This window comes from Anopheles gambiae, chromosome X, assembly GCF_943734735.2.
Source record: "Anopheles gambiae chromosome X, idAnoGambNW_F1_1, whole genome shotgun sequence".
In the NCBI taxonomy this organism is placed as follows: domain Eukaryota; kingdom Metazoa; phylum Arthropoda; class Insecta; order Diptera; family Culicidae; genus Anopheles; species Anopheles gambiae.
This window is the reverse complement of record NC_064600.1, coordinates 20,423,137-20,567,315: the sequence shown is the minus strand read 5'-3', so window position 1 is coordinate 20,567,315 and position 144,179 is coordinate 20,423,137. Positions and strand designations below refer to the sequence as shown.

The 144,179-nt window shown below is 40.7% G+C and overlaps 6 protein-coding genes and 1 long non-coding RNA gene across 18 annotated transcripts; 3 read left to right on the top strand and 4 right to left on the bottom strand.

Moving 5' to 3' along the window:
* The first annotated feature begins 37,029 nt into the window (after nucleotides 1-37,029).
* On the top strand, nucleotides 37,030-39,901 carry LOC133392150 (putative nuclease HARBI1). The gene is made up of 3 exons (XM_061650983.1): nucleotides 37,030-37,587; nucleotides 37,661-37,738; nucleotides 39,007-39,901. The coding sequence occupies exons 1-3, from the start codon at nucleotides 37,216-37,218 to the stop codon at nucleotides 39,754-39,756; spliced, it is 1,200 nt and encodes a 399-aa protein (XP_061506967.1). The 5' UTR covers nucleotides 37,030-37,215; the 3' UTR covers nucleotides 39,757-39,901.
* Nucleotides 39,902-42,722: 2,821 nt separating this feature from the next.
* On the bottom strand, nucleotides 42,723-60,266 carry LOC133391236 (uncharacterized). Of its 2 annotated transcripts, XM_061643375.1 has the most exons (6): nucleotides 45,947-58,618; nucleotides 45,856-45,887; nucleotides 44,727-44,967; nucleotides 44,568-44,659; nucleotides 42,990-43,541; nucleotides 42,723-42,854 (listed from the first exon to the last, which is right to left on the bottom strand). In XM_061643375.1, exons 1-6 carry the CDS (start codon nucleotides 45,948-45,950, stop codon nucleotides 42,846-42,848), a joined length of 930 nt encoding a protein of 309 aa, XP_061499359.1. In that variant the 5' UTR covers nucleotides 45,951-58,618; the 3' UTR covers nucleotides 42,723-42,845. The 2 variants fall into 2 exon arrangements, with proteins under 2 accessions (XP_061499359.1, XP_061499365.1); XM_061643381.1 differs by lacking the exons at nucleotides 45,856-45,887; nucleotides 45,947-58,618 and adding an exon at nucleotides 60,131-60,266.
* On the top strand, nucleotides 59,635-61,589 carry LOC133391265 (uncharacterized). Its single transcript, XM_061643688.1, has 2 exons — nucleotides 59,635-59,660; nucleotides 60,012-61,589. The coding sequence occupies exons 1-2, from the start codon at nucleotides 59,635-59,637 to the stop codon at nucleotides 60,976-60,978; spliced, it is 993 nt and encodes a 330-aa protein (XP_061499672.1). The 3' UTR covers nucleotides 60,979-61,589.
* Nucleotides 61,590-61,813: 224 nt separating this feature from the next.
* On the bottom strand, nucleotides 61,814-63,575 carry LOC1270539 (uncharacterized). Its single transcript, XM_309247.4, has 2 exons — nucleotides 63,224-63,575; nucleotides 61,814-63,157 (listed from the first exon to the last, which is right to left on the bottom strand). Exons 1-2 carry the CDS (start codon nucleotides 63,282-63,284, stop codon nucleotides 61,941-61,943), a joined length of 1,278 nt encoding a protein of 425 aa, XP_309247.4. The 5' UTR covers nucleotides 63,285-63,575; the 3' UTR covers nucleotides 61,814-61,940.
* Nucleotides 63,576-65,009: 1,434 nt separating this feature from the next.
* On the bottom strand, nucleotides 65,010-73,429 carry LOC3289815 (uncharacterized). Its single transcript, XM_560272.3, has 2 exons — nucleotides 71,589-73,429; nucleotides 65,010-71,496 (listed from the first exon to the last, which is right to left on the bottom strand). Exons 1-2 carry the CDS (start codon nucleotides 72,655-72,657, stop codon nucleotides 71,144-71,146), a joined length of 1,422 nt encoding a protein of 473 aa, XP_560272.3. The 5' UTR covers nucleotides 72,658-73,429; the 3' UTR covers nucleotides 65,010-71,143.
* Nucleotides 73,430-73,549: 120 nt separating this feature from the next.
* On the bottom strand, nucleotides 73,550-132,118 carry LOC1270538 (armadillo segment polarity protein). Of its 11 annotated transcripts, none has more exons than XM_061643250.1 (7): nucleotides 131,826-132,118; nucleotides 125,153-125,219; nucleotides 87,818-89,448; nucleotides 87,517-87,720; nucleotides 86,811-87,083; nucleotides 84,937-85,030; nucleotides 73,550-76,091 (listed from the first exon to the last, which is right to left on the bottom strand). In XM_061643250.1, the coding sequence occupies exons 2-7, from the start codon at nucleotides 125,181-125,183 to the stop codon at nucleotides 75,772-75,774; spliced, it is 2,553 nt and encodes an 850-aa protein (XP_061499234.1). In that variant the 5' UTR covers nucleotides 125,184-125,219; nucleotides 131,826-132,118; the 3' UTR covers nucleotides 73,550-75,771. The 11 variants fall into 11 exon arrangements, 9 of the variants coding, with proteins under 9 accessions (XP_061499234.1, XP_061499239.1, XP_061499236.1 ...); XM_061643255.1 differs by lacking the exon at nucleotides 131,826-132,118 and adding an exon at nucleotides 130,143-130,252; XM_061643252.1 differs by lacking the exon at nucleotides 131,826-132,118 and adding an exon at nucleotides 129,379-129,528.
* On the top strand, nucleotides 82,753-84,598 carry LOC133391243 (uncharacterized). Its single transcript, XR_009764714.1, has 2 exons — nucleotides 82,753-83,760; nucleotides 83,832-84,598. It is a non-coding gene; the product is annotated as an uncharacterized LOC133391243 (long non-coding RNA).
* Nucleotides 132,119-144,179: the final 12,061 nt, after the last annotated feature.

Here is a 144,179-nt window from a genome sequence, read left to right as displayed (position 1 = left end):
CGGCCTATACAGGCTTTCGAGACTTTATTCATTACCACGCCGGATAGTCAATCCTTGCTACGGGGAGACGGTTCTAGGCTTAAACCACTGACGGGCATGTTATTGAGTCGTTCGAGTTGATGACTGTACCACGGGACTGTCCCAACCTGGTGTGAGAGCTTCTAGTGATTCGGCATCAATTGATATTGCGGTAATTGGCCTACCATTCAAAATTGCGTCTATTTCTGCTAATAGAGTACAGGCGGTTCCCGAGATACACGGTTAATGGGGACCGAAAACGGCCGCAAAATACCGCGTATCTCGAATTTCCGCGTAAGTCGAATCTCGTGATTTCCAGCTATAATATCAATAATTTTCGTGTAATTTTGCAAGTAGGGGGCGGTTTTAGTCACTTTATGAATTATTTGATATGATTTTGACTGAATATAACAGTTTTAAACCTTTTGAAATAGTTTTTAACATTCCATCGAAACGGAAATTATTTGGCAATTTACAATTGATGTGTCAATTCAGTCCAATTTGCTCAAAGAACTGTCAAATTTAGAAAACCGCGTATCTCCGAATCCGCGTATAAGAGGTACCGTGTATCTCGAGGACTGCCTGTACATGCTTCCTCAAACGTCAAGCTAGTCTCCCCTGTTACTCTTATAAAATGAAATTGTGTAGATTTATCCGCAGCTTCCTATAATCCTCCACAATTAGGGGCGCGAGGTGGAATAAAGCTTTTTTTCAAGCTATCTGTCTCTCTAGATACCAATGATGTACAAGCTATTGAATACTAAAAAACATGCAAATAGCGTTCAATTCGTTCAGCTAGTTGGCTGCTCCCTTAAGATTCGTCCCGTTGTTGGAGTGAATCTCAACGACTTTACCACGTCTCGCAATAAATCTCCGAAGAGCTCCGATATTTTTTTTCTTTATTTTTATAGAGACTTTGAGCCGATTGGCCTCATTCGCCTCTTTATCTCCGATAAATGCCTCTGTTGTGAGGGCCGATACAAGTTCGAGCTGTTGTGGTGAAGAAATGTTGTTGGTACGGTACGGGTTCGCGTCATAGGCCTGGTGGCAGTGCTGAGTTAGCACTTTGCGATTGTCGCGGTAAACTAATCGAACTTGACCTTGCGTAACAATTGCTATCGATGTGATGCGTCAGGTGAGAAGCGGATTTTCAGTTATGCCAAACCGTGGGAACTTTCGACGTTATGCCACCTAGCATACGTAAACCTTTCAGATTGAAGTTTTGCTGAGCGGCCAGCAGATACACGGTGCGTTTGTTGAAGACAGTAAAGCCTTGCCTTGGGTAGGGGGACAATACTTCTCATAAATGAGTTGAAGGGACAAGATGTACTATCCTATGTCCGATCAGAACTGACCTTCTGTCCGTTCTGGTAGCTTTATTTATACTCCAATCTTAACCGTCATGTGTACAATCGCCTACCCAGGTAAGTTTCGCATCTTTATTCCAAAATAACTTTGGACTACAAAATCGTATCGACTTCAAATTTTAAAAATGCATCAGAAAAGATGTTTTCTACCCATGTGCCAAAAATAAAACATATCAAAAATGTTTAAATATTTTTTAAAATTATTTAAGTTTATATACCCATCACATATACAACCGCCTACCCGGGTAGGCCATAGGTAGGGAAGTTTTTCGTGGTTAAAAGAGTATATCTTTTGAATTACTTGTTAGATTTGAATGAAAATTGTCTTATAGGATCACAATACTGTTTTATAACATATTGTTGTAAAATTAGAATTTTAAAAATGCTATCAATATTACTTTCAATCAAAAATGTGCTGCAACTCCAACACCCCAACGGGCCTTGCCGCATGTTTTGAGAGGATGCTTGTGTCTTTTTCTTTTCTTTCAAATGTTGTATTACAATTGTGTACAGCTGTGAGTTTTAATGCCTGTTGTGTAACAATATTTTGAAATTAACTCTGAAATCACCGTTTTTTTAATTATACCAACCACTACAAGCAAACGAAATAAAATTGGCTGAAAGTTAACACACATTCATACTTTTGTTATAGTAGCTAGCATCGCGAAAGAAATGGTTTAAAATTTACAGTCGTTAAAAATTAACCAAAGTCGTTTAAAATTGCTAGAATTTGGCATCGCGAACGCATTGAGTTCATTTTTTAATTTTAACGACTGGTCCTATGCCGTCGTTAAACAAACGACTGTCAAGAGAGTATGCGATACAAATTAACAGTCGTTTAATTATACTGCTCGAATTTTTTCCCCGTGTTTGCCTATATTCGATATCGAGCAGCCGTTAACTGTTTTGACGATCGTTTTGTAGCATAGGTTCGACACCCGACACTATTAGACTTAGCAAATTAGAATTAGATTAGAATAGCAAAGACACAATTATTAGTATAACATCCGCTATAATAATCTGCAGTAAATTCATTACATCCTAGACACAAACCGCACTAAGGCTAGAATGAAACAGCTAATGATAGAATGAAATAGCATGATAAGTGGCGTGATCGTATTCACCAACACACTCAAAAGAAATAGTTTTTACAAGTATAAAATTTTAGATTAAACATTATCAGAACATAAATTACTGTAATTAGATGCACACAAATATTAGACATAAAAGTGCAATATGTTCTAATCCGAACCAACTAGATAAATAGGGAAAATTTAATAGAGTTCATCCAATTGCGCAGTAGGATAATACACATGGAAGGACGATGTTACCTAATGTACGCAAAAAGTCACGTACGCATAATGCGATAGATAGAGCAGGATAATAAATTGTAATCATGCATAACGGAGCGGATAAGCTAAATATGCCCATAAGCGCAATGTAATTATTTCGTATAAAAGGAAGCTCGCGCGTAGCTAGAAGAGAGTTGTTGTATCAGTAAAATCACGCAGTCCAGTCCGCCGCGCAAAATTTAGTTCGCAAATCAATAGAAGCCAACCACGCTATTAAGTTTAAGTAAACTGGCAAAAATAAAGTGAGTTTATATAAAAGTGCAAATACAATCCGTCTTTAGTCAGGAACGGCACTAAGTGATGACAAGTTCACTACAGTTTATTTTAACAGGAATGAACAACAAATGAACTCAGTGAAACCAAAATGAACTTTAAACGACTGTTAAAAAGAGTTCATTTATTCGCGATGCCGGCTAGTGTTAGGGCGGTGGCAACGCTTTTTCGCATGCGATTTTATCGGACGGCCTGTCAAATTTTTATATGGGATTTTACAGATAACGTCGGACGACGAAATCGCACGTCCGACGTTATCTGTCAAATCCCATACAAATCTCGTCCGATAAAATCGCATCCGATGAGCGTTGTCACCGCCCTTACTGACGAATAGGGATGGGTGTTTTGGAGTGCACCAATGGCTCTGAAGCCCGTGGCAGCGCACATCCGATGCGATTTTATTGGATGAAATTTATATGGGATTTGGCAGAAAACGTCGTACGTGCGATTTCGTCGTCCGACGTTATCTGTCAAATCTCATATAAATCTCGTCCAATAAAATCGCATCGTATCAGCGTTGCCACCGCCTTGAAGCCGGTTCTGCACCCACGGCTTCAGAGCCGGATCCACACGAACAGCTCCGGAGCCGGCGGCGAATCAATGACTCCGGAGCCGGCGGTGAATCAACGGCTCCGGACCAACGGCTTTGGACTAACGTTTCAATAGAGACGGCATTGTATGATAGCGTAAAAAACGAATCTATCTTCTCGCAAGTGTAGAAGCTAACACCCGATGTGATTGTGTGATTGTTGAACAAAACTTATCATTTTTTTATAGATAGATTCCTATAGATTCCTTTCAACATTATTTACTCAGCTAATTATGGATCTTCCCGATTGAAACTTTATTGAAAATGATTTTTTTGTTGCAATCTGTAAAAACTGGCTCCGGAGCCGTGAGTGCGGAGCCGGCTCCGTTGGGTTGAAGTGGAGGAGGTTCCGAAATTGTCTGGAGCCGGTCGGAGCCGGTTTTTAATAAAACATGATGAGCATATTTTATAGATCGTCAACATATTGTAAACTCGCCTTAAGTGCGAAACGATAAGCGCAAACGATAAGATGCAGGCAGATAAGGATGAGAGCCATCATTATCAAAAGAGAGAGAGATAGGCATTAGATGAGCGACAGTGAGTGAGGACGGACGTATGCAAGCGAATGAAGTACCGTTACAAGCTGTAGACAGGATAAACGAGGCGGCGTGATTAAAGTGCGTGAAGCGTAAAGCATTCTAGGAGTAAAGTATTGTACTACAAGTGTTCGTTAGAATGAGTGATAACGAAAGCGAAGTTTTCGCAGCGGCCACAGAGGGACCGTTCGTGACGGAGCGGAAGAAGCCAGGCCGCAATGAGACAGCCGAGTTGAGAGCAATGGTGGCCGAATTACAACTAAAACTCGAGCAAGCGGTGCAACTTAACAGTGGCGGAGGAAAGATAGAAGTAGCAGAAAGTTTAGTAGAGGCTGGCAACGAAGGGATGGATAGAAGTGATAGGCCGTGCCGAGGACGAAACGAATTGTGGGGACGAGTGCCAGATATCAGGGAGCTGCGCGAGGTCATTCACCCGTTTGACCCTAGGGATACGACCTGCCCTGATGCAGCAGCATGGCTGAAAAACTTCGACGAGACGAGTGAAGTGTACGGGTGGAAAGAGGTAGTGAAACTACACTGCGCACGGCTGAGCCTTAGCGGATGCGCTAAACTGTGGTGGGAAGTAAACCAGAGCAAAATCAAAACGTGGTCCAATTTCGAAGGTGCGCTACTGGCCGGATTCCCATCATCTAAAAACGCAGCATTTTACCACAACTGGCTGGTGACAAGAAAATGGCGCAAGGAAGAGACACCCACCGAGTACGTATACGCCATGTTAGCTATGGGATGCAAAGGCGGGTTTAACGAGGAGACTACGACGAGTTACATTTTGGATGGGCTAGGCGAGATGTGGCGGGGTGCAAGGGTAGCAGCGAGTCGCGTAACAACGATCGAAGGCCTACTCAAGGAAATCGCCTGGGTGGAAAACATTACCGCAGTGGCTGAGCATAGCAGACACGTCGACCGAGTAGGGGAGAGGAGGTGCTTTACCTGTGGATCGGCGGAGCATGCGGCGCGAGCGTGCAACAAGGGTTGAGAACCAGGCATCGGTGAATGGAGTGGCGCCACCGGGAGCAGCCGCGGGGCGCCTAGATCGAAGTGGCGTTGTTTCACCTGTGACGGTATGGGACACATCTCGACGGATTGTCCCCGACGTAGAACCGTAGCACGGGGAGAAATGCGACGAACGGTGGAACCGGCGAGCGGGGGACGCGGAATACTAAATGTGAATACGTTAGATGATGAAGGAGAGGGCAGATGTCAAGCAAAGGTAGGCATGGGGAAGATTAAAATCAGGGCACTTGTAGACTCGGGAGCTAACGTATCTACCATTCGTACCAAAATTGCAGGGCTCGCTGGAACGCCACGGTTTGTGAAAGGAACCCTTCATGGATTTGGGGGAGCGGAAGTGGAGGTGAACACGAAGAGAGAAACACGAATACAACTAGATGACATAGAAGTCGTAGCAGATCTATGGGAAGACCCGATGAGGCACAATCAGTAGACATGATTATTGGGTGAGACATTATGGTGCAGCCAGGGATAAACGTCACGTACAAGAAGGAAAGGTATCATTTAGTAAGGATAAAGAGCCAACGGAAACGAAGGTAAAAACACACACACTAAATAAGGAACGCGGAGAAGAAAGGGGCACAGAGATTACAGAAGCAGAAGTGCGTATAGAGGGAAGCGAAAAAATGAAACGCGCAGTGAAAACTCTGTTGCATAAGTATCGAGACTGTTTTGCCAAAGAAATGAATGAAATAGGGGCGGCAAAAGGAGTACAAATGGAAATAGAGCTAAACGGAGATGGCCCAATATATGTGAAACCCAGAAAACTGCCTTACGCACAAGAAAACGTAGTCCACGAAATCGTATCAGAACTGCTAGAGAACGACATAATAGAACCCTCGGTATCGGCATATAACAGTCCAATCGTGCTAGTTAAGAAAAAAGATGGCAAATGGCGTATGGCAATTGACTATAGGGCGCTAAACCAGAAGACGGTAAAAGATCGATACCCACCACCGGAAATAGATAGATGCTTAAATACGTTAGAATGCGTAAAAGTATTTATTAGCTTAGACCTGTATTCGGGTTATTATCAGGTTCCTGTAGCAGAATCTAGCAGGGAAAAGACGGCGTTCTCTACGCCTGATGGACATTTCCACTTCAAAAGAATGCCGTTTGGACTAGTAAATAGTGGAGCAGTGTTCCAACGGGCTATAGATAAGATGGTCAAGGGCTTGAAGCAAAACAATGTAGTAGCATATGTGGACGACATATTGATAGGAGCTAAGACCGAGCAAGAGGCAATCAAGGTACTGGAAAAATTATTAGAGGCAGTTAAAGAACATGGATTTACAATTAACCTGAAAAAGAGTTAATTTTTAATGTCAAAAGTGGAGTTTCTAGGAGTAGAGGTATCAAAAGACGGGGTTAAACCAGGAGAAGCTAAATGCCTAGCGGTTAAGGAATTTCCAACACCATGTGATAGCAAGGAGGTCCAACGATTCCGAGGCCTGGCGGGCTACTTCAGGAGATTTGTAGAGAAATTTAGTATCATTGCCAGACCACTACACAGTTTAACAAAAAAAGGTGTGGATTTCCAATGGGGGCGACAAGAAGAGGAAGCGTTTCAAGCGTTAAAGGCGAAGCTTACAGAAAGACCCTTATTAGCGTTATATGACAGGAACGCAGACATTGAGTTACATACAGACGCATCGAAGGAAGGTTTAGCTGGGATACTGTTGAGCAATAGTGGGGTAGGATGGCGACCCATCGGTTTTTTCAGTCGGAAAACGACAGAGTTAGAGAGCAGTTACCACAGCTACGATTTGGAAATACTAGCAGTGGTAGCCAGTATAGAACGATTCCGACAATATCTGCTAGGCCGTCCATTTGTTGTAAAGACGGATTGTAACGCGGTTAAAGATACCTACACCAAACGCGAGATGAACCCTAGGATTGCAAGATGGTTCTTAAAAATGCAAGAATATGATTTTGTTATCGAGCATAGAGGTGGTAACAAAATGGCTCACGTAGATGCACTTAGCAGAGGAGCAGTAGAGCAAGGGAGAGAAGAGACCACAGTCGCAGAAAAAATATTAGCTATCGACATAGATACCGAAGACTTCTTAGCAACCATGCAGCAACAGGATGATAAACTAGCAGAAATATTGAAAACATTACAAAAACCTGCGACAACCAATGCTGAAAAGCAGATTCACGACAACTATAATATAGAAGGGCATAGATTAATGCGGAAGGTAGCAGGAGCGAATAAGCGGGTCGTACCAGTTAGGGTGCGGTGGAGGATAGTGAGAGCATTTCATGACGAAATGGGTCATTTTGGAACCGATCGGGTGTTGGATAGTTTACGGGAAAAGTTTTGGTTTCCTAAGATGAGAAAGTACGTACAGGGATACATAGAAGCGTGTCCAAATTGCGCATAAAATAAAAAAAGACTGGACGGCCAGAAGGTTACATGCACCCGATACCTAAGGAACCGATACCATTCCATACGGTACACATAGACCATTTAGGGCCATTTGTAAAATCAGCAAGAGGGAATCAGTACATATTAGCCATGGTGTGCGGATTCTCAAAGTTTGCAATACTCAAAGCAGTAAGCTCAACCAAAACAGCACCGGTAATACGATTCTTAGAAGAGATGTCAGCAATAATCGGAACACCAAGTAGAATGATTACGGACCGGGGCACAGCATTTACATCCAAAACGTTTGAGGAGTATTGTGAAGCAAATAATAGCCAACACATTCGGGTAGCAGTAGGATCCCCACGAGCAAACGGGCAGGTAGAACGGTACAACAGAACTATACTGACGGCTCTCCGATGCATGGTAGAAGAAGAAAATCAAAGATGGGATGAAAAATTATCGCAAATACAATGGGCGGTAAATAATAGCAGAAGCGCCACTACAAAACAGAGCCCAAGTAGCTTGGTGCTATCGTACCACCCCAGGGATATGCATCGTAATATCATAGCTTTAGTTCTCCACGACGAGGACGATAATAGAATACAAAACATAGAAGAGAGAAAACTTAAGGCCGTGGAGGAGATAGACAGAGAACAACAAAGGCAAAAAATAGGTTTCGACAAACGGCGAGGGGCGCCCAGCAGGTACAATGTAGGTGATATGGTGTTGGTAGAGAGGGATATATTGGCCACGGGCGAGAGCCGTAAACTAGAGACACGATACAAAGGACCCTATTGGGTAGTGGCAGTGCTAGCTAACGACAGATATGTTATCGAGGACATACCAGGAGCACAAAGGACACAACGACCATTGCAGACCACGTATGCAGTGGACAGACTGAAAAAATGGAGAAGAGTTCATGATTTAGAATTCGAGGGAAGTATAGGACAGGAAAAACGGCAGAAAGAAGCATACGCGGAAGAGAAAGATGACGCTAAGGACACGTACGTACGAGCAGGGAACAACCCAACCCAACCAACCAAACCGTGCTCTTTCGAAGTAAATTTGCTTCGATATAGCTTCGATAAAAGTTCTCTACCGAAGGTGTACCAACTTTGATAGGCAGTTCCTACCGAAGTTAAGCTCGGGTGTTTAGCCGAAATGTTACAAAAGAGAAAGAAAAAATTCTCTCGTTTGCTGACGCGTTTCGCTCACACGCGCGCCCTGCCCCCTTTTATTTACGTACGTGTTTATAGCCCCTCCTCCTCCTCCTCCTCCTCTCATCTATCTTCCTACCTTATGTGCAGTGGTTATGTGTTTTTAATTGAAATTGGAAGGAGAGATATTCGATTTATTTATTACGTGCGATTTAATCAGAGAATTGAAACATGGTACATGGTGGATCTACTGTTCATCACAAGCGGGCCTAACACTTTAACTATTTGTGAATTCGCGCGTGAGGACGTAAAAGGCGCAATAATAATGGAGCGGTTCTAACGTAAACAGACAAAATCGCTCAGCTGAAAATTTGATAGAGCGGAATAGCATTTCATTGGAATAGCATTGCTAGTATATCATCCGCGCACCCTATGAACCGTACTTTTCCAAATATCTTAAAAAGTACGCATTGTATAAAAAAACCGTCTTTACAAGATCGATTCAGAATTTCAAAACACATTTGGAAAAAGTTTTTTGCTAAAAGTGACTTTTGAAATTTTACTCAGATTAATGTTTATTCCTTTAAATTAATTCATAAATGGGGTAAGGGAAATAATTTATACTAATACTAATAGACCACGACTCCATTGCCTGAAATATTTAGTGCCTCAAAGTAGTATATCCTCTTTGCCAAGCGTTTGAGTTCAACTGATTCTTCGCAAAATGTGAAGAGAGCGTTCGGCCCCCCTTCAAATGCTTCGAGAGAGTGAAGCTCCTCCCCTTCCTCCATTCGTCATCCATCAATTTTTCTCCGCGCACTCACACATCTACACGCGCAGCTGTTCGCATGGCAACACGTGAGATGCGTGACATGCTTTCTCGCTCATCACGAAGGATTTGCTTCGAAAGAGCTCGGCTTGGTTGGTTGCCCACCGGGCATCAGCACTCAGATATCGCTTGAATACGCGCTTGAAAAAGAACCCCACCGGTCACCAGCACTCAGAGATCCGCTGAGATTGAAGCTGACTTTGAAGCTGAGTTGGCGAAATTATTCAAGCGATCCGTCGGGTCCCGAAGCCGAAGCAAACCCGAAGCCGAAGCAAAACCCGAACGGGGTTCGGCACGACCCTTCGTTAAAATAGCCCCCTCCCCCTTTTTTGCCAGGATTTCTTTCCGAAATGATACAGTGCGAACCATTATATCAACATGATTCGATTTATTGCATATTTTATATAACATAAATACAAAAAAAACACAACACATGCACAATAACCACTGCACTTAATTCTAAATTAACGCACATAATTTAACAAACACTTTTTACACTCGCACAGAGAAAAATTAGCACAACACTTTCTGCTCCTCATCGCTGTCGCGCCTAGTTCTCGCTGCACTGTACGGCCCACCATCTCCAACACCACGACACAGCCACAGGTTTTGTTGTCTCCGTTCGCCGTGAAACACACATGAAATGGAAGAAAAATGATATTAATTAGAAGGGGGGATGTTGGTTGAAAATTTTAATCACTTTTACTTACCTCAAATTAAACAAAACTCTATTTTTTACGGGGTTTATCCGCTGACTACCAAGCGCTGAAACACCACACAAGCACCAACCTCACTGGACTGAAAGTAAAGCCTACTGCGTGAATGTGTGTATGCGCTTCTGCCAAGCCAACCGCGCCGTACTGCGTGTGTAGCCAAGTGCGTGTGTGTATATATTTGCACCACTGGACACAGAACACAAATCTCACCGCACAGCAGAGCGTGTGTCGCCAAGTGTATGCATGTGTGTATTTGCACCACTGAATTCTGAACATCCGCCGCACCGCACCACACAGCGTGTATCGCCAAGTGCGTGGCTGTGTGTTGTATCACCGTGGTGTGGCCACATGTGTGCATGTGTGTGTGTACTTGCTCCACTGAAAGCCGGTATCGCACCAGATTTCGGGTGTCGCCTTGTGCGTGTGTGTGTTATTGTCACAGCACACTCGTTCGTCATTTTTTTTTCGTTTTTTCGCTTGAGCCACTCGATTTCGTTCTTCGCTGATTTTGGGAGCGCACGAAGGGAGTTCGGTTTCAACTTCCAACAACAACAACCACACGAGGAGGCTCGGGGACACTCATCAGGGGAAAATCGCTCAAATTAGAGCGAGAGACAGATAGAAAAAGTGAAAGGTCAATATAAAATCTTCGGCTTTTGACTGTTGGGTGGGAACCCACCGGTCACCAGCACTCAGAGATCCGCTGAGATTGAAGCTGGCTTTGAAGCTGAGTTGGCGAAATTATTCAACCGATCCGTCGGGTCCCGAAGCCGAAGCAAACCCGAAGCCGAAGCAAAACCCGAACGGGGTTCGGCACGACCCTTCGTTAAAATAGCCCCCTCCCCCTTTTTTGCCAGGATTTCTTTCCGAAATGATACAGTGCGGACCATTATATCAACATGATTCGATTTATTGAATATCGAACCAACATAGAATACAAAAAAAAACACAACACATGCACAATAATCATTGCACTTAATTCTAAATTAACGCACATAATAAAAAAAAACACTTTTTACACTCGCACAAAGAAAAATTAAAATCAGCACAGCACTTTCTGCTCCACATCGCTGTCGCGCCTAGTTCTTCTCGCTGCACTGTACGGGCCACCATCTCCAACACCACGACACTGCCACAGGTTTTGTTGTCTCCGTTCGCCGTGAAACACACATGAAATGGAAGAAAAATGATATTAATTAGAAGGGGGGATGTTGGTTGATAATTTTAATCACTTTTACTTACCTCAAACTAAACAAAACTCCATTTTTACGGGGTTTATCCGCCAAGCGCTGAAACACCACACAAGCGCCAACCTCACTGGACTGAAAGTGAAGCCTATTGCGTGAATGTGTGTAAGCGCTTCTGCCAAGCCAACCGCGCCGTACTGCGTGTGTAGCCAAGTGCGTGTGTGTGTATATTTGCACCACTGGACACAGAACACAAATCTCACCGCACAGCAGAGCGTGTGTCGCCAAGTGTATGCATGTGTGTATTTACACCACTGAATTCTGAACGTCCGCCGCACCGCACCACACAGCGTGTATCGCCAAGTGCGTGGCTGTGTGTTGTATCACCGTGGTGTGGCCAAATGTGTGCATGTGTGTACTTGCACCACTGAAAGCCGGTATCGCACCAAATTTCGGGTGTCGCCTTGTGCGTGCGTTTGTGTTATTCGCACAGCACACTCGTTTATCATTTTTTTCGTTTTTTCGCTTGAGCCACTCGATTTCGTTCTTCGCTGATTTTGGCAGCGCACGAAGGGGGTTCGGTTTCAACTTCCAACAACAACAACCACACTAGGGAGCTCGTGGATACTCACGAAGGGAAAATCACTCAAATTAGAGCGAGAGACAGATAGAAAAAACGAAAGGTCAATATAAAATCTTCGGCATTTGACTGTTGGGAACGGTCAAAAGCCGAAGATTTTATATTGACCTTTCGTTTTTTCTATCTGTCTCTCGCTCTAATTTGAGTGATTTTCCCTTCGTGAATATCCACGAGCTCCCTCGTGTAGTTGTTGTTGTTGGAAGTTGAAAACGAAACCCCCTCATGCGCTGCCAAAATCAGCGAAGAACGAATTCGAGTGGGTCAAGCGGAAAAACGAAAAAAAAAATGATGAACGAGTGTGCTGCGACAATAACACACACGCACGCACAAGGCGACACCCGAAATCTGGTGCGATTCCGGCTTTCAGTGGAGCAATTACACACATGCACACATTTGGCCACACCAGCGCTCTATTCTAGTGCAGGTAGTTTTCTGAAGTCCACGGTGATACTACACACAGCCACGCACTTGGCGATACACGCTGTGTGGTGGACGTTCAGAATTCAGTTCTGCAAATACACACATGCATACACTTGGCGACACACGCTCTGCTGTGCGGTGAGATTTGTGTTCTGTGTCCAGTGGTGCAAATATACACACACACGCAGTTGGCTACACACGCAGTACGGCGCGGTTGGCTTGGCAGAAGCGCATACACACATTAACGCAGTAGGCTTTACGTTCAGTCCAGTGAGGTTGGTGCTTGTGTAGTGTTTCTGCGCTTGGTAGTCGGCGGATAAACCCCGTGAAAAATGGAGATTTGTTTTATTTAAGGTAAGTAAAAGTGATTAAAATTATCAACAAACATCCTTCCTCCTAATTAATAACATTTTTCTTCCATTTCATGTGTGTTTCACGGCGAAAGGAGACAACAAAACCTGTGGCTGTGTCGTAGTGTTGGAGCAGGTGGCCCGTACAGTGCAGCGAGAGAAAACCAGGAGCAACAGCGATGAGGAGCAGAAAGTGCTGTGCTGAATTTGTTATTTTTTGCTATGTGCGACTGTAAAAAGTGTTTTTTTTTTAATTATGTGCGTTAATTTAGAATTAAGTGCAGTGGTTATTGTGCAAGTGTTGTGTTTTCTTTGTATTCTATGTTGGTTCGATATTCAATAAATCGAATTACGTTAGCATAATGGTGTGCACTGTATCGTTTTGGAAAGAAATCCTAGCAAAAAAGGGGGAAGGGGCTAATTAAACGAAGGTTCGTACAGTCCTCCGTTCGGGCTTTGTTTCGGCTTCGGGTTTACTTCGGCTTCGGGACCCGACGGATCACTTGAATAATTTCGCCAATTCAAGTTCTTATTCAAGCGCTTATTCAAGGGATCTCTGAGTGCTGGTGACCGGTGGGAAGTTGGCAGAGAGCGATAGGCGAACCTTTTTTGTAGTTAATTTTTTATCTTTTTTTTTTCTTTGCCTGACTGGATAGATTTGCTTAAGTACATACAGTTCAACTTTAGTTAATCTTTGGGTGAAAATAAAGACATTATTGTAGAGCTAACTCACAAACGCCTACTACGCGCTTCCTTGTGCTTACACTCTTTTGCCTACAAAAAAGGGTTCTTCAGTGCGTTAAGTGTAATAGTGAAGAACAATGGTACCGAAGAAAGCACGTGGTTGCAAGGCTTGCGGTAATCAGGTCGACGACACTTTGTACGTGCAGTGCGATGAATGTGATGCGTGGTGGCATTTCTCGTGTGCCGGCATCCGTAGAAGCCGTGGAGAAATGTGCGTGGTTGTGCGAGGAGTGTGCCAGGAAGACGCTGAGAGAGCAATCATCGCCACGCGAGGGCAATAAGGAGCCCAAGGAAGGAACCTCGAAACACGTGGATGGGGATCTCGTTCGTAACCTTAGTTTGGAAGCAGCGACGGATGGTGGGGCGCGCCCGGTTACAAACCCACAGAGGCGGCCGCTTTTATCGCTCGATGAGGCCAACGACGAGATAGCGCCAGGAACATCCACCCACGTGGCAGGGGGATCCGTACATAACCTCAACCAGGATGCTGCGACGGAAGGCGGGGTGCGCCCGGTCATGGCACCAAAGAGGCGGCCGCTTTCATCGCTCGATGAGGCCGACGGAGGTAAAACGTCTGTCTCATCGAACCTCGTGCACAGGGGATCGTGTCCTAACCTCAACCTGGATGCGGCAAGTGATGACGTGGCACGTCAACTCGCCGTGCTGAAGCGGCGACACGAGGTGGAGAAACGGCGCATGGAGCTTGAACTGCAGCTGAAGTTCGTGCAGGAGGAAGAGGCACTTCTCGGGTTTGGGGAAAATAAGACTTTTTCAATTTCAGCACAATTTAACTCTTTTCAGACTGAAAAGAGAACAGTGAAACGCAGCGAAGAAGAAGAAAAGGAACCAGACCTAACTCCACGACAAGAGGCTGCGCGGCACATGGTTTCCATAGAGCTCCCGCTGAGTGGCCGATTTTTATATCGCACTACGAGTATACTACCAGGCGATGTGGATACTCGAATTGGGAGAATATGCTGCGCCTGCAAAAGTGCCTGAAAGGACCTGCCCTCGAAGCTGTTCGGAGTCGATTGGTGTTACCGGACGTAGTTCCGCAGGTTATCGAGTTCCAAATATGCTACGGTCCAAATATGGGCGGCCGGTGCACTTAATTAAAACATTAATCGAGAAGGTGCGGAAGATCCCAGCGCCCCAAACTGACAAGCTGGACAGTTTAGTCGAGTATGGGGAAGCAGTGCAGTGTATGGTGGACCATATGGTTGCGGCTGGTAAACGTGCGCATATCACCAACCCGCTCTTGCTGCAAGAGGTGGTCGGCAAGTTACCAACGGATCAACAGTTGCGTTGGTCGCATCACATCCGCGGAATGACATCGGTGGATCTGTCCACATTCAGTGACTACATGGAGGATTTGGCCGAAGACGCTGCGAGGCTGACGACGATTGACTCTCCTTCAGTGCGCGGGAACAGCAAGGGAAGGCCTACGAAGGGCTACGTCCACGCACACGTGGATCCAGATGGAGCGACAACGTCCAGCGCAGCTGAAAGGCGGTGTGTATCCTGTAACGTCGCGGGGCATGTATTGTCGACATGCACTAATTTTCGAGGACTGCCGGTAAAGGATCGATGGAGGCGAGCGCGTGAGCTATCGGTGTGCTTTAGCTGCCTGGAGAAGCACAATTGGCGATCGTGCAAAAATCGCTCTCGTTGTGGAATCAACGATTGTGCATTCCGACATCACGCGCTTCTACACGACCCGGATGCATCAATAGAGTCGCCTTCTACTGCAGACCGAGAACGGCGGCACTTCTCGAGAACCAGTGGAAGTCAGACGCACAAGGTAATAAATAATTATCATCAGTCGAATCCGATGTCGGCGCTTTTTAGAATCGTTCCAGTAATAGCGTATGGACCCGGTGTGATGATAAATACCTTCGCGTTCCTGGACGAAGGCTCGTCAATGACGCTGATGGACGAAGACCTGGCAAAGCAGTTATGTGTGAAGGGAGAAAGACGACCTCTATGTATCAAGTGGACAGGTGATACGACTAGGGTCGAGCCGGCGTCGATGATGATCGATTTGCAGATTGGACCTGTGACGTCGACAAAAAGGTTCAACCTGAAAGCTGTGCGGAGCCCAGCCTCAGCAAACTTTCACGATGGATGACGAGAGATGGGACCATGTTAAGCAGCTGCCATTACCGAAGTACCGTGGTGCTCGGCCACAGTTGTTGATCGGGCTGGACAACCTTCGATTGGCGGTGCCGCTGAAGACGCATGAAGGCCTTGCAGGGAAACCGGTTGCCGTAAAGACTCGGCTTGAATGGTGCGTGTATGGAAAGACGGCTGGAAGCCAAATCGGAAGGGTGCTGCATATGTGCGAGTGTGGAGCATCGGACGAAAACTCCACCATCCAGGGGGCCTTACGCAAGTTTTATGAGTTGGAGCAACTCGGGACAGTCTCCAGTGACGTGCCTGATCCAGATGAACGAAGAGCACTGACGATCCTGGAAACAACGACGGTGCGGATTGGTAATCGGTTTGAAAGCGGTTTGTTGTGGAAAACAGACAACGTGGAGCTTCCTTCGAGCTTGGGTATGGCGCGACGCAGGCTAGAACGCCTGGAAAGAAACGATGGAACGTGACCCTAAGCTGAAAACCGTGGTGCACCATCACATAGCCGATATGATGGAAAAGGGTTACATCCACAAAGCGACGTCTGCTGAACTTTCCGAGAGTAATTCGAAGCGAATTTGGTACCTGCCGTTGGGAGTGGTTACCAATCCGAAGAAGCCAGGGAAGGTGCGCATCATCTGGGACGCCGCTGCTAAGGTACAAGGTACGTCCCTAAATGACATGTTGCTGAAGGGGCCGGACGAGTTAATTTCTTTGCCAAGGGTGCTGTTCCGGTTTCGAATGTACGGGATAGCGTTGTGCACGGACGTCAAAGAAATGTTCCTGCAAATACGCATGCGCGACCAAGACAAGCAAGCGCAGCGGTTCCTGTGGCGGGAAGATCCGGCCGACGACATCGCAACGTATTTCGTGGACGTTGTTACCTTTGGGTCAGCCTGCTCCCCAGCCACCGCACAATACGTGAAAAACCGGAACGCCAAGGAACATGCCGAGAAATACCCTCGTGCCGTACGTGGCATCTTGACCAGCACGTATGTCGACGACTATTTGGATAGTTTCGGAACACTCGAAGAAGCCAGTCGAGTATCCAGAGAAGTGAGGGGAATTTTCTCGAACGGCGGGTTCGTACTTCGGAACTGGGTTTCCAACAATCCGGTTGTTTTGGAACGGCTGGGCGGCGAAAGCTCCAGTCCCGGTTTGAAGAATTTGACGTCTACGGCGGATGATGGAGAACGTGTGCTCGGATTGCGGTGGAACCCGAGCTCGGACCAATTGTCCTTTTACACGCAGGCGTGTGTGAGAATGGCGGAGATATTTGAGACGGAGTGTACCCCTACCAAGCGAGAAGTGCTCAAATGCGTGATGTCACTCTTTGATCCGCTTGGACTGTTGGCAAATTTTACCATCCATGGAAGGATCTTGATTGAAGACCTTTGGCGAGCTGGTACCAATTGGGATGAGGCCATCAGTCCCGGTCAAATGCGAGATTGGCGTAGATGGGTGGATGTTTTTCCTCTGATAGCCCAGCTTAGGATTCCGAGGTGCTACTTCCCGGAGGCACGAGAGAAAGTGTACGAGAATGCGGAGCTACACTTGTTTGTGGATGCCAGCCTGCTAGCGTACGCATGCGTTCTGTATTTACGGGTCGTCGATTCTGAAGGAGAACCGCATTGTACCATGCTATGCGGAAAGGCAACGGTTGCGCCTCTGAAGCCTTTGACGATACCAAAGATGGAGTTACAAGCCTGCTTGTTAGGTGCACGGCTTCTGAAGTCCACGGAACAGCATTTCCGTGAAATGCCCGATTCCTGTTAAAAAACGGGTGCTCTGGACGGACAGCACGGTGGCGTTATCATAGATACATGCCGACCCTAGGAATTACAGGCCATTTGTCGCGAATAGAGTGGCGGAGATTCAGGAGAACACCAACGTGAATGAGTGGCGATGGGTGCCCACTCAGGACAATCTAGCAGACGAAGCTACCAAATGGAAAGGGCGTGCGAACTTCAACTGAGATGGCATTTGGTTCCAGGGACCATCATTTCTGCTGCAGGATGAAGAGTCTTGGCCGACGAGAAGACTCGTTTCAACTACTCCGGAGGAAGAGATACGGCGGGTCAACCTTCACCGTGAGAAGTTGAATCCTGGACTTCTCCCTCTAAAAGCTGAACGCTTCAGCCGCCTGGAAAGGATGATCAGGACGTTGGCGTGGATTGTCAGGTACGTGGACAATTTGATGAGAAAGGTGGGAGGAGCCCCTCTACACCTTGGGATCCTCTCTCAAGACAAATTGGAGAGAGCGGAGACGATTGCGTGGAAGCAAGCGCAAGGGGAATATTTTCAGGATGAAGTACGAGTCCTGAGTGTCGGTGAGGGAACGGGAAGGAGTACCGTGCCTAAGGATAGTCCTATATATGGCCTCTTACCCTACGTGGATGAACGTGGTGTTTTGCGCATGCGAGGACGGATTGGAGCAGCTTCGGAACTGCCATATGCTGCCAGGTACCCAATCGTATTACCATGTGACGCATGGATAACCCACCTGCTGGTGGACAAATTTCATCGCCGGTTTCGACACGCCAATAACGAAACCGTGGTGAACGAACTGAGGCAGTATTTCCAGATCCCGAAGATGAGACGGTTGGTTTCAAAAGTGGTTCGGCAATGCATGTTCTGCCATATTCGACGAACATTGACACAGATCCCCACGATGGCTCCATTACCGAAACAGCGGCTCACTGCATTCGTGAGGCCGTTCACATTTGTGGGACTGGACTACTTTGAACCGCTGTTGGTGAGGAGAGGAAGAGCACAGGAGAAACGATGGGTGGCGCTTTTCACATGCCTAACCATAAGAGCAATTCATTTAGAAGTTGTGAGTAGTCTTTCCACAGATTCCTGTATTTTGGCAGTGAGACGCTTTGTGGCCAGGAGAGGCGCTCCTGCCGAGGTGTTCAGCGACAACGGGACGAATTTCGTGGGAGCCAGCCAGCAGCTAAGGAAGGAAATTGACGAGCGCAACGATGCCTTAGCTGCGACCTTCACCAACGCGAACACCTGATGGACATTTAACCCCCCTGGCGCACCCCATATGGGAGGGGTATGGGAACGCATGGTGCGATCGGTGAAGGCTGCTATGAGTACGATGACGGAACTACAGCGTACACCCGATGATGAGACGCTGCTTACGGTGATAGTGGAAGCGGAGGGAATGATCAACACCCGCCCTCTGACGTACATCCCGCTGGAATCGGCGGATCAGGAGTCTCTTACTCCTAACCACTTCTTGCTGGGCAGTTCATCGGGAGTGAAGCAGAGGCCGGTGGCACCGACTAGCCTTCAGACGGGGTTACGGAGCAACTGGAAAATGGTGCAACATATCCTGGACGGGTTTTGGAGACGGTGGATAAAAGAGTATCTTCCGGTGTTGGCACGGCAAAGCAAATGGTTTGAGGCTGTGAGAGAGATTGAGGTTGGAGACATTGTTCTGATAGTCGACGGTGGCGCTAGGAATCGGTGGAAGAGAGGGATAGTAGAACGAGTGGTTTCGGGAGCCGACGGGCGGATACGACAAGCTTGGGTGCGAACAAACACAGGGACCCTCAGAAGGCCGGCGGCTAAACTTGCCTTATTAGAGATAAAAAAGGGTGACCAATAGCGTATTGGATGTAATAGCGGGCTGGAGGATGTTACGAAAAGAACTTAGGCGAGCCCTGCAATTATCTACCAAACCGGGCGAAATTTGCAGCGAGTTAGAAATGATCGGGCGAACCCGATCGTGGCCGGAGCGCGATGAACACCACACGTGTGTGTGGGTGAGTGCTCGAGGTGAGTTCGAGGCCGTAAAAGAAGAGGTTCGGGTTCGGGATATCGCAGGGCATTCGGCAAGCGTACTAGCAGGGAACAAGTTGGCAGAGAGCGATAGGCGAACCTTTTTTGTAGTTAATTTTTTATCTTTTTTTTTCTTTGCCTGACTGGATAGATTTGCTTAAGTACATACAGTTCAACTTTAGTTAATCTTTGGGTGAAAATAAAGACATTATTGTAGAGCTAACTCACAAACGCCTACTACGCGCCTCCTTGTGCTTACACTTAGAAAAAAACTAATCATCCACTTAAAACATGCGGCCTGGCCAGTTATGGTGGTGGAGTTAGAACATATTTTTGATTGAAAAAAATATTGATAGGATTTTTAAAATTCTAATTTTACTACGATATGTTATAAAACACTAGCCGGCATCGCAAATAAATGAACTCTTTTTAACAGTCGTTTTAAGTTTATTTTGGTTTAACCGAGTTCATTTGTTGTTCATTCCTGTTAAAATAAACGATCGTCAAAACAGTTAACGACTGTTCGAAATGACATATAGGCAAACACGGGGGAAAAATTCGAGTAGTACAATTAAACGACTGTGAATTTGTATCGCATACGCTCTTGACAGTCGTTTTTTTAATGACAGCATAGGACCAATCGATAAAATTATCTGTTGGAGATTGATCATTTGAATTTATTAGTTCGAATTCGAAATTCGAACTCAATTTAGAAATAGGATAGGAAATGAACTCATAGGCATAGATAAGGATAACAGAATGAACTCAAAATGAATTATGTAATGAACTCTTGACAATTGAATATACAGTAGCAAACGGACATTTGAACGAGTCGCATTCATTTTTCTAACCGGCACAAGTTTTTGGAATTATCGGGAAAGAAAACGAGTTGTACCACGTAGCCGAACATTCGTGAGGTTTTCTCACATTAACAAATGAACTCAATGCGTTCGCGATGCCAAATTCTAGCAATTTTAAACGACTCTAGTTAATTTTTAACGACTGTTAATTTTAAACCATTTCTTTCGCGATGCCAGCTATTATTATGAACCTATAAGACAGTTTTCATTCAAATTTAACAAGTAATTCAAAAGATACCCTACCCGCAAATTTCCGTTAAATGCCTTCTAATCGCCTTGTAATCGCGGCGAATTGAAGATGATCAGCAGTGCATTTAGAAGTAATTAAATGCCTTTGAAATATGTGAATGAAAAATTTCGCTTTTAATTACAAATTTGAAATTGCAACTGTCAAAAGAAAACCTTACAAGCGTCTTCAGCACTGCACTGTTGTAGTGTTCCCAGATATGAGCGTGAGATTCGATAGCACGATTTACGTGTTATGTTCTCTTGCGTTAAGCTCTGAGTTATTTCACTTAATTAAAGATGTTCTGCATTATTCGGTTGTTAAAGACCAACCTGTTGAAAGATGTTAATATATCAAACTCATTTCGATAACTCTAAAAAAAGGAGAAATGAAATATATATTTCTCCCATCCTGATAACGAAGGGTGAACATAGTGTAATTATTATGTTTTTTAAAAAGGTATTATTTTCATTTTGCTTCACATAATTTATTTTGTATTAATTATAGCAAGAAAATATTAATTTAAAAAGAAATAAACACAGAAAAAAGATCATAAAAATCAGGATTTGAACACACGTTTTCTCAGTTGGGAACCAAAAGTGTTGTCACTGCTCGATTTGGCAGTTACATTAGTAGGGGTGCTAAACCAGTATATAAACAAGCGAAGATGGCGGCAAGCTATCTTTTCTCGTTGAATCAAAAAGTTGAAAGATTTCGAAGAGTACTCGTTACAGCCGTGAAAGTTTCGGTTGAAATCTTTATTCGCCTTCTAAGGCGACCAAGACCTTAAATGCCTTCTGAATGCCTTCAAAGCCGTTTAATGCTGGTAGGGCAGCGGCTTTGGAAGTTTATAGTGCCGATTATGTGACTCAACTGCTTGAGAAAAAGTATCAAAAATGCTCATTTTCTATTATGATCCGTGTTAGAGAACTCGATTTGTCTCTGGTTTGATATATCGAACTGAACGAAGGTCATTTGCATTACCTGACTCAAACGGAGACCGTTTTTTGCCAAACAGCTTTCCGTCAGGTTAAAGCTACGGAAAGCGGTTTGTTTTACGGTTTAACTACTAAATACATATATTTAAACCACATGAATTGCATGTAATTAAATTCAAAAGGGATTTTTTGTAATTATTCACTACAAAAAGGGTGGGAATTACAAAATACACAGAAATTAGAAAATCATACCACAAGCGCTACTTTTCATGACATTGCCAAACACATTTAAAGAACAATAATATGCCACACGTAGAAATAATTATAAATTGGTACGATACTTCCTGCGTTACGCGTTGCAGTTTGTTTTGACAAACAAATCCATTTCAGATCAATTTGGTAGCAATGTCTCGAGTCAACGAAAGAAGTCTCTAACAAGCTTGTATAATACCGATTTCGTTTCAGTTCGTGTTCGTGTTTGACACATTTCCGTTTGAATCAGATAATCGACACTTTTGTTTGACACATTTCCGTTTGAATCAGATAATCGACACTTATAACTTTTGAATCCGTAATCCAATATTGGTGCAATATTCTGATGAAAACTAAATAAACTAATGCAATTTCTATAACTGTGCATAGATTGGTTCAACTCGTCACCGTTTTTAAATTATAGTTTTTTAAAGTTGACATCATTTTTTTGAAAATAATTACAAAATGTAAAACATATTTTTTTCAGTACTTTACAAAAATTACACAGCAAAATGGCTCCAAAAGTTTTGAGAACTGTATGTTACACGTCTTGTATACATTTTTCAGAATTTTTCTATGAGCGATAAAAAAGATAAAGGAGTTTTGATTTGAATAAAAACCGTTAGAACACAGCACAGAGGACATAATAATTTTATAAAATGCATATCTCCGACAAAACTTGATAAAATGGTCTCTTTTGGTAAGTTATGTTGAATATACATTGTGAAGACACTGAACTAAAGCTATGTGCGTGAAGTTTATTTGATGTTGGTGTCTTTCTACCAGCAAAGGTCATAATGTAACGGTTTTTATTCAAATCAAAACTCCTTTATCTTTTTTATCGCTCATAGAAAAATTCTGAAAAATGTATACAAGACGTGTAACATACAGTTCTCAAAACTTTTGGTGCCATTATGCTGTAAAAATTTTGTAAAGTACTGAAAAAAAATATGTTTTACATTTTGTAATTATTTTCTGTAATGATTAGAATTAATTTGAATTAATTCAATCAACCGATGAACTCAAACTGAGCACAATCCTAAGGCAGAAGAATAAAGGCAGAAGAAATAAACCGACACAGAAGAAGATTGAAGATGTTGCCGGTACGACGATCCGTAAACGAATGACGTTTATTGTTCATTGCCGCGCGCACGATGATCATGATAGCGGTCATGATCAAGTTTGACACACGAAGCACAGTGGCCGCATCGTGGTCATCCCAAGTGCCACAAATCCACTAAACGATCACTAAACAGCTTCTAAACAACTCAAGTTCTCTACCTAAACGGAATATAGAAAGACTTCGTTTAGCAGACGGCAAACGACTCATGCATTCTAAAAATAGCAAACAAGCTGGTGGCGCTCTCTGTTGATGGGATTACCCCAACCAGTTGAGCTTCATCGCTTGGAGGAGAGCTTTCTCATTTCCTATGCACTGTTGTATGGTTTCGCATTGAAGTTATGCATCGCTAGAACTAGAACGGCAATACGATTGGTTAAATACCAAACTCCAACAGAAACCACCAGCGCTGAAGCAAGTGAGATTTGAGTAATGGTCGTTGGTGTTGATACCCGTGTATCTGACCACACGACCATTCATATAGATTTTTGCTCAGAAAGTTAGAAGGCTATATAGGTCATGATAAGAAGAAACTTGTCAAAACACATTGCAAGAAAAGGATAGCAATATAATGATGAGTTGTAATACGCCATCTATTGTTCAAACCAATGAAGCTGTGGAGCTTTCATTTTTTTCTATGGATATTCGATTTTCCAGTCGTTTAAGCTTAATCTGTGGCGCTTGGGATATGTCTAAGATATTACATTTCAAAAAATGCTGTCAACTTTGAAAAACTACAACTTAAAAACGGTAGTGAGTTGAACCAATCTAGGCATAGTTATAGAGACTGCATTAGTTTATTTAGTTTTCATCAGAATATTGCATCAATGCACAATGGGCATTTGCCGGGATGAAATTCAAAAAATCAACTTTGTAATAGCGCAATTCCAAATAATAGGTTTTAATACTAAGGGTTAAACTAAGAAAAATACCAAATATGAGCTCTTTATGTTTTCTGGTTCCATAGAAAAGACCTCTCAAAGTCGAGACTTGTTAAAAAAACGCAGAAAAATTTTCACTTTTTTTGAAAACTTTGAACCTTTGTAACTTTTCCAAATATGAACCAGTTTTGATAAGTTTAGACATTTTAAAAAGGATATTTAGTCAGCTTTATAAATATATTAAATTAAGCAATACGGCCTTTTTGGACCGTTACTCCTGAATTAAAAATATATATATTAAAGGTTTTGAGTTAAGTTATTTTTTTGCAAAAATATACGATAATAACTGAAAAAACTTCCCGAAAATTTTCATCATTTTAATTTTTAACTTGATGCCATTATGGAAGTGGCGTAGAGTGGCGTTGTCTCATATATGTCACATAATAGTGTAATATATATACTATCAATCTGTGCAGAAATATTCTGCGAAAGTTTGCGAACGCGAATTTTATTGAAGTTTTTTCACATCAACTTTTTCTAAAAACAGACACATGCGTAACTAGGTGGCTCCATAGATGCCTAGTGTAGCGTATTTCGTGTATTCCACAAAAATATATTCTACGTGCTTTTGATCAACTTTCATTTCCATTACGAAGCTGTGTATGTTAGTTTCAGCTCATGTGCTTATCTAATATGTAAATTTCTATTCTAACCTAACTTTATTTATTATTCAGGAATAATAAATAAATAAATTTATTATTCAGAAAGAACGGCTTCGGCCGTATTGCTGACTTTATTATTAAATACAATGAAGCAAATCAGAACCAAATACATTTTGGTACTGCTCCAGATTATAGACGGATGTAAGGAAAATAATTCTAAAATTATACGCATAACACGAAAATGTTATGAATGCACCAGCATCTATTGGCGTTTTGGGAGAAGAAACTCCCAAAAGTCATGACAAACTAGATATAAGGATAGAAGGGAATATGCTACAAATAATATTTTGTAAGAAAAAACATACATCCAGAAGGACATTCTGTATAATGAGCTGTATTCCTCTGATTCGTCAACCAGTTCCATATCAGTAGCTACACACACTAAAACAAAGACAGGGTTTAACTTTACAAATGAAGTAAAACTTTGTTTGTAGCTATAGTTGAATTCTGATTTTTCAGATAGTTGTAAAACCAAGAACATCAGTTTTTTTTATTTTTATTATCCCTTCTGAAGGCAGTTCAGGATTTGGAAAAGTATTGGATGAATATTGTGTGATATCAATGCCCAGGAAAATGTGTAATTCCTATTTTTTTAAACAACAGATTTAAAATTTTAACCTTCAAAGACAAAATATATGTGCAGCTTTTCATTACGAATTTGGGAACGACTTTATTTCAATGTACCTGCTCTATCTAATTATTTAAATGCCTTTATTCATGTCTTTAGAAATGTGAACTAGACGTTAGGAGCTTGTAATAGCATCCACCTAGGTTGTGTATGTACATTTTTAATATTTGTACTACCTGTGAGTAAAAATGATGAGAATTAGCTACAATTGTCCTATACAAAGCAGAAAATATTATCTTACTCAAAATTATTATGTTTTGTTCATATATTATGGAACATCAAAGTACCCTACCAGCATTAAACGGCTTTGAAGGCATTCAGAAGGCATTTAAGGCCTTAGTCGCCTTAGAAGGCGAAAAGATTTCAACCGAAACTTTCACGGCTGTAACGGGTTCTCTTCGAAATCTTTCAACTTTTTGATTCAACGAGAACAGATAGCTTGCCGCCATCTTCGCTTGTTTATATACTGGTTTTGCACCCTTACTAATGTAACTGCCAAATAGAGCAGTGACAACGCTTTTGGTTCCGAACCGAGAAAGCATGTGTTCAAATCCTGATTTTTATGATCTTTTTTCTGTGCTTATTTCTATTTTTATTAATATTTTCTTGCTATAATTAATATAAACAAAATTTTTGTGAAGCAAAATTAAAATAATACCTTTTTAAAAAACATAATAATTACACTATGTTCACCCTTCGTTATCAGGATGGGAGAAATATATATTTCATTTCTCCTTTTTTTAGAGTTATCGAAATGAGTTTGATATATTAACATCTTTCAACAGGTTGGTCTTTAACAACCGAATAATGCAGACCATCTTTAATTAAGTGAAATAACTCAGAGCTTAACGCAAGAGAACATAACACGTAAATCGTGCTATCGAATCACGCTCATATCTGGGAACACTACAACAGTGCAGTGCTGAAGACGCTTGTAAGGTTTTCTTTTGACAGTTGCAATTTCAAATTAAAAGTGAAATTTTTCATTCACATATTTCAAAGGCATTTAATTACTGCTAAATGCACTGCTGATCGCCTTCAATTCGCCGGCGATTACAAGGCGATTAGAAGGCATTTAACTGAAATTTGCAGGTAGGGTATATTTTAAAATGGTTTATACTATTGGAAACAACAAATACAAGAAAAAAACACACAAAATAAAAAAAAACAAAGCAAAAATCCCTTAAAATACAATTTTATGTAGCGCCACCTGGTGGTATGGATGCATACTACATATAAAATGTAATTTACTATCATAACACTTTAATACAAACGATAAAAACTAACAATTTCTGCAAAAATAATTTTATCCCGAAATTTGTTCTAAACTGCCCATTGTGCAATGGGGGCATTTCCGTTTTAAGCTCGTAGGCTGAAATTTCAGCCTGTCAGGCTGGAAATAGACGAACCGAGATCATCGCGGTACCAAGGAGGATTAAAAATATCAGGTGGTGGATTAGGGCCTTTGGGGGGTCGCCATAGTTGAGGGACTTTACGTCATTTTTGAACCGTTAACCATTGGTTTCCGCACACAAAACTTAGCAAATAGAACAGATTTCTTTGTTATTACATATTATTATGTTAGAATATCCCCTTACTACTATCGACGAACACCACCCTCCGCTTGACTTTGATTTGGACAACGTAGCCCCAGTTACGATCGCTACAGCCATTGATGCTGATAAACAACTGAATTATGCTCGTGTTGACCTTCCAAAATTGGAGCGATTGATTTTATCTTTTGACAATTCTTTTAACTGTTCGGACTATTCAACCATTGACGATGCCACAGAGGCTTTTTGTGAGTTCATGAGATCTGCTATATGTGAATGCACTCCTGTTAAAATTCCTCGTCGTGGACCACCATGGGCTGATCGCACACTAAATGCATTAAAAAAAGAAAAAAGAAAAGCCTATTCTGATCAACGAGCAGAACGAAACAGCACGTCACGTCTTTATTACAACAGAGTTCATTCTCTCTATCGCCGATATAATAGATCCTGTCACCGAAGTTATTTGAAACAAACTGCACGTTCCCTCTGCAAGTACCCTAGGCGCTTTTGGAGTTATATGGACAAAAAACGAAAATCTGCTGGGCTACCAAGCATTATACGTTATGACGGTGACAGTGCCTGTTCCCTGCCAGAAATGTGTAAATTGTTTGCCTTGCGCTTCAAGGACAACTTCGCTTCTCAAACTACTGGTCCAGAAGATGTGGCCGATGCTCTCTCTAACACACCTGTTGGAGCACTGCTCCCTATGCTACCAGTCATCACTGTCGATACGATCATCTCTGCCATCAAACGTGTCAAATCCTCATATACCCCTGGCCCAGATGGTATACCGGCCGTTATTCTAAAGTGGTGTGCTTCTGCGCTTGCTCCCTCGCTGATGAAGATTTTTAAGGAGTCCCTGAGATGTGGAACCTTTCCTGCCACTTGGAAATCTTCCTGGATGACACCCATCTACAAGAAGGGCTGTAAGAATGATGCTGTAAACTATCGTGGCATAACCTCACTCAGCGTGTGTGCAAAGGTGTTCGAAATGCTAATCTACGAGCCATTGTTGGCCTCGGCCTGCAACTATATTAGTGTGAATCAACATGGTTTTGTACCCAGGCGATCTACAACGACTAATCTACTAGAATTTGTTAGCAAATGCCATAAATCTATCGATAACGGTTTACAACTAGATGCTATTTATACGGATATCAAGGCAGCATTCGACAGTGTATCGCACTCCATCTTGCTAGCGAAACTCGACTTACTTGGTCTCCCAAACCCTATGATAATGTGGCTTAGATCGTACCTTACAGATCGTCAATATTCTGTGAAGTTAGGCCCGTACATGTCAAGTCCAGTGCATGCATCTTCTGGAGTCCCGCAGGGCAGCAACCTGGGTCCTTTGCTGTTCCTTCTTTTCATCAACGACGCGACATTGATCCTTCCGGCTGATAATCATCTACTGTACGCAGATGACGCGAAAATTTTTCGTGTTATTCGTGAACCAGAAGACCACGCCCGACTGCAAACTTCCTTGCATGACTTCCAGTGTTGGTGCAACCGTAATGCGTTATCCCTATGCTCACATAAATGTGAAGTCATCACTTTCAGTCGTTCTCGCTGCCCATCATTGTATGAATATGCGCTTGATGGACAGTCCTTGGTGCGAAAACTATGTGTTAAGGATCTAGGTGTTTTGCTCGATACAAAACTATCATTTAAGGATCAGCTGGATCACATAGTAGCCACCAGCAATAGAATGCTAGGACTAGTTATCAATATGACTCGCGAGCTTAACGATATACCTTGCACCAAGGCGCTCTATTGCTCACTTATCCGGTCGTTGATGGAATATGCAAGTATCGTATGGTGGCCAACTGCAGCGCGTCCGTTAGCTCGATTGGAATCAATCCAGCGCAAAATTTCACGATTTGCACTTCGCTCATGGAAACAAAGGCTCGATTACCGGACTAGGTGTTTACTACTCGGGCTACCCACCCTAAGTGAGCGTATACGAAAAGCCAGGTTGTCGTTCATCACGGGACTTCTCGACGGCCGTATTGACTCTCCGTCACTACTGGCTGCCATCAACCTGTACGTTCCGGCCAGGCCGCTCCGGACTCGGGCAATGTTGGCCCTCGACGACCGTAGAACGCAATTTGGCTCCTCTGACCCGTTCCTACTTATGTGCCGTGCTTTCAACGCAGTCAGCGACGCTTTTGATCCGAGGATTTTGCCAACTGAGTTTAATGATCGTGTTTCTGTGTTAAATTTGGTTCCATAGTGCACATTTTTATGTTCTATGTTATTGTAATCCATTGTAAAGAACTCATTGTAAAACATTACTAAAATGGTTCGAGAGGGCATTATTGTCCATCGATAGACAAATAAACATAAACATAAACATAAACATTATTTGCATTTTTGTGTGTCTATTGGTTTTATCGAAAAAATTAGATATATTAACAAAAGATTTGATGATTTGTTTATGTACAAAATTTAAAATCATGTGAGTAAGAGTTCTAATCTCGCGTAAATTGTCCATGCGGCTCGTCGATAATAAGGAATCAATGTGAAAATTGAAAAAATAATAGTTTTCTTACTTTTTATCTCCAAAAATGTCGAAAACACAATGAATTATGGAATAAATTCACGGAATAAAACAAAATTACACACTTTAATCCATGTTCTAATGTTTAATAAGAACTCGCAAAGTCCAAAATATATTTTTAAAGAATATTTAATCGAAAAAATTGGGTAGATAAATTAAATGAACAAATTTAATAAATGTAAACAAAGTTTGAATCCTGGGGACCTTACGTCAAGTGACGAATTGTCAAAATGCACTAGAGTCCACCACCTGATATTTTTAAATCCACCTTGTCGCGGTACCGCGAAAATCGCGTATGACTTGAGCTGTCAATTATGTTATAAAATCTGACAGATAGGCGAGATAATCGCGGTTCGTGTATGGAACCATCCGAGGTCTGGTGACGATTGAATGTGCCAAGAAGAAATATTTTTCTATCAATTTGCGAATCAAATTATTTATTTCACATAGTTTATGCAAAATATAATACAAAACTCATTGCTCGACACGAGTTTTCACACAAATCCGCCAGAAAAAGTAAAAATAATCGGTTCGCGCTACCGCGAAAATCTCAGCAATACCGAAGTTGGGTATCTCTGCGAAACAGCAAGCGCGATTGGAGGCGCGGAAGATTTGACAGCTCTACTGTTCTACAACTGTTATAAACAAGGCGCGAATTTCGCGGTACCGCGACGATCTCGGTTCGTCTATTTCCAGCCTCAGCTTTTTGCATTGTATATCAGTTTTCGAGCAGCTATTTAAGTGGGTATAATATAAAGATGGGCTTATCCCAAGGTGTATAAATTTAGAAGGCTGATTTTTATCACTTCTGTTTCTGAATGAAGATTTTAAGAGTGTTTTGTGTATTCGTCATGCCTTCAGAAAGCTTGTTTGAACAGAAGTTTTCACCCATCCTGTCAAAAAGTGATATTCAAATTTGGTTATATAACATGCTATGAGACCACCTGGACTACATGCACTTTGATTCTGGACTAGTTAATCTGGCCCGGTTGCAGGTTTAAGCAACAGAACCTAAAACGTGTATACTAACTGCAGAGCACATTTAAATGTTTTCATTCAAACATGTAGGTAAGCAATCCTGCTCTCTTTTGATGTCTATTTACTGATACTTTTTATGATCGTGTTGCTATCTCGGTACAGGCTTCCATCCTATTGTGATCCCGGTTTATAGTCCTTCCATATTTTTGTCTTATTTACAAATGTTAGTTGTTCCATTACATTAGCAATCGTGGTCCACTTTCTTTTTCAGTATGTTTGACTACCGGCTGGACTCGTGGTACAGTCGTCAACTCGAACGAATTAACAAAATGCCCATCGTGGGTTCAACTTCCAATATGACTGACTATTATCCTGCTATGGTTTATCAAAAAATCACTAAAAACCAAGCCCCGGTGCGGCGCAGGCAGGCCTTGGCCGACAACGGTTGTTGTGGCAAAGAAGAAGATGTTTGACTATTCCGCTATCATTGACCATTTTCACAACCATATAGAACATACGAAAATTTAATTTAGTCATTCTGAACTTATGGAATAGCTACTATTAAATGTCTTGACATGTTCATATAACATATGGGTCCGAGTCTTCCATCCACAGGGCTCACTGTCACGGCTTATTATTGACCCGTGCCCAATCTTCTGCAAGACTATTTGTGTACCAAGCAACCATGAATATTCAGGAGTGCTAAATGCTAATAAAAACAATTAAACTAACTTCATTTAACTTTGTAGCTTCATCATGTGCTCATATAAAAAAGAACCCCTGACCAAGGAATGTCCTTATTCCGTGTATATTATTATCCCATTACTTTTCCCAATAGGAGTTGCTGTTCATTTCAGTTTTACAGTGCAGTTCAGTTGTAATTCCACTGCTGAACACAATTGTTTTTCCCGCAAGATATACTTTCAATGGATGAATAAATTGTAGCAACCTTGATCCCATAATAATTGGGAATTATTATAGCTAGGTTAGGTTTATAGATTAGGATAGAGGATTAGGATAGTTTATTAGAATAGAAGGAAGTGAGAATAAAGCCCTTCTTTTGGTAACGACACAGCCGCGAGACTAAGCTCCGTGAACCCGCTACAAAATATTAAAGTTCAATTATTCAATGTTTGTTTTTTTTTCAAATGTTTAACATAACTCGTACTGAGCCTTATCCAACAATCTGCGTATGGAGACCCGATCCATGGGAAATATAAACCCGTTATATGTATGTTTTAAAGTTGTTCACTTAGTCCTAGTTATGCAGCTCCGATGGTTTCACTATATTGCATTGTACCACGCATTTTTGGGTTAATGTACAATGGAAAATTGTAATTGTTCAACGTTCATAGCGTACGATTTGGCAATCCTTTCAAGCAAGCATTTGACTGCATTTGGATGATGGTACAGGAAGCAAGTACATGATAGTTCGAAGCAAGTCTTTTTATTCAAACGTTTTGAACTTCACAAAAAACACTACTACGCATGATAAAACGGATGGAGCGAGGTAGAATCTCCACCACAGAATTATTTAGAATCACTGGGAATAATTTGATAATTATTGATACACTTTCAACACGTGCGTAGAAGAAAACAATGATGTCTTTTGATCTGAATATATCAATCATTCAATCACTCTACCATTGCTTGTTGTCTCGGAGAATGGAAACACCGCAAAGAAATAAAAATCATCCAAGCACCCATAGTTGGTTAGCAAAACCGTTCTATAGCGAGTAATTTTTTCGTACAGGAAGATCCTATAGTGAGCAATCGTTTCACCTATGAGCGTAACGTGAGCGTGACGTTAGCGTCACCTCTTACTTCGTTTTGTATAGGGAGATTCCATCACCAGATCTCTTTAACACTAGAACCGCCGATGGGACTTTTTTGTCCCATCGTACTCGAAAAAGGTGTGTTATTCCGCTTGCCGTCGTGACAAACCATTGAAATTTTCTGACTTTTATTTATTTATAAAACGGATGGAGCGAGGTAGAATATCCACCACAGAATTATTTAGAATCACTTGGAATAATTTGATAATTATTGATACACTTTCAACACGTGTGTAAAAGAAAACAATGACGTCTTTCAGTTTGAATACCTCAATGATTCAATCACTCTACCATTGCTTGTTGCCTCGGAGAATGGAAACACCGCAAAGAAATAAAAATCATCCAAGCACCCATAGTTGGTTAGCAAAACCGTTCTATAGTGAGTAACTTTTTCGTACAGGAAGATCCTAAAGTGAGCAATCGTTTCACCTATGAGCGTAACGTGAGCGTGACGTTAGCGTCACCTCTTACTTCGTTTTGTATAGGGAGATTCCATCACCAGATCTCTTTAACACTAGAACCGCCGATGGGACTTTTTTGTCCCATCGTACTCGAAAAAGGTGTGTTATTCCGCTTGCCGTCGTGACAAACCATTGAAATTTTCTGACTTTTATTTATTTTGAACGATCTTTCGAATGCGCTAATAAAAATAATTGTATTCCATATGGTTCTTTAAAAAAAACATTTTTATCCTAGTACCGCCATATGGGACATTTTTGTCCCATAAGCAAATTTAATTGTGATGGCTGGTATCCCTGCTGTCAACGAGTGAGGGGTGTGCTTCTGCAAGTCTGGCAGCACTGGCGTGTACGCATTTTGTGACAAGGCATGTCAATACGAATAGAACAATAAAAGTGCGCGAAAGTATTTAACTACATACTAGTGATGGGCGGGTCGACCCGAACCTATCGGGTCGGAGCCATCCGTAAGCGACCCGGAGAAGTTCGGGTCGACCCGAAAGGTACAAGTAGGTTCAGTGGGTGCAACGACTCCGGTAGGTGCGAGAAAGCTTAAGCGACTCCGACCCGTTGGTGCAACGAGTTCGGGTCGGGTCGGGCCACAGTAGGTTCAGTTTGACCCGAGGGTGCAGCGAGTTCGGGTCGACCCGATAGATCAGTAGGTGTGAGAAACCATAAGCGACTCCGACCCGTTTCTCCCATAGAGCGTTTCTACATACACCGAGAATGCAGTTGAGAAAATAACTGACAGCATGCTTTGACAGCAACTGACAGCATTTTCAGTGAGAGAATTCTCCTCGGCATGCAAAGAACGATGGAGCTGAGAAAAAATTGAATTGGCAGTTTATAGCGATCGATCAATTATAGTTTGCATTTTTGCCGTCTAATAATCGTAGAAATGTTGTGATATAGAAATGATGACCATACCGTTTGGTTGTCTTCTGTCTAATGCCCGTTTATTTCACCTTCATGCGGTTTGTCGCTTTGACAGATTGACGTTGTCGGAGCTGTCTGAACCTGCACGTCACTGATTAAAGTGCAGGGCTGCCAAACACCACACGCCCCCATGATGTTCTCATCACTTAATGTCTACAACAAAATCTGCCAGTGACTGTGGCGGCCGTCGGTTCCGCGCCGGTCGACCTTCATTCACTTCTATGGGCTGCTCATCAAACTGGGCAGGAATTTCAGCATATTGCTCAACGCTTGTTTCCTCTTGCTCCTCATCAACTTCGACATAAGCGTCTATAGAATCATTCGGGTTTGACCTTGCATCAAGAAAGAGATCTATCTCGTCCTCAGCTGCAGATGATGGTAAGGCAATGTGTGAGGTTGTCAGAAAGTCTCTTCCCCCGTATGTACTCGGAGCTCTTCGAATGTCAAGCACATGTCTCGGCGTGCCTTCCACCTCTACAGTGTTTCTTGATATGACACCAGTCACTGTACCAGGCTTCCATTTGGTTGTACAGGTTACTTGGGGTGGCTTAACGAATACTGAATCTCCTGGCTTGAAGGGGCATTCCTCGACGCCTTTTTCTGAAGGCTCTCGAGGTTTTGCCGAAGGATGTCTCCATTTGTAACGGAAGATGGCATCTGCTGGAGATTCCTCTCGACTACAATCCGACGCCAGATTGTACCAAAACACGGCCTGGAGAGGTGACGTGGCACTTCTGGCAGCTATTCTTTTAATTGTTCGATGGTTACGTTCGACAATACCATTACCGGATGGGCGATAAGCTGCTCTATATCGCCTCACTACATTCCAGTTTCTACACAGCAGTTCGACATAGCTAGAGCGGAATGCTAATCCGTTATCCATTAGCAATTCATCAGGAGGTCCTCTTTCACGAAATACTCCTTCCAACACCTGACTTATTTCTGAGCCACTCTCTGTTTTTATCTCGCGCCATATCGCAAATCGTCCTGGTCCACAATCTACTATTGCAAGATATTTACTTGATTCAAAGTGAGTTACGTCTACAGCTAATCGTTGCCATATTCTTTTTACTTCGAGATCACCTTGCTCGTGTGTGGTCGGTGCTGGATCGATAGATTGACACTGTATGCATTCGCGTACGCACTGCGATATTTCATTTCTATTTATTGTTGGATCTACCAGTCTTGCCAGATAGAGTGAACGATCTACGCCAAAATGATGCTGTTCATGCAACCTCTTCACGTTTGCTGCGCACGCCACGTGTAACTCACGTGTGATCGGTTTAGTGAGCCATGATTTTTTCACTCGCGTCAAGGCATCTGCTTTGTTCTTTTCAGACTGAACAAAAATCACGTTCAACTCCAGTGCATATTCGTTCATGAGTTCTCGTATTGTGCCCAAACGTCTTCTGATCAACATCTCTGAAGCACCAGAAACCTTGGCTCTTGGTCCCAAATCACAGGCCGATCGAAGCCAGCTAACCACAGTAGCCGAATCACACATCACTTTCAGCTTACTCAAGCCCCATTTCAGTGCAAGGTTGATTCCTCTCATCACCGCGTCTAGCTCCGCAATGTTAATATGGCCAGCATCTGCTTCTTTTCGCAACCACGCTGCGTCTTCTACTATCTCGCCACCTATTTCCAAGACTACACCGTATGCTACAGAGCTAGCGTCACACCAAACCACACCACACCTTCCACAGCATCTGGTGGCACCATCCAACAACCTCTAACCGGATCATCGCGTTGCACTCTTTCTAATATTTCCCGTAGGATCATCATTGCCTTTTCTCCAACACCATCATCCCATCGCTGCCCCTGACAATGCCTTTTCGAGTAGCTGCACGCGACGCACAACCAATTAGCCACTGGGTAGTGTCCCACCAGGCGTCCACACACAGAGAAAAATTCCCTCCTCGTCAACTCGTGATCAGGGAAAGTCGGCAAATCATTCCCTCGACGAAACAACACTTGCCTTTCGTTCTCGCTAAGTTCTAGCCCAAGAACTCGCCCTCCATGCAAATGTACTGGTGGCTTCGCTTCTAGCCCATATCGCTTCAGGTGGTTGACAACTTCGCCTGCTGAGACCACACTTTCATCCACAATAATATCGTCAATGTAGCTACCAGTACCTCGTCTGATTTTATCATTTTGATATAGTACGTATTCAACTATTTTACTCATGATTTTTGGTGCACTACTCAACCCAAAGCCCAAGCGTGTTAAGCAATAAGATCGGTTTTTGAAACATACCTGTTGAAAGTCCCAGAGGCTAGGATCGATCCGTACCTGAAGATAGCCAGATCGCAGGTCCACCAACTTTAAGGGTCCCTTCATTCTCCGCCACCTTCGAATCGTTTCATCGCAGGCAGGAGCATCCAATCCAGGGTTCAATTGAACAAAGCTGTTAAGCTCACGATAGTCAAGAACCGGTCTAATCTTGTTCTTATTCGGTTGTTCTACCGCCATGAGTGGCAGCCTACCGTATACCTGTGACTTCCATGGTCGCAGCCAACCATTCTCAATCCATGTTTGAACCTCTTCATCGAACCGATCTTTCTTTACAGGATCATCAACGCTGCCGTAACTAGCGGTAGTGTTTCTCAGCACCGCAGGGTCTTTTTTCCATTTCCACCGTGCAGTCCACTCTTTCCCGTCAAAGCTCGCCTCAAAATCTCTATCGTCTATTATCACTGCTGTTGGCACCGCTCCACATGCTGTACCACACGATGGCTTCGAGGTTAGCGCACGACTTTGTCTCCGGATCGCAGTAGTGGTTCCCAGAAAAATTTCGGTGCTCGCAATCATTACGCCACCGAACAATTCTATCGCGTCCATTCCAAGCACTACATCAACGCCATCGACCAGCTTGTCCAAAACAAGACACTCGATGCGGGTTGACATTCCAGAACATTCGACCAGTACACGTTCATAACCTTGGCAAGAAACCCTGTCTCCATTAATTGTTACTATCGTTGCGAGCGGTCCAAACGCCGTAGATGTGGAGAACCGGGGCGAGATGATCGATTTTCCACAGCCAGTGTCGATAAGGGCCCGCGCTTGTACACCGTTTACGGCAACTCAAACAATAGGCAGCGCCTCTAAGCATGTTGTGGGAGATACGCAGGCGCCGTAGAACTCCCTTGTCCGTTTCCCGCAGGGCAATTACGCCGAAAATGCCCTACCTGCCCACACGTCCAGCATAGAGGTGGTTGCTTTGGAGTTTTACACTTTTTTGCCGAATGCTGTCCCCCGCATCGCGGGCATACCTGCATTGTTTCTCCTTGTTGTTGCCCTGTATACTGCCGGTTAACAATAGCTGCTGCCGCCATGTTGTCGTTCACGCGCACTCTTTCATCTGCTGGCCGCTTCCCGTACTCGCGGAGAAGAGATCGCGTCGCATCTAGAAGCTTCTCGGTGTCGGTCAAATTTTCTATCATCGCATGCAGCGCGCTTCTGACCGACAAGGGCAACCCGTGGCAGTATTGTGCACGTAACACCTCGTCGCCTTTGATGCCTGCGTCTTTTATTAAACGGCATAACTTTTGGTGGAACTGTTAGGCCGAAAATACACGGACCGGAATTTCGCGGCCGCGGAATTCCTGTAGGACAGTTATGTCAATAACTGCAATTTGACAATCAATAACCTACAGAAATTTGACCCGACCTGGACGTTTGTTTACAAATATTGAGCAACGCTGTTACTCGAGTCGAACCTAATTTACTCTCAACTCACTTCCGAATTATTATAAGCTAACAATGTTTCGTGCAAAAAGAGCAGCTGCATTACGATGGACAAGTGCGTGGGCAAATTTCATTCGTTTGCATACGATGTCGCTTCAGCAAGCTCCGCCAGCTAGAGAATGGATGCGCCCAATGCTTCGCGAAAGGGATGAGCAAGCGAGTCGGTTGCTAGCGTCTATTTTGGAAGAAGAATTGGATAATACCATAATTAATTTTATGAGATTGTCTAGAAACGATTTCGATTACCTTCTTAAGCAAATCGGTCCAAAGATTCAAAGAATGGATACGAATATGCGTTTAAGTTTGTCAGCCAAAGACAAGCTTATAATTACCTTGCGGTATTTGGCTACAGGAGACTCATACAAAACCCTTGAATACGCCTTCCGGGTATGTCGGAATTTTGTTTATTCTCCAAAATATACTTTGTCTTTGTTTGTTATTTAATTCAAATTTGTTTTAGATTTCAGCACAGGCAATCGGTCAATTTGTACCGCAAGTGTGTGACTGTCTTGTGGAAGTCCTTCGAGAGCAGGTAAAGGTAAGACCCAAAGAAAAATCATCATGTTGATCTGTTGTTTTACAAGTATATTTCTGCAGCGAAACTAACTGTGGGATGGGTAGATCTTGAAGACGTTGGAATCAGTTGATAAAAAGATAATTAATCGAGTGCTTATAACAAATATAAGTGACTATTTTTTTTGTTTGTGTATGAGAACGCTGATTACGAATTAGGAACGTGGCGGCTTTAAAGATGGATGCTGTAAGCGGTAGCCAAGGTCAGTGCAAAGAAAGGGAATTCCGTATATGAGCAAACTGCTCGGTATATGAGTTACTTGTAAGTTAATGGTCTAATGTAGACGCTGGATAGTTTCTTGCATGCATAAAAGTCTAAGTCTGTGAACTAACTATGATGAAAATATTGGAATTTAAATTCAATAATTCATAGTATATTTCATATAATAATATATAATTCATGTCTTTGCATTGAATGCATTTAACTTTACTTAAACTTAAAACATGTTAATTCACGTCTGGAGAAAGCGCCGCTTTACATAAACTGTAAAAGAAAAGAAAATTTATTAGTTTACATGCCAAAGTCGCTGATAACTAGCTATGTACAAATAACGATTGCTAACTTAAAGAACGGGTTTGAAAACCACGACTTCTCTTCTTACCTATTCTATCGCCTCACCTGGTATCCGAAATTTTCCTGGAAATACTCCTGTTCCTCCTCTTGGACCACCATGCGTATGCGCATTAGGCATCGCATCCGGTTTTCGAGCGGCCAATCTCGAATGATGTGGGCAATCCCGGACAGCTGACCATCCACTGTATCGGTTGGGTTTTTGAGCTGGCTGGCCAGTTCGATTGAGGCATCACCCACCGTCCGCAAAGCTGCAACCACCTCCTCATTGTATGCAAGATTAACCTCTTGCCAACGCCTTTTAAACCGCCTTGACGCTACATTTGGCGGAGTAGATGGACGAGGCGGTGTGGCATAATGTGACCGTCCACGTTGCGGTGACGGCACACGCGAGGGTCCTGATCGCGGAGACGGCATTCGCGATGGTTGAGGTCGCGGAGACGGCACTCGCGATAGTCCAGGTCGCGGAGATGGCACACGCGACGGTCCAGGCTGCGGTGACGGCACACACGACGGTCCTGGAGAAGGTGTGAGGGCCTCGTCCAACACCTCTATTTCCAAATGAGAAAGCTAAACAAAAAGATACTTTAGTTTAAATATTGATTGACACTTTTTGATTGGGATTACATTCTTGTTTTATTTCTCTTTTTTTCTTTTCGCAGTTACCCACATGCTCCGACGAATGGAAACGAATCGCGCAAGGCTTTCAAGACAAATGGAATTTTCCACATGCAATCGGAGCAATTGATGGAAAACACGTTATGATAAAGTCTCCTCCACATAGTGGAACCGACTATTTTAATTACAGAAGGCATTTTAGCATCGTTCTGCTGGGTGTAGTTGATGCCAACTGTAATTTTATGTATGCAGACATTGGCGCAAAAGGTCGAATATCTGATGGAGGGGTTTTTAAAAACTCAATGCTTCACAAAAAGCTTGAAAGAAATGAATTGGGAATACCAAGCCCTGCACCATTGTACCAAACATCTCGCATCCTCGTCCCCTATATGCTTTTAGGCGACAAAGCCTTTCCTCTAACAAAATACTGCCTTAGGCCATTCAGTGGCTTCACGGAAAGAGGATCGGTAGAGCGTAATTTTAATCTTCGTCATTCAACTGCCAGGCGGTCTGTAGAAATGGCTTTCGGGATACTCTGTGGAAGGTTTCGAGTGTTAAGAAAGCCTATCGAACTGCGTCAGGAAAATGCGAAAAAAGTTATCTTGGCTTCTATTTATTTACATAATTTCATAAGAAGAGATGAGGATGTACGGTGTCAGGATAACCGTCAATTTCTTTCCAATGAAGAAGAGGAAATAAATAACATGCGTGCACTCGAAACAAACAGGTCGCGACCTAATTTGAATATGTTGCAAATTCGGATGCATATTGCAAACTATTTACAAGAAAATTGAATTCAACAATTAATTTTTATAATGAAATTTTTAATAATCATACAATTGAATTTGAATAAAGAGATACTACTAATTGGCTATAAAAGAGTGATTGCCTTTTAACATGTTTTTTAATATGTAAAATAAAAATATAACTCAAACCATATCCAAAAACCTTTTTTCCTTGTTCATAATTTTAACTTACGGTGTTAACGGTATTTCCACAATCAGTCGTTGCGTCTAAGAACGACATCGCAGCAAAAGCGAACCACCGTGGGTGATCAATTTCATCAGCTCCTGAAAATAAGATATGAAATGTCCATCATAAACATATTGTTATTACTTTCACTTAAAAAATACATACCAGATCCAGTTACCATGCTCCGGTTCAATTTTGAGCGGTACTTCCGGTAAATGGATTGAAGCGATGCCCACTTCTCTTTAAGTTCATCGATTGGTTGGTCCATTTCTGCTGCGATGTCGTTCCACTCATCATTTCTATGATGAATATTTTTGTACTCTGGATGTTGCCGGTTCCAGACCGCCTCATGCCGAAAAACACAATCGATAAACGCAAGCACAACCTCATCACTCATGTAGATCGTCTGGAAAGAGAACATTTTTGTGAGAATATTTGTCGGATCATACGCACCGACAGAGCCGTTTCGATAAAGGGTTTTTTTTTCGGGAGAGTCATTGTTCTGTTTCGCTGAGACCTGGTTAAACAAATCCAGCTCTTGCCGTTAATTGGCAGCAAATTGCTAGCACAACATAAATCATTAGTATACAATTCGTTTATGGACTGCACCAGAATGCGCTTTGCCAGCTTAACAATTACGGTAACTCACAACAACTTCTTGACCTATACGTGCCAGCGAGCTCCAGCTACTGCCAATACCACTGCTGCGAAAATAAGGTTCAATTACTCACGCACTGACCTTACTGAAGTCTAGAGACTAATTTTCTCCTTTGATCAATCATTTCAATCGTCAAACTATACATTCGACCATGCTACGAACATTTTCACAGATTTCATGAGAACCGCGTTGCGGAAATCTGCTCCTATTAAACAGCCCCATCGCGAACCTCCGTGGGGTGACCGCACATTGCTTGCCTCTAAAAAAGCGAAACGAGCTGCCACAGCAATTTTTTCAAATCTGTCAGCTAGAAAGAGCCATCTTCGACTAAAAGCCATCCTGGCTAAGTTTTTCTCCTGGTGCAAACGTAACGCACTAAGTCAATAACTTCCGCGCAAACCAATTATACGTCTTCCTACTAGTTGCTAGTTGCTGGATGCAGTTGACTAGTTGCTGGATGCAGTTGACTACTTTGTATGGTCATAAACATGGCGCGCGCGCTTCGTTCCTGTGTGTTATAAGACACTTCGCATTTATCAGGATTCACTTCTACGTTCCTGCCTGAACACTGCGACGTCGACCAATACTGGCGGTCACTGAAACCCGGACCCTTTTTCGGCTCTCGAAACCCCCATCATAATATCATCCTTTGACATACCTTCTTTCGTTTTTTCATTGCTGGTTTGATATCTAGAAATTAAACACAAAATTCTTTATCCTGTAATTATATTTTGAAATGCAATATTTACCCATTTTCCGTCTTGATGTGCTCAAATTTAAGGCAACAGAATTCGAAGTGCACAATGTTTACCTTTTCAAACGGTACACAATAACGCAATGACAACGGAATTTTCCTGCCGCGAAACCGCAGAAATACTGCATGTGGGTATCTTTGCGAAACAGCAACCGGGATAGCCGGCGCGGAAAAGTGACAGTTTGATTGTTATACATCTGTTATACGCAGGCGGAATTCCGCGGCCGCGAAATTCCGGTCCGTGTATTTTCGGCCTTAGGCCGAAAATACACGGACCGGAATTTCGCGGCCGCGGAATTCCTGTAGGACAGTTATGTCAATAACTGCAATTTGACAATCAATAACCTACAGAAATTTGACCCGACCTGGACGTTTGTTTACAAATATTGAGCAACGCTGTTACTCGAGTCGAACCTAATTTACTCTCAACTCACTTCCGAATTATAATAAGCTAACAATGTTTCGTATAAAAAGAGCAGCTGCATTACGATGGACAAGTGCGTGGGCAAATTTCATTCGTTTGCATACGATGTCGCTTCAGCAAGCTCCGCCAGCTAGAGAATGGATGCGCCCAATGCTTCGCGAAAGGAATGAACAAGCGAGTCGGTTGCTAGCGTCTATTTTGCAAGAAGAATTGGATAATACCATAATTAATTTTATGAGATTGTCTAGAAACGATTTCGATTACCTTCTTAAGCAAATCGGTCCAAAGATTCAAAGAATGGATACGAATATGCGTTTAAGTTTGTCAGCCAAAGACAAGCTTATAATTACCTTGCGGTATTTGGCTACAGGAGACTCATACAAAACCCTTGAATACGCCTTCCGGGTATGTCGGAATTTTGTTTATTCTCCAAAATATACTTTGTCTTTGTTTGTTATTTAATTCAAATTTGTTTTAGATTTCAGCACAGGCAATCGGTCAATTTGTACCGCAAGTGTGTGACTGTCTTGTGGAAGTCCTTCGAGAGCAGGTAAAGGTAAGACCCAAAGAACAATCATCATGTTGATCTGTTGTTTTACAAGTATATTTCTGCAGCGAAATTAACAGTGGGATGGGTAGATCTTGAAGACGTTAGAATCAGTTGATAAAAAGATAATTAATCGAGTGCTTGTAAGAAATATAAGTCAATATTTTGAAATTGTTAAATTGTTGTGTATGAGAACGCTGATTACGAATTAGGAACGTGGCGGCTTTAAAGATGGATGCTGTAAGCGGTAGCCAAGGTCAGTGCAAAGAAAGGGAATTCCGTATATGAGCAAACTGCTCCGTATATGAGTTACTTGTAAGTTAATGGTCTAATGTAGACGCTGGATAGTTTCTTGCATGCATAAAAGTCTAAGTCTGTGAACTAACTATGATGAAAATATTGGAATTTAAATTCAATAATTCATAGTATATTTCATATAATAATATATAATTCATGTCTTTGCATTGAATGCATTTAACTTTACTTAAACTTAAAACATGTTAATTCACGTCTGGAGAAAGCGCCGCTTTACATAAACTGTAAAAGAAAAGAAAATTTATTAGTTTACATGCCAAAGTCGCTGATAACTAGCTATGTACAAATAACGATTGCTAACTTAAAGAACGGGTTTGAAAACCACGACTTCTCTTCTTACTTATTCTATCGCCTCACCGGGTATCCGAAATTTTCCTGGAAATACTCCTGTTCCTCCTCTTGGACCACCATGCGTATGCGCATTAGGCATCGCATCCGGTTTTCGAGCGGCCAATCTCGAATGATGTGGGCAATCCCGGACAGCTGACCATCCACTGTATCGGTTGGGTTTTTGAGCTGGCTGGCCAGTTCGATTGAGGCATCACCCACCGTCCGCAAAGCTGCAACCACCTCCTCATTGTATGCAAGATTAACCTCTTGCCAACGCCTTTTAAACCGCCTTGACGCTACATTTGGCGGAGTAGATGGACGAGGCGGTGTGGCATAATGTGACCGTCCAGGTTGCGGTGACGGCACACGCGAGGGTCCAGGTCGAGGTGATGGCACACGCGACGGTCCTGATCGCGGAGACGGCATTCGCGATGGTCGAGGTCGCGGAGACAGCACTCGCGATAGTCCAGGTCGCGGAGATGGCACACGCGACGGTCCAGGCTGCGGTGACGGCATACACGACGGTCCAGGAGAAGGTGTGAGGGCCTCGTCCAACACCTCTATTTCCAAATGAGAAAGCTAAACAAAAAGATACTTTAGTTTAAATATTGATTGACACTTTCTGATTGGGATTACATTCTTGTTTTATTTCTCTTTTTTTCTTTTCGCAGTTACCCACATGCTCCGACGAATGGAAACGAATCGCGCAAGGCTTTCAGGACAAATGGAATTTTCCACATGCAATCGGAGCAATTGATGGAAAACACGTTATGATAAAGTCTCCTCCACATAGTGGAACCGACTATTTTAATTACAGAAGGCATTTTAGCATCGTTCTGCTGGGTGTAGTTGATGCCAACTGTAATTTTATGTATGCAGACATTGGCGCCAAAGGTCGAATATCTGATGGAGGGGTTTTTAAAAACTCAATGCTTTACAAAAAGCTTGAAAGAAATGAATTGGGAATACCAAGCCCTGCACCATTGTACCAAACATCTCGCATCCTCGTCCCCTATATGCTTTTAGGCGACAAAGCCTTTCCTCTAACAAAATACTGCCTTAGGCCATTCAGTGGCTTCACGGAAAGAGGATCGGTAGAGCGTAATTTTAATCTTCGTCATTCAACTGCCAGGCGGTCTGTAGAAATGTCTTTCGGGATACTCTGTGGAAGGTTTCGAGTGTTAAGAAAGCCTATCGAACTGCGTCAGGAAAATGCGAAAAAAGTTATCTTGGCTTCTATTTATTTACATAATTTCATAAGAAGAGATGAGGATGTACGGTGTCAGGATAACCGTCAATTTCTTTCCAATGAAGAAGAGGAAATAAATAACATGCGTGCACTCGAAACAAACAGGTCGCGACCTAATTTGAATATGTTGCAAATTCGGATGCATATTGCAAACTATTTACAAGAAAATTGAATTCAACAATTAATTTTTATAATGAAATTTTTAATAATCATACAATTGAATTTGATTAAAGAGATACTACTAATTGGCTTTAAAAGAGTAATTGCCTTTTAACATGTTTTTTAATATGTAAAATAAAAATATAACTCAAACCATATCCAAAAACCTTTTTCCCTTGTTCATAATTTTAACTTACGGTGTTAACGGTATTTCCACAATCAGTCGTTGCGTCTAAGAACGACATCGCAGCAAAAGCGAACCACCGTGGGTGATCAATTTCATCAGCTCCTGAAAATAAGATATGAAATGTCCATCATAAACATATTGTTATTACTTTCACTTAAAAAATACATACCAGATCCAGTTACCATGCTCCGGTTCAATTTTGAGCGGTACTTCCGGTAAATGGATTGGAGCGATGCCCACTTCTCTTTAAGTTCATCGATTGGTTGGTCCATTTCTGCTGCGATGTCGTTCCACTCATCATTTCTATGATGAATATTTTTGTACTCTGGATGTTGCCGGTTCCAGACCGCCTCATGCCGAAAAACACAATCGATAAACGCAAGCACAACCTCATCACTCATGTAGATCGTCTGGAAAGAGAACATTTTTGTGAGAATATTTGTCGGATCATACGCACCGACAGAGCCGTTTCGATAAAGGGTTTTTTTTTCGGCAGAGTCATTGTTCTGTTTCGCTGAGACCTGGTTAAACAAATCCAGCTCTTGTCGTTAATTGGCAGCAAATTGCTAGCACAACATAAATCATTAGTATACAATTCGTTTATGGACTGCACCAGAATGCGCTTTGCCAGCTTAACAATTACGGTAACTCACAACAACTTCTTGACCTATACGTGCCAGCGAGCTCCAGCTACTGCCAATACCACTGCTGCGAAAATAAGGTTCAATTACTCACGCACTGACCTTACTGAAGTCTAGAGACTAATTTTCTCCTTTGATCAATCATTTCAATCGTCAAACTATACATTCTACCATGCTACGAACATTTTCACAGATTTCATGAGAACCGCGTTGCGGAAATCTGCTCCTATTAAACAGCCCCATCGCGAACCTCCGTGGGGTGACCGCACATTGCTTGCCCTAAAAAAGCGAAACGAGCTGCCACAGCAATTTTTTCAAATCTGTCAGCTAGAAAGAGCCATCTTCGACTAAAAGCCATCCTGGCTAAGTTTTTCTCCTGGTGCAAACGTAACCCACTAAGTCAATAACTTCCGCGCAAACCAATTATACGTCTTCCTACTAGTTGCTAGTTGCTAGATGCAGTTGACTACTTTGTATGGTCATAAACATGGCGCGCGCGCTTCGTTCCTGTGTGTTATAAGACACTGCGCATTTATCAGGATTCACTTCTACGTTCCTGCCTGAACACTGCGACGTCGACCAATACTGGCGGTCACTGAAACCCGGACCCTTTTTCGGCTCTCGAAACCCCCATCATAATATCATCCTTTGACATACCTTCTTTCGTTTTTTCATTGCTGGTTTGATATCTAGAAATTAAACACAAAATTCTTTATCCTGTAATTATATTTTGAAATGCAATATTTACCCATTTTCCGTCTTGATTTGCTCAAATTTAAGGCAAAAGAATTCGAAGTGCACAATGTTTACCTTTTCAAACGGTACACAATAACGCAATGACAACGGAATTTTCCTGCCGCGAAACCGCAGAAATACTGCATGTGGGTATCTTTGCGAAACAGCAACCGGGATAGCCGGCGCGGAAAAGTGACAGTTTGATTGTTATACATCTGTTATACGCAGGCGGAATTCCGCGGCCGCGAAATTCCGGTCCGTGTATTTTCGGCCTTAGGGTGGTTCGCCAGCCCACTGTGCGCCAATAAACGATGCGTAAGATTCAGCCGGATCCGGACCAAAGGCTTTTCTGAGCGCCACCTTTATTGCCTCTGAATCTTTCTTCTTCTCATCGCTCAAGCGATCGTACACCAGGGCTGCTCCGCCATCTAAAAACAGCCCGACAGACAAAGAGAACGAAATTTTCAGGCGAGGGGTAGGTAGAAACACGCGGTGGGGGCCCGGCCCAAGATCGGATCCAAAGTCCGTTGTTTTGGGCTCGAAATTAAAAATGGCGAATGGAGCGCTACCACGGAGAGAATGCGCTCTCTTGCTTGCCTTTAAAATACACGAGGCGCTCTCGCTGTAAAGAACGCTCGCTCGCGCTGTTTCATCGTATTTTCCTCATACCCCTTCCTTCCCGTTTCTTTCGGCTTGCGCAGCGCTGAACTGGTACCCCCTCCCACTTGATTCCAGCGAATTGCGCTGCGCTGGACTGACACCCCCTCCCGCTCGTTTCTTTCGTAGCGCGCTGTGCGCTTCCCTTCATTCGGACTTGGTGCACCCGAATCAAAACAAAAACTTGAACACATCAAACTTGGTTTATATTTTATCACTTTTATTGCAAATAAAGGGGCATTTTCACACATAGCTTCACACAATCTTGCCACAAAATCACACACATTATTTATATAAAAAAAATCGCCGTATTTAAAATAGTCGCCTAACTGCATGGATACCGTTGTTGATGTTCAATACAGCAAACAAATATTAAAATGAAGCAACGCAAATCACACATTTAGGATAAATGATAACAAATAAGCGCAGCTTCATTTCAATGTGCACAACACTTCAACACTTAGCGAAACTTCGATCGCCCGGGACTTAGGCTAACACGCGCGCAGCCTTTCACGGCGAACGCTTGAGCTGAACTGTCGATTTCGTGTGGTGGCAAGAAGGGGAGCGCACAGAGGAACACTCGCTGCACTAGTGCGAGCGAAACACCGATACCCGCATGCCGCTGCGAGAAAACCAAACTGAGCGCGCAGGCTGAAAGTGAACGCACACATTCACACATGTGTAATTGTGTGAGTGCAAAAACTGTGTAGAAACCAAAACACGCTCGCGCCTCCGCGTAATTCCGCGTATTTCCAACCGTCTCCCCATGCTTCTACATGCCCCTCGCCTGAAAGTTGCACACTTTTTCATTCTCATTGCTAGTAGGGAGTGGCAACAGTTCTGCAACATTTTTCACTTTGCGCAATTCTGCAGCCCTATCAAAGCGATCCAGCCATCCGACGATATCACCATCGCCTGTAAAGGGCTTTACGACATCCACAAAGCGAATCTCTGCAGATTCCACCATTTTGTATCAAATGCCGAAATAGCTTGTGATATAGAAATGATGACCACACCGTTTGGTTGTCTTCTGTCTAATGCCCGTTTATTTCACCTTCATGCGGTTTGTAGCTTTGACAGATTGACGTTGTCGGAGCTGTCTGAACCTGAACGTCACTGATTAAAGTGCAGGGCTGCCAAACACCACAAATATTATTAAAAAGTAAAAGAAACTTTTTTGACTTCATTTTAGCGATTAAAATGGATTTTTTCAACATCATTTTAAAAGTCTCATCTCGGCGCTTTTCAGAGCTTCTACACACACCGGCGTGAGAAACCGGTTGTCAATTCTCTCACAGCCATCTCTCACCTGCAGTCTCGGTGTATGTAGAAACGCTCACAGGGTTAAAAAGCTACTTGACTCAACACTATTTACACGCATTACCTGCGTATCTCGGGGACAGCCTGCAATATTTTTTTCACTTCATTCACCCTTCACTTATTGAAACTGAAATTCTTTCTTCGTTGAACATATTGCACCTGCTTACATTGATAATAATCGTAAATTATTATTAGTGTTTTACCCGAAACATAATCCATACGAATATGGAATCCATGGATTATGAAGTATGAAGAAGAAAAACAACTTTACATTACTTGCTCTTGATACTTCGGATGCTTTTTCATTACCGTAGCAATAGACGATGCGCAATCTCAGATTGCGCATATATTTATCTGTCAAAAAAATTTTATATATCTCGGACATATAATCTTGAAAATTTATGCGAGTTAGCACATCGGCATCAAACTGCTGATGCGGCGGGTTGAATAACTTGGGTATCGATATGCTGATCGATATATGCATATCGATACCGTTAGCCGACCGGTCACATTAAGCGTTGGTAACAAATAATGGAAAATAAAGTCAGTTGGTTTCTAGCACTCTAAAGGTCCACTTCTTTCTAGCATCGAAGAAAGAAAAATAACTGGCGCCCGAATAGGGACCTGAAGAAGTTAAACGGGAAGTGTATCAGTCAAAAAAAAAATCCTAACATTAACAGTAGTTAAATCTGTGGTCAAAGGAGCCATTATTAAGACAAAGCGAATTTTGGGACACCGTGGTAAACACCCGATTGCTGCCAGCAGGCCCCCAGTAGTCGAAAGGAATAAAAAGGAAACCCTGCTGTAGCTGCCCAACTTTCCCCCGCGGAAAACTTCATCGATGGAGATCAACTCAAAATTACTGTAAGTATTCAAACAAAAAAATCCGAAATAACCATATTTTGGTGAACAATACAAAGCCTCGGTTTAATTAGTGATCGGTGAATTATAATTGTGACAGTGTAAAGTAAAGTGGAAGCTAAAAAAAAAACAAAAATGACGAATCCCAACTCCGAAATTGTTCTACGATCTTTTGTAGAGATGGGGAAAACCCCTGACTTTTTGAGGGACGTTCCAATTTTTGACGGAAACCCAAACGAACTGATGAATTGGATCTCGGATGTAGAAGATGTTTTTATCATGTATAGGGATCTTCCGGACGATTCGTTGCAGTTCCATTTGGTTGAACGAACAATCAGAAGAAAAGTCCGCGGAGAAGCTTCCGACGTACTAAACGCAAATAATGTAACATGCGCTTGGCATCAGATAAAATCAACACTGATGCTATATTACAAAGATAAGCGTGACGTGAAGACCCTAGACTATGAATTAACGTGTATAAAAAAGGGTTATTCTGAAAGCCTTGCCGGATATTATAGCAGAGTTAATGAATTACTAACCGCTATGATAGAACAAGTTCAAACTGATAGCAAATATTCCCTCCACGCGAACGTTCATATAAATTATTTTAGGGAGAATGCTTTGGACTCATTTATTAGAGGTCTTGAAAAACCGTTATCTACACTGTTAAAAACTGCTGACCCGAAGACCCTTAGCAAAGCATATCAATTTTGCCTTAATTACTTTAATATAGACATTCGATCAGCACCTTATAAGAATCAGTATGGTAATCAAAATTCTTCTAATACTCCTAAGCCAAAAGATCTAGGGTACGAACCGCAACCCTCCAGGGTAGCACCTAGACAAATTGTGTACCAACCAACACCCCCTCCCAGAACAGCCCCTCCAGCTCCAAGTCCAGCTCCACGATACCATCCAGCTCCACATTACGTTCCTAATCACCAATATACAATGAGCCAATGGAGGTAGACCGAAGCACAAATTCAAGAAATATTAATTATGGAAATAGACCCTCGTATGGGGAAAAAAGACCAAGACCTGCATCAAGCCAGGAAGCATGGGTAAAGAGACAAGCTCACCCATTGCAAGCTCATCAAATGGATAGCAATGACTACCATTTACAAGAACAGATCAGGGACCAGTTCACTGATGAATATGATATTACAGAAAACAATCAAAATATAAATTTACAGCACGACCATGATCCGCAAGAGGGATCAAGTAGAAATCATCAGAACCATTTTTTAGAGTGGGAGATGAGTTGGTAGCTCCCTGTCTTCCGTTTATTAAACTCAAAACTACCATTGGAACTTTTTCATTCTTAATAGATACAGGTGCTAATATTAATTTAATAGATCCAAAATTAGCACATTCATACGAACACAGCAAGCCGTACAAATTTTCTATAGGCCAAATTAGTAGTGCAAACAGTAAATTTTCTCCCACATATGCCATTGATATAAATTTTTTCCATCCTAAAATTGATTTTGAAGATCGCTTTTTACTTCACCATTTTCATAATTATTTTTATGGTATAATTGGCAACAGCATGATGAAAGCTTTGGATGCTATAATAGACCTAGGAAAAGATCAAATAACATTAACTAGAAACGGCAACAAGTTTGTTGTCCCAATTTCATATTATTCACCGCATAATCATTCTTCTCACAATTTAATCCGAACATCTCACCTCTCAAAATTGGAGTCAGAAAAACTAAAAAAGGTGTTGGAGAAAAATAGCCATTCATTTTATAAACCAGATACTAAATTAACTTGTACAACTAATAATCCGAATGTGCAATACACACTACGGATAACTCCCCAGTTCATCAAAGAATTTATCCTTACCCTGCTGCATATGCTGACGAAGTAAATAAGCAAGTGGAAAAATTATTAGAAGATGGAATTATTAGACCGTCTCACTCGGCTTGGACATCCCCGGATTGTATGGATTGTACCAAAAAAGTCAGATGCGTCAGGGCAAAAAAAAATCCGAATGGTTATAGATTATCGCATGTTAAATGCCAAAACCATCTCTGAAAAGTACCCAATGTCTGAGATAAACTACGTAATAGACCAATTAAAAGGAAAAAAATATTTTTCAACGTTGGATTTAGCTTCCGGATTCCACCAAATTAAGATGAAAGAATCGGATATCGATAAAACAGCATTCGCTATTAATAATGGCAAATACGAATTCACTAGAATGCCATTTGGCTTAAAAAACGCTCCAGCGATATTCCAAAGAGCGATTGATGATATTTTGCGAAATTTTATTGGAAAGATAAAATACGTCTATATAGATGACGTTATAGTTTTTGGAGATAGTTTGGATAACCATCTAGAAAATTTAGATACAATTTTGAAAACATTAAATAATGCAAGGTTAAAAATTCAATTAGATAAGTCAGAATTCCTTGGTCAAGAGGTAGAATTTCTAGGTTTTATTATTAGCACTGACGGAATAAAACCTAATGAGAACAAAATTGTCGTAATTAATAAATACCCCGTGCCCAAAACTATTATGGATTTGCGTGCATTTTTAGGATTAATGGGCTACTATCGACGATTTGTCAAAGATTTTGCCAAAATAGCAAAACCTCTGATAAACATTTTAAGGGGGAAGGGATCTGACACATCGAAAAAGAAAATTACTTTAGACTCACATGAAATTGAATGTTTTAATAAAATGAAACAAGTATTGTCATCAAGCGATATTTTAATTTATCCAGATTTTAATAAGCCATTTATTTTAACAACAGACGCCTCAAATTTCGCAATAGGATCTGTTCTCTCTCAAGGTGAATTAGGCAAAGACAAACCAATCCACTTCGCCTCAAGAACCTTATCGAGGACAGAAGAGAAATATTCAGCTCCCGAGAAAGAGATGCTTGATATTTTTTGGTCATTGCAAACGTTCCGTAACTATCTTTATGGAGCGAAAGTTAAAATAGTAACCGATCATCAACCCCTGACTTTTGCACTATCACCGAAAAATACGAATGCCAAATTAAAGCGTTGGAAAGCTTATTTGGAAGAACATGATCATGAGATTTTATACAAGCCTGGCAAAGGAAATGTTGTGGCTGATGCCCTCAGTAGAATAGTATTCTCTGTGTCTGGCACACAACATTCTGCAGAAACTAGCCAAGATTTCTACATTATCTCTTCAGAAGCCCCATTAAATCTTTTTCAGAATCAGATCATACTAAAGGAAGCGAAACCGAAAACAGTATTCGAAAACCCTTTCCCAAATTTTAAACGAACTATCATTTATACAGATACATTAACTGAATCCTCTTTTTTACAGATTCTTAAGGATCATTTCATATTAACAAAAATAAACGGTATTTTAACGAGCGAAGAAATTATGGGTAAATTTCAAGATGTTTATAGAAAGTTTTATGGAAATCAGAAACTCCTTAAAATCCGTTTTACACAAAAGCTCTTGGAAGATGTATCGGACGAAAATATACAAATGAATATAATTACGGCAGTGCATAACAGGGCACACCGTGGAGCCCAGGAAAATAAGTCGCAAATTTTACGCAAATACTATTTTACCAAGATGCAAGCCAAAATAAAAAAAAAAATGTTTCTAATTGCAGTACATGCAATGAAAACAAATACGATCGTAACCCGATAAAATTTCTTCAATAAAACACTCCCATACCAAAAGCACCATTTGAGATTGCTCACATTGATGTGCTTTTTTTGGAAAAACATTTTTTCCTCACCTACATCGATAAGTTTTCAAAATTTGCCCAAGTTAAGTTGATTCAATCGCGAGCAGCCGTTGATATAGTTCCAGTTGTAAAGGCGGTACTTTGTTAAAATTGCCTTTACAGCTGGAACTATATCAACGGCTGCTCGGCCCCGTCAAAAATATTAGTTATGGATGGTGGAAAATCATTCGGCACTCAGGATTTAACCAACTTCTATAAAGGCCACAAAATTCAGACCTACTTAACCGCTACTGGTCGAAGCGAGATGAACGGTACGATAGAAAGATTTCACTCAACCTTACTCGAAATTTATCGTATTACAAAATCCGAACAAAAAGATATGCCCATCCCTGACCTTGTCCAATCCTCAGTTCATAAATACAATTCATCAATCCATTCCACAACTAAACATACTCCATATGAAACTATCCTACCTTCCTTACGGTCATCTGATATTTGCGAGAACGTCCATAAGAATTTAAATGCCAAGCAGAAATACGATCTTTTGCTATACAATAAAAACAAAAGGGAGATAACAATACCAATTGCTAAAACAATTTATGAAAAGACTAGGGCTAGATTAAAACACAAACCAAGATACAAAAAGATTAAAGTTAAAAATGTTAATAGGAGCACAATTACAACCGAAGAATCTCGCAAAGTTCATAAAAATGACCTAAAAATTAGATAACGGTCGATGGCACCTTTATACTAACTTCAGATAACTTTTCCTTTTTTATTACAGTTTACTCCTTTCATTATGCTACCTATATCCATCCAACGGACAGAATATATCCATAGATAAAGTAGACAATCAACCGATAATAGGAATTGATGTAGGGCCTGCAAGAATTAAAATTGATAGTTATCATTATGTTCACCATTTCAATATCACTGCATACAAAAGTTATTTTCAGACAATAAGGTACGATTTCGAAAAAATAGCCCCAACTCAGTTTACACCGATAATAAAAAAAATCAATTAGATCATTTGAACACCCTCCTTAGAAAGCTCTCTCCAGTCAATCGTTTTAAACGTTGGGATTCCGTTGGTACTGTTTGGAAGTATTTAGCAGGGAACCCTGACGCTAATGACCTTAGAATAATAAACAGCAGTTTAAACGACCTGATAGATAACAACAACAAACAAATAACCATAAATAGACAGTTTAATAACAAAATTAAAGAGTTAGCTTTTAACACAGTCAAGGTTATAGAGCAATCAAATTCATTAGAAACCCATTCAATTGTTATATATATGCACTTAGAAAAAATTATAGAATCTGTTCAAGGAATTATCGATAGTATAGAGTCACACAGTCCATCGCTTAATGCACCAGACGACAGCGGTCTCCAGTGACAAGCGACCGTGGGACCGTGCGGAAGCGTTTTTCAGAACTCCCGATCCCATAAAGTCGATTCCGACTTATGACGGAAACAAGAAACAATTATCAGCGTGGCTGAGCACAGCCGAAAACACGCTAAACATTTTTAAAAATTTAGTTCCAGAACCGCAATTTAATATCTTTGTAACAGCAATTATTAATAAAATAGAGGGAAAAGCCAAGGATATAATATGCCTAGCAGGAAACCCCCAAAATTTTGACGAAATCAAAGTGATTTTAACAAACGCCTTAGGAGATCGTCAAGAAATGACTTATTACAAAAGTCAACTCTGGCAAACAAAGATGACGGAGAACATGACCATTCATAAATATTATAGTAATATTAATGAAATACTCCAAAATATTAAATTCCAGGCAAAGCAGAAAAAAAAGTTTCGCAATAATTGGGATGCGATAAACGCATTTATTGACGAAGATGGGTTAGCCGCCTTTTTATCCGGCTTGAAACAGCCATACTTTGGGTATGCGCAAGCCGCGTGTCCAGAGGATTTAGAGGCAGCATACGCCTTTGTATGCAAATTTAGATGTAATGAAGCCACCGCTAACGCGGAACTACAAAGGACAAAAGAAAGAAAAGAATTTTCTAAAGAACATTTTTATCAGAACCATCCCATTAAGGTAACTAGAGATGGGAAACAGTTTTCGAAAAACTACGAAACAAAACCGAAAGATAAATTTCTTGCAACTTATCGTTCTAACGATAAAAATGAAATCAAACAATCGTTTCCACAACCAATGGAAGTGGAATCTACAAAAAGGAAATTAACATTAAATCGAAAGCAGCTTCATAATAATGAAGTGCATCATACTGATAGCCCATCCGAGTCAGAAGAAGAAGAAGATGGAAACGTGGATTTGAATTTGTGTTGGGTACAAAAGACACACAGAATAACTTAGACTATTTGCCCTACATAAGTAGCACGAATACAAAAACAAATAAGACTATTAATCTACTAATCGATACCGGGGCAAATAAAAACATAATTTCTCCAGGTATTATAGAAAATTGCATCCCTAAGAAAAACAAAAGCATTAAAAATGTTGCTGGAACTTACAATATCAAAGAAAAGGGGAAAGCTAATCTTATCGGTTGCAATCTTCCAGCACAAACTTATTGCGTGTTAAAGTTTCACAATTTTTTCGATGGCCTAATAGGATCGGAAGAATTGGCAAAGAACAGAGCGATAATAAATTACAATACCGAAGAAATTGAAATTATAGGCAATAAATTGTCATTTAAAAAGTATTTCCCAGCAAAGAAATTGTTCGCCTATTCTGCAGAAATTGCTACGACAAAAGATGGTGATTGGTTTGTTCCAAGTTTCATGAAACTTACTGACTCAACAATCATTGAGCCCGGACTATATAATTCAAATAAAGGAAAAACCACAGTAAGAATTCTTACAAGTAAAAAGACGAAACCAACGTTTACTAGCTTATTGGACATAAAAGTAAACAATTTTGAAACCATAACGCCGATACCGATAGCATCAAAAAACAGATTATCTGAGGATGACCCGAATAAATGCATACGAACAAATCACTTGTCAGAATTTGAGAAGGACAAACTTTTCAAAACAATTTTGGAAAATCAAAAGGTTATTCTGAAAGCAGGAGAGAAATTAACAGCCACTCCAGAAATTCAACACAAAATTCCTACGATAGATAACCAACCAGTTTACACCAAAACGTATAGGTTCCCTTTCTCATTTAAGAAAGATGTTGAGGAACAAATTAATGAACTTCTCAAAAATGGTATCATAAGCCATTCAGCTAGCCCATATTCTTCTCCTATTTGGGTAGTCCCCAAGAAAGGTGACGCGTCAGGCAAACGGAAAATTAGGATAGTAATAGATTAAAGGAAATTAAATGAGAAAACGATTAGTGAAAAATTTCGGATCCCACAGATCGAAGAAATTTTAGACAGTTTGGGAAAAGCTAATTATTTCACTACAATTGATTTACAATCCGGATTCCACCAGATAGAAATGGACCCAAAGGATAAAGAAAAAACCGCATTTTCCACTGCATTAGGACATTTCCATTTCAATAGAATGCCGTTTGGATTGAAAAATGCACCCGCTACATTCCAACGCGCAAAGAATAACATTGTACGAGATTGCATTGAAACCATCGCCTTTGTTTACCTTGATGACATAATCGTGATAGGAAGCGACATAAAATCGCATTTGGACAACTTATCAAAAATTCTCAAAAGGCTTGCCGATTTTAATTTGAAAATACAGTTAGACAAATGTGAGTTTATGAAAAGGGAAACCGAATTTCTCGGACATGTTATCACACAAGACGGAATAAAACCTGACCCAGAAAAAATAAAAAAAAAATATTAGATTGGAAATTACCCGAAAATGCTAAACAAATTAAGCAATTTCTTGGACTTTCAGGATATTATAGGAAATTTATTAAAGATTATTCTAAGATTGTAAAACCAATAACAAAATATCTCAAGAAAAATCAAACTTTAGACGTAACAGACGAAGAATATAAGAAAGCGTTCTCAACAATCAAAAAAATCATATCATCGGATCAAATACTAGCCTATCCAGATTTTGCTTCACCATTTATTTTAACCACAGATGCAAGCAACTATGCAATAGGAGCCGTACTGTCACAAATTCAAGACAAACTAGAACGACCAATCGCATTTGCAAGTCGCACACTTACAAAGTGTGAGACCAATTATAGTACCATAGAAAAAGAAGCATTGGCCATAATATGGGGTATCAATAAATTTAAACCATACCTGTATGGTAACAAATTCACCCTTTTTACAGACCATAAACCATTGCAGTACATAAAAAACTGTAACAAAAATTTAAAGATTCTTAATTGGAGAATTGAACTAGAGAATTATGACTACACCATCATGTACAAGGAAGGAAAGACAAATGTCGTGGCAGATGCCTTGAGCAGAAAAATAGAATGTAACAAAAACGAAACTAATCGATTTTTTTCTATTACAGATACGGAAGACAGCCAAAGTGAAGAGAACAATAATCCTCTTCTCGATGAAAACCATAACCCATCGCATGAAGAAAACAATATCCCTTCTTTTTTTTTAGCTCACAACAACACAAACGGTTCAGAGAATATGATAATACAATCATCTTCATTACAAACGATTCATTCAGCGGAAGATTCGTCAGATTTCTACATTCATTCAAGTCTGAGACCAGTGAACTACTACAAAAACCAAATCATTTTTAAAATTGACCATTCTAGTTCGATCAGTGTAGAGTCCCCTTTCGGAAACATCAAAAGAACGATAGTCATTCAACCAGAATTCACAATACAGGATATAACGGGCTACTAACTGAAATATCATAACGGAAAACAAACTGGAATACTCGCACCTGAAATGTTGATACAAACTATTCAAGAAGCATTCAAAAGAAATTTAAAAGTTAAAGAACATTTTGTAATGTGCTTCTTTCTAGTAGAAGACGTCATAGAAACAAACAGGCAAAACCTATTAATATCAACAGAACACAATCGTGCTCACAGAGGAATCACTGAGGTAGAAGCTAAATTAAAAAGATCTTACTTTTTCCCAAAAATGCAGCAACGCATAAAACAATTCACAAATAGTTGCGAAGTGTGTAATACACATAAATACGAGCGAAAGCCTTACAACATTAAAATAAGCCCAAGGCCTATAACAGAAAAGCCGCTAGATAGAGTGCATATAGATATTTTCATAATAAACCACGAAAGCTTTCTCTCTGTAATAGACGCTTTTTCAAAACTCCTCCAAATGTATTCACTTAAACATAAAAACCTAATAGATGTACAAAAGGCTATGACAAAATATTTTAGCACCTTCGGTTCACCACGTCAAATTATAACGGACCATGAGACAACTTTCCGCTCACTTCAATTTAAAAAATTTTCTAACCCAGTTAGGTACTTCTTTAGAATACGCATCTTCATCGGAGTCCAACGGCCAGATAGAAAGAACCCATTCAACAATAATAGAATTGTACAATACCAATAAGCACAAATTTCCACGTGCAGGAACAAAACAGCTAGTAAAAATCGCCGTAACTCTGTACAACTCTGTACAAATTTACACCTAATGAAATAATGTTCAACCAAAATAGTGAACTAAACCCAGAACAGATCAGAAGCAATGCGCAGAAAATTTTTGAGGAAGTCAAAAACAACCTCCTTAGGTCACATAATAGAGTAATTAAATCTAATTCAACAAAAGAAAATCCGCCTAAGATTGATGAGAATCAGGACGTGTTTGTACTACCAAATATAAGAACCAAAACCCAACCGAGAGCTCATAAAACTACAGCACATCAAATAACTGATAAAACATTCAAAAATATTAGAGACATAAAACGAAACAAAAGCAAGATAAAAAGATTCAAGAAAAATACCTAATTTATAAATTTTACTGTGTATCTTTACAGATGATTTTAGTTCTGATTTCAACAATCATGTTTTTAACGGCAAATGCAACCACAAGCAAGCTAGAAATACGCAACATAGGAAATGATCCCTTACTTTTGATTAAAAGAAAAGAATGTAAAATCGTAACTGGAGTTATTAAAGTAGTTCATCCCATTAATCTGACAGTAATAGCAGAAAGCATAACGAAATTCAACAATATCGCTAAAAGCTTAGATAAAAAATTACCATTGACCAAGATAGCCACTCGCTGAGTCGAAACATTAATGTACAATTTTTATGAAATCAAGCCACTAGAGCGAAATAAGAAAAAACGTTGGGACACCTTGGGAGCAGCATGGAAATGGCTAGCAGGTTCACCAGACGCAGGCGATCTTCGGCTCATCAATACATCAATGAATGAACTCATTTCTGCTAACAATCTACAAGTCCAAATCAACGACATGCTAAACGTACGGATTCAAAAGCTGGTGGATACCATAGAAGAAATAACGAAACAATCCTTACTGAACAATATCATAATGAAAGAGTACGAAACGATATTGTTTCTTCTAAATGTAGAAAGCCTCAACTCTATAATTCTAGAAATCCAGGATGCCATACTAAAGGCAAAAGCAAACATACCATACAACAAACTTCTATCATTCAGGGAAAAATTATTGATTGAATCGATAATTCAAAAACAAGGAATATCAACTTCCTTTCCAGAAGAAGCGCTTGCCTACGTCACTACGAAAATAGCAACAAAAAAAGATATTCTTTTGTACATCATTGAAGTACCACAATTAGAAACCGGTGTTTCCGATATAATCACCATACATCCGCTTATCATCAATGGTACTAGAATAGTGAATTTCCCTACAAGAATCATAAAGACAGCAGAAAAGTTATACACCACATCAAAACCAAACGATTTTGTCCAGTACCAAGAGTACCTTCAAGAGATTTATGACGAATGTTCAGTCTCCATTATACAAGGGAAAGTCAGTCAGTGCCACATTACAAATGACAACAACACACTTATCGATCTAATTGCCCAAAATAAGGTGTTAATCAACAATGCATATAAGCTCTTACTCCGTTCTGATTGTGGACCGCATGACCGCTACATATCTGGTAACAGTCTGTTGACGTTTAATAATTGTAGCGTAACCCTTAACAATCGGACATTCGTTTCTAAATCAATATTATCCACCGAAGAAGATATACAAGGAGCTTTTCTAAACTTGGAAGTTAACAGAAGCATCTCACTCAACCTGCAGACCCTGAAGGAAGAAAACATGATACACAGAAAAATGATAGATCATTTGAAACTGTCACAGTATGAGCATAAAAACTGGATATTAAGCATTATTGGAGGTCTTTCGATAACTACAACAAGCTTGATTATACTAATAGCCTACATGTGCCTATGCCAGAAGAAGATAGTACGAAAGCATCGTTGCAGAAAACATAAGAATAGCCAAGGCCGAGGACGTCCTTCTTCAACCCCCGGAGAAGTCACACAGTCCATCGCTTAATGCACCAGACGACAGCGGTCTCCAGTGACAAGCGACCGTGGGACCAGACGACAGCGGTCTCCAGTTGCAAGTCAGCGCAACGCGGCTCCCGCAGGCCACCTGGGCTTGAAGCGTGTTTACCGGTAGTTGTAATTTGGAGTTAGAATAAACAGGTTCTCTCTACTTAGACTCATTATTATAGTTTGGACAAAAGCGAATATTGTTAATGAAAAGATTTTGTCAGATTTGGAAATGAATTTGCTAGAAAAAACCTTACAATCTGAAAACATACCCTTCACAACGAAAGCTGAAGCTCTCACGTTCATCGAAACCTCAATCGCCACCAATAATCGCGAAATAGTTTTGCTACTAAAAACCCCCAAACTCGACCCCAGAATCTTCCGTAAAGTCAAAATCTATCCTGTGTTGTACCATCAAGGGCGAATCCACCTGGACCACACATCATACGTCATTAACGGAAACATTAGCTACATGGTAAACAGTCTCAATCAATACGTATATTCCATGAGTGAAGTCAATCAAGATCGATCAGAATGTGTACCAAGGTTAATTGGAGGACAACAAGCTTCATGCAATTTTACAAAACAGCCACGTACATTTGAAGCGTTTCGAGTAGGCGACCAAGCCGTGTTGATCAACTCAATCCAAAATTTCTCGCTTTTCAACAATTGCGGAACCAGCAATAGAACGTTAAAGGAATCATTCGTCGTCAGAACAAACTCATGCGACGTATGGATAAATGATGTACAATTCTCATCGAAGGTGGTAGAAATGATAGGCGAGCTCTCGTTATATCAGTTGGACGGAATAGTCATCAATAAGCAGCACGAGGTTATCAATATATCTATCGAACACCTTCTAGACCTACACCTTGAAACAAGGAAAGAACTCGAGCACATTCGTTTAGAGAACCAATCGCTATCCATCACCTGGCCATCCATAAGCCTTTTGGGAGGAACGTCGATCCCTCTTGTCATATGCATTGTAATTTTGCTGGTATGTAGAAGAAAAGCAATAGCTAGAGTTGATTTGACGATCGCACCTGCAAAGCTGCCTACACAACGTTTCCACACCGTAGCTATGTTCCGGGGACGTCAACAACATACAGGGTTTACCTAGCCAATCCGGCATCGTCAAAGCGTTATCGGTCGCCGTAAATACTTTTTCGGGCGACGTAAACCCTCAATTGGGCACTGTCATTTCTATTCGGGCCTTGTGAAGTATAAATCGGGCATAGTACAGAATGAAAGCGTCCTACTCTTGAAGGTGTCAAATCAGTAGCTTCGGTGTGTTTGATCCATCAAGTTGTTTAAAAATACGTATTTTGCATGTTGTTTAACTTATTATGTATTATTTTAAAATGTTTACCTAATTAAATCACCAAACATATTAAATATTAAAAAAAAAAACCAAATTGCATTGTACGGGTTTAAATTAAAAAAATTAAAAAAGGAATTTTAATAATTTTTTTATTTGATTAAACCTAAAAATAGTGAATTTTCTTACATATCAGTTCAACTACTAGCAAAAAAGTATTGTTTTACAGCTAGAAAGCAACAAAATATAAAGTAGGCCCAATTCATTCTGTACTTTGCCCGATTCATACTTCACAAGGCCCGAATAGAAATGACAGTGCCCAATTGAGGGTTTACGTCGCCCGAAAAAGTATTTACGGCGACCGATAACGCTTTGACGATGCCGGATTGGCTAGGTAAACCCTGTAAGGAAGGGCGAGTTAGCACATCGGCATCAAACTGCTGATGCGGCGGGTTGAATAACTTGGGTATCGATATGCTGATCGATATATGCATATCGATACCGTTAGCCGACCGGTCACATTAAGCGTTGGTAACAAATAATGGAAAATAAAGTCAGTTGGTTTCTAGCACTCGAAAGGTCCACTTCTTTCTAGCATCGAAGAAAGAAAAATAACTTGCGCAATCTTGGCGCAGTCTGAAATTGTATGGAAATGACGTTTATAGCTCAGGGTTGGCTACGCGAAATGACATATGTTTTGATAAAACGAATATATGCGCAATCTGAGATTGCGCATCGTGTATTAATACGGTTATGCTTAACTATCAATTTTGACGCGATCGTTTGACACCCCGTCTATGTCCAGCTAACATGTCCGCCAGCTGCTCACTCTTGTCACTCATTTGTCTCGTACCAAGTGTAAACTGATCACTTTTTGCGTTGTACCGTGCACCGACAGCACGTCCGTACATTAACAGCTGGCTTCGCGGTACACCCAGCGATCTGTGCAGCGTTTCCACAACCAGCGCTTCTTGCCTCTCCATCGCAAACGCAAGAGCCAGATAGTACATGAGCGCCTTGATGTGCGTGTACTTCGTCACCTGGAAGCGCGTGCTCGTCTCCTTCCGAACGGACTGCAGGAAGCTGTGCCGAATCGGCTCGTCGAGCACATTGGTAAAGACCGAGAGGTGCTCCTGTTTAAATGCCATTTGATATGCCTTGGGGCCAAGCAGCCGGACCAACACGTCCATGTACAGACAGATCCGGACTGTGGCTAAGTTTGCTTGGTCTGCCGGTTCGCTCGACTGCATTGCCGCCTTCACCTTGTTTTCGAGGTAAGCATTAGCCATCTCCAAGTCCTCGGCAGGTACCTGCAGCAGCTGCCGGGCCGGTTCCAGAAGTTTTTGCCACACTTCCAACCCTATAAGCTGCTTGGCATCGTAAAGATCTCGGAGCGATTTTGCGTCCGGCTTTGATTTGGCTAGCAGCTCGCGCTGCAGTACATCGCCCATCGTGTTGCCGGACTGTGAGGACAGGTCCGTTACAGTACCCTCGGACGATGCCGCCGTTGCAGACGGCTCCTTCGGCACCGTCTCGGCAATTGTTCGCTCCAGCTTCTCTTCCATCACTGACATGTCCATTCGCTTGTTCATCAGGAGGAGGTTTCGACGGCCCAGCCGGGCATTAAATTTGCTCTGCAGTCGTAGCAGCTGTCGCAAGTCCAACTCGGCAGTAGTCTGTCCGTCACCTGCCGGTCGGTCCAGACTGATGTGCTTCAGAGTGGTGGCTCGCACCTCGTATAGCCGCATTTTGCCCGTTTCCTTGTTGCGTCGGGCCACGTACGTACGCAGCAAGTCGGCCGGCGCCGATTCAAGTGTGTCGTCGGTCGGAACGTGAATCTGCCCGATGTACAGCTTCTTCTCACCAGATACCAGCAACATGTTGCCGACCTTGTCGTCCACCTTCGAGATGGTGGGGTCATACGCTAGCAAACACTTCATGTCATGCTGCCGGGGCTCGAGATAAGTTTCGTAGTTTTCCACTGCAAAATAAATTACCTATGAAGCAGGCGACATTGCTAGAAATAGGAAGGCTTCAAGCTGCTTACGTATCACCGGATGGTTCTCGCTAGAAGTCTGACAGACAATATTAACAATTTTGTTCGACATTTTTATCCCACCACGTGCTTTGCTGTTGATTGAAGGTTGGTGGCCACTAAACAAAAATTTACGATTTCGCGCTGCCTCTTCACTACATCCACGCCCCGCGCTAGGGTTTATTTAGAATATTTCAGGGATTTGCTTCAGAAAATAGTTCTAACGTCGCACTGCATTTTAGCGCAGATCTAGCAGACAGACATCGCTGTATTAAAGCAGTGTTATCGGATGCTTTAACACCAATCGAACACGACTTCTTCATCTGATACCCAAGGTGGATTCAAAATATCAGGTGGTGAAATCAAGGTGGATTAAAAATTTCAGGTGGTGGAATCTAGAGCATTTTGACAATTCGTCACAAGACGTAAGGTCCCCAGGATTCAAACGTCACATGACGTAAGGTCAGGATTCTAACGTCGTTTACATATATTTATTACAGAGTTTTACAAGTCAGAATAGAATGTCAGCAAAACAATTTCAGAAGCTCAAGATGCAGTTTAGCTGTCAAAAGTTGTTGTTTCACCGCACCGATGCTATTTTCAATAGCGCAATTTGATTTTTAAATCGCTCGAGTTGTTTTTTTAGAGGCCTTTCGCATCGTTTTGCAAATTCAAACACTCATTTTTAGATTATATGATTGAGATCAATGCTTTTATTCATTTAAGCATTATATTTATGAAATATTACGTATTTATGGTAAAAATGGCGATTTTCTGTGCAAGAAGCTACATAAACATTGTACATGTTTACATACGCAAGTGCTCGTAGCTTTTTGCACAGAAACACTCATTTTTTACAATAAATACGTAATGTTTCATAAATATAACGCTAGAAATGCACTAAATAATTGATTTGTAAACAAATAATCTAAAAATGAGTGTTTGAATTTGCAAAACGATGCGAAAGGCCTCTAAAAAAACAACTCGAGCGAATTAAAAATCAAATTGCGCTATTGAAAATAGCATCGGTGCGGTGAAACAACAACTTTTGACAGCTAAACTGCATCTTGAGCTTCTGAAATTGTTTTGCTGACATTCGATTCTGACTTGTAAAACCCTGTACAGTCTTTCCCCGAGTTACGCGAATAATGCGTTCCGGAGACATTCGCGTATCTCGGATTTTCGCGTAAGTCGAATATCACATGTTACAGCAAAAATATACTTTATTTATCATAATTTTTGATTGAATTTAGTTCATTTATGTAATTTAATACTTATTTGATGCAATTGGTGTAGAAAATTTGGTTATTTATCGGTAATTATTTTTCATTTGACAATTGATGGAGAAAATTGTACTGATTTGACATCTGAACTGTCAAAAATAAAAATTCGCGTAACTCGAATTCACGTAACTCGAGTGTCGCGTAACTCGGGGAAAGACTGTATGATAATACAATTTATTTACCACATTTTTTCGATCAAATATACTTTGAAAATATATTTTGAGCTTTGCGAGATCTTATTTAACAATAAAACATAAATTAAAATGTGTTATTTCGTGTTATTTCGTGAATTTATTGCATTATTCATGGTGTTTTCGACACGTTTGAGGATAAAAACTAAGAAATCAATTTTATTTCCTATTTTAACATTTATTCCTCTATATCTACAAGACACATGGACAATTTACGTGAGATTAGAACTCTTACTCACATGATTTTACATTTTGACGAAACAAACCATCAAATCTTATGTTACTATTTCTCATTTTTTTCAATAAAATCAATAGACATACATACACGTAGTAACAAAGAAATCTGTTCTATTTGCTATGCTTTGTGTGCGGAAATCAATGGTTAACGATTTTAAAATGACGTAAAGTCCTTTAACTATTAGTGATGGGCAAAACGGCTCCGAAGCCGGAGCCGGCTCCGATCGGCTCCAGACAATTTCGGAGCCGGCTCCGCACCTACGGCTCCGGAGCCGGCTCCGCACCCACGGCTCCGGAGCTGGCTCCGCACCAACGGCTCCGGAGCCGACTCCGTACCCATGGCTCCGGAACCGGTTTTAACACAAAGGACCAAAATAACTTTTTCAATGAAGTTTCAATCGAGGAAATGCGTAAATAGCGGAGTAGGTCATGTTTAAAACAATTTATCAAAAACAAACATCGATTAGTTTTGAATGTTGTTCAGAAAGACGAGACTAAGCCGGCTCCGCACCCACGGCTCAGGAGCCGGCTCCGAATCCGACTCCGCACCAACCCCAAGCGCCACAGATTAAGCTTAAACGACTGGAAAATTGAATATCCATAGAAAAAAAATGAAAGTTCCACAGCTTCATTGGTCTGATCAATAGATGGCGTATTACAACTCATCATTATATTGCTATCCTTTTCTTGCAATGTGTTTTGACAAGTTTCATCTTATCATGATCTAAATTTCTGAGCAAAAATCTATATGAATGGTCGTGTGGTCAGATACGTGGGTATCAACACCAACGACCATTACTCAAATCTCACTTGCTTCAGTACTGGTGGTTTCCGTTGGAGTTTAGTATTTAAACAATCGTATCGCCGTTCTAGTTCTAGCGATGCACAACTTCAATGCGAAACCATACAACAGTACAGAGGAAATGAGAAAGCTCTCCTCCAAGCGATGAAGTTCCACTGGTTGGGGTATCCCACCAACAGAGAGCGCCACCAGCTTTTTTGCTATTTTTAGAATGCATGAGTCGTTTGCCGTCTGCTAAACGAAGTCTTTCTATATTCCGTTTAGGTAGAGAACTTAAGTCGTTTAGAATCCGTTTAGTGGTCGTTTAGTGGATTTGTGGCACTTGGGACGGCTCCGGAGCCGACTCCGTACCCATGGCTCCGGAACCGGTTTTTACACAAAGGACCAAAATAACTTTTTCAATGAAGTTTCAATCGAGGAAATGCGTAAATAGCGGAGTAGGTCATGTTTAAAAGAATTTATCAATAAAAAACATCGATTAGTTTTGAATGTTGTTCAGAAAGACGAGACTAAGGGTGGTGGCAACGCTTTTTCGCATGCGATTTTATCGGACGGCCTGTCAATTTTTTATATGGGATTTGACAGATAACGTCGGACGACGAAATCGCACGTCCGACGTTATCTGTCAAATCCCATATAAATCTCGTCCGATAAAATCGCATCCGATGAGCGTTGCCACGAGCCTAACCGTATTAATACACGATGCGCAATCTCAGATTGCGCATATATTCGTTTTATCAAAACATAAGTCATTTCGCGTAGCCAACCCTGAGCTATAAACGTCATTTCCATACATTTTCAGATTGCGCCAAGATTGCGCATAAATTTTCAAGATTATATGTCCGAGATATATAAAGTTTTTTTGACAGATAAATATATCAAACCGACCCGTTTGACAGATAAATATATGCGCAATCTGAGATTGCGCATCGTCTATTGCTACGGTAACGAATGCAACACAACGTCATGCATGTCAATACTGCAATCATATCGTGTGTTAGCTTCCACACGTGCGAGAATATATATTCGTTATTTATTACGCTATCATACAATGATGACTCTATTGAACCGTTAGTTCTGAGCCGTTGGTCTGGAGCCGTTGATTCGTCGCCGGCTCCGGAACGGTGGTCCCGAAGCCGGTGGTTCGCAGCCGTTGGAACGAAGCCGTGAGTGCAGAGCCGGTAGGCTGGAACCGGCAACGGCGCCGTTGATGCGGAGCCGGCTCCGGAGCCGTCGGAGCGGAGCCGGCTCCGGAGCCGTCGGAGCGGAGCCGGCTCCGGAGCCATTGGTGCGCTCCGAAACGCCCATAACTATTAACTATGGTGACGCCCCAAAAGCCCTTTTCCACCACCTGGTATTTTTACCAGGTTACCAACAAAGTAGGCATTTGTCACGCGCGACTTTGTCGCACTATGTCTATTTAAACCAAGGATAATGTATTTAGAAGGTTTATTTTTATCGCTTTTGCTGGGCGACATTGTGGGGGACATCTGTCACTCTCTGCATACAAATTTCATTACCCCGCTCCAGCCCTCCCCGATTTTTATACCGGAGCCCACGGAAGAGAAATGTCAAGTCGAGAAATGTCATTTTGCTCTGAACAACTTCACCTTGTCATTTATAACACCTTGATTTAACCTTTAAGTTGGCAACCGGATACCCGGGTATTTTTTTAAACTTTAAACTGCAATAACTTTTGATTCATTGCTTTTATTGACCTGAAATTTTCCGTAGCCTCCCAACTTTTAATTTATGATTTTTTTGGTACATAAATTTTAATTTTAAACAGTCTGTAAGTATTTTATTTTGAATTTTTTAAACTTTACCACGTAAGTTGGCAACCAGCATACCCGGGTATTCCATACATTTTGTATGGAGAATGACGTTTCTCTTCTTCCTCGTTTTGTATTGTGCTTATTTTCGAGTCAAATTCAAGCGATTCTAAATTTCAATTTGACCGTTATATTTATAATAAAATGGAAAAACTTAATTAATAAATGAAATAGGAGAGAATATATGATCGGCATTACTTGCATACAGCATTAAAATATATAATGCATTGTTTACCTATGAACATCGTTAATTTTTTGCATCAAAACGTGTGGAATACCCGGGTATGCCGGTTGCCAACTTACGTGTGTAAATCTGGTTGCCAACTCTAGGGTTAAACTGTCAGAGCGTTTCTACATACAGGCGGTCCCCGAGATACACGGTTAATGGGGACCGAAAACGGCCGCAAAATACCGCGTATCTCGAATTTCCGCGTAAGTCGAATCTCGTGATTTCCAGCTAAAATATCACTAATTTTCGTATAGTTTTGCAAGTAGGGGGCGATTTTAGTCACTTTATAAATTATTTCATATGATTCTGACGGAATATAACAGTTTTAAACCATTTGAAATAGTTTTTAACATTCCATCGAAACGGAAATTATTTGGCAATTTACAATTGATGTGTCAATTCAGTCCAATTTGCTCAAAGAACTGTCAAATTTAGAAAACCGCGTATCTCCGAATCCGCGTATAAGAGGTACCGTGTATCTCGGGGACCGCCTGTACAGCAATTATCCGCAGTACGCGATACTCGATATACGCGAATTCGCAGTACAGGCGGTCCCCGAGATACACGGTTAATGGGGACCGAAAACGACCGCAAAATACCGCGTATCTCGAATTTCCGCGTAAGTCGAATCTCGTGATTTTTAGCCAAAATATCAATAATTTTCGTGTAATTTTGCAAGTAGGGGGCGGTTTTAGTCGCTTTATAAATTATTTGATATGATTCTGACGGAATATAACAGTTTTAAACGTTTTGAAATGGTTTTTAACATTCGATCAAAACGGAAATTATTTGGCAATTTACAATTGATGTGTCAAATCAGTACAATTTGTTCAACGAACTGTCACATTTAGAAAACCGCGTATCTCCGAATCCGCGTATAAGAGGTACCGTGTATCTCGGGGACCGCCTGTACGCGATTCATCTAAATTTGACAGCTCCATGTGTTTTTTGCAAATATTTTTATTATTTGAAATATTTAATGCTCTTTTCGAATTTCCTTAATGTTCTTAATGCATTTTGCATTAAATTTGTGCAAAAGATACATGTTTTATAACAAAAAACTTTTATGCAAAACTCTGTGGCGATATATTTCAACCCTCGAACCGGTAGTGTAAACCATTTTTCCATAGGAATCCGATATACGCGAAAACTCGAGATACGCTGTTGCACTCGGTCCCGTACGATAGCGTATATCGGATAATGACTGTAATATTGCGATTAATTGGATGATCTGAATAATATAACGATTATGAAAAATAAATTTGAGATTGTTCCTACAAAACACCACACATTTAGTTTGACAGATAAAATCGGATGCGGCGTCCGACGAAACCAAAAATTTTTGATTCCGTCGTACGCAAGGTGTTATAAATGACAAGGTGAAGTTGTTCAGAGCAAAATGACATTTCTCGACTTGACATTTCTCTTCCGTGGGCTCCGGTATAAAAATCGGGGAGGGCTGGTGCGGGGTAATGAAATTTGTATGCAGAGAGTGACAGATGTCCCCCACAATGTCGCCCAGCATAATCGATAAAAATCAACCTTCTAAATACATTATACGGACGTCACACGAGGCGTAAACTCAAAAAGTTTACGCTTGATTTGTATGGGAGAGCGTAAACTTCCTGTCAAAAGATTTCAGGGTTGTATGGCTGAAATTCAGTTTACGCCAAAGTTTACGCTTCGTGTGACGTCCGTATTATCCTTGAGCCCTACCCAAATTTTATACCGAAGCCCACGGCAAGGTGTATGGATATTAGGAGGTGAAGTGCTTCAGAGCAAATTGACATTTCACGACTTGACATAACAATACTGGTGGCTCCGGTATTAAAATTGGGGATGGCTGGAGGGGGGTATAGAAAATTGTATGCGATTTGACATAACAATACTCAATGATGGCGCCCGGAAAACGCGCTAACAATTCACCTCCTTAATAAACACACCTTGGCCCACGGAAGAGAAATGTCAAGTCGAGAAATGTCATTTTGCTCTGAACAACTTCACCTTGTCATTTATAACACCTTGATTTAACCTTTAAGGCGGCGCTCTAGCAGCAATCGAACACGACATCCGACACGAACAAACCCATATAATCATATGGAGGTGCACTGTCAGACACAAACAAACAAACAAGACAAACGTCGAGTCGAACATGTCAGTTGATTCTGTCTATGATGTTCGATACCCACCTGTGCTGTGAGTACCTTGGCTGTCAAACGCTTCACAGCTACAGTAGAAAGAATTCAATTCGGGACATTTTTAAGTTTGTTTACGTAGTTTGTCTCTTTTTCTTCTTAAAATTGCGTGCAAAATATTTAAAATAGCTATCAATAATTATTGTTAAACTTTTCAATCAATTATAACATCAAATATAAAGGATTGACACGTATTAAACTATTGTGTGTACATAATCCATGTGTATGCACTGTATGTGTTTTGGCATGGACGTTTGTTTACATTTTTCAATATTAAATTTGAATGATTTCTATGTTATTATAGATGTGAATAACTAGTAAATTATGAGTTGAATCTTCCCCCTGTAGGTGGATATTCATTTAAACTATGAAAATGCTTCATTTTCGAGATGAAAAGAAAGGCGTACTGCAGTGCATCATGACAGGTCTATAAGACATCGAACAGCTGACAGAGCACCTATCGAACAGAGTCGTGTTTGTTTGTCTCGTTCGATTGGTCCCAGAGCGCCGCCTAAGTTGGCAACCGGATACCCGGGTATTTTTTTAAACTTTAAACTGCAATAACTTTTGATTCATTGCTTTTATTGACTTGAAATATACCGTAGCCTCCCAACTTTTAATTTCTGATTTTTTGGTGCATAAATTGTAATTTAAAACAGTCTGTAAGTATTTTATTTTGATTTTTTTTTAACTTTACCACGTAAGTTGGCAACCAGCATACCCGGGTATTCCATACATTCTGTATGGAGAATGACGTTTCTCTTCTTCCTCTTTTCGTATTGTGCTTATTTTCGAGTCAAATTCAAGCGATTCCAAATTTCAATTTGACCGTTATTTTTATAATAAAATGAATAAACTAAATGAATAAATGAAATAGAAGAGAATATATGGTCGGCATTACTTGCATACAGCATTAAAATATATAATGCATTGTTTACCTATGAAAATCGTTAATTTTTTGCATCAAAACGTGTGGAATACCCGGGTATGCCGGTTGCCAACTTACGTGTGTAAATCTGGTTGCCAACTCTACGGTTAAAAGCAAGACGATTTCCTTTTTTATTATTGCTTGTGCCACGTGTTTCAATCAAATGAGAAATGAATTATAGACAGCTTGTAAAATTGCCTCCAAAAAGTAAGCAGCACACGCCTGAGGTGGTGTACTACGTGGGCCGAAAGCCATTGAGTGCACCCAGGATCACCTGCAGTTCGTGCGGTTCAACCGTTTGGCGCCGGGTGCGTTTAACTAGTATTCCGCCCGACACCGGTGTGGCCGCCGCGAATGTGCTGTACGTGTAGTGTTTCGCCTTGATCGTGTTGATCACCTGTAGCACCAGCTTGATCAGAAATACGGCGAAGGTGAGAAAAGAAATGGTAAGCAGCGCCCCTTCGGCTGACGGGAAGTCCATGGCCTCCGTGTCTGCGTGCGGTTCCATCCAACCGCGCTTGACCCGGCTACGCTGCTCGGACTGGTACATATCGTTGTTACCCCGCCATAGAACGGCAATCCGTCGCTCTGGGAAGTGGAGAAAAGAGGGCAATGCTATAGATAGTTTATGGATGTCTGACATTATTGATAAGTCTCAATATTGATGCCGCAGAATTTACCAATGGTGCTCAGGAGCTGATCGCGCATCCCGGCCAGCATTCTTATCTTGTCACCGATCGTGTGTGCCGTTCGCTGCACGAAGCTGACCTGCATGCGTCGGAGAAAGTCGAGAAATCCACCTAGTCCCGTCGGTGGTTGGGGATGCACATGAAGATTACTCGGTAGTTTCGCTTGCTCCACTGTTTCAAATTCCTCGATGGTCCTATCCGGTTCGTGCACCTCTTCTAGGTCTTCCTCTTCTACGTACTCCTCCTCCTCCTCGTCTTCTATCTCGCTGTTCGGAGGTTTTGGCTTCACCTGATGCACCTGCGGCAATATTTCGTCGTAGTCATCGAAATCGTCAAAGTGAGCCACGGACGGTGCCACATAATGAAGGATGGCCTTTGGTGCTCCGTTCGCAGCGATCGATTCGATCGACTCTTCCTCGTACCGATTTCCGAACGGAAGCAGCTCTGTGTGTACCACCGGGTACTGACCGTCGCCATGCGAGTCCTCGTCACTTTCGGCATCGTGCAACTGTTCCACCTTGTTTGAAATATTCACTAGCGTAAAGGACGGGTGTTGATGTGCTTCTTGCCAGGTCGTTGTACCCACCCAGGCTGGTACCCGACGAGATTCGCTCATGTTTAGGCCATGGTTTTCGAGTAAATCATTTACAGGTCGATGCCAGCGGATATAAGAGGAGGTACTACTGCTACTGCCACTACCACCAGCTACAGATGGCAACCAATGACTGCCCACTCTTCTCCGGTCGCCAGAAAGATGGGACAATAGCAGATGCGAGTGGGATAACACGTGACCGTCGATGGTGGCGGGTTTGATTGTGGTGCTGATGGATACTCCTTGGGTTAGCGGAGGCGATGGTTTGACCTGCGGTATCTCGACCCAATCGGCCCGTGATATCCGCAATAGCAGTGCCACTAGTAGGAACCGAGAATTCATAGCTGTACCGAGCTCTTCCTTCAATGTTGCGACCAAACTGGTCGAGTCAGCTTTCGTGTTGCAACTGCAACTTCCGGCGCGTGTGGCATATCGTGGAAGAAGTGTGTTCCAAGGGTGCAGGTGCATCGCGATCAGTCAGACCATTTTGCAGTCATGTGCATCGGCGGAGGGACGCACGGGAGCGTGTCGGTAAACATCACCCTTGCGTGGGAGGAGAAATCACCCAGAAGCTGTAATTGTCGTCGCTAACGTTGAACATCTAATATGCACACGTCACGCATTCTGAGTGTGTTAAACGCTATTGCTGCTGGCTGATACAAGACACTACACATTCTGTCAATGGTAATGCAACGACAAATGCAACTCCAACCTCCCAAATAGTATCAACAGCTAAGGCGTACTCCAGATATTCCACAATCAGGTTTTTTATGAATGGCATTGACAAGGAACGCGCGACTTAACAACGTGCCTGAATGCCCGTAGCAAGAATTGACTATCTGACTGTGTAGTACTCAATCAGTCTCTAAATCTTGTATAGGGCGGCATGACCGCATAGGTCGTTACGTAAAAAAAGGCGTATGATGATTTACCCCAATCTAGCCCCCGTTTTTCTGGAACATCAACGTTTTAGGACAACATCGCTCAGCCCCGTCCTTTTTTATCTTTCCAGTAGCAATCAAGCAATTGCAGAAGCGGACCATGAAACCTGTTCTAGCGAATGTGCAATTGAGTTGAAAACTGAAGAAAAACCAAGTTAGCAGTGGGGCGTGCGATACACAGCAGGCGCTTTCGAAAATCCATGTTCCGTGTGACCCGTGCCGGTGAGACAGTTCTGCGATGTCGTTTTTCCCTGTTTTTCCCTCTGTCTCTCTCTCGCTCTCGCTGTCGCTTTTGTCTCATTCCGATTTATTTTGTTTTGTTGCTTCAATTTTATTTAATACCCGATATATTTACGCTATTCTTTTTCTCTACCGTTATTTTAGTTTCTCTCTTCTCTGTTTTATTTGACTCGCATTGGTTCCTTGCTTGTTTATTTTCTTCTTGTTTGTTTGTTTATTATATCTTGGGATCATGATCAGATGAATGATAAAACATTGATTATACCGCTAAAAAGTTACTTGCTATAATAACTTCGTACCATTTCTCCTCTATGGATGTGTGTATGGGAAGGTGCGTTTAGGTCTGTTTACTTCTTCTATCCTTGCGTTCCATAAGTTTGCAACAAATACATTTTTCTCTGGGTTGCTTCATCATTTCCTTTTATGAAATAGCTCTACTCGACTTCCGTTTTATTAAATGTATGGATTTGTCCTTTTCTATTCTGTTAACCGGATATCTTTCCATATTCGCTCATCCCGCTCGAGTTTTTCTATTGCAGCAAATCTTGCCCTTATTTCTTTTCTTCAATCCATTTTCATGTGAATAATCTTTCTTTAAATAAATCGATGGAACGAACTGTTATAGATATTTTTGCTCCTCATTAAGAAATAAATTACCAGCCAATATTTTTACTAAGTTTTTGTTCATGAGTCAAACGAGTGAGGAGAGGTGAATTATAATAAAAAAGAAAAAAAAAACAATGGAAGGGATAACTCACCGCATTGGTGAGGATACGTTTAAGTGTTGTACCCTTAGAATTGCGATCCGTCGTCCTTTTCACAATCTTTATCCTTTTTTTTAATCATTTCCTATAGAAACCCCTGAATTGGAAGGCGACGGAGAAAATGAATTGTACTGAGTTATTTTTCAAATAAAAGAATTGTTTTTTTCTTTTGAAATATGATTTGTTATTCTTTTGAAATATGATTTAACATGAAATATGTTAATAAAGAGTGAATCAACTTCGTATAGAACACGTCGTCCACAACTTTCTTCTATTCTAGTTCTTCCTGTTCATTATGACATGTTTTGAATAGAACCTTGAAATTTGTCAAAGCTTTTCTTCGGTTAAGCCCAACAATTAAATTCGTTAAAAAACTCGTTAAAGAACTTTTCGTCAAAATTCCATGACATCGTCATGCCACCATTTTACGACTTCTGACGCGTTAGATATCCCATAGAGCGGGGTAACGGCAGAGAGTTTATGACAAATGCATCTGATAAATGATACCCGGAACATATTGAACAAATTGTGCAAAATTGTACAAATATGTGACGAAAGATAGAAAGAGGGTGTGACTGATTGTGTCCGCACATTGTTCGTAAAACTTATCAATTAGCGATAATCATATATTTATATATTATTGTAATATAGAAGAAAATGGGATGTAAATATTTTTAGTATTTAAATTATAAGTAAAATAAAATTGCTGGCATTGAAAGCATTGCTTCTTTTTAGATGAAAACGGGAGAGAAGAAGAGGAGGAAGAAAAGAAGGATTACATGAGATAAAAAGAGAGAGAGAGAGGGAGAGAAAAAGAAAAGGAGAGGATGAAACGAATTGAACTTGGTTTTCGTTTTTTTGGAAGCACTAATATTTTTCGTTTTCTTGTTTGCTTTCATAATGATAATTGTATTCGTTTTGTTTGTGTATGCATAGGTTTCCATTCGAATACTTTCCCTAACACTTGTCTCAATTTAATAGATACGGGAGTACCATAATTTTGCTACATGAATTCGATTATATTTTTTTCCTTCAAATTAATTCCTTACACAATTTCCAGCAAATTTATATAAAGTTCTATTGTATTTTGTAGCAAAACCTCAAAAAATACATTTCAATGTATTCTAGGTTTACCTGTGATGGGGTTAGATTGACCTGCCTTAGATGATTAAAAAAATATCCAGCATATAGTTGAGAGGATTAGACGTTCATAGATGCACACAAAATATTTTTAAAAGGATGAAAAAGATTACAATAAGTGCTTTCTTAAATCCGCCCATATGTTTGCTTTACTAGCTATCAATAGCTAAAAGATATTGTAAAATCGTTATCAAAAAATAAAATAATGCTTTTCTCTACACACCCGCGGCGTGCGAAAGAGCGTAATGTAAATTTTCGGTATAGCCTTATATCGAGCAAAGAAAAATGTTAGTACTTGTAAAATAAAATGATCCAAATATAGCCCAGTTTGCAATGGAAGTGTTATTGCAGAGACGCGCCCTACACCTAGATCGCAGATCGCCTAGCCCTCCTCTGTTCTTTCGTTCTTTCGAACATTCTACCTGCATGTTTGCATTGTGATGTGTGTGTGCGACATCCGCTGCTAAAGTTGATCGATGCTAAAGTATGTCCGCCCTTTAGAGATCGGTATCGTACCAGGCGGCAACCTGGTTGTTGTCCTGCGGCGGTGATGGCATCACGTCCAGATGATCAAACGTCAGCTCGCTAGCTTCCATTTCGCCGACGTCCATGTCCATACCGTACGGTGAGGTTGGCTGGCCGGACGAGGACATGCCGCTAGCACCGCCGCCACCCATCACCACCGAACCGGGCCCACCGCCAGACTGCTGCTGCTGGCCGCCCATGCCGCCGTTACCAATCGCACCACCGTTGCTGCTACCACCGCCTCCTCCAATCTCCAGACCTTGCATTGAGTCTATTGGAAGGGTGTCGTATCCTAAAGATGAATGGAAAAAGTTCAAAAGTTCATGGAAATCATTTGCTTGTTTCAGTTTGTTTTTCTAAAGTTGCTATTTGTAATCAAAAAAATGAAAAAACATGATACATTTGCATAAAATTTTGACAAATTTAAATCTACCACAAGCATGCTTAATATTTAAAAGATACACAATCTAACAACAAAACCATAAATAGTTAAAAACGATACGTTCAACAAAAACCATCAATTAAATGAAACCAAATGTAACATAAATTTTGTTTATGTTGTGTCTGTGTCTGTGTCTGTGTCTGTGTCTGTGTCTGTGTCTGTGTCTGTGTCTGTGTCTGTGTCTGTGTCTGTGTCTGTGTCTGTGTCTGTGTCTGTGTCTGTGTCTGTGTCTGTGTCTGTGTCTGTGTCTGTGTCTGTGTCTGTGTCTGTGTCTGTGTCTGTGTCTGTGTCTGTGTCTGTGTGTGTGTGTGTATGTGTGTGTGTGTGTGTGTGTGTGTGTGTGTGTGTGTGTGTGTGTGTGTGTGTGTGTGTGTGTGTGTGTGTGTGTGTGTGTGTGTGTGTGTGTGTGTGTGTGTGTGTGTGTGTGTGTGTGTGTGTGTGTGTGTGTGTGTGTGTGTGTGTGTCATATATGACCGTAAATTATTACCGTAGTCGAAGAGTCAAGCTATTTTAAACAAAGGTGGTTTACGAAAATATTCGTGAATGCACTGGGTAGCCAGCAACGTAGAAGTGATACATGTACTCGAGTCCGCCTTTTATTCAATTTCTTGTCACCGCATTTCAAACACATGAATCAAATTTCTGTGATATTCTTTTGTTCGATATTCCCAACATAAATACAGCCTGTTTACGAACAATTTAACAGGAACTGTAAGCCGGGCTTTATGCAAAATTTAAAAAAAAAACAGGTCATGCATGAGATTTTGACTACCTTGAATTCTATCAACAAAGAGCATATGTGGTACCAATTGTCGACTAAATTTGTCGAATGCACGATGTTTAATATAGGAATTGTCTACTGGTCGAAACTGGTTACAGCAATCATCCGCAGTACGCGATACTATATATAAGAGAAAGCGGGCAAAATGGATCTGTTAAGGATTTTGTTAAGGATTTTGTATCTTATTGGTTAAACCACTTTACACTGTTATTTTGACAGCAATAGATACTTCAATGTCTTATTCATGGAAAACAATCATGGAAAAAGTAATGCGAAATGGTCACCTGCACTATGGCATATTCAAAGTCACCTGCATTATTGGCAAAGCCCATCATGAACGTTTTATAACATAAGATTTCAAAATTAGTGAATAATTTAGCAAATAAAATATAGTTCTAAGCGATGTAAAAATTTCACCGTCTCAAAAATAAGCTTTCGTAAGAATTTAACAAATAATAAGAGCAAAAAAATGAATTTAAAAAATGTCAAAAGTCGTGAAAATATATTGTGTGGGGTAAAATGGCCTCGCTTGTTGGGGCAAAATGGACCACAACATTAGACTTCAGGTTTTGGTTTAAGCCCTTGCATTTTGGTAGAATTGTGAGGGTAGAGATTGAAGTTTAGTATATTAGTGTTTTATTGAATAATTTAGTCAAATGTTGTCAATATTTTTTCTTATCGATATGTATGAAAACGTTCGATATTTATGTATAGTATATACAGCACAGCATTATTTATGTAAAAGCTAGTATATTGTAGCGACCTTAGCTTATACCACATCCTCATCATGTTGCTTTTGTCAAAACATACCGACCAATTTGCCCCAAGTGAAACATTTTACAAACTTTTACAAACTTTTACGTATGGCGACACGGTCCTTTTGGGACTTGAACCCATGACGAACATGCTGTTAAGTCGTACGAGTTGGCAACCGGACCACGAGACTAGCTTCTAGTTAAATTCTTACGAAAGCTTATTTTCGAGACTATGAAAATTAAATCGTTTAGAGCAAACATTTTATTTGTTGATTTATTCACTTATTTTGAAATCTTAGGTTATGAAACTTTCATGCGGGCTTTACACATTGTCTTTGATGTTTATGAATCATTAGAAGTCATCATAACAGTGTTAATTTGCCAATAATGCAGGTGACCATTTCGCGCCACCTTAGGGTAAATGTACCAATAGTGGTGCAATTTGTGGTGGTACAGATGTATTTTAATGGATTTAAAGTGTCAGGAAGGCCAATTTCTGAATATTTTAACATATAACAGTTGGAATATGTTTTATCTTCGCAATTACAACCATTTTTACCATGAAACACATCAAATTTACGAAAAAAATACATATTTTTGTGATTGCTTCGTTGTACCTATAATGGTGGTATGGTTCCTATAGTCGTCGTATTGTGTTCCTATAGTGGTGGTAAACAAAGATGCATCAAAAACGGTGTATAATATCAATGAAACTTAGTTTAGAAGCTGTTTTCGTATGAATAGCAAGGATTACTGCCATAATGTAGGTTTCTTGCGTAATTTGATCGTAAAAAATGTATGAATTTGGTTAATGAAAATATTGACTAAAGTACTGAATACCACCTGTCGTCAACCCATAGCCAGAAGAGTTTGCTTGATTTGAAGTCGATTTTTCACTCAGTCAAATAAGCGAATTTTGGCATTTGTTTGGTAAATTACTTACAGAAAACTCATTTTTGTTGCTTATTTTAATGAAAACAGTACGACGTGTCAAAAATATCGTCGAAAAAAATCTAAAATTACATGTTTTTATTGATTTTAGAACTAGGACCACTATAGGAACATGCCTGTTTGGTGTACCTATAATGGCACTATCGTAAAAATCACTTAAAAATACGTAAATATGGTCAAAACCCAATGAATTTGAATAAAACAATATCATTTGATAACAATTATGTTAAAAAACTAATAATTGCGTTGTTATGTGATCATTTAGAACGTTAACTAACATATGAGTATCGTTATGAAATCCTAAGGAATTTAGAAAAATGTGGATACCTTTAACAAAATAATGGATTTTTCGGTCATAAAGAAACGGAATGGCCCCATTTCATTTTTAAATCCTTTGTAAAAGGCTAGAGAACATTTCACACTATCGTAAATAACTTAACTACAGTGAATTTATCGTATGAGACGCATTTTAGTGCAATACCACCACTATTGGTACTAGCACCACTATAGGTACGTTTACCCTACTATTTTGTCCCAGGTTCCCCTACGTGAATTTGCAGTACGCGATTCTCTTAGTTTGACAGCGCCGTGTGATTTTTTTTAAATTTTAATATTTTGAAATATGTTATGTTCTTTTTGCATTTCACAAATGATCAAAACGCATGTTGCATTGAATTTATGCAAAAGATACCTGTGTTTTACAATAAAAATATTTAATTCAAAACTCTGTTTCGTTTTTTCTTATCCTTGAACCAGTAATATAAACTATTTTTCTATAGAGATCCGCTATGCGCGAAATCTCGAGATACGCTATTAACAATTGTGCTCGGTCTCGTTCGAAATCGTATATCATATAATTGCTGTATTCGATTTCGATTTATAAACGTTGCCGAAGTGATTTTTGTTCATTCAAAATGAATTTTTGTGTACAGGTTTTCAATTTCGATCGTAATCGAAATATTATGCGATATGGGCCATTGTTATTCATTGACAGAGGCGTAAGAATAAAAAAGGGATATTATTTGTAATTCGTTATGAAAAGCCATTTGAAACATAACATACTTTTTGGAAAAGACAGTTTTTGCTTTCAACAGTATTCAGTTCCATAAGGCTTTAATAGTTCAGGAATGGTGTAAGCAGTGCTGCAAAATGTCACTATCAATGTCATAAAAAAATCTGACTGAAATAAAATCCATATCAGCGTCACGTACTCAATTGTGATAATCAGAGGTGATACTCAGAACGATTGGTGTGACTAATACATGCTCATGACATGTTTGCGACCATCGCTTGGTCAGTCACTATATCACGACTTTTTTTGTTGTGATCAATTTTGCAAAATGTCACTGACATAGTCATGAAAAATTCTGGCTGAAACAAAATCATCTCAGCGTCACGAGCTCTACTGCGAAGATAAGAGGCGAGCCTTAAACAGTTGGTGCGACCATCGCATGCTTGGTGACATTGTGTGCAACTAACTCCTGTTCAATCACTTGGTCGCGACATTTTCAGTCGGTGATCATTGCGATGGTCACCGGAGATATGCATTGCGTGCGAGTGGTTCCAAGAAATAAAATGAGCATGTTTTCTCGCTCTGTTTGTCCCGACAGATAATCAAAACAGATAGAGGGAGAAAGCATGCTCATTTTGTTAATAGAGCCTACGCGCCAAGTATATTCCAAGAATGTCGCGATTATCGCCGACAACAATGTCGTGACCAAGTGAGTGATCAAAAGTTGGGTGCTAAACTAAATGTCACCAAGCATGTGATTGATTCTCCAACAGTTTGAGTATAGTCACTGATCATCTCAGTTGTGTACGTGATCTGATTTGAGCTTCGTTTCAGTCATGAGTGATGATGATTGAAACAGTGGCATTTTTCAGCACTGTTCACAGCCAGAAAAAATCATGATTATGCTTGCGCCGGCATTAAGCTAAACTTGTCAGTCAGAGTATCGCGTTGGACTCAAGAATTCACATGTCGTGTTCAGCATGTCATGACGCACTTTTATTGACCATCAGCAATGAGCATCAAGCTACCACGGATATGTTCATTGTTTTCGTTGGTGAAAATCTCGTGATACTCATGACATTTTGCAGCACTGGGTGTAAGGAGAATATGCCTCATTTCATCAGCTCGTCTGAATGGCCCAGCTTTGAAGCAATTGGACTTCAATATTTGGGAATATAAGCTCGACGACGTTAAGCATTTGAGTTAGGACTAATTCAAGCATCGTTTGGTGAAGATTTGGGACGAAATGCCGAATAAATATGTGCGTGTTGTGAATAAAGCGTTTACGGGCCGTTTTCAAATACTAGGGTGAAATAACTTAACCAAGTACAGTGTAATTTTATTACTTAAAGATTTTGACATCGATTCCGCAGTTAAATAAAATATAGTTTCAATTTTATGACATAAACAAAGTGTATCACTTTTGCGTTACCAACCTGTATTAATTTTAATGCAACAAGCGTTCACACAATCATATGTCCAAGTTCAGAAATGCAGGACATTTTAATGAATACATATGAAACGGTTATCGGCGAGAAATAAAAAAAAACCTTCCATTGAAGCAAAATTAAGCTGTCAACATGTATATCATTGTATCGGCAAAACGCCGTAATTGAAGTAGGTCTTAAGAAAAGGGTCTTTTATCTATATAAACATACAACATGCAGAAAAATTAAAAGAACTCTTAGAAAAGTACACGCACGCAAACCAAAAAAAAAATATTGCAAACGAACCTAAAAGAAAAAGCTATAAAAATGAGTATAAAGGCCTGTGCCTGCTTAGTAGTTTCAGCGACTTAATTACCAAGGGGCAGCTGTTAATCGTAATCACAAACTGAAGAACAAGAGCTGTGATAGTGTCGGTCTTTGTGGTTCGTTGTCGATGCTGTCGATCCCAAAGCACGATCCGATGTTTTGCAGGCAGTGTGTATCGCTGTCGATCTTTTTTCAAACGCACAACAAAAACACTATTCGAAGACAATGGTCGTGAAAAGGAAGGTAGGTAGAATGGAGGTCGCGGAAAGGAAAATGTTGGTGTGGATTTAACAAAAAAAAAAACAAACAAACAACAGGATGAACGGAACCAAATATTGCACATTGCGTATACGCGCCATTTTGTTCAAACCTTACTAGCGACATTTCTGATCTCTGATAGTAATTACCTTAAGTAATTACTTCATTTCTTCTTCGTTTTGTGTCTAGCTGCTGCTCTAAACATTATGCAGGCTGCTGTTAATCAATCGTAAGATGAAATATGACCATACATCCATACACACGTCTTTGTCTATAAAATATAGTAGCTTAATAGACAAAAGGAACTCTTCATCGTTTTGTATTGCTACTGTATCCGAAGAAGACAGTTTTTTGTATTGCGATACAATACCTGTGTTGTAAGATTTACATCTAAAAGAGTTTTCTTTTTCATTTTCTCTTCACTATTAGTTGGAGTAGCCTAAACTGTTAAAGCAAAGCTAACTTCAATACTACGCACATTAAACACATAAAAAACCCAAATTTAAAGCGAACTCTTACACAAATTACAAATAATCTAGTTAATTTGTTTTGCGATGTTGCTTATCTTCCTTGTTGTTAGTAGTTGTTATTTTCTTTATAGAACGCACCACACACAAAACTTATCCACTGAAGGCTTTTTTGGTTGCTGGAACAATGCAAAAATGTGCAAGATCATAATTATCTCGACAAGGAATGGAAGGTACAAAATAGAAAGGACACCAAACTGGGGGTAAGAACTTATAACGTGACTAGAACTTATTGCTGATTTTTTCTTAACTGTTTTAGACAACAACTCACAATCTGCCATAAAATCGAACAAGCGACGGACGGGAAAGTTGGGGTCTGTAAAAGAGTGTTTCAATAGTGCTCTATTTGGTTGATTACACGCAAGGGTATGAGTTTTTGTTTACGCTTTCATTAGATTTCGTATATTTGTGAATTTTCGATCGCTGTCTACTAGGAGGCTCTTTTTAGTGATGATATATGTTAGGCTGGTTTAGCTGGAATAGATTAAAAAAGAGAGAGATACAAGATAACTCACATAGAAAAGTGCATGAGCAATGGACAGTTCGACACGAAACAGTGGGAGAGCTAGCGCTAACGAGCGTATCTAGTGCGCAGAATGTGTGGTAGCGATAAAAGACAGACGTCGGTAGCGCCCCCAACCGCTGATTAAGACGAGTGGAAGACCTTAACGGACACACAAATGTAGTTCCTTACTGAAGTGTTGGGTTGAAGGTTTGTATAAGGCAGGGGCCTCCAAACTTTTCAGCCCGCGGGCCGCATTGCTTCAAAAATCAACATGTTGAGTGCCATTTGATGTTACCTATAATTGATGAGTGAACGTTTAAATCTCATTTTTATAACAAAATACTAACGATACTTGAACAGATTCGTGTTACTAAAGCTTGATTTTTGTCTAAGAAATGTAAAAAAAATACAATTTCTTTTGAAAAAGTCAAAATAACCTAATATTTATTCTAAATCTGGCAAAGTCATCGGGGCCGCATTTTAAGCACTTGAGGGCCGCATGCGGCCCGCGGGCCGTAGTTTGGAGACCCCTGGTATAAGGGATCCACAACCTGAGGATTGTGTAGCAAACTCAAATTATTATTTGTGAGCAAAAGGTAGGTTCCTTTTCTCGGGGCCCAAGCTTTTTCGCCTAGTTTGCGTAGTGCTTAATTCGCCCCTTGTGGTGCCCTGAGTATTTCCTCGCTTAGTGGCCAACAGGTTAGATATACAGAATCATTATTTTGCTAACTTTGCAACAATAAATATAATGGAGTTAACTTTTAACTTAGATGACATTAGACATTTGAAAGTAATACCTTTTCAGATCACTAACGAGTGCATAGAAAAAATGTATGTTTTATGGTTAAAGAAAAAAAATTAAGACATATAATTGCTTTTAATAAACTTCCCTTGAAAGTTAATAATTTAAGCTTACTTGAAAAAACAAATCTACGAGCTTGCTAGCTGCCGTTATTTATCCGGAATTATCGCCATGGTGAGCGAAAACATGCGTATAGGCATGTTTTTCACTTCTAACTTAGTTTTTTTTTATCAATTTCTCTTCAGCTTTCGCTACAAAATTGTTGGAATATATCTTTTGCAAACGATGTTGATCCAGAAATTCTCGATGGGACACTGCTGAGGGATGTTGAAACAGTTTGCTGACTAGGGCGTGGGCGTCACCTCTAGACTTAGCCGCCCCATCTCCTAAAATGCTCACTTTTAATTGCGTCGTCATTGCTTGCCGCTGCGAAAACAGTGGACGCGATTCATTATTTGGTATGTTGCATTGACCTCCCGGCCAAGCGAACGCAGCAATGTAGTTATTAACTCTAGAAATTCATCTTCAGCTTCCTATGGAGATTCTTGTCGTGCAAGGTGTTCTTTTATCGCGTAAGGTTCAAAACGATGTTGCTTCAATTTTTTGTACATCACGGTTAGAATTTGGCAAAAATATATTTCAAATTGTGGCTGTTGACTATTATTGAAAGTGCAAATAACATTCCGTCAGAACGGGTGAAGATAAATCCATGAAAAATCGACAATTTTTGTACTTTTTTTTAAATGCAAACGTTAATCGATAGTAATTTACTTACTTTTTAAGTAAATTAACCAAGCATTTCACTTCTTAAAATTTCATAAACAATATATATTCAGATGTAAGATGTGAAGATGTAAAACAGCCTTAAATCACTGGATAAACCATTTAATTTTGCAAGTCCTTAAGAGATATAAAATACTTTAGGGTACTATAGCAATTTTGTACATACATTGAGGTAGTGTAGAGTAGCGACACGAATAAAAATACGTGTTATCTTCACACTGAATAAAAATGTAAACAATGTAGACGGCACAGCACAGTGAAAAGAGGTAAAGATTATGTTACATTACATTCAGTTAAACCAAGCAACCAAGCACACTTCTTGGCAATATTTTAAGATTAATTAGTATACAAAATAGCTCATAGTAAATTAGTATTAGTTCACCTCCCCCAACAACCAAGCCAGCGAGGATGTACCTATTACTAGTGGTCGATTATTGTAAGTTTTTGCCGTTTTGGACCACAAAGTAACTGATTAGTAAATGAGTGGTAAGCTGCTGCTCTGTGATTGACTTAAATGCTATAGCTAAATGAACCAAGATAGTTAAATGTGGATTATGTACTACGTACCTTGCTGGAACGCACGGCCACCGTGCGAGCTGTGTACGCTCGCCGGCCCTTGTCCGTATAGACCTTCGTATGCCTGCTCGGGGGACAGGATGTCCTACGACAGTAAACCGGCAATTACCGTAGTTACCATTCCACCAAATCCGCATGACGAGAGATTTGTGAATTTTGCATATGGCGGATACAACAACACCAGAGTAGTGTACATACCAACGCATACACGGACATCGGATCAATGTGATAAAATACGGTTATGATGTGCGTGAAATGTGCATAAATATGTATCGGGATGGACGGTTTGGGCACATTAGCAGTGCGGATGATGATTTTGTAGATTGCGCCAATGTTGTTGAGAGCCAGGACGAGGTTTTCGGGTTTGCATAACAGCAGCAGCCAATCAGCCAAGAGTGCGAGTGTGTTTGTGAGGGGGCACATGTGTTTTCCGGTGTTGGTTCGCCGTAACGCAATCCAATCCACGATTAGCCGGAAATGTCGTTTTCAGGACGTTTTAATTATTGTTTTGTAAAATGAAGATATAATTATGATGATGTAAAAATAGAATTGAGTGTGCACGCGTATGAAGGTGAGTAAATGTTCCAGGCACAGTAAAAAATTCCCGACAAAGTCCGAGCAGTAGGAAGAAGTACATGAAATAAAAGTAAAAAACACAAAAATGAACAAAATAAATTGTTAAAAGATGAATAACAGAAGATATTTATATTAAACCATCGACCAGAACACACAAAAAACATAATACGTAAAAATAAAAAAACAAAAATAAATAGAAAAAGGGGATAATAGTGAATAAGAATGAGAGAGACAGAGAGAGAGAGAGAGAGAGAGAGAGAGAGAGAGAGAGAGAGAGAGAAAGAGAGAGAGAGCGCATGTGTGTGTGAGAGAGAGACAGAGAGAGAGAAAAAAAGAGAAAAAGAGAGAAAAAAGACAAGAAAGGAGAAAACCAGTGGAAAGGAAAAGAGAAAAAGAGAAATAACGGATATTGATAAAAATTGCTTTAGACTCAAACTATCCGAAAGAGAAGACGGAGTTATGTAATTTTGGATCGAATCATATAATATGTTAACGGACTTTCGAGAGGCAGTTATAGTACAGAAAAAGTGTTTTAAATATGTATAGAATAACAAGGAAAAAACGGACGAAACGGAGGCGGAGGAGAAAACAATGTTCAAATTAAATTTAAACAATAAATGCCTCTCGAAAATCGTTGGATTGCGCATGCTTTTTTCCTTTTATAACAATCATAATCAATTCAAATCGTTTTAATGTTTTAAAACTCCAGATAGTCAACGGGAATGAAAACTAAAAACAAAAATGTATCTTTGAGCCGGAGTGTCGAAGTTTTGAGATTAGAAACTAATATGACTATGTTTGGCACACCCATAGCCCTGGTATCAATGCGTTTTGCTTATGCGTTACCTTAAAGTTGTTCCGCAGGTGCATTTGCATATTTGTCGCGGAACCTCTGTGTTGTTGAGGGACATACAGAATAGTCTAACATTTTCGAACATTTCGTACAATAATACGATGAAAAACTATTATTATAAACCTGTCAGGTAAGGAGAATAAACTTTCCAGGAGAGAAACAAAGACTTACTCACACATATATACGTTCAAAGCAGTTGGTCGTAATGAAATGGGTAAAGTAAATACGAGTAAAATGAGCGATCGGAGTATCTCGCTAAATCCCTTTCCTACCCCTCACAGCATATATGTGTTATTAATCAGTAACATTGTAAGATAGAGACACATACAAACACGGAAAAACGTTGCGAAAAAGGAAAAAAGTCGCATTTGCAAACGAACGAATCCACGTCCCACATAACGCTCTTCCCACACCAGGGTGCTCCCAAACTACTGACCTGCAGGTCCGGTCCAATACCGAGTTCGCCGTTGTTCCACATGCTGTCGTCGCGAAACACGGGCAAGGTGGTCAGCTCGCTGGAGAAGCGCTTCTTGTAATCCATCGACTTGTCCTCGCTCATCTTGAACAGTACGGCTGCGGCGTATGTGGCGACACCTTCATTTGCCGAGTTGAGCAACTCGGTAAGCGGTGCAGTAGCTCCCTCAGCCTCGATCATTTCGGCCACCTCCTTGTCGACAGCCAGCTCGCAAAGTACACCAGCGGCCACACGCTAAAATTATTTTTTAAAAAGAATAATATCAGAAAACAATGCAGTTAGGAATGTTTCAGCATACAGGAACATCAGAAATTCTGGACCGAGATAATGTCGGGAAAAACGAAGAAATACAAAATATTGTATCTTCTGAGCGGTGGAGTATCCTTTAGAGCTCTAAGATGTAGTTCGTGGGGATACCATCCTAAAGCCACGCCTTTTAGTGATTTTTTTTACGCTTATGGAGGGGAAACTCAAAAATTTTGCTTCTGCGCAGAATCACAGCCAGTCTGCACAATCAGATGAGGAATGATGCCTTTCATTTTCTTCTACACCACTGTACAGCACACTAATCGTCCCTTTCACTTGATAGCATTCATTCCAAAGCCGCCTGCTGTCTCGCTCATGGCGGGGAGTTAGAAGAAGGCAAGGAAATTATCAAGACACGAACCTGAATGTTTTCGATGTCGTTGTAGAACAGCAACTGGACGAAGATCGGAATAACGTTCTGCGAGCGGATGACCTGTCGGTTATACTCCTCCTTGGCGAGAATGTGAAGTGCACCGACCGTACCCTCGACGATCTCCTCCATGCGGACACCGTCGGCGTACGCGCCCGGCGGCTGCGATCCATTCGAAGCAACCGATGAGCGTTGCTGGAACAAAAGATGTGAAACAAGATGAACAATAATGCTAACAATAATGTTTTCAATGATACAATTTTGCCTCTCTACATCTCTATCTCTCTCTTACCCGTTGCGTATCTTGGAACGCCTTGAAGAGCAGCCGCACCAGCAGATGAATCGCTCCGTGTTCGCGCAATGGTGCCGCATTTGCCGGACAAAGGGCTAGATTGCGGATCAGCCCGATGACCGCCTTAATGAGCGGCCAGCGGGACGGGGGATTGAGCAGCTTTACGATCACCGGCAGCCCGTAGCCGTTGCGTACAACGTTCTGTGCCGACTCGGACTCCGGATGACGCGAAGTCAAGTGGCGCAGAGCACACACGGCCGGCTCGGTAATTTCTTCCCGGTCGCCGGCGTTGATGATCGTGCCGACGAGTGCCTCGACACCGCCCACCTGGCAAACGGTTACCTTGTTGCGTTGATTGTTACACGTCAGGTTCGACAGGATACCGGCGGCACAGGTGACCACGTTGACGTCGGACGAACCGAGGACAGTCACCAACCCTGACAGCAGCGTCTCCAGTCCGTCGACCTTAGTGGCCGCGTCGGATAGATTGCGCAGCGTCCAGAGACAGTTTTGGACCAGGCGCTGGGACGGATTGCCCAGGTGCATTGCGAGTGCCTGCATGCCGCCTGCCTCCACGATGGCCGGTTTGTTGCTCGAGCATACCGACAACACCTTCAGAACGCGGGACGTCGTCCACAGCAGCTTCTCGTAGTCGTACGAGCGCATGATGCGTACCAATTCGCTCGGACCTGTCGACGCGAGTATGATCAGCTTGCTCTCTTGGTTGCCGTATGCCAGAATCTGTAGACAGTCCGTCACGATGGCAAGAAACTTGACGTTGTTGCGCTGGAGCAGGGCAACCATCTTCTGCAGTCCGCCAGCCAGACGGACCGCCATCTTGCTGCCATCCTGGTGCAGCAGCAGGTTGTGCAGCGTGGTGATTGCGTAGAACAACACCGACTCGACCGGCGAAGACAACAGCTTTACCAGTGCCGGTATTCCACCCGACTTGAAGATCGCGAGCAGACCCTGGCGATGGTGCGACAAGTTGTGCAGTGTGCCGACCGCACCTTTGGTTGTCTCGAGATCGTTCGAGTTGGAGAGCGCGCGGACGAGAGCGGCCACCATCTGCGGACTGTTCATTATCGCATGCCGGGACGCTTCCTTTTTGGACAGTTGGTGCACCATCATGGCGGCCTGCGAAACCACCACCTGGTCCTCGTCGTTCAGCAGCTTGATCAGTTCGGGGATGGCTCTGGTCGCCAGATCCGCATCGTCCTGATAGTTAATCAGGTTGACGACCGCGTGCTTCAGCATCTGGGACGGTTCGGCCAGCCGCTGCACCGCGGTGGGCTGCTGCGGGTCGAACTGTGTCGACGGAATCTCGATGCCTTCCTCGAGTGTCTCCGGGAACATCGCAGCTCGGACGCGCTGTGAGCGCGTCTGACTCAGTTGCTGATTCATATCATCGACCTGGTCCTGCGTAAAATTCTGCGAGAAACCCTGGTCCATGTCGAACATCAGCGGATCGTCCTCCATGTCGTCATCCTTACCGCTAAGCGACGGCACCTGGGTAACGGCACCAGAATGGATGCCGGAGTCGCCGAGGTACGAGTTTTGCTGCCACATCAGTGTTTGCTCCTTTGCTGAGGGCATCGGCATGTCCGACGAATTGTACGGGTTATGAGACACTGCAAGAAAAAAAACAAGACCAGAACCAAAATTTGTAAATTTGACATTCAGTAAATTTGCACGGGGATACATTGATATTATTAGGACGAGATAGCCGAGGTGTCCTTACTGTTCCTGTCTCTCTTCACCTCCCTAATCCCTTTTTCCTCCTCGCTATTACTTGCCTTACGTGAAACTTGTTTACACTTCTAATTGTATAGTGCGCTGGACGAAACACCATAGACCGCATTGAAATAGCGGTAGCTATATGCGCCTATCAAATCCACCAGGACCCGCACCACTATGGAACACTGATCACCCCACAAAATGCCATTGAGATGGAGCAACTGACCAGAGACCACTCAACTACAACCAGCATCGAACTACAACAGTAGACACAATAACAATAGCCCTGGGACCTAATTGCACAATCAAAAAACAGTCCCACATGTTTATGTTTATCTTTATTTATCAATCGATGAACAGTAATGCCCTCTCGAACCATTTTAACAATATTTTACAATGGATGAATTAATTTCGAACATAAAAATACACACTATGGGACCGAAATTATCAGTTGAACAGAAACACGATCATTAAACTCAGTCAGCAAAAACCAAAAGCGTCGCTGGCAGCGTTGAAAGCGCGGCACATGAGTAGGAACGGGTCAGAGGAGCCAAATTGTGTTCTACGATCATCGAGAGCCAACATAGCCCGAGTCCGAAGCGGCCTGGCACGAACGTACAGGTTGATGGCCAGTAGTGACAGAGAGTCAATAGGGCCGTCGAGAAATCCCGCGATGAACGACAGCTTGGCTTTCGGTATTCGCTCGCCTAACCCGGGGTAACCCGGGTAGCAAACATCTAGTCTGCGTAATTTTGCGCTGGATTGATTCCAAACGTGCTACATGCTTGCGAGTCATATAGATAACTAGTCCTAGCACTCTACTCCTGCTGGCTATTACGTGATCCAGGTGATCCTTAAATGATAGTTTCGTATCAAGCAATACTCCTAGATCCTTAACGCATTGTTTTCGCACCAAGGACTGTCCATCAAGCGCATAATCATAAAATGACGCATACCGAGAACGGCTGAAAGTCATAATTTTACATTTAGCTATGCAAAGAGATAAAGCATTGCGGTTGCACCAACACTGGAAATCATGCAAGAAAGTTTACATTTGGGCGTGGTCTTCTGGTCCCCGAATAACACGAAAATTGTTCGCGTCATCCGCGTACAGTAGATGATTATCAGCCGGATGGATCATCGTCGCGTCATTGATGAAAAGAAGAAACAGCAAAGGAATCAGGTTGCTGCTCTACGGGATACCAGAAGATGCATGCATTGGCCAGAGTGATCACCCACCCGCCCTAGTGCAACAAACTTTAACGTTGGAAGAACCCCTCCTGAAATATGTTACTACAAGTGACACCCACTAATAACCAAATTTTACAAATTTTGTTACATTATATATCCAAAACTTATTCATCAAAATCAGATTAGAAACGACGAATCTACAACACTTTATATTTGATTGACAAATAACCCATTTTTATCTCTTTATTTTTCAATTATTAACAATGGCCGTCAATAAATCTGACGTTTTCAGACTTACAGACAGACAGATATAGTCGTAACATTTGAGTTTGTCTTAGTTTGTTCTATCAAATTGAATAACTTATTATAGTTTTAAGCAAAACCTAACAATCAATTCTTTTATGCGGGCAAATGATCACTGTATACTGGACCAGGCTAGAAGAAAACAATTAAATCCCCAACATATCAGCTCCACACCGATTTTGTGTGAATATTTGGCGCTGAATCGTTTGGACTAAAAAAATGATTGTTATTCTTGTTATTATTATTGTTGTTGTTAATATTATTATTATTATTAACGTAACAACCTACCCGGCCATGCCCACCTATACAAAACCCTTATAACGAGTACCCCTTATAACGATTAATAATAGTTTTTCACATAACGAAAAAGAAACAAATACCCCTTTTAACGAGTCAAATTTCGCATAACGACCGAAATTATTCGTGTTCGGGTTATGTTTTTTGGGAGTAGATATGAAATCTAGAACACGATAGGTTAACATTAGACATTTCTTGAATTTTGATTAGCACTCTGGCAAATTCTCCAGATAATTTCTACATATGGGGTTTGAACAAATAATGGGGATGTTTTTAAGACGTGCGAGATAACAATTGTACCATCACCATAGGAAAATAAAAAAGGTAAAATAGGTAAAGAAGGTAAAATAACGTAATTAAGTGCAGCGTGCTGGATACGGCATAACAATTTATGTACTCTGTTATCTTATGCTCTGTTACGTTATGGGTGCGGAAACGCGTATAACAGCTCCGCAGAGATACCCATCACCGTGAGCATTTCTACGTTTCTACCGACGCGGAAAAGCGCTTCGTGTATTTGGGGCCTAACATATATAAGAGATTTCAAGCGTATGTCATAGAACTGGCCCGAAGCATTTAAATTTCCTTCAATTTCCCATTTAGTAGAGAAGTTTGCCGACCCATGCAACCCAATTGCAATCCCAAGAAGCCTTAAAGGATAATGCAATCGCGAATTATCCACATTAAACCCCATCATTTCTAGGCTCATTATCTGATTTTCATCAGCAATCTCTCTTTCGTTTCTAGGTGGAGATAACAAAACAAACAAATATAAAATAAATAGAAATTTGCTCACAGAACAATGTTTCCAGCACAGGTAAAGGTGTACTAGTCTTGTATTACTGAGCTAACGGGGCTAACAAGGAGAGACAGAAGAAGGGAACAGTCTATCTAATATGTTTACTTTGTTTTTATTTTGTTTGAATTTCGAAATTTCTTTAAGTTTGGTTAAATTGGGACAACCAAATGTGGCACCGCACCAGGATTAGGAAACGAAGCGGAAACAACCACGATTAGGTAGCCACATCCAACATGGAAAAAGACAATGTACAAACAAAAAATCGTTTAAATAGCCCCTTAAGCTGCGAGAAAAGCCATTTTTTCAGTTGTTGGTCCTTTGAGCCGGATTTACGATAACCGTGTGGATCGAGCCGTTCGGAGTACCCTTATGCACGTGAAGGCACGACGACACAAATGGCGCCCACAAACAAACAGCTTCCAGTCCCCCAAACATAAAAAACAGGTGAGCTCTTCTTCCTACTTCCCCTTACCATGTATACTAAGATGACAAATCTTATCGTAGTTAGTTTCCGAAATGGGTAGGGGTGGGTAATTCTAAGGTGATGCGCTTCCGGGCAGACTGCTTCTTTTCTGGTCCTGCCCCAACAAGGACACTTTAGACGCGTTACGGAAATTCGAAATTACCCGACCTGAACAAAAACTTCCGTTTCGGTTGGGTTCCTTCACGAGACATCTAACGAAAATAATGAGCACTTATCTTGAATCAACGAAATTACACACACATCTTTCTTGACCAACAGATATATTTTGTTGGTGTGCTTCTGTTGTGGTCGTTGTGTCTTAGACTAGTACTATTTGTTATACGCAAACATAATCAGTACTATTTGTAAGGGATTGCACAGGGAACGGATCATTCGTTGATTAGAGATGCTAAAACGCAGCCAAGAAAGCAAGACAAGAAGATATGCTACAGTAAACTGTCTCTTTCAACATGATGATATCCCTGGGGCGTTATTGCATCCTTGCGCATCAAAAGAAGGACGTAGAGAGAGAGAGCACGCTCCGAGACAGAACTCAAGTTCTCAGTTCCCGAGATGAAAACGGTAAAGCGGCCCTGACATTAAGACATCTTCAAAATCAACCACAAATGATGGTGGTTAGATACGACATCGATGGATCTTTCACTCCTCCCTCCTTCCTCCTCTCTCTTTCTCCCACACTGTCTATCTTTATCTTTCTTCTCTTTTATTGTGAGTCAGTTTGTGTACAATATTTCTTGCCATGGTTTGGGTGAAGTGGACGCGACCCTCGTTATAGACTGCCTAAAACGTTCGCATCGTGAAGAACTAATGATGTGAGAGAAATTGTGTTCGTTTCGCGCGAAAAGTGGCATGAACATTTTCTGCATTTTCTTTAAGGGTGAAATGGCCGTTTATTGGCGCCTGTTGCTTTTTTGAGCGTTATTGGTATTTTTGTAACTCTATGGAACCGCTAATAATTTGTTCACTGGTCTTATAGCCACCGCACATGAGTTTGTTTTTGGATTATAGAGCCTGTGAAAATGGCATTGGTTGTGGGGAGCACAGCAGCTTTTTTAATCTGCATGAGCATAGGGAGGCATGGTCCATTGGGATCTTGAACCATATGACGGCCATGTTGTTAAGTTGTACGAGTTGACGACTGTACCACGACATCGGCACATGATTGTAAATAACACTATTTAATGGGAAATTATTATTCTCATCTCATACATCTGCCCACACCTGGGCCGATTACGATTACAGGGCTTACCTGGCCAATCGTTAAAGCGTCATCGTTTGCCGTAAATACTTTTTTTGGCGACGCAAACCCACAATTGGGCACTGTCATTTCTGTTCGGACCTTGTGAAGTATGAATCGGGCATAGTCAACAATAAAAGCGGCTTGCTCCGGATTTTTTGTTTGTTTTGGAGCTGTAAAAGAGCTTTTTTGCTTGTGGTTTAACTAATCTGTAAGAATATTGCCTATTTAAGTTAATCTACACATAACACCTTATTACAAATCTTTCAGTAAAGCCCATACAATGCAAGGCGGTTTTATATTGTTTAAATAATATAATTTGTTTGGTGATTCATTTAGATTAACATTTTAAAATAATAAGCACTAAGTTAAACAACATGCAAAGTACATATTTTTAAACAACTTAATAGATCAAACACACCGGAGCTACCGATTCGACACCTTCAACAGTAGGCCGCTTTCATTCTGTACTATACTCGATTCATACTTCACAAGGCCCGATTAGGAATGACAGTGCCCAATCGAGGGTTTACGTCGCCCGATAACGCTTTGACGATGCCGGATTGGCTAGGTAAACCCTGTATTGTGGTTGCTTACAACAATGTGGACTTTAAATTAACAACTGCACACAGGTATCTAACATAATCCTTTTGCACAATAAGAAACCAGGGGAAAAAGTATATATCTTGTTTTTACGAAGCAATCACTCTTAATAGATTTTTTTCAGCAGTCTTATTTTGCTGTGTATACAAAAAGGAACCATTTATAACGTTGTACTAGCACAGCTGTAATACGCAAAACTCAACGGGAAAATGGAGACACGAATTTACATAACAATTGAAACACCTACACACAGCATCTCATTGTTACAGGCATTATCAGCCAACGTACCATCAGCAGTACTTACATCATCGCTAAACAGACCCAAGACTACATCATCCAACATCAAACGATTTGACTGCACTATCACATACACAGAATGGATACTCCAGATTGACGACAATTATGTGTTTCTATGTAGAACAACTTCAATACATTAAAAATAATAACTGAAAATAGAAGTGTACATCCAATGCAAATAGGTTGAGCAATTGTTGATAGTAGTATTAATGCACAGAGAAGGATTGGAACGAAACACAACCATACAAACGCATACATACAAATACTTCCACAAACAACAAAAATGCTTATACATTTCGGGGAACTGGGAAGGGAAAAATTAAATACCTCGGCCTATTCAGCTAGCGATGAATTCGAAAAGGGTCGAAAGCAAGAGATCAAAGGGTTTTGCATCTATTCGTAGACGAATTTGAATCCGAGAACCGCTCGTCCCAGGTTCTCGCATCCATCATCACCATCAACCTCGTTGACGTAGTTTAAAGGGCAGGTTTCAGCTTCTAAACCTTCATTAGATGCATGTTACAAATCTAATTTCAATTTCGAACCCCACTACCATGACGATAATCCTTAAATATTCTACTACTAGTAATTTTTAATGCTTTTTCCTTTCGCTGTTGCAGTACATGTTTAAGAGTACAGCAAGTATCTTGTTTAATGTAATAATAAAGGCTTAAGTTATAGCATCAAATCGTTGTATCAACGAAATGAAAGCACAAATTATCTAACTGAAGTCTACCAAGTTATCGAGCACACGACAGAGAAAAGTGGATTGCAGATAAATAAGATAATAACGATGTTGATAACGCACTACCTATTAACAAATTGGATTTAAAAAGGGGGATATGAATATCAAAATTTGAGGCAAGAGTATCAGAAGGCATTTTTGCGAATTTCATATATAATGGTATAGTTTTTTTTCTTATTTTTTAAATCATTTTATGTTGTGTAAGCGAAATTGAACAGAAAATTAAAGTTTTTCAACCGTAATAAAAAACCTTTCAAAACACTTAGGAACGAATAAGGAGCACTTGGGAATAGGTAAAATATTTATACCTCCGCAAAGCTGAAAAAATGATCATAGAGCTAGAGAACAAATGTTTGCAAATGTGCTATTATATTCCATGAGAGCGGAGCTATAAAAATGTACACGTTGTTAAGTACAGCGATATGGCGCGCTATTATGAGCAGATTCCATCCCGGAAAAGCTGAGCAGTAGCTAAAATATTGCCGTACCTAGCTACTTGGCCAAAAAGGGTAATTAGGCGACTCAAGACATGTAGGTGCATACACACTAATCCACAGACGTTAAAATTTTCAATTGTCCAAGAATTTTGGACCAAACATCAATAAGGACCAATCATGTTTAAGTAAATAACAGGCACAATGGAATAACAATGCAGTCTGACCGGTAGGTCAACGCACTTTTGAAGTCATCAAAAAATTCAGTTATTCCACGATAGTACTCAGCCAAGAAAACGACAAAATAGAAATGCTACGAAGGATAGAGTAAGTCAATGATAAAGTTTTGACATTAAGATATTTGGAGGAAATTTAACTGGTAGTTGTAACGAATAATTTAAAAAAATCTAAATAAACGATATGAAAGAAACAAGCGACTTCATTAGGACGTTGAAAATAATTCAATTAAAGTACGTGACGGATCTGCTAAACAAATATGGTATGACAGATTGCAAACCATTGTTAACACACCTACAAGCCAATTTGAAGCCAACACGCAATAATAACGTTTCGTCCAGATATTAGAATATCAGTTAATTACCTTACTCTCTTTCAGAGTGATGCAACTGATGACTACTAGACACATCTAAAACGTGTGCTAAGATATTTGAAAGAAACAAAAGCATATTTGAAGGAGGACATTTAACAAACCAAGTTTTTTTACAGAGACTTTGAGCATTGTCTCATTTGCCTCTTTCGCTAGATAATTCATAAGGCGGATCTTACTACATAAGCAACAAAGTGTTTTCGAATGGTATCTTGGTACGTATTCAACAAAACATACAGCAAAAAACTAAAAGCTTCAAGTGCGACCACCGACTCGAGAAACAATGAACACTTAACCACACTCAAGCTTATTCATTATTCACAGCGTTTTAAATTTTCATATGCTTAATGATCGTGATGTGATTTATAAAATATGTACACAAAACACTAGATGCTGCTACCGAGCATCGTAATTAAACATTATCTTTAAATAAAAAGAACGCTGAACAATCAATAACTATAATTTTTTTAAGCCCAACAACGCAAGCTCTTACATAGTCTTCTTCTTCTTTGGCTCAACAAACGATGTCGGTCAAGGCCTGCCTGTACCCACTTGTGGGCTTGGCTTTCAGTGACTAATTGATTCCCCCCCATAGCAGGATAGTCAGTCCTACGTATGGCGGCGCGGTCTATTTGGGGATTGCACCCATGACGGGCATGTTGTTAAGTCGTACGAGTTGACGACTGTACTACGAGACCGGCTGCTCTTACATAGTACTTACATTAATATGATTTCTACATGCGAGGGAAAAATAAGGCAAATTTGCACGTTCTTCATGTTAAACTAAATATTAAACTAAACGGATTTGAATAATGATTGTCACATAATGGACAACGAAGCCGTAATGAGAATATATCAATTACTACATAGTTATGACACGAAACGACTCTGCCGCGTGAACTAGTCTCAAGACACGAGTATCTGTAGAATTAAAACAGGGAACATGAAAAGAACACTGTCATTACCAAAGGTTTTTTGTTTGACTACTTTCACGGTAAGCAAAGTTAGCATTAATTACTTCCCATCAACTTATCTGTTGATTTGTGAAAAGCATCACGGAATTGTTGTGCGTTCGATTAGCAACACAAGAGAGAGAGAGAGGGTCCTTGTTTATTAAACGCGACAATTTTTTTTCACGAAATTAAAACAGGGGTTTTCCATACACAAAGCCAGATGTCAAATAGAATAATGTTCTGCAACAGAAGATACTTTGTTGACGGACAGTTTTAATTGTAGATGGCGCCTTAATAAAATGCTTTTTTGAGCGAGCACAACGAAAGCCAAAACTCAACCGGATTTCGTACCTGGTTTTGACGGAAACACAGGTTTAACTTATTCTTGGCTATTTTAAAGTTCACACTAACGCCAAGTTATCGCCTACAGCTGTGCCAGTTGTAGGTAAAACAGTACACTTCATAACAACCACTACCACAACAAATGGCAGTACAAACACAGACACTCACCCAGATAACGATGCGGATTTTCCACTTCATTGGCGCAGGGGATGAGAAGCTAACAGCAGCAGAGACGGCAGAAGGTAGACGCGGCAATAGGGGGATGATGGACGTGTTGATATAGAGGAAATGAAAAGCTATATAGCTGGCAGGAAGGTTTGTAAAGATCAAAGGAAAACTTTGGCCAGCGAAAAAAGAGAACCGGCAAAGAGCAACCACCGGCGCAACACCAAACCGACCGACCGGAGTCTGATAAAGCCGATTTTAGAAGCCGGAGAGTAAGTGTGTCCTAAGAACACAACACAACACAGAGACAACAACAAGTTACAAAAGAACTCACACTGCTTGGGACGTTTGTGTCCGTGTATAACACGCCCCGTATAGCTTGATGGCAGCGGAAACGTGTGCAAATCCCTTGGAGACAAAAACATGCACGTGTACGAGACGAGTACAAAGTGGAACTCGTTTTAAATTCCTGTCGTGCCGTTATCGAGCAGTGCTGCATAAAAAAACTCATTTTGTTAGGAAACTTAAGTGATAGATAGCTTTATCTTTAAAAGTCATAAAACTTGCTAAAATAACTATGTACGAAGTTTAAGTTGCGTTATCCATCCAGACAGTGTCCACCATAAAAGAACTCCAGCAAAAAAGCTTCTCTAAATTACAACGCAGAGCAAACAAACGATTTAATCGTGTTTGAAGGTCATTACAAAAAACATCTTATCAGTCGCCCGAAGTTATGCGATACACAACGGTCAACAAATAAACGAGCATAATGTTGTAAGTAGTTTGCCCAAAGAAACGGCTTGAGAGAAAGATGGGGTGTTCTGTTTACCAGCGTCCACTCAAACCGGCACACGTTTGAAGAGGTATAAAACTGGGTATGGTGGTGTTTGCACTTTCCATTTGAGGCGTGCGGTCAAGACACCCATACAACACCATAAGCAGGCACCGTTCGGACGTTTTTTTGTCTGGGCAGGTAGATTATAGAGAGAAGGTAGCACCGCTCATAATCTGCTTATAAATCTTAGCTCAGTTCTACCGCTTATTTATCGTCGAATTGAATATTATAATGCAACTACACAACGATTTCCAAGCGATTCAGGTAATCTCTTTATCCTTAATAGCCTGCAACTCTTCTCTCTCTTCTCTCTCTTCTCTCTCTTCTCTCTCTTCTCTCTTTTCTCTCTTTTCTCTCTTTTCTCTCTCTTCTCTCTCTTCTCTCTTTTCTCTCTCTTCTCTGTCATCTCTCTCTTCTCTCTCATCTCTCTCATCTCTCTCATCTCTCTCATCTCTCTCATCTCTCTCTTCTCTCTCTTCTCTCTCTTCTCTCTCTTCTCTCTCTTCTCTCTCTTCTCTCTCTTCTCTCTCTTCTCTCTCTTCTCTCTCTTCTCTCTCTTCTCTCTCTTCTCTCTCTTCTCTCTCTTCTCTCTCTTCTCTCTCTCTCTCTCTCTCTTCTCTCTCTTCTCTCTCTTCTCTCTCTTCTCTCTCTTCTCTCTCTTCTCTCTCTCTTCTCTCTCTTCTCTCTCTTCTCTCTCTTCTCTCTCTTCTCTCTCTTCTCTCTCTTCTCTCTCTTCTCTCTCTTCTCTCTCTTCTCTCTCTTCTCTCTCTTCTCTCTCTTCTCTCTCTTCTCTCTCTTCTCTCTCTGTCTTTTATCTGTATCTTTCTCTCTGTTTCTCTTTATTTCGAAAGGTTCCGCAATTCGCCCTACAACAAGCACACAAAAATTCATTTGTTTCCCGCGCAAAAATGGCCGCCAAAACCCCCGCGCTGTCTACATCTTCGTGATTAGGGATTCTCTTTGAAGTTTCGAGTGTGTTCAGCATCCGCGCGCGCCCACTTCCAAATTAAGGGTTTCCCGTATTTTCCATCTCATCACTTCCCGCGCGCTTTACCCTAGTGAGCGCAGTCCTTTAAAGTCTGACAACTGGATGTGGCTCGACAACATCCCGTCGTCCTCCCTCTGGCATCCTCTTGATTTTCCCTTTTCTGTTCTTTTTGGGAGTACACGTGGCAAAAACATGCGAACCATTTCAATCACCCACCCAGAACCTGGCTGTAACTGCTGGTGTGTTTGAACAGAGAAAAGCGCACGGTGATGGGATGGGTTGTGAGAGAGGAAAATGATGAGCGGATAAAAGGAAAGCCGATCAACATATTGCTTTCAGCGAGTTGGGTGCGCGCGTCAAATGAATAATATTCATCGCTTCGATATATTCCGAAGTTGTTCCCATATTTTTAAGCTAGTTATCTTCCCTGTCACTAGCTTCAAAGAATTTTATTTTTTCACATAAGAACAACATGAATTTCGAGTTTATCGGTTGTTTATTATGAAGGGAGTACTGCCCAGTTTTGAGGTTTGACATAAATGTTCAAGATTGAAATATCACTTACTGGAGACACAAACGCTGTTACAGGCAGTATATCGATTTGATTGATTATGTCATTGAAAGTCATGTAAGTTGTGGGTGATTGTGGGGAAGAAAATTGCATCTGGCTTGACACTAAATTATACACCATCGATGTTTCTCCTTCTTATCAATATTTCAGCAGTCGGAAAGATAGATGTCATAAAGCGCCCCCAAACACACGACATAACTCTGTCGATTTGTTGTCTGTCTCCCAGGCCTTTGGTCTCTCAGAGCACACTATTTATGCAAGCCTGACAAGGATACTGACCTCCCCCTGTGACTGTGGGAAGTAATACAGTTGTACCAAAGCGATAATTGAAATACAACGATGTCGTGTTATACAATTTGCCAAACAATTGCACCAACCACTTCCGGGATTTTTTAGTATTAAGGGCTATCGCCCTACCGTTCTAATTATCACTGCACACATATGGCATTGGGTGAGAGTTTTTTTTTTATGGCCATCCAGCAATTATCCAATTATGTACCTTTTGGAAAATCGACTGTGCGGTGAGAATCAAGTATATGCTCCTCGTTCAAAGTACAGTAGAGCACATTCGACAGCTAAAAACTCCCCATGCGAGTGTTGCTATTAAATCGTGTGTATCCAAGTCATGCAAATTAAACTTTTATTATGCAAATTTTATATAAACTCGCTTTAAATGTTCAGAGCTCAAGTGCAGTAGATGCGTTGAAAGATGTACAACAACATCTTCCGAATAACAAATTTATACCCTTTTTTAATTAAGGTAGATTTTTAAAGCTTTTGCTATAATTCAAATACAAACTCACTATGAATTTAATTTCAATTCAAAAACGTGCTATTGCCATAGAAATGGCAGCACTAACACGTTGTCCATCATGCAATAATGTTTATTCGTGCAGCCATCGTGCAGCTCTAAAAGACCTGCCAAGGATGGGAGAAACAATCGTACCCTTCTCAACGGTGCGCTTACTCACACTCTTTCTCGTTGTGTGTTTTCTTCCTCCCATTACCCGCACCTAATGGAAGAGAAACGAAACGAGGGTGGAAAGCAGTTTTCCTTTGATCTTTGCTCGGTTGACGATCTGAAACCCGCCCCGGTGCTGCGCCCTACAGCCCTTATCAACCTTCATGTTCCTGCTTATTTTCTGCTTCGTATAACCTCTCCACTACTCGGACGTCTGTCCTCATTCCGTGTCTCTGTTGCTTTTCGAGACTGTTCTCCGTAATGGCACGGGTCGACGAGATTCCAAATATTTCATGTTCAAAGCGCGCAATACGCCCGCATCCGAACCAGGATCCAGGACACCATCTCTTCTTCAACAATTCACCCACCCAGTTGCTATGGTAACAGTTTGTCACACACCTACTCTTCACGCAGCGAATCGTTTCACCTTTTCATGCTATGTTATTTTCCTATGCTGCACGACACTAGGACCACATGCCACCGGCCCTATGTTTTGATTAAGAAACGTTTCGTTGAAACTTTCTTATAGAAAGAAAAAAAAATCTTTATCTCGGTTAACAGTTTCGGCCAGGACAAAACTCGATTTGTGTAAACCGTTCCCTGCAACCGTTCGCTTGCGATCTTGAAAGCGTTTTCTTAACATCCAACCAACGAAACACGGCTATCAAAATCCTAACGATCGAGGGAATGTAAAAAGTTGTAGTCTGTCCCGTAGATAAGATTTATTTTTTAATCGATAAATTTGTGAGCTTATGATAAGATTGAGTTGAGAGATAAAATTGTGAGTTGAAATAGCCGTCGAGTTGTTAATTGGCCAACCATATTGTTCCAGCTTGTTGCAGCTGAGTTGCGCGCAAGGATGCTGGCTGCCAACCGTTCATTCTACAACCTGAAAAAGCAGTTCACTTCAAAGAACCTGTCGCGACGGACGAAGCTGGGACTATATAGTACCTATATAGTACCAGTACTCACATACGCCTCTGAGACATGGACACTGTTCAAATCTGACGAAACCCTCTTAGCCGCGTTCGAGAGGAAGATGCTCAGAAGGATATTTGGCCCCGTATGTGTGGAAGGACAATGGAGGAGCCGCTATAATGACGAGCTATACGAGATGTACGGTGACCTCACTGTCGTACAGCGTATAAAGCTCGCCAGGCTCCGGTGGGCTGGCCATGTTATACGCATGGAAACGGACGACCCAGCCCGTAAAGTCTTTTTAGGCCGTCCACAAGGACAGAGGAGGCGTGGTAGGCCCAAATTGAGGTGGCAAGATGGCGTGGAGGCGTCCGCCATTAAGGCCAGGATAACGGACTGGCAGACGAAGGCGCGAGACCGTGAGCGGTTTCGGACACTCCTTGTAGCGCCGGATAAGTAAGTAAGTAATTGTTCCAGCTATTATATTACAGGTTTTTTTCTAGACAGCTCAACACCATAAGCAACCAATTCAATCCGTTGAAATACATTTTAACAATAACACAAGTGGCGCGTGAAACCATTTCCTACTCCTCTCTCTATGAACAGTATTTTCATTACTCATTTATTAAAGATTACAGATGGTTTCCAGCGTTTTTCGATCATCTAGTCGTCCCACATTCTATTTTTATCCTTTCCGCTGGGCTTCCCAAAAGTGCACATCACATGACCTAAGGTCTGGTTCGATGGTTCAATGTGAAAGTTCGACGGCTTTTTGTCTTCCAGCTTCAAGATTGCGATCAAATATGCTCTGAAAAGTTGGAAGAAAAATATGCCACTGAAAGAAATTCGAGGGGCAAACAATTCAGCAAAACCTGCTACAAAACTACATAGCGGTGCCTCCTACATTTTTCTTACATTTCGGTAGTGAAGATGTCGTTTCGGTAGTGAAGAAAACGCTAAAAATGAACTGACTATCAACCCGGTCTGCGATTCACGCTGAAACTGGTGAATGTGCTACTGGTGAATTGAAACTAGAATGATCTGTCGTTGGTAACTTTGTGTACATTTGGCATACATATAACAATGTGGAATTGGGACTTTATGGATTAGAAATGAAGATCACAGTTTTGAGTAAACCCTGTATATATACGCTAGTGGCACGTAAGTAGGTTGTCGACCTTGTGCACACCACTATCGGTTTTCTCACTATGAACATTATTCTCATGGTTTTCAACGTTTTTCAATAATTGTGATTCTCGACCCGGCTTACGACTTTTGCTGGTAAAAAATTTAGCGAGATGGTGTTACTAGTGATGATTTTAATATTATTATTATATTTATATTTTATATTTGATATTCACCTTAGTTTTATATTCCTACTTACATTAGATGACCTTTTAGTATTTAATGTTAACAATATAAACTATTCAACAATAAACATCAATATGAGATCAATCTGAAACCCAGAAAATTTATGTAAGGGCGGTTCCGTGATAAAGTCGTCAACTCGCACGATTTTATAGATAGCCCGTCTTGGGTTAAAGTCTAGAATGAACCGCTCTCCATAGAAATCTTTGACTGACTATCTAGCGTGGTTCTCATTAAGTATCGAAAGCTTGTATAGGTCTTTATAGACCTACCAATTAGAAGAATGGTGTATTAATCAGTTAACGAATTTTCAAAACATAAAATATTACTTCTAAGTAACTAGCAACGTGTATGTTATGTTTTGCAAAAAAAAAAAAATTGGACATTGAACGACGACGTTCCGTGCAGGAAGATCGTTTTACACAAGCAACAATTAAGTTGCTTCACATCATGATCAATTTTGCTTTCATTAAAGTGCACAATCAACAAGTAAACGCGTAAAACCTACAGCAAAATCGTTGATAGCACGCGCAGCGGAATTATAAGCACGGATCAGGAAAAAAGGACGGCAAAAGCTTCATTCATTCTTACTGCCAACCACGACGCTTGCATCAGCTAGCTTCTATTTGTCATTGTACAAATTTGCTTACAAACATGTGACGGTTGCATTGAAGCGAATGAATCGATTTTTATAACGCGTGCAACAGAAGACTTGTGTTTTATGGCTTTTGTTTATGTTTGCCTGTGAAATCACTTTCAATGCTCAAGGAACAATCCCCTCCCTCCTTCACCTTAGTTGTCCTTTTGTTCGATATCACAACGATCGCCGCTTGTTTTTATTTGTTTGGCGTTTTGCAAACAAATACCGCTTTGCTTTGTCGAACGGCAGGGGAAGCTCGCAAACAAATTAAACAAAAATTATAGATAGAAATCTACAGCCTAGTACATTACATTCCATTCGTCCAAACTTTTGGAACCATTTGGACCGTAAACTTCTGTAACCAATCAGTGTTACAATTATATATATTTCCAGCAACGCAGTTGATGTGAAGAAGGATTAGCAAATCAGATACCGACATAACAGCTAGATGCGATACTTGTTAGTTCCGGAGGAGTGAAGAGGATTACTATCAAGAAACAGCACGATCACAGCAACCCTGAATGCACTAATTATAACATTATTGCTAAAGCAGACCACACAGTAAACAAAAATTGGTTGGAAGAAGGTGTATTTATTCGCGCTTACATTCTCCCAGGAACTGTAGATACTCCATCGTTCCGTTCATATGAGTATTGTCAGCAAATCAACATTTGCGCGCAAGAAATGCCTTGAGCATATGATACGATATTTGCGTTCTGAAAACCGCCTTGGTTGAGTATTCATCTCCACTTGAAAAACCAGATGCAAATCTAACTGACAGTTTTTTTTTAAATCCAAACAATGGTGAACTAGCTGACTCCTGCACCACTAGGCGACTCTTCTTACACTACTATTGAGTGAGTGGTGAGGGTGAACTTATTAGTGAATGATTGACAGTTGGCAGTTGGTTTGCGCTGGTTAAAGGTTGCTAGCATTGGTGGATGGAAGTTGATTTTGATAGATGCTGCTGCATGCGCTGACTTGTTGAGATGACACTCGCTGAATTATACCTGCATATTTTAAATTCCACTTTTTCATGCCTAAATTCAAACGTCAGAGTACACTGTCAGAACGAGAGCACAAAAATGACTTTCCCTGAAATACACACCAAGGTCCAAACAAATTTACCACTACATAGTTAAACGCACACGCAGATCGTAAAAACGTATCGTTATAGAAGCTTATAGAAGCTCTTAGCGTACTAAATTGTCACTAATTTGATATCCATCTCAAAGGATCGCAACCCATTGCAAAAGTTCTGACACGTGGCGCAAAGTTTTTCTCCCTTTGTATCCTGGCTGGCGAACACCACACAATCCGAAACAACGCAAGCACGACCAGTAAGCGATGAACAATCAATAAGCGACTGTCGCTGCAACGTGTTTGTATTTATAGCCGCGCTTTGAGATGGGAAGATCCTTCTTTCGTCCAGCCTGTCTTCGTTCTCTTTCCGGCTTTCCGTTACCGATATTCTCCAGACAAATGATGGCCGTTTGACCATATGTGATGGTATCGTTATTGGCAATTCTCATCCAGCGATCGCCCGTTCTAGTCCGTCTTTTGATCGCCGTCATAGATCGCCGTTCTATGTCTTTTGTTTTACAAGGAGGGGGAATCTTCGAAAGCCTCCCGTTGTCCCGTGTTGACGGGACATGGGATTCTTACCCAGTAAACCCCCTCCTTGGGCCAACAGACAAGACGCTTGTGGCTGTCATTTGTACTGCTTGCTGCAGGATATATACATTGGATTTTTTTGTATCAACCTTATAATAAAAAGTGTCATTTTCATTTAAAAGAATATGTAATGAAACGGAAAGAAACAGTAAAGTCCCTGCGCCTGCTACTTGAATTCACACTCGTTACGACAAATATACATGCGCCATGTTCCTTCTTTCCGCGGTTCCCCCATGGAAAACAACGATAGACTGACCGGAGAGAAAGGGAGGCAACCGGAGTAGCAAGCAAAGCGTAGGGTAAAATAACTTTAGCTACACACTTAAAAATATTTCACGACCTCGGTTAAAAAAACTGCCGAAATCCGTCGGCTCTTTCGATTCTTGCTGATATGCCAGTTGAAAAAACCCAGTAGCCGAAAATCAGTACCATTTAAAACTGAAATATCAGTTAAATAAATATTTGAACCCAAACTCGGCAGCACAACATGCCGAGCACATACGTTAACACTGCTGTCACCGAGATAATCCGTCAAAATAACCGAGATTTCAGCTTTACTGTTTGGATTAGCCGATGCTCGGTATTTTATCTGTCATTCGCCATTCTGTTAATCTCGTGCTAATGAAACGAAAACCTTTCGGAGTGATGTTGTGATGTAAAATTAAAAGTGTAAAAATATAAGTGAAAATGAGGCTCTCAGCGTGAAAAAACTGAGTATCAGTAGCGTGCGATCTAGCACGGGTATGGAACGGGGTTGGGGCTAGGAAACTCCATCAGCGCACGCAACCGGTGCTCTTCAGAGCGTCGCTCGGAGCAGTCCCTATTCAAGGATCAGATGTGGAAGCTAATCCGGTTGGTTCAACCTTTGCCAGACCGTTCAGACTTCCAGGATTCATTTCCGGTCACCTACACGAGGTAAGTATCAACACTCGATCACATGAAATCTAAAAAGGGTTCACTCAGACTTGTTTCACTCTGTCCGCTTTACAGAACCGTGCCTGTACCAGTGCCCACTCCTTGTCCGGCTCTTTTTCCTGTACCGGTACCACATCCAAACGCTGTGCCCCATCCGGCGGTTGAATCGGCGCCTGTCCCAACGCTTTCCATCACATCAAAAAAACCCATTTACAAAAAAACCCCCATACGCAAATAAAATCACTAAAATAAAAATAAAATGTTTTTATATTTAGCCGAAATCTCGATTTGCTCTAACCGAAAATCTCGGTTAAACTTAAACGTCAAAACAAAATGACATTAATCGAGATGTCGGCAACAGAAATTTAACCGAGATCTTTGCCGAGATCTCAGTTGTGCAGATCTCGGCAAAAATTAACCGAGATTCGGCAAAATTTTTAAGAGTGTAGGTTGTGGTGCTGCGCATTATCCCACCAGCAAATTTTGGCGCATACCATTTACTCGAAAAGCTTCCAAGGATTCCACCAATCAAAGAATCGGAAACGTTGGTTAGAATTCCTACCCACGTACCCAAATACAAACACATTACTTTGCAAGCTCGGATAGGACACAAGATTGTGATTGTAAGAAACGCTGAAATTCAATGCGCTATACCATACATGATGTGAATATGATTGTTAAATGTATAATGTTTCTATATTCTTAATGTTAAAAATAACGTATTCAAATACCTTTCGCTTAAATTATATTAATGATTGTAGAGGTAATAAGTAGCGTTTTTATCACTGAAAGTCCAAATTTACGATGTGTGTGTGCCTCAATGGCAAAGTATGACAAGCGTTTCGAAAAGAGCGGCAAATCCTATAATTAAGATTGCACTAAGATGAACACTACGCACAACGAATTGCTCTTTCTCTTCGCAATGCATACCTAAAGGTGCGTTCACGTTTGTTCTAAAAGCTTTAGAATGCTTTTAGTTATGCATCTGTGTGTGCATGTTTTTTTTTGTGTTACTATTCCACTTATCCTGTTGATGATGGCAATACGGTTGTTGTGCCGCTGAAGGTTTGATATGTAGCTTGACGTTGAATTTATTGAGACGTAAATTTTTGTTTTTTTTTTTTATTTCACCCAACTGATTGAGATTGTACACAAAAATACATGCATTTTATGTAAAAATATTGACAAAAAGGAAAGTTATTTCTTTAGAAAACTATTCGAGAGAATTCTGTGAGAAATAAAAGACAACTGATAAAACCTTGAATACTAGACACAGCATACGCACACACTATACGCGGAATTTAACGTACCGTACGGTTTCACCCACTTTCAACAACTATCACTTGGCTCTGCGAAACGACAAATCCAATGGACTTTAAGGCAAATCAAATACAAATAGCCATGCTATTTTCTTCGATTTTTGTGTGTGCGTTTAAAAATTAGAACCACATCAACAACATCAAATAAATGCTAACAACAAATGCAGCAACAAACAAATAGAATAACTCACGAGCTTAGAGCTACACACAGATGGCAGAGATGCGCGCGCGCGACTAACGTTGACCGTTGTTGATGCAATAATGCCTAAGTAGACAACCTAGCAGCAGCAAAATCCAAAAGAGACATACACCGGCAGATCGGGGCGGTTACCGGTCCCATTTCACCGTGGAAGAGTATGGGCAAATAACGTACATATGCATGCTTTTATCAACAATACTTTCTCCGTCTTGCACTAACTTCTCTCTCTCTCTCTCTCTCTCTCTCTCTCTCTCTTTCACTCTCTCTCTCTCTTTCTCTCTCTCTTTCTCTCTCTCTCTTTCTCTCTCTCTCTCTCTCTCTCTTTCTCTCTCTCTCTCTCTCTCTCTCTCTCTCTCTCTCTCTCTCTCTCTCGCTCGCGCGCACGCGTGCTCACTCTCTCTCTTTCTCCCCTTTCCCAACTATCATTTCGTTTGTGGCTGTCGAACTACCAAAGTAAACGAGAACGAACGAGAAAACCGGCAACCATTTTGTAGCGTGATTAGTAGCCTTTTTGGCTCCACCTTCATCCTTGCTATTAGGACCCACTGCGAGATGTGGATTAGGTATCCTTATTGCGCAATGAGAGGGGAACTTTTCCCCAACTTTCGCCCAGCAAAAATGAAAAAAAAACAAGGTGGAAAATGATGGATGTCCTGTGGGACTACTACGTATTTTCCTGCTTCCTTTGCCGAGGCACTCTTACTTAAAGGGCGGTGAAATAAGGATAACACGATGCACACAACTGTGGCCGATGCGTGCGCACACATTTTGCCCTTCTCGACCATGCAAGGGCGTGCAAATAGCACCCAACCCAACAAAAAAGGAGAGAAAACTGCATTTTACGACATTTTTATTCACACTTAATTTCCATATGTTCCTTCATTAGAGCTTTCTACACTTTATTACAGGGTTTACCAAGTCACTTTGCGATGTGAGCTGCACAATTCATCTCACTTGAGACGTATTTCTATTCTGACGTGCTACTTCATTTGGCCCGAAATAATTTTCCATTCCGCCGCATTCATTTTCATCCATTATATGAAGTCTTTTCACAGGGGATGTTTAGCTGGAGCCGTCCGCGATGTTTACATTTTTTTCAAAAATAAATTTTTGGACTTTTAGTGCTGATTTGTGATACAACTATGTTGTTTAACAAAGAATAGAAGTTTATCTTTGCTCCGCTGTAGCATTCTAGCAGAAAAATGGATTATTTGTTGAGATATTAGCAGTTGAACCTGCTCAGTCAAATCTGCTAATAACACAATGAATAACCCATGTTTCGGCTAGAATGCTACAGCGGAGCAAAGATAAACTTCTATTCTTTGTTAAACAACATAGTTGTATCATAAATCAGCACTAAAAGCCCAAAAATTTATTTTTGAAAAAAATGTAAACATCGCGGACGGCTCCAGCTAACATCCCCTGTGAAAAGACTTCATATAATGGATGAAAATGAATGCGGCGGAATAGAAAATTATTTCGGGCCAAATGAAGTAGCACGTCAGAATAGAAATACGTCTCAAGTGAGATGGATTGTGCAGCTCACATCGCAAAGTGACTTGGTAAACCCTGTAAATGCTCGTTTTCTCGTTGTCACTATTTTAAAGATTTTCAGCAAAGAAATTAGCTGAATACCATTCGATCAGCAAAATCAGTACAAAGTTTCATTCCATTCGGTCATATCGACCTGTCAAGATGGTACGAACATCAAAACAAAACAAACACGATCTTCGCTTGTTCGTGTTGTGCAAATAGTTGATTTGGTAGGCACTTACAGGCGCACTACGAATATCAACGCATCAATAAAGTATTATTTTGAAAGGAAAATTTCGTAACTTTTTCGAACAAGCAACAAACAACAAGCGTTTCCAATTACTCAACAATGATTAATTCCATGAAACTGTAGTAAACTATTCTTAATGGTTCTGTAAACACTATTTTACTGAAAAGTTTGTTTTCCTGTAAGTTATCTTTTTTTTACTCTTGTAAGAATCATTATAATTTTACAAGGCAAATGAGCAGATATTTGACAATTGTAGTTTTAGATCACATAAAAAATACAAAAACCGTGTAGTTTGATTAGTTTTTGAGAAAAAAGTAGTTAAATTTTATAAATCCTAAAGCGATTGTTTAGACTTGAAATTTACATTTTTTTTCAACCATTTAAAGCTTCCAAAATAGGCCTAAAATCTTCCAAAATAGGTTTTTTTAAAATTAAAACAAAGAAATTATTGACTACTTAACTTAATTTCAATAATTCCGTAACACACAGTTTTAGAAATTACTTTTATTTTTATAAATAAAGCGATTGACTCACAGTCAAAAATGTATGCCTTAGAGGCAAAATTTGATGACCACTGTCAAAAATTGATGTCTTCGAGGCAAAAATTGTGACACGTTGTCAAAAATTGGTGCCTTTGAGAGAAAAATGGGTGTGTTAGAATCAAATTTTAGGGGCTACAACTGTAACAGCCCTGGGAGAAATCAGATCTGGTATGATCTATTGACGCAGCTATTGTTTATAGATGTCCACACTTATAAACCAAACTCATAAAAGAACTACGACCACGATCTCCATTTCGGAGATCCGTAATCATATTCTGTGCATGTCGGCTATGCCCAATTTGACACATTTAAGAATTTAAGAACGTTTACAACCGAATTAATTAGTGTTGCTTTCTTAAAACATTTATTTTCTTCGTTGGTCCGGATAAAAATGTTTTTTTGCTCTAAAAACTTTCAAAACATCGGATATAATTCGAATCTTTTATTGTAAACAGAAGCGCAGGATTCCAAAACAGAACGCAGAGAACATTAATGCATGGCAAATAGAGACAGCGTGTTATGAGAGACAGCGGCACACATTATCATGATTTAGTGTGTTCAATGAAAACACCTCCCAAAAGTATCTCCACCTTTGCAAATAAAAGATCCGAAGCACTCGTGTAACGTGAGACTCGTAGTATGCACTTATCGTGATTTCAGTTTTTGTAGAAACTACAAAACAAAATTATAATAATTTTACCATACGTTTAAGGTTTGGTTCAAAATGCAACCACCCAATCCTATACTGGCCGATTTCATGGGTTTAGCTAGAGAAAGCTAAATATTCAGCCTGGGTCAGAAGAAATATTCTTCAACTGGGTTGCATCATCCATATCCTATCGACAGTTACGAACCACCATATCAAAAAGCCGATACCATTTTGATGAATGTGTGCAAAATAATTATACCTCTCAAAGTATTTTTATTCTTAATGTTGTTTTTATTACTTGTAAAAGTTTATATACTATTAATAGGGCCACCCAAACCAGGGATTTATATTCCCAGTTCATTCCGGATTTTTTGGAAGTTTACCAGGTTCTCTACAATTTGTATGCTGGTCGTCGATAAACTTGCACGATACTCAAATGATTATTGCATAAAACGTTTTCATGTGTTAGTTTTTTATAATTTAATTCATGTTTTGAAATTCGTGTTAAAATTGAGCTTTTAATACTGCTGTTACTGAATACTGCTTTTTATGAACCCGCATACGATATTTACAGGGTTTTTTACTTGATGTCACAATCGTAACAACGTTTAACGCAACTGCAGCATTTTACAGGACAAGCGCATCAATTGTTTTTGGAACGTCATGACGCTTACAGGGTTTCACACTTTATCTCAACCTTTAAAAAACGTAAAAAACGAAAGAAATAATTGAGTTTCTAATAGACTGATGTACACAAAGGTTATCCGTGTAAACAAATATTCGACCGCATGTCCTCGGCGCGGACCAGTGTGTTTCGAGAAATGTGCCGCAGATTCAGCATTGCATCCGATGATGAATTGCAACGTTTTCAGGTATCATCAACGATTTCAAGCATCATACCGCAATCTTGGCTTTGGCTAAGACATATTCGGGAAGGGGTCCCGCGGTCTTGAGATAAAGTGTGAAACCCAGTAAGGCAGCATTCACACTTGATATCTCAAGCGCGATTATGTAGGGGAAAACGGGGTAAAATGGGCATGTTAAGCAGTTTACTGAATACTCCTTTAAATATGCCACAAAACACAATTATTCTTACATTATTGTATGCCTGCACCATTTAACTATGGATTAAAATTGCCACCTAAAATGAAATTAACTTTAAAACATGAAAAACTGTTAAATAAATGTTGATGTTTTACGAGGAACTATTTTGTCACGCGAGGCACGAATTGTACAGAAAAATCATATATTTAAAAGTATATCATGTAAAACTGCCACGCATCCCTGTGACATTGATTTAATACTAGAACCGCCGGACTTTTCAACCTTACTAAAACCGCCATATGGGACAATTTTGTCCCATTCGTTATGTGTACATATTTAGACATGTTTATTATTTCCTAAGGGTTTCATGTGGTAAAATAATTAATAAACTCCATAATTAGGTATAATAAATCTTTATAAGACGACGAACCAGTGCTACTAATAAAATTGTGCTAGAGTGTACGGTTGAGCCGGTCTCGTAGTACAGTCGTCAACTCGTACGACTTAACAACATGCCCGTCATGGGTTCAATCCCCAAATGGACCGTGCCGCCATACGTAGGATTGACTATCCTGCTATGGGGGGAAATCTATTAGTCACTGAAAGCCAAGCCCACAAGTGGGTACAGGCAGGCCTTGACCGACAACGGTTGTTGAGCCAAAGAAGAAGAAGAAGAAGAGTGTACGGTAGAATGCTTTTATGGACTAGCCGATTGAATATAGCGAAAACATAAGCACGTAGTAAGCAAAAGTAAAAGCACGTATGTAGTTAAATACTTTCGCGCACTTTTATTGTTCTATTCGTATTGACATGCCTTGTCACAAAATGCGTACACGCCAGTGCTGCCAGACTTGCAGAAGCACACCCCTCACTCGTTGACAGCAGGGATGCCAACCATCACAATTAAATTTGCTTATGGGACAAAAATGTCCCATATGGCGGTTCTAGGATAAAAATGATTTTTTTAAAGAACCATATGGAATACAATTATTTTTATTAGCGCATTCGAAAGATCGTTCAAAATAAATAAAAGTCAGAAAATTTCAATGGTTTGTCACGACGGCAAGCGGAATAACACACCTTTTTCGAGTGCGATGGGACAAAAAAGTCCCATCGGCGGTTCTAGTGTTAAGCTTATTTTCGAAAAAAATTACATCAATACATTACTCAATCTTTACAGGGTTTACCAAGTCACTTTGCGATGTGAGCTGCACAATTCATCTCACTTGATACGTATTTCTATTCTGACGTGCTACTTCATTTGGACCGAAATAATTTTCTATTCCGCCGCATTCATTTTCATCCATTACATGAAGTCTTTTCACAGGGGATGTTAGCTGGAGCCGTCCGCAATGTTTACATTTTTTTCAAAAATAAATTTTTGGGCTTTTAGTGCTCATTTGTGATACAACTATGTTGTTTAACAAAGAATAGAAGTTTATCTTTGCTCCGCTGTAGCATTCTAGCCGAAACATGGGTTATTCATTGAGTTATAAGCAGATTTGACTGAGCAGGTTCAAATGCTAATATCTCAAAGAATAATCCATTTTTCGACTAGAATGCTACAGCGGAGCAAAGATAAACTTCTATTCTTTGTTAAACAACATAGTTGTATCACAAATCAGCACTAAAAGCCCAAAATTTTTTTTTTGAAAAAAATGTAAACATCGCGGACGGCTCCAGCTAACATCCCCTGTGAAAAGACTTCATATAATGGATGAAAATGAATGCGGCGGAATAGAAAATTATTTCGGGCCAAATGAAGTAGCACGTCAGAATAGAAATACGTATCAAGTGAGATGAATTGTGCAGCTCACATCGCAAAGTGACTTGGTAAACCCTGTATTTGCATTTTTCTTGATTATTTGTTATGTAAGGGTTAAGAAACATACATGGTGTTCATAGAACACTCTAATGAATACATTTTGAGCTTTGGAAAGTATATTTGTAGTGAAATAATGCTTAAATAGATGATGCCCATCTTACAAGGGAAGAGTCGAATCGACTAATCAAGATGATGAATTATCTAAAAAAGACCTAATCAGACTCAGCAAGAACATCGTTTCTTCGTCATGGCAAAGAATATGGCACACAACATCAAGTCGGACTCTACGCCAAATCAAAACATACACAAACGGTTGGCCAGATACAGACTCTAGAAAAGACCAAAAAGTTTTGTCTAGACTGCGGATAGGTCACACACTCCTCACCCACAGCTATCTAATGGAAAAGAGCAGTCCCCCACTATGCAGCTATTGCGGTGTCTTCATTACCGTCAAACACCTTTTGGTTGAATGCCGTGGTTACGAACATAAACGCATAGAATACAACATCTCAAACAACATTGATGATGCTCTATCTTATAACAAACTCCATCAAAAGAACCTCCTCAAATTTCTGAAAGACACAGACCTATACAACAAAATATAATCAAATCAACCCAACTCCACAGCAATAATCTACCTGCAAAGAGATGAATGTAGTCGCAAGACTCAAAATCTCTATAAACAAATCTTACTACTACTAGATGATGCCCATTTTGCCTCCCATGTCCATTTTGCTCCGCTTTTCCCTAATATAATACAGGAGGTTGCAAAAAGTACTCAAAACCACCGAACGACGAAGAACGATCCTGAGTCAATCGCAAGTCTGCGGAACAATACGTGAACACATTGACGATACCGGGATCTGCGGAGTTGTATGGCAAGACATGTTTTATTTGTTATTTAGTTATTATGTATGCAACGTATTTTTATCAATTCTTCTATACTTTTTATGTGTTTAGTTCACTAATTATTATGGGATAAGTCTTACAAATTATTCGTAAATTTATTTGCAAATAATATTATTGAATAATTTTTTGGATTATGCCGACTTCGTCGCTACGACCAAACCTATTAAGACATTTTGCAGCACTACTCTGTACTAGTGATTTGTTGGCCAGTTTGACAGTTCACATTGATTTGTGTCATCTCTCGAATCAAGGATTGATATATTTCCAAGAAAACAGCCTGAGCAACTAGTTCATTTTCTTCAGCAGCTCTTGGCATACGCACTTTGATTAAATAATTCGTCGTATCTATTTTTTTTAGCTTGTTTGCGTAAGATCTGAGCCAGTACAGAGGTTTTGGATAAGGATACATGCCTTTCATTTGAAATCTTTGTCGTTACTAGAAAGAATACCTCTAATGCGTAAACAGCATTTTCGCAGATTTTTTGGTTCAATTATACTGATATCCAATCGGACGATACCAATCAATCGCCGGAACGAGGTAAAGGTAGGTAAACGGTAAACGGTAAAGGCAAACGGAGACTCATATCACTGTCCGTAATGTGCAAAAAACTAACCGACTGAGTGGAACCGTTAATCGTAAACTGCGTTTGAGAGTCATTCTGTAGAATAAGGCTAACCCTATCATTTCGGACTATGATTTGACCAAAAATCTAAACGCTGAATGCTGTAATGTACGACGAATCCGATTTCGAGAAGGATTTAAGTGTTTCTCAGCAATTCACATCCCAAGCCAAACCGCAAACACAGATAGAAGCCGAAGTTGTTTGAACTGGTAATGGAATGGGCGACATGGAAATCTGAATTCAAATAAATCCCGGTGATTAAATTCTGTGAGACTTCTTTACAGTCCCATCGAAGGCCTCCGAGTTCGAGAGGGACCCCGTGGAAAATGCAGGCCCATGTAAGATTGGGGGCACGTTGTCAATTGTCGGTTCAGACGGGTACAACAATTCCATACGTATCTGGTAGCAGCTGTCGTACTGCCTACCTACCGCGGTGATACCGAGCGAGTCGGATAGAAAACGTATTTAGGGGACGTGTTCAATTGTGAGGAAAAGTATTATTTTAAGAAACTCAAGAGTAATTCCTATTGCAATCTTTAATTATTATTATTGCGATTTTAAATTAGTTCAACTTCGAACTTTGAACAAACAAAAATATTTCAAACTATAAGTGATACATTTTATCAATATATTTATGACATGAAAAAATGAAATAAACAACCCAAAAATCATATAGAGTATGTGTACTAGTGTTGGCCGTTCCGGTCCGAACCTAGTAAAAAAGTTTCGTTCTTTATGTAGGCCGTTCCGTTCCGATCCTTTATACAAAATCGTTCCGTTCCGTTCATTCCGTTCTTTCCGTTCTTTCCGTTCTTTCCGTTCATTCCGTTCCGTTTCGTTCATTCCGTTCATTCCGTTCATTCCGTTCCGTTCCGTTCATTTCGTTCTTTCCGTTCATTCCGTTCTTTCCGTTCATTCCGTTCCGTTCAATTCGTTCTTTTCGTTCATTCCGTTCCGTTCAATTCGTTCTTTCCGTTCACTCCGTTCCGTTCCGGTCTTAGTCGCTTCAATAGCCGGCATCGCGAATAAATGAACTCTTTTTAACAGTCGTTTAAAGTTCATTTTGGTTTAACCGAGTTCATTTGTTGTTCATTCCTGTTAAAATAAACGACCGTCAAAACAGTTAACGACTGCTCGATATCGCATATAGGCAAACACGGGGAAAAAATTCGAGCAGTATAATTAAACGACTGTTAATTTGTATCGCATACGCTCTTGACAGTCGTTTGTTTAACGACGGCATAGGACCAGTCGTTAAAATTAACAAATGAACTCAATGCGTTCGCGATGCCATATTCTAGCAATTTTTAACGACTCTGGTTAATTTTTAACGACTGTTAATTTTAAACCAATTCTTTCGCGATACCAGCTAATAGCTGGCTGTTTTGACGGTCGTTTATTTTAACAGGAATGAACAACAAATGAACTCGGTTAAACCAAAATGAACTTTAAACGACTGTTAAAAAGAGTTCATTTATTCGCGATGAAGGCTAATCAGTTATTAAAATTAACAAATGAACTCAATGCGATCGCGATGCCAAATTCTAGCAATTTTTAACGACTCTGGTTAATTTTTAACGACTGTTAATTTTAAACCAATTCTTTCGCGATGCCAGCTATTGTTAGCAAGGTGCTGTCGTTCGTGCGTTCCGTTCTTTTAAAAAACCGGCTTTGTCCGGCTGTTGCTTGCTGCATGCAAGATAACTGTTCACTCTTTCTCGCACACAGTATGTGTTGCCTGTGCACTCTCCCATGCTCACAGGAATATTCGTCGCACTTCGTCGCGTATCGTTTATAAAAATCGTGATAAGCGAAGCCAAAAATGGTGTTGCATTTGGTATTATGGTGCAATTTGTAACATCTATTATACTTTTTGTTATAATTTATCTTGTCTTAACTAGACAAATAACTATTATTAAATTTAAATCTGCACTCATATGACAGAACGGGTTGGAAAAGATGTATTATAATATGCGAGTATGAACAACGAAAAATAAAATGTATTTATTTTTTATGCCACGATATCCACTTGATCTTGGCACTCGGCATGATTCCAATATTTAGCCATTCGATTCGAAGCATTCTGTTCCATTCGACAACCGTTTGAGTGCCGTGATGTTGTAAACGATTTATGGAAAAAAACTATTTGTTTTAAATAGTAAGTGAAATTCAAATAATAAGTCAATCTCGTGATACAATCGTCAACTCGTACCACTCAATAACATCGGCATAGGTAAAAGCCTCGAATGGATCGTGCCCCCATACGCTGGGATGATTATCCTGCTATGGGCATTTAAGTTACTGATAGCCAAGCCTATTAGTGGTACAGGAAGGCTTTGACCGAAAATGGTCGTTGCATCTAAAAAGTTTAAAAAATGCTAGATAATAAATAGCACAGCTGGTACAGCTTACTGGACATAGGTTGAACCCATCTAGATTTGTTGTCAAATATGATTTCAGATTGAAGAAACGCCTTTCCATATCCTGTAACAAATACAAATTCCCATAGTTTTTTAGCTCGTTGCCACGATTTATTGAGCGCTACCCATTTTTTTAAATTGGATTGGATTGTATAGATGTTCAATAGGACGATACCAAAATTATGAGAAAAATATACAAAAATATATGAGAAACGGTGAATAAAATCGTGAGAGGGACCCAAAACATTACAGGAATCACGAAGCGAAGAGATGCAGTACGTGTTAACGAGGGAACGAGATAGTCAGTTATATTTTCATCGTCATAGTCGAGTAGAAAATACGCTAAACATATCGCTAAAGCTGCATCTACACGATTAGCACAAAAGAGTGAAGGTGTCAAATTTTATATGGAATTGACACCTCGCGAGCAGATTCTTCCATACAATAGCACATTGTGAACAAATATGCTACTCGTGCATAAACGCCTTAAAAGACATGGGTGGTCGAATTCAAAGCATGAGTCAGCCCGGAGCAGTGTGACCTGGTTCTCGTTTTGGTATAAAGAATCACATACGTGTAAGATATGTCTGATCTGCTATCTGAAGAGATAAGAATGGTGATCCGAAAATGATACCTGGTAACTTGCTCATTTGGCACATTCGAGCCGCTTTATTTCTCTCAGCCCTGCATGTTTCGCTCGCTCAATTTACTGATCCGGATCATTTTAACGAATCCGGATATAATCTTACATTACTATAACGAATACATAATAGTCTCAATAGGCTTTAAAATGGTCAAAACGTAATGAAACTTACGTAATGAAACTAAATTTAAAAACATTTGTGCCGCATTATGCTGGCTACTTCTGATTGTTAAATCTCATCCTTTTAAAATATGTTGCGATTTTTTGGGATCTCTTGTCATCTTGCTAAGAGCAGCACTGTACGAAACTAGAGATTTTGAAGCAACTAACCAGTTTTTTCATAACATCCCAACACTCATCACTCCGACTGCGAGGAGTGCAGACGTGTTTTCCGCGAGGCTCTAAGCGTTGTGATAAACACATACAAAAGTCAGAGTTCTAATTGGTAATAAAAGTGAAACCTATAACCAAAGCCACTAAAGTCGCCCGACCTGCCAACATGGGTTGTGGCAAAGTCTCGTCAAAGCGAAGGAATGTAAAAATTCCTTTATCTACATTCCACCGCTTGAGCAAACTCAATACGGAACAGGTGCACATGGTGTCGCCTAACACATATGCACTTCTTGAAGACGATAAAGAAGAGCATCCTATGGATACACATACGAGTAAGCCTAGCTCGACGAGTAATAGTGTTAGTATTCCTCCAATCAAGATTGTGTGCAAGTCATTAGGAGAAGTGCACAAAAAAGTCATCGACGCAGGAGTAATACGTTATCACACCAAAGTGGCAAACGAAGGTATTATCGTGTACACATACACAACCAATGACTTTAGAACAGTGGTCAGACACCTGTCTAACACCAAAGTGAATTTTCACACATACCAACTGGCAGAGGATCGTACAAGCAAAATAGTACTCAGCGGGCTGTACGATATGCCCACGGAAGAGGTAAAACAAGTGCTAGAAGCTGAGGGCATTAACCCGATGTCAGTGAAAAAGTTAGCCGTTCGCAATAAAAAATACGACGAACAGGCAACCTATCTCCTTCACTTCCCCAAAGGAAGCGTAAACCTTACAAAGCTGCGTTCCATAAACGCACTTGAGCACTGCAGAGTACAGTGGAATTATTATTCCAACAGACAAGGCCCAATGCAGTGTAAACGCTGCCAATCGTTTGGTCATGGTGCTGCTAACTGCCATCATCCTGCTTCCTGCAACAAGTGTGCAGGTAAACATGACTCAAAAGAATGCCCGTTGAAGGCATCAACATCAAATGACAATGGTCTACTGCCAACACACAAACTAAAATGTGTTAACTGTGAAGGCAATCATCCAGCCAACTTTTGGGGGTGCCCAAAGCGACCAACAAAATCAAAAGCCAGTGCTCCTAAACTACCTGCATCGAGAGAATTTGTATTCGAAGGAAATGCATTCCCTGTGCTCCCTCCTACGTCAGCGTCCAAAACAAATAAACTCCCTCACATAGAAGCGAATCAAACAAATAGCAGTACGGAGGATTTGTTTAATGCGACTGAATTAACAGTCATAGTTGGTGAAGTATTTTGCAAATTACGCGCTTGCAAGACAAAACAACAATAAATCACCGCGATATTCGAGGTTGTTAGTAAATTTTGTTTTGCTAACTGATGGATCATATTCGAGAAATAGATATATCATACTGGAACGCAAACGGTGTTTTAAATAAGAAAATTGAGCTAGAAAACTATTTAAGGAAAAAAGACGTTGACTTAATGATTATAGTAGAAACATTCTTAAAACCGGGACAAAGATTCAACATTGCTAACTATAGCATCTGTAGACTAGATAGAATCCTAAATGCCAAATGAGGGATTATAATACTTATCAAAAGCAACATTGCTTTTAACCTTATGAAAGCCTTTAAAATGGAAATTATAGAAACAATAGGAGTTCAAATTAAGACATCTAAGGGCCCATTGTCAATAATCGCAGCTTATCATCCTGGCTCAAACACAGTGATGAGTAAATTTAAAAACGATCTAAGAAATTTAACTTGACTAAAAAGTAGCTTTCTAATATGTGGTGACTTAAATGGTAGGCACAATATGTGGAACGCAACTGGCAAAATATTATTTGACGAATTGCGCAAGGGGCAATTTTCGATTTGTTTTCCTGACACACCTACTCATTTCCCTTCAGACTCTACAAGAAATCCTTCTACGATCGATATTACGCTAACAAACAATTATCATCACATTTCCGACCTGAAAACCAGTACAAATTTCACTTCTGATCACATACCAGTAACATTTTCTGTACTAAACGAAAAGAAACGAAAACCCGACAGAACACTTCATGATTACACCAAAGCAAACTGGCCCTTATTCAAACATAGCATCAATTCTAAAATCAATCCAGCTGAAATTTCACATGACAGAATACATAGTCAAGCTCAAATCGATAATATGATAGAAAAATTAACTAACACTATATTATCCGCGCATGAAATTGCAATACCATCAAAATCAGCTGGAAGGTATAACATAATAATCTCCCCAGATATCATAAAGCTTATAAAAATTAGAAATACGTATCGTAAACGATGGCAAAGACACCGACTTAATAATACATTAAAACAATCATATAATTTTTTTAAAAATCTGATTAACATTAAATTATCTGAACTGCGAAACAAAGCGTGGTCAATAAACTTAAATTCAATGAATAAGGACAAACTTAATAAAACCAAACTATGGAAGTTTATTAAAATCATTAAAAATAATCAAAACGCAATACCAGCATTAAAAAGCAATGATTAAACGCTCATAACGTCAAACGAAAAATGCAAAGCACTGAAAGATGTTTTTGAATCTGCACACACAGTAACAGCAAATTTTACAAGCCCAACCGAACGTCAAGTGAAAAAAACCGTTAAAAACTTTCCCAGTATCAATCAAGAACTTATACAAAATAACCTATTCAAACCAAAAGATATTACACAAATTCTTAAAAGATTCAAACCGAAAAAATCATCTGATATTGACAACATAAATAACTGCACACTCAAAAAGTTACCTCCAAAAGCCATTATATATCTAAATACCATTCTCAATGGTTGCTTAAAACTTGGCTACTTTCCTAATGCTTGGAAAATAGCTAAAGTTATCGCGATACCCAAACCAGGCAAGGATCACAGTCAACCAGAAAGCTACCGACCGATTAGCCTTCTTAGTTGCCTAGGAAAAATTTTCGAAAAATTGTTAGAAAGCCGAATGGCACTCCATACATTCAACAACAACATAATCCCGAAAAGTCAATTTGGTTTTCGTCCCTCTCTTTCTACCACACACCAACTCCATAGATTAACAAACAATATCGTACATAACAGATGTAATAGAAAATCAACCGGCTTAGTTCTTCTTGATACTGAGAAAGCATTTGACTCCATCTGGCATCAAGGTTTACTTTCCAAACTCATCAAACTAAATTTTCCCAGCTACTTAATCAATATAGTAAATTCGTTCATTTCAAATCGCCAAAACAAAGTAGCGGAACTTGGGGCAAGTGTGCCACCTTAAGCACGTTCACTCACTAAAACGTGTTTTTCAAAAGCCGATTTAAATCTCATAACCATTTTACATCTATTTCCTCACTTATAAATGAGTTTCGCTTGAAAAAAGTGCAGATAAAACAGTTTTTGGAGCGTTTTTAACAGATGGGGCAAGACGGCCACCTGGTTAAAATAACCGTATTTCTTAGATAATAGGAAATAATTACGTTTGTACCACTAGTGTATGTATTCCTACATGTATTTAGTCACCAATGAACCCTTTTTGACCACCAACTGTACCACAATATGGTTTGTTACTGTTCTGTTTTTCTGGCGTGGAATCCGCTCACAATAGCGCACGCTACAACAATGTTTACATTTTTGACAGCTCGCGCCTATGAAAGATGGTGGCACACTTGCCCCAAACAGAGATGGCACACTTGCCCCAAAAGTTGTAACTTTTTTGAAATTGAATTTTTCAGTGACAAAAAGAAAGTTTTTTTCAACTAACCCCACAAAAAATTTCACGTTTTCTCAGCTATGCGGTGGTGTAAATATTTTCTCGGTTGATTGTTCGCATGATTTTTGAGAGCTTATTTGATTGGATTCAAAAATTATAATATTCTGCTCAATTTTGAAACTCAATATAAATCAGTTCAAAACAATGGGGAATATCGATTGGTCTATATGAAATTCGGCTCAGTATACCTAGTCATTGGAAAGGAACCAACTGTATACACAATTGATCATTAAACTAAAGTTTTTAATGAAAAATGCTTGGTGGCACTCTTGCCCCGTATGGCACACTTGCCCCAAATTCCGCTACATATTTTAAACAGTACATCTAGCACATATACGCCAAAGGCAGGTGTTCCTCAAGGCAGCGTTCTGTCGCCTTTACTGTTTAATATATATACCTCAGACATACCCCACATGAAGAGCTGTGAACAATTCTTTTATGCTGACGATGTTGCGTTTTCATCATCAGCGAAAAGTCCAAAAACAATAATTAGAAATTTAAATACTGCTCTGAAAAAATATAGTAAATACTGCACAAAATGGAAACTTAAATTAAATGGAAACAAATCGGAAGCTATCTTCTTCACTAGGTATACCTGTGCTCGGAAGCTTCCAAGTACTAAACTAACAATTAACGATTATGAAATTCCTTGGAAAAATCAGACTAAATACCTAGGACTAATACTAGATAAACGACTGACATACGGATATCATACAGAAAATGTTACTGTAAAATGTGAAAAACTATTTAGAATTCTGTACAGTTTTCTTAACAGGAAATCGAAATTAAATTTCAAAAACAAAATGCTATTGTACAAAGCATGTGTTAGACCTATTATGACATACGCCTCTCCCAATTGGTCAAATTGTGCCCAGTCACACAAATTAAAATTACAAAGAGCCCAAAACAAATTTTTGAAAGCTATCCTTAAAGTCCCTCGGTGGTACAACACAGCTGCATTACACATCGAATGTAACATTCCCACAATAGTGGAAATATTAGCCAGGTTGAAATCAAATTATAACGCTAAGTGCACAACTAGCCCACTACAAATACTAAGAAAATTGAACTCTTAAAAATATAATTTTAGGTTTACAATTACTATTATTATTTTTATTTTTATGTTAAGGCCTGTACATAGTATCATAAGCAGCAAAAATTAGTATAAGTCTTGTATTCAGCCAAGGGGTTTTCAATTCCAATTATATTTTTTCCCCTTAACCAATTTGTTCCTTAATTTAGCTTTTGTTAGAAATATTCTAAGTCCTTCCGGCCAAGATTGCCATTAAGATTAGAATTCAATGAGGAAAGAACATAGTTTCGTACCCATTATCGCGTTAGATTTCAAACTGTTGTACTTACTAATGAAATTTAAAAATGGAAATAAAAGAACTAACTAACTTCATAACATCCTCATTTTGGTGGATAATCTTAATTATTTAACGACCTCACATTAAAATTTACCATTATTTCGTCTAAAATGTGCATAATTAGTACAACTACCCAACGGTGCACCATATATCGCAGTATGCCATGGATGCTTTGTTTACAACTGTCCTTTTGGTCGTAGTGCATAATTTACAAGTGAACAAATCGGGTTTCTTGTTGATACATTTTTTTTCATTTTTGCAGGTGTTTAAGCTTCTTCTTCTTCTTTTATTTGGCGTAACATCCTACGCGGACATGCCGGTCTATACAGGCTTTCGAGACTTACTTCATTACCACGTAGCCGGATAGTCGGGGGGACGGTCCATTCTGGGCTTGAACCCATGACGGGCATGTTATTGAGTCGTTCGAGTTGACGACTGTACCATGGGACCGCCCCAGTAAAAACATAAACGACGCGAATCGCTGACGAATTTAAAGTTTAATAAAGATCGACATTTAATCACACGAACCCAACCCTGTAAGTGTTTGCTTGTTCATCGGCTAAGTCGGATGGTAAGCCTCCAATCTCAGCTTTCCCACCGGATTCATATCCGTTGAGGAAATTTCAATACCTTTATAAGATCATCACGGATGGCATTAAAGGCTCACGAGGGTCCGAATGCCGTATTTTTGGAGATTCTTGATATAATGTAACAGTTTTATCACTTGCTGGAATATTTCAACGGAATTAATGGAATCGTGCAAGCACTATATTGAAGGTAGGACTTAATGATTAGCTGAAAATGTAATGGAATGTGTAATCCAAAAAGGGAACCGAAAGACAAAATTAACGCCTAAATCATAATGGATTCCGTGTACATAATAAGTTCTACTTACTTGATCTGTTTTGCGGCATCTGATAACTCATGCTGCTTCAACAGGCGGGCGCGATCGACTGCCAAGCCTTGGGGTGTAAGCGCGATGGTGTTGATCGTGGATCGGTTAGTTGGATGCAAACGACGACAGCGTCGGGTTTTTTTTACGGTCGAGTGTGATTGTAGAGGTAAGGTGCGTGTGTATGGGCATTCCCACCATTGATCCAACCAAATGAACGAGGTAGAGCATGAAAAATAAAACGACAAAAATGTGAAACATAATGATATTTTAAATATTCGAGTTTGAAAACATGCATACATTAACTATTGAGCCTAACATGAAACGATTGATTTGTAATAAAACGATCTCGTTAAAGCGAATTTCTATGCGTAATCTCCAACATATCTTTATCTTTTAATGGATCTGATAGATTCCTGTAAATATAGGTGATCCCTAACGTGGTATGGTCTAGTTGGAAAAAAATACTTTCCCGAAAACAAAAATACCCTCCGCACCCCAGAGAGACATTAAAAAACGATCGATGAAAAATTCCTATTCCGACTGAGTGCAAAGCTCGCTAGTTGCGTAAGCATTATCGCAATAATGAAATCTAATACTTTCACACGCGGCACGTGAGACGATTTGCAACTCTTCTCACTATGAACACTCTTCTCAGTACAGATGGGTTCTAACGATTTTCGAACTCCAACGATCTAACGATCTAGTCGTTCCATCGTTCTATTTTTATCCATTGCACCGAGCTTCACAAAAGCTCACTATAAGCACACCATCTAAGGTTCGGATCAATGCGAAAGTTCGTCGGCTCTTTTTATTGCAACTTCACGATCATTGGGATCAAATCTACTCTACGAAGATTTAAGAATAAGATGCCACTGGACGAAAGTGGTCGAGTGAACAATTCTGGACAGCCTTCTACAAGACAGAGCTCGCTACATTGTTCATGCATTTTTCAGTTGAGTAGAAACCGCAGTTGCCGGTCTAGTGGTACGTACATTCGTCAACTCGTGCGGCTTAAAACATGCCCGACATGGGTTCGCATTTACTAATATTCCACTATATATGCTATTAATACGCGGACCAGAGGCGGTAGCATATCATTTATTCGCGTAAGTGGAATTTAGATTTTTGTTGACAAAGTCTAGCTAATTTTCATATCATTTTACTTCAAGTGGTAAGTTTTAGCCACTAAATTTGGTAATTTTTCTGAATTCAACTGAAGATAGCAATTTTGAGCCTTTTAGCATAAGTTTTTTTTTAAATTCGACCAAAAGAGAATTTATTTTACTATTTGACATTTGATGTGTCCAAATCAGTACAATTTGCTCAAAGGATTTTCAAATTAAAAAAATCGTGTATTTCATTTTATTTATTAGTTTCAATATGTCTGCCTCAGGGGTTGAACATATAATTGCTTAAAAACCTAGTTGGCCCTATTGGTACTAAACTAACTGAAACTTTATTAAACTAAGGGGAAATAGAAAAGGATGTAACAGAATGGAAATCCATAGTGAAAGGAAAATAAGCAGCGGATAAGAAGAAAATATTTAAAACAAAAAAAAATTAAGAATAAAAAAGACATAATTAGAAAAAATAACAACGAGCCGGAATATAAAATTGGAAATTAAAATCCCGGTACTGTTCATTGAATTGACGCAAACAAATTAGCCACGGGTCGTTAATGCCAAACGCTGTATTGCGGAAAGGTATTGCAAGAGCAGTCCAATTTCTTAAACACCTGGAAGGAACATACCAACTAAGTTGGGAAAGCAAGTCTGGAGCATCTATATTATCAATTATCAATTCACCGCAGTGGTCGATTAGTTAGAACTGTATTGGGTGAAAAGTAAATCGGTATTGCAAGAAAGCAATGTAGGACTTATAACGGGTCCGATTATAAATGCGATACGCCGTTGCTGCATATTTGAACAGTCGTTTAGTGTGTGGATTACGGTATTCCCGATAGTCGCGTAAGTAGCGCTGCTTATCACGTTTCATGGATTTAAGGATTGAATTGGACCAGGGAGGAAAAGAAGGGGCTTTACGTAAAGGACAGCACAATGGAAAAGCTGAAGACACTAGCTATGTGAAAATAGAGACCGCTTCGTTCAGCGAAGGTGCCGAGTGCACACGTGACCAATCGGTATCTAACAGCAAATTATTAAGTTTTTGAAAATCACACTTTCTAAAATTATATGAGCAATAGAGGTTCCCTGTATTACTCCTAACATGAGTCGACAACTGATTAACGGATGTGTGATTAATAGAAGTACACAATTCTAATGCTGGGTGATGCTGATCTTCAGGTAATAGAGGAGAAGCCGCTAATGAAGGAACACTGACGTGAGACGCGTAGTTATCATGAGGAGAGTAGTAGAAAATTAGGTCTAATTGAACATTCCGATTATTTAAAATGCCACTGAGCTGACGCAAGTTATAAAAACTAATAATGTAGAAAAACGCATCAACGGATGTATGGGGAAACTTGTGCACGAAAATACTGATGTATTGTGTCGTGTATCCAAGAAAAATCCGCTCGATTAAAGTCTCCAAAAAGCAGCATACGATCATGTTTTGATCATGTTCATCCTCGTCACTATACTATCGATCGTTGCATCAAGTGCACTGAGCGTATTTTGGTTTTTTTGGCGAGAGAAGGGGGTATGTAGATTGCACCGATGAAGATAGAGCGAGAGATGTTTTGATAGTAAATATTGAGTGTTGTTGAATGTTGCGTATGACTGAGAAAGGGAACAATAGTAGACAGGACCATAACAGTCGATGTAGACGGAAAGGCAGGCATTGCACATGTTGTTGTTGTTGGTATTGTTGCAGGCGTTGATGTAAGTATTGTTATAGACGTTGCAGCAAAATGTTCGTCTATGGTGGGTTGTTGGTTTGGCTGCGTAGGTTGTAATGCAGTGACGGGGATGCTGGTGGAGATGAAGACGAAAGATGCGGGGGCGATGAGGTGAGTATTGGTGATTGTGCGTCGATTAGTGGCGGCGACTGTGGAGCCGGTGGTTGCTGTTGATGTTGTTGCAATGCGTGTGGTTGGTATGGAAACTGAAACCCCCGTTGCGAACGAGAAACCGGTAAATTCACGAAACGCAACTTCAGCTGGCCAAGTGTTTTGAGTCAGAGCCTCATTCTTCAAAGTTGATGGGATGCCGACTTTGAAGGAAACGAATGTTAGTCGGCTCAGATCCGCATCATACTTGGTTAACCGGCGAACATGTATATCGTTTGTATTGAGCTTAGATTTAACCCAATTTGCCATATCGTCGGGAGTCACATCAGGACTGATGTTGGTAAAAAATAGCCAAAAACGAGGTTCAGGATTAGCCACGGTTTTTATCTTAATACCATTATCATCAGTGTTAGTGCCTCGCAGTAGTGGTCTGTTGCGATTTTCGAGTATTTCCCGTTGAATGCGTGAGTGTGGTCCGAGATGAGTGCCTTCGTACAACTGTGTGCGTGTTGACTCTAAGGCACGGATATTAGTCGGGGCAACAACCCTTTTCTCCCTAAAAGGTAACTCTTTAATTAGTTCGACTTTCATTAGTGCCAGGGAATCCGTGATTGTTGATGTTAGTTCCTTGTCGCGTATATCGAGAAATATCTGTACTGCTTACAGGGTTCGAGTCATATAACGGAATAGTTCAACCGGGTAGGTAAGGGAATGTTTCAAACGGCTAGTGGAATTTTGCATGCATACTGTGGAGCTGTCATCAGACTGCCGGTGCCGCTGTAAATAGCCCAAAACATTTTCGTTAATTTTATTTATTTATCATGTTTAATTATGACACCGCGGCAGGATTTATTTAGTGCATCGTGTGTACTGCTAAATGCCATACGAAAACAACTAAAAATGATATTTTTTAGAAAACGTCATCGGTATCAACACGAAACTTTTTTACACCGGCACCCACAGTCTGACAGCCGCTCCACAGTATGATTGCAAAATTCCACAACTCGGTTGCAACGATCCATTAATTGTATGATTGCAAACCTCCACAGAATGCTTACACGATTCCACTACCGGTTTGAAACATTCTCTAAACTAATTGAACTGTACCGTTATATGACTCGAAACCTTATATTATTGAACAGCTACATTGCACCATTGCACAGCTTGTTTTTTCGTGTGGCGCTAGTTCGTTTATGTCTATTGCTGGTATAAAGGTTATGCCATGACATGTTTATTAAATACGTATATATTCACATGCCTCTCGCTTTTCCTTCACCAAGTGAAACCAGTGCCTGGCATGGTCCGGACCTAAGCGGAATTTTAAAACTGTGCACACTCATACAAATAACAGACCGATGATTCATATACGGATATGGACGCTGTGGCTGTCACTGCGCGAACTCTCAGAATACTGTTTCTTTGTATGAGTCTCGAAGCGAAAACAACCGACATGTGTGTTTGGTACACATATACAAAGAAAAAGTCCTCTAAGCAATACGGCCGAAGCTGTTCTTTGTGAATAAGTAAAAAAAGAAAAATAAAGGAAAGGAGATAGAGAGAGAGAGAGAGAGAGAGAGAGAGAGAGAGAAAAAGAGAAAGAGAAGAAAAGAGAATTTGTGTGTGTGTGTGTGTGTGTGTGTGTGTGTGTGTGTGTGTGTGTGTGTGTGTGTGTGTGTGTGTGTGTGTGTGTGTGTGTATGTATGTATGTATGTATGTATGTATGTATGTATGTATGTATGTATGTATGTATGTATATATGTATGTATGTATGTATGTATGTATGTATGTATGTATGTATGTATGTATGTATGTATGTATGTATGTATGTATGTATACACCTTACAGACCTCTGACAAAAACACCCCTTGTTGTTCCAAGCGTAAAGTCATAAACATAACACACATACACTAACCGAAATGTGATACACACACGCACACACAAATCAAGAAGGGAAGTAGCTCATTTGGCAAGTCGCTTCGATTTAAAAGCAACAAAGGACCATTTCACCATAAGAACACTTACAAGAACTTTTCTAAAACGGCTTGCTAATAACGTCTGAAGTTATAATCAGTTCTTCCAGCCCCATCATCCGCATGGATTTATTAATCGTTCCGGTGGGCTACTTCCGTGAGAGAGTGGTGTGTCTGGTACGATTCAACACACGCACACTCATCGAATCGTTCACGTCAGGGCTCGGCACTCATAAAATGATGAAATAAATGAAATGATTTTTGTTTTTCTCTTAGTCTTTACAGGGCTTCCACTTTTAGCAAGAAAGCTTCAAAAGCTTGATTGCGAGCACCCATTTGCAATGGTGTTTCCCAATGAACACCTGCAACTGTATAGCGAATGAAGTATGGCCGTATGAGCTTAACAAATAAGACAGAAAAATGGAAGAGTAACAGCTTTCTTCTTTCTTCTTTTTTTATATTCAATACTCTGTTCAATATTCCGTCTGTTTTCACCATTATTTTAGATCTTTATGCTAAAGTTCAAATACAGTATGCTGATACGGTAGCCATCATTATGGTATCCTTTTATTTCTTAGCTTTGTACGTATGTTTGTTTCGTATTTTTCTCGATCGCTTATTAATCAAGTTATAATTAATATTTGATCAATTTATATTTATAGTTAATAATAATATTAATACTTGTTTCACTGTTCCTTTAGCATAAGCATTATTCGTTCCAACAAAACAACATCCTAACACATTAGCAGTATCTGTACCGCGCGCGTTGCCGACCCCTGTACCTTTTGTGCACGACCACTCGGCAAAACTTTAAGAAGGCTGCTGGCGCATTGGCCTTTTAGGTAAAATTGGATTTAATGAAATATTTATTATTAATATTATTCAGATTATACAGAATATTTCAATTACGTCTCCAAATATACTCGTTAATTCATTATTCCCACACAAGCACTATGTGATAGAAAAGAAATCATGCATGAAAATCCAGCGTGTGTATCACGTCGTGTGTACCACCACGGCCCTTCGCGTCACAGTGGCCGCCATTTTGATCTGTTTACATTCTTGGACCTAGCTGATGCTTTTCCCGTTCTCGCAAGTGCAAGGGGATCGGTGTGGAAATAGTACAACAAACACATACACACACACACTATCTGCAGTCACGAAATCACCGTTCTGGTGGGAGAGGCCGCGGAAGAGGGAAAAGGAGAAACGGCAGAAAAAAGAATTGCAGTTGAGTCATGTCTTTTCATCACCAGACAGGTAGTTTGGCTTACGGGGGTGATGTGGTGAAGTAGTTCAAGATATAGCCACGGGCCAAGTTGGCGGCGTTGCCCGATGTATTTACCAATAATAAAAAAAGTGAAGAGAAAAAGAGAGAAACCACGAATCCTAATCCTTAAGATGTGGTTGAGGGGGTGCGATAGCTGATTGAAAGACGTTTTTGTAGCTTCTTTTTGCATTGGTGGTTTGCCTCTTTTTCTACCGAACAAGCTTACTCTGGATAGAGAAGAAAGAGAAGCGACAGGGATTGTTGATCACTTATTTCACTTTGATGAGGATATTCTTCGTTAATAACAAAAAAAAACCGACTGCACACGTTTGGCTTCCAGTTCGCCCACATAGCAGAAAGAAGCAGTACAATACTCATAATGTTAATCTAATTGTTGATGAACCTGTGACTCATGACTAAAACAAACAACCTTAAAAAACTAAACAACATGGCAAAGAGTTATACCAAGGTTTATGCTTCGTATGATGCGTGTTCAATCAGACTCTGATGCTGATGCGAGAAAACCTCTCGCTTCGCTTCACACTGGTTTTAATTGCCCTGTAACCGTCCGCTCTTACACAGCAAACACACTAAACATTTCACGTTCACCTTTTCACCAACACAGAAACATTCGTGCATACATCCAGTTAACAGCATGAAACTTAATGGATGCACTCAGTAATGCACACGAAGCATTTTCAAGTACCCTTGTACCCCAAGCCAAGCCAACCAGAAACAAACCATTGAAAAACATATCACTCATAAGTCTTGGGAGAAGCGTAGCAGCGTGAAACCTACCGTTTTTCGATTGATGATAATCCCGGGAAAAGGTTGATTGACTGTGCGTGGAAGAACCTGCTTGATGGTTGATGCACTTTACACCCTTTTCGGTTGTGTCAGAGGGTTCGGCGGTGGTGGTGTTTTTTGTCCCAAAACTCGAAAACACGGCCACTACACACACACACACGCAAGAGAAGCTCTACTTTCCACACTAAACAAAATGTCTATTGATTGATTCCGCGCGCATACAAACACGCTACGTGTACACACATACACTCGTTGATTTTTTTTGTTCTTCTCCTTCTTACAGCTGTAACAAGAAAAAGAAAAATTGAAAACTAGCTGGATTTCAAAAAATTGTTTCTTGCACACACACACACACAAACGCGCCCTCACACGCTCTCGTATACATGCACTTTTAGAATATACCCTATTGATGGGTCATTTCCTTAAAAACAAAACAAAAAATCAACTGTAAATATTCCGCACATGTCATCAAAAACAGTACATCATCATCTCTCTTTGGCTGCTGCTGTGGGCCTAACCGAATAGAGGGGCCTACACTAAACAGCTACGAGTGGGCAAGCACACAACACACGCGTAGAGTCACAAAAGCATACATTTAACTAGTATGTACGCTCTCACACACACTATCACAAACCACACCAATCGCGATGAACAGGGTGGTGTGATAGAGTGTATACTACAGAGTGTGAATGCTTTCCCTCTGATCGTCCCACCCTCTTTGTGACAGTGAATTTTCCCGCAAGTTAAGCAAAAAGGGTGGAAAATCAAGACATGAATAATCACGATTTTGATCACACATTAGTATTGTAACTGAAAAAAACGCACCACAAATGTAAACGCACGCACACGGACAGAAAACGGAGTGTTGTTGAGACAAGAGATATTCACAACGCATCAATGCGTGGGGGCTCTCGACCACACGTAAGACGGATGGAGGAAAACTGGTTGGCCTGTTCGAGCCGTTTGCTGGAGTTAGTAGTCCATTCTGGACCCGTGAGCTAGGGTAGCGGAAAGGCGAGAGAAGCGATTGCGTGCGCTTATTGCCAGCTGTATACGAATGAATGAGATGAAAGAGCTATCCGGTTTACGTTAGTATGTGAGAGCGGTAATGGGGTTTTTAATAATGAATGCGGCGAAAGAGCGAAAGGCGTCTATATGGGCAAGAGCATGCCATCTCATTTCCGCTTAAAAAGCATTGGCACAACAAAGAAGGAGCAGAATAGAGCTCTTTCACACCGGACGAACTTGACAGTTCGCGAGTTCGAGCCCTTTCACACCGGACGAACTTGACAGCACGCACGCCCGCAGTAGCGATTACCGCTGCCTAAGGCCCGTGTCTGTGCTCCATCGGATGCGATTTTAACGGAAGGCCTGTCAAAATTTTATATGAGATTTGACTGATAACGTCGGACGTGCGATTTCGTCGTACGACGGAATAAAAAAAAATGATTTTGTCGGACGCCGCATCCGATTTTATCTATCTATCTATCTTCATCGTTATATTATTAAAATCATCCAAATAATCGCAATATGATACGAAAAAGCGTTTGACAGCACGTGCGATAAAATCGCATCCGATGGAGCACAAACACGGGCCTAAGGGCTTGGTACTTGTTCCGACGCAGCGTATCGCAACGCATTGCGTGACGTTCGCTTGTATCTGTTTGCTGCGTTCTGCATGGATGTGTCAACACATGTTACAAAGAAAAACATCACAAACAGCAATAATACCTATTATTTACCGGCGGGCGGCTTAACCATGCGCATGAATTTGACAGTTGGCCAATCGTGGCGATCATTTTCTGTAGCAAAAACATTTGTTGTGCAGCTTTCTAGAGCAGGGGTCTCCAAACTACGGCCCGTGGGCCGCATGCGGCCCTCAAGCGCCTTTAATGCGGCCCGCGAGGGCTGGGTTAAGGTTAAATTAAATAGCTTTCTTTTCCAACAGATTATTTTTTTTACTTCCGAAGGTGAAAATCAAGATTCAATAAAAGATAGCTGCAGAAATTTGATATATTTCAATAGTACTTACTTACTTATCCGGCGCTACAACCGCTTTGCGGTCTTGGCCTGCCTCAGGAGTGTCCGAAACCGCTCACGGTCTCGCGCCTTCGTCTGCCAGTCCGTTATCCCGGCCTTAATGGCGGACGCCTCCACGCCATCTTGCCACCTCAATTTGGGCCTACCACGCGTCCTCTGTCCTTGTGGACGGCCTAAAAAGACTTTACGGGCTGGGTCGTCCGTTTCCATGCGTATAACATGGCCAGCCCACCGGAGCCTGGCGAGCTTTATACGCTGTACGACAGTGAGGTCGCCGTACATCTCGTATAGCTCGTCATTATAGCGGCTCCTCCATTGTCCTTCCACACATACGGGGCCAAGTATCCTTCTGAGCATCTTCCTCTCGAACGCGGCTAAGAGGGTTTCGTCAGATTTGGACAGTGTCCATGTCTCAGAGGCGTACTTGACGTACTTAACGTACTTGACGTACGTACTTGATATAGGTACTATATAGTCCCAGCTTCGTCCGTCGCGACAGGTTCTTTGAGGTGAACTGCTTTTTCAGGCTGTAGAATGACCGGTTGGCAGCCAGCATCCTTGCGCGCAACTCAGCTTCCATGCTATTGTCGTTGCTGACCTTTGATCCCAGATAGGTGAATTGTGGGACGACTTCAAAAGTGCGTTCACCTATCTGCACGTCACGCCTACGTAGATTCTGATTTCAATAGTATTTTCTTATTAAAACGAGATTTGAACTTCCACTCATTCTAAAGGTAGCGTCAAAATGGCCCTCAACAAGGTTGATTGTGAAGCAATGCGGCCCGCGAACTGAAAAGTTTGGAGACCCCTGTTCTAGAGGATAGTGATATTTTTTAACTTCATTTTTGATAAAAAAAAAACAATTGTTAAATCTATTATCTATGATTCAAAAATATTCTAGCAGTGATTAATCGATTGGTTTAAGGTGAATTCTCAGTAAACTAGGTAAAGTTTATAATTTTTATATTAATCTGACATGTTTTGGATCATTATTCGTGGAAATCGAATAACCGGTATCAGTAAGGTCCCGAGCTGCCCGAATAATCGACGTTCTACTATATAACGAAATAGGAACGAAATCTCGACGCACTCAAGGATTTGACGGTTTAAATGACTTGTGGCCTATGAAAATACCCAAATAGCCAGCTCGTACTTTATAGCTGATTTAGGGCTGTTTAACGAAAAATCGTTCCGATGTCGTACTTTGTGGCTGATTAAGAGATAGACGGTACTTTGCGGAACTATGGAGCTTTTTAACAGGCACATGGTACTCTTTGGAACTTTGCGGCTGATTAGCACTATGCGTAGGGTTCATGATGGAACTTGAAGGCTTGTTAAGAAAGGGTACTGAACTTGGTGGAACTTTATAGCTTTTTAATGCATGACATCGGTTCAAGGTGGCTCTTGTCAAAGTGTCAAAGACGGACGCCGGCAATAATCTCATTGCTGCTGCACAAGTTAGATTCGTTACTTGAAGAATGAATATTGAGTGAAGCGATTGTGAATTATCAGTAAATTGTGTAAAAATTTGTGTAATTTATCAATACAAAAGATTTAAAAATATACATATGTGTTTAAACCAAACAAATTTTGTTGTTTATTTCATCGATGACGCTTGCTTGAAAATAAAACACAAAGAAAAATAATCCCTGGCATCGTGGCATAAGGAAGCTGCTTAGGCGCTGTTTGAAAGACCCACATAGAACTTTGATGCTGTTTATCTACTGCAAAAGGCGAATTAGAGCAGCGATCTTTAGCGTGCCAAAATGAGCTGCTTAAGCAATTCTGGCTATTTGGGTATATATATATACATATATATATATATATATATATATATATATATATATATATATATATATATATATATATATATATATATATATATATATATATATATATATATATATATATATATATATATATATATATATATATATATATATATATATATATATATATATATATATATATATATATATATATATATATATATATATATATATATATATATATATATATATATATATATATATATATATATATATATATATATATATATATATATATATATATATGCGTTAAATACATTTTTTTTCCCTTTTTTTTGGCACAACAACCGTCAACAACAACTAGAGAAGTGGCTTTTAGTGACTTATTTTAGTCTTTTGAAATAAACAGTTATGTGGCTTTTTTGTTGCTTTCTTCTAGATTCGCTCGGAAATGATGTTTCCTATCGTTATTATTGGTCATGTAGCCATTTTATACTTAAATAATATCGGTTTTTGATTAAATAACGTCGCACAAAATTAGTATTTGTTTTTCATAAAAAACCATAGCTATGAATGAAAAATGAGCTCGACGGCATCGTCCATCGATAGAAGAAAGTCTAATTTACGAACATAATAAATCTTGGCGTTTACAACACACTTGATTAGACACAAATCAATAATTTCAGGTGTATCTAGTACTAATCGAGCAGATATGGAAAAACAATTTCGAGCAAATGTCACTTGGGGTTGACGGGCATGTTGTTAAGTCGTATGAGTTGACGACTGTACCATCAGACCGGCCGAATATAAAATTGTTTACAGGTGAAAAAAACAGTTTCGTTACCTGAAACAGTAAAAAGTAGATAAAAAAATAAATATTTTTGGTTTCAACGCGTAGCTGACAAAGTTCGTGTGCCATTCACACTTGCAGAGTGCGCGAGCACTACGAACTGCCAGATTTTTATTCATAAAATTGGAAATGAGCAAAGTTCCTCGAACACGTGAACTATCTTACTCGTGACCGTCCAAATAGACATACAGCGACAACGTCGCGCGCGACAAAAAGTAGCTCAATTTTGCAAACATAGCTACTCGTCGTGCGCGACAATTTTGCTTCATCCTAAATAATCGAATTATCTAGTTTTTTTACAAGCCAGATTAATGCCAAACGTAAAAAAAATAGATTTGAACACATTTTAACCTATTTTTGTGTGTTTTCAAATAAAAAACAAGTTGGTTGACTGAGTCAAATGAGCTACTTTGATCTACACCGAGTGAAATTTTGAGCTATTTTTCTTCGCGCGCGACGTTGTCGCTCTATGTCTATTTGGACGGTGAGGCTGGAAATAGACGAACCGAGATCGTCGCGGTGCCGAGAAATTCGCGCCTTGTTTATAACAGTTGTAGAACAGTTGGGCTGTCAAATCTTCCGCGCCTCCGATCGCGCCTGCTGTTTCGCAGAGATACCCAACTTCGGTATTCCTGAGATTTTCGCGGTAGCGCGAACCGATTGTTTTCACTTTTTCTGGTGAATTCGTTTGAAAAAACGTGTAGGGAAAAGAGTTTTGTATTTTATTTTGCATAAACTATGTGAAATAACCAATTTGATTCGAAAATTGATAAACATTATTTCTTTTTGGCACATTCAATCGTCACCAGACCTCGGATGGTTCCATACACGAACCGCAATTATCTCGCCTATCTATCAGATTTTATAACAGAATTGACAGCTCAAGTCATACGCGATTTTCGCGGTACCGCGACGATCTCGATTCGTCTATTTCCAGCCTGAGAGTTCTACACCGTTCAAATAGACAAAGAGCGACAACGTCGCGCGAGATAAAAAAAAATAGCTCAAAATTTTACACCACGAAGATTAAAGTAGCTCATTTGACTCAGTCAACTAACTTGTTTTATATTTCAAACACACAAAAATTAGAATTAAAATAAAATGTGTTCACATATATTTTTTGCGTTTGGTATTAATCTCACTCGTAAACAAACTTGATACAGTGGAGCGCCGTTTATCCGAGCTTCTCGGGACTTGAACTCGCCCGGATAAGCCAATAACACGGGTAATGAGTCAAATGATTATTTTATTACCAATTCCTGATTTGGACAATTTTCTTATTTTCTGATAAAAATTACCCAGTTTTCATTAACTTCATGTTTCCAATGAGAATATTTGAAATTTGCCATGAATTATAGTGTTTTTTGTTATGGCAATGTGCTCTTCCCAAGTGCCACAGATTAAGCTTAAACGACTGGAAAATTGAATATCCATAGAAAAAAATGAAAGCTCCACAGCTTCATTGGTTTGATCAATAGATGGCGTATTAAAACTGATTATTATATTGCTATCCTTTTCTTGCAATGTGTTTCGACAAGTTTCATTTTATCATGACCTATATAGCCTTCTAACTTTCTGAGCAAAAATCTACATGAATGGTCGTGTGGTCAGATACGTGGGTATCAACACCAACGACCATTACTCAAATCTCACTTGCTTCAGTGCTGGTGATTTCCGTTGGAGTTTAGTATTTAAACAATCGTATCGCCGTTCTAGTTCTAGCGATGCATAACTTCAATGCGAAACCATACAACAGGACAGCGGAAATGAGAAAGCTCTCCTCCAAACGATGAAGCTCAAGTGGTTGGGGTATCCCACCAACAGAGAGCGCCACCAGCTTTTTTGGTATTTTTAGAATGCATGAGTCGTTTGCCGTCTGCTAAACGAAGTCTTTCTACATTCCGTTTAGGTAGAGAACTTGAGTCGTTTAGAAGCCGTTTAGTGGTCGTTTAGTGGATTTGTGGCACTTGGGTTATAACCGCTTTTTCGAATATCCTCCTCATAACGCAATGTCACCTTTGTATTGAGCTGTCATTTCTCAACAGCACGGATAAACGGAAAGCCGGATAAAAGGTACCCGGATAAACGGCGCTCCACTGTAATTCGATTATTTCCGATGAAGCAGAAATGTCGCGAGAGACGAGTAGCTTTGTTGGCAAAATTGAGCTATTTTTGTCGCGCGAGACGTTTGCGCTCTATGTATATTTGAACGGTCACACCGGACGAATGTGACAATTCGTGCGTTCGACGAACTTAACTCATTTCAAAATCTTTTTGAAAAAAAGATAACTTTAAATTGTTTTGATTAATACAAATGTTTGCAACACTAGTAAACAATTGTATGTAACACATACAAACATTTTGGTAAAAGTAAGGCTCCACAAGCGCCACAGATTCTGCTTAAACGACTGGAAAGTCAAATATCTATAGAAAAAAAACGAATGCTGCATAGCTTGATTGATTTGCTCAATAGATGGCGTATTACAACTAATCGTTATCCCAAGTGCCACAAATCCACTAAACGACCACTAAACAGCTTCTAAACGACTCAAGTTCTCTACCTAAACGGAATATAGAAAGACTTCGTTTAGCAGACGGCAAACGACTCATGCATTCTAAAAATACCAAAAAAGCTGGTGGCGCCATCTGTTGGTGGGATTCCCCAACCACTTGAGCTTCATCGCTTGGAGGAGAGCTTTCTCATTTCCTCTGTACTGTTGTATGGTTTCGCATTGAAGTTATGCATCGCTAGAACTAGAACGGCGATACAATTGTTTAAATACTAAACTCCAATGGAAACCACCAGCACTGAAGCAAGTGAGATTTGAGTAATGGTCGTTGGTGTTGATACCCACGTATCTGACCCACGTATTTGCGTCGACTCATGCACCAGTCGAACGGAGAGGAAGAAGTTCGAGCATTCCAAATTCAGAAGAAGTTACTTTTGCTGGAAAGACCAGAGGAAAATTTCGTCTGAAGTGCTTCAGCTGTGGTGGATTCGGGCACAAGAGAGCTGACTGTCCGAAAAACGAACATCTTGAAGAGCATGCAGAACATTTTTTTGAGAAAAGAAAACCTATGAAGGCAAATGCTGCTACGACATCTGTATCGTTTGTGACAGGATCAGAGTCGACGTTGAATGAAAAATTGCAACGGTGGTATCTGGATAGTGGAGCTTCAGATCATATGGTGAATCGAAAAGAATTATTCAAAAACCTGGAAATGCTAGATGAGCCCGTCTGCATAGCAACTGCGAAGAAAGGCGTCAACCTGGTTGCTAAATGTTACGTTTTTCGGGTGGTTCGTAATATAAAACGTTAAAACAACACGCGTTTACTCATACAGCTAACAGGATACTTTTTATTCCGCTTACTTCCTAATCGTGTTCCTACTAGCTTGACCGCTTATCCGAGAGTGTCTTCACGATCCCTGACTAAACCCGAACACACTCACGTTCCGAGGCGCGCAGCTCCTGAGTGCCTAAGGGCGTTTTCTACTCGTCACAACACTAAACAACGCGGAGAGATCAACGTTTACTCCTTTGTTGATGGTAAGAAAATTGAAATCCGCATGGAAAACGTTCTTTTTGTTCCAGAGCTGACGCTGAATCTGATGTCTTTACGTCGGCTGAAAAATTCGGAAAAGAAGGTGGTTTTCCATAAAGGCAAAGTAACCGTTGAAGATGCTTATCAAGGTGTCGTTGCTACCGGTAAGCAGGATGGTGCGCTGTACGCGATGGACTTTCATTACCTAGCAACACCAAATGCTGCTATGGTAACGGGAAAGGTTTCCATGGAGTTGCAGCTGTGGCATCAACGTTACGGTCACATTGGGAATGGAAACCTGATGAAGCTTATCGATAAGAAAATGGTTGATGGGTTGGATCTAGTTGGCAGCGAAAATTAAGAAAGCTCGAAATCAGTGATAGGCTGGAAAACAAACTCGAGAACCGTTTGGTGTAAGTCGTGAAGGAAAGCGGACTACGCGTTTGTTAGAGTTAGTGCATAGCGACGTCTGTGGTCCCATCTCACCTTCGACGTGGGACAGTATGCGTTACTTCATCACTTTCACGGACGACTTCAGTCATCAGGCAGTTGTTTATCTGATGAAGTCGAAGAATGAAGCTGTCGATTATTTGGAGACGTACGAAGCTATGGCTACTGCACATTTTCAAACCAAGATGTGTCGTTTTCGCTGTGATAATGGAGGCGAGTATAGCTGCAAGAAAATGAAATCTTTCTATCGGCAATGTGGCATCAGGCACGAGATGACGGTTCCGTATACACCGGAGCAAAATGGATTGAGTGAACGGATGAATAGAACCATTGTCGAAAAAGTACGTGCGATGTTGGCTGGAAGCAACGTATCGGAAAATTTGTGGGGTGAAGCAGTATATGCGGCAGTATACCTAATAGTGATGGGCGTTTCGGAGCGCACCAACGGCTCCGGAGCCGGCTCCGGACTAACGGCTCCGGAGCCGGCTCCGACTTTTTCCCGGAGCCGGCTCCGCTCCGACGGCTCCGGAGCCGGCTCCGCACCGACGGCTCCGGAGCCGGCTCCGCTCCGACGGCTCCGGAGCCGGCTCCGCACCAACGGCTCCGGAGCCGGCTCCGCACCAACGGCTCCGGAGCCGGCTCTGCTCCGACGGCTCCGGAGCCGACTCCGCACCCACACCCACCTACGGCTCCGGAGCCGGCTCCGCACCAACGGCTCCGCACCAACGGCTCCGCACCAACGGCTCCGTAGCCGGCTCCGGACTAACGGCTCTACACTCACGCCTCCGTTCCATAAATGAATATATATTCTCGCACGTGTGGAAGCTAACACACGATATGATTGCAGTATTGGCATGCATGACGTTGTGTAGCATTCGTTAGTCTCGTCTTTCTTAACAATATTCAAAACTAATCGATATTTTTTTGATAAATTCTTTTAAACATGACCTACTCCGTTATTTACGGATTACCTCGATTGAAACTTCATTGAAAAAGTTTTTTTGGTCTTTTGTGTTAAAACCGGCTCCGTAGCCGTTGGAGCGGAGCCGTTGGTGCGGAGCCGGCTCCGGAGCCGTTGGTGCGGAGCCCGCTCCGGAGCCGTCGGAGTGGAGCCGGCTCCGGAGCCGTCGGAGTGGAGCCGGCTCCGGAGCCGTCGGAGTGGAGCCGGCTCCGGAGCCGTCGGAGTGGAGCCGGCTCCGGAGCCGTCGGAGCGGAGCCGGCTCCGGAGCCGTCGGAGCGGAGCCGGCTCCGGAGCCGTCGGAGCGGAGCCGGCTCCGGAGCCGGCTCCGAAATTGCCTGGAGCCGGTCGGAGCCGGCTCCGGCTTCGGAGCCGTTTTGCCCATCACTAATACCTAATCACCCGCAGCCCGACTGTTGCCCTGGATGGACATCGCACACCTTTTGAAGTCTGGAATGCAAGGAAGCCAAATGTAAGTAACCTTCGCATTTTTGGTTCAGAATGTTTCATTCATATCCCCAAGGAAAAACGCAAGAAGCTGGATGTGAAATCCGAGACGGCGATTTTGTTGGCTATGCTCCGAATGGGTATTGCGTTTGGAACGGAAAGAAGGTGTTCGTTGCAAGAGATATTGTTTTCAACGAATGCATAAACAGAGACGTTTCATCTGATGATATGAAAATTTAAAAAGATGAACAAGTTGTATTTTATGAACGAGTCCAACCACCAGAATTAGTTAAGGCAGTAAACTGTAACAACGGTGTACAATCAGAACACAACGATGTATTATCAGAACACAACGATGATGTGGAAGCTACTTCGGATGAAGATCTGGATACTACGTTGGTTGACGAAACTGCTGAAGATATCTGCGAAGAAAACGGTGTACGTCGAAGTGCTAGAAATCGTGTACCTCTTGACTGGCACAAGGACTACAATATTTCAGCGTTTGCGTTGAGTGCTGAAGAGTATGTAGACAGCATTCCAAGTGATATAGATGAATTGAAAAAGCGAGATGATTGGTCACTTTAGGAGAAAGCAATCGAGGCCGAATTCGAATCGCTGAAGAAGAATCAAACGTGGGCCCTTACAGAACTGCCTGCTGGCGACGACCTGTCGGCAATAAATGGGTGTTCACTATCAAGCGTGATGGTGAAAGAAAAATTGACCGGTACAAAGCCCGACTTGTTGCGAAAGGATTTACGCAGATGAAAGGGTTCGATTATTCGGAAAAATATTCTCCTGTGGCGAAGATGACGACCTTGAGAATATTGTTGGGCCTGGCAAATCAGCGAAATCTACATGTTCATCAAATGGATGTGAAGACTGCGTTCCTGAATGGCGGCCTGACCGAAGAAATTTATATGAAGCAACCGTCTGGCTTTGAGGCGCGAAATGGACTGGTCTGCAAACTAAAAAAAAGCCGTTTAAGGATTGAAACAGGCGTCTCGGAGCTGGAATTTGCGATTCCATACGTTCATCACTAGCATTAGTTTTGAACGAAGTGGACATGATCAGTGTCTTTACTACTGGTCAAAAGGAGAGAGACCTTATTCAACAGAAACAGATCAAACTTCAATATCAGCCAACTGAAGAACAAATAGCTGAGTTAATAGTAGTTAATAAAATGTTCATTCCTCTTTCAACCATCAAACAGTAAAGGTGTTTTCGCTCTGTTAATATGATTGGGGTATCCAACAGATGGCGCTACCAGCTTTTTGCTATTTTTAGAATGCATGAGTCGTTTGCCGTCTGCTAAACAAAGTCTTTCTATATTCCGTTTAGGTTAAGAGCTTGAGTCGTTTAGAACCCGTTTAGTGGTCGTTTAGTGGATTTGTGGAACTTGGGTCAGGCTGCGGTAATCGCTGATGCGGGCGTGCGTGCGTTTTCTGAAAATGTATGGAATTTGACACCCGCAGCGGGTGACAGTATGAAACCGCATGCGTCACCGTTCAAATAGACATAGAGCGAAAACGTCGCGCACGACAAAAAGTAGATCAATTTTGCCAACAGAGCTACTCGTCTCGCGCGACATTTCTACTTTATCTGAAATAATCGAATTACAGGCGGTCCCCGAGATACACGGTTTATGGGGCCGAAAACGGCCGCAAAATACCGCGTATCTCGGATTTCCGCGTAAGTCGAATCTCGTGATTTCCAGCTAAAATATCACTAATATTCAAGTAATTTTGCAAGTAGGGGGCGGTTTTAGCCACTTTACGACGAAATCGCACGTCCGACGTTATCAGTCAAATCCCATATAAATCTCGTCCGATTACCAGGTACCGCAACTCGATGACGCCCCTTTCCCGCAGGTCCTTAGTGAAGGCATGTTTTGTGTCGATGTGTTTGGAGCGGCTGTCGATTCGATCTGATTCGACCATCTTGATGCACGATTGG

What these genes read in the sequence shown, in the direction of transcription:
- LOC133391236 (XM_061643375.1), bottom strand. An exon ending in GAGCATGGTAACTGGATCTG is followed by an intron (nt 44,660 to 44,726) that starts GTATGTATTTTT and finishes TCTTATTTTCAG; the next exon opens with GAGCTGATGAAATTGATCAC. An exon ending in GTGGAAATACCGTTAACACC is followed by an intron (nt 43,542 to 44,567) that starts GTAAGTTAAAAT and finishes CTTTTTGTTTAG; the next exon opens with CTTTCTCATTTGGAAATAGA.
- LOC1270538 (XM_061643250.1), bottom strand. Translation starts at nt 125,183, where the DNA reads ATGAGTTATCAGATGCCGCAAAACAGATCAA. An exon ending in GATGCCGCAAAACAGATCAA is followed by an intron (nt 89,449 to 125,152) that starts GTAAGTAGAACT and finishes TTTTTCTTGCAG; the next exon opens with TGTCTCATAACCCGTACAAT. An exon ending in CGTTCCAAGATACGCAACGG is followed by an intron (nt 87,721 to 87,817) that starts GTAAGAGAGAGA and finishes CTTTTGTTCCAG; the next exon opens with CAACGCTCATCGGTTGCTTC.
- LOC133391265 (XM_061643688.1), top strand. Translation starts at nt 59,635, where the DNA reads ATGATAGATCATTTGAAACTGTCACA. An exon ending in GATCATTTGAAACTGTCACA is followed by an intron (nt 59,661 to 60,011) that starts GTATGAGCATAA and finishes TAGAATAAACAG; the next exon opens with GTTCTCTCTACTTAGACTCA.
- LOC3289815 (XM_560272.3), bottom strand. Translation starts at nt 72,657, where the DNA reads ATGCACCTGCACCCTTGGAACACACTTCTTCCACGATATGCCACACGC. An exon ending in TCAGCTCCTGAGCACCATTG is followed by an intron (nt 71,497 to 71,588) that starts GTAAATTCTGCG and finishes TCCACTTCCCAG; the next exon opens with AGCGACGGATTGCCGTTCTA.
- LOC1270539 (XM_309247.4), bottom strand. Translation starts at nt 63,284, where the DNA reads ATGTCGAACAAAATTGTTAATATTGTCTGTCAGACTTCTAGCGAGAAC. An exon ending in CGAGAACCATCCGGTGATAC is followed by an intron (nt 63,158 to 63,223) that starts GTAAGCAGCTTG and finishes TTTATTTTGCAG; the next exon opens with TGGAAAACTACGAAACTTAT.
- LOC133392150 (XM_061650983.1), top strand. Translation starts at nt 37,216, where the DNA reads ATGTTTCGTGCAAAAAGAGCAGCTGCATTACGATGGACAAGTGCGTGG. An exon ending in CCCTTGAATACGCCTTCCGG is followed by an intron (nt 37,588 to 37,660) that starts GTATGTCGGAAT and finishes AATTTGTTTTAG; the next exon opens with ATTTCAGCACAGGCAATCGG. An exon ending in TCCTTCGAGAGCAGGTAAAG is followed by an intron (nt 37,739 to 39,006) that starts GTAAGACCCAAA and finishes TTCTTTTCGCAG; the next exon opens with TTACCCACATGCTCCGACGA.